This window comes from Macrotis lagotis, chromosome 2 (genome assembly GCF_037893015.1).
Source record: "Macrotis lagotis isolate mMagLag1 chromosome 2, bilby.v1.9.chrom.fasta, whole genome shotgun sequence".
NCBI classification, from domain to species: domain Eukaryota; kingdom Metazoa; phylum Chordata; class Mammalia; order Peramelemorphia; family Peramelidae; genus Macrotis; species Macrotis lagotis.
The window spans coordinates 252,603,797-252,747,343 of NC_133659.1; the positions used below are offsets into that span (position 1 = coordinate 252,603,797).

Consider the following 143,547-nt stretch of genomic DNA (forward strand, 5'->3'; position numbering starts at 1 on the left):
GTGACCTTGGGCAAGTCACTTAACCAAAAAGAAAAAAAAAGAATCAAATGAGATAATAATTTTTACAGCAATTAGTTCAATGTCTGACATATTATAGGAACTTCAAAAAAACGAATCCTTTCTCTTCTCCCTTTCCTTCTCTCCATTTCCCTTTCCTCCTTCCCTTCCCTTCCTATTTTTTCCCTTCCCTTCCTATTTTTTTCCACTATACCTTACCAGTTTAATCTTCTCTTCCTCCACTGCACACATCATGTGTTCCAGCTAAATCACACAAATATGGTCAAAAAGTTCAAATGACAATCTTTTCCCTCTGGGCCTGGGTTCATTCTATTCGCTAGACATGGAAATGTTCTCATTCTCATTCCTTGATTTTGCGTTCCTTTCCTGGAAAGGTTCCCTGAAGGATTGTGTGGCTTCTGAAAAGCAGTCTAGCCCACTTTGAGGCAGATGCAACAGTAGCAAATTGACCATCAGTAGATGAAGTTGGTCAAAGCAAAGGAATAAACTGTCTCCTCAGCATGAAATTGTTTCATTTGATTTTAGAGGAGGGAATTCCCACATGAATTCATGGATCCTTGAAGTAATAATAATATAGTGGTTGATGTCAATACAGCACCTTAGGTGAATTTCCCAGTAATCGTTAGGATGTATTAAACCAAACAGAACCTTTTATGTTGACCATTTGGCAGATGAGCATATAAAGGATTAAAGAGGTAAAGTGACTTAGCCATGATCACAAAGCTAATAGGAAGCATGAGCAGTTTTTGAACCCAAGACATTTTTTATTTTTTCCCAATTATTTATAAAGATAGTTTTCATTTTTGTAACATTTTTAGTCATATTTTTCTATCTTCCTCCCTTTCTTATCCCCTTCCCATGAGTATGAATAATCTGATTTATACATGTACAAACATGCTAAATGCATTTCTATTCTAGTCATGTTGTGAAAGAGAAATCAGAACAAAAGGGGAAATACCCAAGAGAAAGAAAACAACATAAAACAAATTTTAAAAAGTGAAAAGAGTATGCTTTGGTCTGCATTCAGACTCCATAGTTCTTTCTCTTGATGTTGATTCTATTTTCCATCACAAACCCTTTAGAATTGTCATTGAGCATTGTACTACTGAAAAGAGCTAACAGTTGATCATCACATGACATTGTTAATGTATATAGTGTTCTCCTGGTTCTGCTCATTTCATCCATCATCAGTTAGTTCATATAAGTATTTCCAGATTTTTCTGAAATACACCTGCTCATGATTTCTTGCAGAACAATAGTACTCCATCACATTCATGTACCACAATTCATTCAGCCTTTCCTCATTTGATAGGCATCCCCTCAATTTCCAACTCTTTGCCACTACAAAGAGAACTCCTATAAATATTTTTTCCCATTTTTATGATCTCTTTGGGATACCTAGAAGTGTTATTGCTGGTTCAAAAAATATGCGCAGTTTTATTCTTTTAGGACATAATTCCAAATTCTTCTCTAGAATGGTTGAATCAGTTCACAACTCTGCAATATATTAGGTGTCCCAGTTTTCCCTCATCCTCTCTAACACTGATTATTTTCCTTTTTTGCCATATTAGTCAATCTAATAGCTGTGAGGTGGTACCACAGAGTTGTTTTAATTTGTATTTCTCTAATCAATGATGACTTGGAGCAACTTTCATATGAATATAGATGCTTTAATTTCTACATCTTTAAAGCTGATTCATATGCTTATTCATATCCTTTAACCATTTGTCAACTGGAGAATGACTTGTAATCTTATAAATTTGACTCAATTCTCTATATATTTTAGAAATGAGTCCTTTATCAGAACACTATAAAAACCATTTCCCATCTTTCTTTGTTGGTTCTAATCTTGGTTGCATTAGTTTTATTTGTGCAAAACCACTTTAATGTAATCAAAATTATCCATTTTGCATTTTATAGTATTCACTATCTCTTATTTGCTCATAAACTCTTCCTCTTCCGTAAATCTGACAGATAAATTATTCCTTGTTCTCTTGATTGGCTTATGGTTTCACTTTTTATGTCTAAATCATGTACTTACTTGGATGTTATCTTACAAATCCAAGACTTTCAGAATCCAAATCTAATCAATTTCTACTTCTACTGTGGAAGAGAATTTTGAATTTTACCATTTTTTCCCCCAATCTTACTTCCCTCCCCCCACCCCCCCACAGAAGATAGTCTGATAGTCTTTACATTGTTTCCATGCTATACATTGATCAAAATTGAATATGTTGAGTAGAATAAAAATTTTATTGTATTGTGGTCAATAAAAGATGTGTTGATATCTGATTTTCTAATCTGTTTTGCGAAGTTTTTTTTTTGCCTTGATATATGGTCAATTTTTGTAAAAATACCAATCCCAGCATGCAAGCATGCATACATACATAAATACATACACACATACACATACATTTTCATTTCTTTTCCCATTCAACAACTGGCAGGAGTCTCTTGTAGCTAACTTTTCTAAATTCCTATTCAGATTATTAATATTTTTTATTTATTACATTTGTCTAGCTCAAAAAGTCAGATTCTCCACTATTGCAATGTTGTAAAATTTATAATTGATTTTAATGCTATTTTGCTAAGACTTAATCTAAACTTAATATTTGCTTTCAAGTTTCCATCCTCTTATAAGTGTCACCCACCACCCATGTCCCAGAGAAATTTGCCAAAAGGTCAAGGTCTAGTAATTACCTCTACCTTTGTACTCCCACCCATCATCTATTTTCCAAAGAAATTTGAGTAATTTAAGAGGTCAAATTTCAACTATTTCAACTATTTTATCAATTTCCATCCTTACAGACAACTCTATCACCAAAGAACCTTTATGTTGTGATTCAAATCTCTTGACTGTGGTTAAGGAGAGTTCCAAATTATGTTTATCTGAATTCTATTTATGTCATTGATAGCCAATCAGAAGAACACACACCTATAGTGCTTGAGAATTTGCTCTGACATCTTGCTAATTGTAAGAAAAGACCCTGTCAGCCCTCACACAAGGCCATTGAGTGAATTGTTCCTTTTTTGGTGGTGTTTTTTTGTTGGTCATTGAGAAAATCCACTGACCCAATTTATTGATTACTTCTGGTCTAAGAACTAATTGATTCTTCCAGCCAAGATGGTAGAGAGAAGACAGGCACAGTTCTAAAGTCTCCTGATCTCTTCCCCATCTATCATATGAAACAAACCTCTTAACAGAAATCTAACCCACAAACCCAGAAAGAAGAGCCAGGAGAAAGAACATCTACCTCAGGATTTGTCTCCCTCAGTAGCATTGGACAAATTCAGGTGGGTGAGTCTGGATGCAGAGAGCAGATCAGCCCCTGATCAGCCAGATTAGCGGCTGAATTGGAGCCGGGAGTCTGAGGGCCCAAGAGCTGGACCTGCTGGATCAGCAGTGGGACTAGACGGCGGGGGCTTGAGTCATCCAAGGAGCAGAGGCGCACTGACCTTCTGGAGCTTGCCAACAGAGCTGGGGGGCGGGGGGGAGAATTTCAGTGCAGGAAAGCTGCGGACACCATCCCTGGGCTCCTCTGGTCTGAGGAACTCTGAGTCCATGCCTCCATTGTGGCTGAGGCCTCTTCCCAGAACAAACAATTGCAGACTACTTCTGCCTCAGGCACAGGTGAGTGGGCAGCAGAACCAGCCCAGCTGACAGTAGGGAGAGGAATGACCTCAAGCCACCATTGATTGAAGGCAAAAGGATTCATTAGCTCCAACCCCTCCCCTCAAGCTAAAGGAGAAGGCCTCAATCAAGGTCACAGACACTCCAGAGAAAGCAACCAGCACCTCCTACTGGCCAGCCAGAGAAATTGCACACAGTGAGTAAAGCCTCTAGTAATCCCAAGCCCCTGTGAACCAGCACCTCCCCAACTCAAGGTCTTAGCAAAATGAAGAAGGGTCAGCAGAAAGGTGGATCCATAGAAAAACTCTTAGAAGGGAAGGACCCTAACTAAGAAAGACCTAGAACCTCTGAGGAGAATACGATCTGGTCTTCAGCACAGAAAGACTTCCTTGAAGAAATAAGAAAGGAGTTTAAAAATCAACTGGAAAATTTGGGAGAGACAATTAATACCTTGCAACAAGAAAACAAATCTTTAGAAAATACAATTGGACAAATGCAAAAAGAAAATAATTCTCTGAAAACCTCAATTGGTCAAATGGAAAGCTCCTTCAAAAGTAGAATTGACCAGGGGCAGCTAGGTGGCACAGTGGATAAAGCACCGGCCCTGGAGTCAGGTGTACCTGAGTTCAAATCTGGTCTCAAATGCTTAATAATTACCTAGCTGTGTGGCCTTGGGCAAGCCACTTAACCCCATTTGCCTTACAAAAACAAAAAAAAAAAGTAGAATTGACCAATTGGAAAAGGAGTTGCAAAAGGTTAATGAAGAAAACTCTTCTCTAAAAAAGAGAATGGAGTCTGCAGAAACTTATGACTCCATGAGACAGAAAGAGCCAGTTAAACAAAATCAAAAAATAGAAGAAATAGAACACGTAAAATACCTCATCAGCAAAACCACTGACTTCAAGAACTTCCTGAAAACATTGAAGAGAAAAAAAAGCCTGGACTTAATATTACAGAATCTAGGGATGGAAAACTGCCCTGATATCACTGAACCAGAGGGCAAAGTAGTTATTGAAAGAATACATTGATCCCCTCCAGAAAAAGATCCTAAAATGAAAACACCAAGGAATGTAGTGGCCATATTCCAGAACTATCAGTTAAAAGAGAAAATCCTGCAAGAAGTCAGAAAGAAATAATTTAAATATTAAGGAGCCACAGTAAGGATTATGCAGGACCTGGCTGCATCAACATTAAGGGATCAAAGGGCATGGAACTAGATATTTCGAAGAGCAAGGGAGCTTGGAATGCAGCCAAGAATCCACTATCCGGCAAAGCTGAGCCTTCTCTTCCAGGGAAAAAGATGGATATTTAATGAAATGGAAGAATTCCAAAAATTCCTGATGAAAAGACCAGAGCTAAATAGAAAATTTGGACATCAAACAGGAGTTACAAGAGACACATGAAAAGGTAAAAAAAAAAAGGGGGGGTGGTAAAAGAAAAATAAACTGGCTATATTCCAGCATGGGGAAAAAGATTCTCATAAATCTTGAGAATTGTAACTCTAATAGAGAGAATATACCTAGCCAGAAGTGATGGACATTCATGACCTATCCATGAGACTGCTATCCAATGAGATGTAACTGGCTTTAACCCCACTTGGGAGAAAGATTCTAATAATTCTCAAGAATTTTAACTTTATTAGATAGAATGTACTTAGCTAGAAGTGACAAATACTCAGAATTTTCTATGACTCAAATAGAATGGTCTAAAAAAAACTACCTCCTTTAAATAACTGGGCAAATATCAACTGTTCATGGATAGGTAGAGCTAATATAATAAAAATGACAATTCTACCAAAACTAAACTGTTTAGTGCCCTACCAATCAAAATTCCAAAAATATTACTTTAATGAGTTATGAAATAAAAAGTCAAGAATTTCCAGGAGCTTAATGAAAAAAAAAGTGCAAAAGAAGGTGGCTTAGCCCTACCTGATCTAAAATTATATTATAAAGCATCAGTCATCAAAACTGTTTGGTATTAGCTAAGAAATAGAGTGGTGGACCAGTGGAATAGACTAGGTGTAAAAGCAGTAGATGATTATAGTAATCTGCTGTTTGAAAATCCCAAAGAGTCCAGCCATTGTCCATGTCCATGTCCATCACTTCTGGCTAGGTATATTCTCTCTTTGATAAAAACTGCTGGGATAATTGGAAGTTAGTATGGAAGAAACTTAGATTAGACCAACACCTCACACCCTTTACCAAGATAAGATCCAAATGGTTACAGGACTTAGACATAAAAGACAATACTATAAGCAAATTAGAAGATCAAGGACTAGTTTACCTGTCAGACCTATGGAAAGGGGAGCAGTTTATGATTAAGGAAGAGTTGGAGAACACCAAAAACCAATTAGATGATTTCAATTACATTAAATTAAAAAGCTTTTGCACAGATAAAACCACTGTAACCAAGATCAAAAGAAATGTAGTAAATTGGGAAACAATCTTTACAACTAATGATTCTGACAAAGGACTCATTTCTAAAATAGAGAACTGAGTCATATTTTTAAAACAAAAAGTCATTCCCCAATTGACAAATGGTCAAAGGATATGTAAAGGCAATTTACAGATGAGATCAAAGTAATCCATAGCCATATGAAAAATTGCTCTGAAGCATTAATAATTAGAGAAATGCAAATTAAAGCTTCTCTGAGGTACCACCTCACACCTCTCAGATTGGCCAATATGACCAGAAAGGATAATGATCATTGTTGGAAGGGTTGTGGGAAATTTGGGACACTATTACACTGTTGGTGGAGCTGTGAACTCATCCAACCTTTCTGGAGAGCTATTTGGAACTATGCCCAAAGGGCAACAAACATGTGCATACCCTTTGACCCAGCAATAACACTACTGGGTCTATACCCTGAAGAGATGATAAACATCACTTGTACAAAAATATTTATAGCAGCCCTGTTTGTGGTGACAAAGAATTGGAAATCAAGTAAATGTCCTTCAATTGGGGAATGGTTTAGCAAACTGTGGTATATGTATGTCATGGAACACTATTGTTCTATTAGAAACCAGGAGGGATGGGATTTCAGGGGAGCCTGGAGGGATTTGCACGAACTGATGCTGAGTGAGATGAACAGAACCAGAAGAACACTGTATATATCCTAACAGCAACATGGGGGTGATGTTCAACCTTGATGGATTCACTTATTCCATCAGTGCAACAATCGGGAACAATTTTGGGCTGTCTGCAAAGGAGAGTGCCATCTGTATCCAGATAAAGAGCCATGGAGTTTGAACACAGTTCAAGGACTATTCCCTTTAATTTAGGGAAAAAACAGATATCTTATTGTCTGATCTTGTTATCTCTTAGACTTTTTGTCTCTTCATTAAGGATATTATTTCTCTCTCATCACACTCAGTTTGGATCAATGTACAACATGGAAACAAAGTAAAGACTGACAGGTTGCTTTCTGTTGGGGGGTGGCGGGAGGGAAGTAAGATGGGGGGGAAATTGTAAAACTCAAATAATATCTTTAATAAAAAATAAATAAATTTTAAAAAGTAATAAATTCATTGTGATCAGAACCTTGTCTCTAAGCTTACCTTAATTTTTATTGTGATAGTGTTATTATTACTCACCATAGTTTGTTTAGCTTTTCCTTTAAGTTTTAGATGCCATTGCATTAGTGTATTGTCTGTGGCACCTTTCATCATGATGTATTTTCCCTGATTAAATAAAGTCTATTTTTGCTGTAACCTTGGCTGAGATCATGATTGTTGCCTCTGCTTTTCTGAGTTGAACTGAAGCATAATAGATTTTGCTCTGCTCCTTATTTTAATGATCATTTGAAGGGTTTCAAGTACATCATGTTTCAAGTGCTTTTAAACAACATATTGTGTTCTCCTTACCAATCCACCCTGCCATGTTCCTCTGTTTTATAAGGAGAGTTCAGTCCATTCACATTGACAGTTATGATTGTTGATTGTGTATGTCTGTCTATCATATTTCCTTTTATTTGTTCTCTGAAGTGGAACAGAAGTCTCTTTCACACCAATACTCTGGGTTTCATGCAATAAGCTTCTGTTTCTTTGCTCTTCTCTGCCCTTCACAGAACCAATCACAGGTTCTTTCCCTTTCTTTTCTTTTCAACTACTCTTCAAATACCCTCTCTGAGTTTAGAATTTGTTTTGCTTATGACTAATCTCTCTTTTTTTTTTAGGGTTTTTTTTTTGCAAGGCAAATGGCTTGCCCAAGGCCACACAGCTAGATAATTATTAAATGTCTGAGGTTGGATTTGAACTCAGGTACTCCTGACTCCAGGGCCGGTGCTCTATCCACTGCACTACCTAGCTGCCCTGCTTATGACTAATCTTCCAAATCTCAGATCCCTCTTATTCAAATCACCTTCCTTTATCTTCTCTCCAGTTTCAGTGTTTAAGTTAATTGTATTTCTTTGGCAAATTTTGTTATGTGTGCTATGCCCTTCTTTAAGTCGATCAGATGATAGTGAAGTTCAGCTTGATTTGCATTTATCTTTCTCTTTATTCCTATAGTGTTTATATTTTAGAGCTTTTGCTCTACTCTGGTACTTTGATCAAGAATGTTTGGAAGTTCTCTATTTCATCATAAGTTCAATTCCTCCCCTGCCAACCCCCTTGTACTCAGAATTTGTGAGAAAATTATTCCTGATTCTATGCCTATCTCTTTTACCTTTGGTATATATTTTACACCATGCTCTTCTTTAAGGTGGTGGCTCCAAATTTTGTGTGATATTTACTATAGTTAATCAGTATTTGAACTCTTTATTTCTGACTTTTGTATGAATTTTTCTTTGAATTAGAAGCTCTAGATTTTGGCTATGACATTCTTGCAACTAAATTAGCCTTAGCTCCTATTAGATATGTAAAAACTTCAGTGGGATCATAACAATAGGTTCTGTTCTTTAATCATAGGTTTCAGTTCTTGATTCACTCTGTAACCCTGCCCTGGTAGGGGGGCTACATTTGAGATGCTGACCCAGCTTAAAAACTCAATGTTGCTGACTTGGACCAAGAATTAAGTATGAGATCCCAGACCACCATTGTTTCAGATATGCTGCCCTGGTCACTTACTTGTAGGTCAAATTTATGATCTTGAGTTATAAAGATATCCCAGAATAACTTCTCACAAATCATAATTATTACTTAGTCGAGGGGTCTTAGAACCTTAGAATATTTGTTGAAATGTTGGCCTATACAGATTCCTCCTCAATCATTTACTAATCTGAACTAAATCTCTTAGTGATTTAAGTCCTTGGGAATCACTCAGCATTATTCCACCTCACAATTTCACATTTTCTCTTCTTTCCTTCTCAACTCAGCAAGAATGCGTGTCCTTCATTCTTATAAATGGTAATCCTTCCATTTATGCTCTGGATCCTTTCATTGCTAACTCCTGTGAGACAATCTTTCATAAATTTAGCCTACTCTCAGATGTATTTTCAGTTTCTCCCTCTCCACTGGCTTCTGCTCCATGCCAACAATTATGGTCACCCCTTCCTTTCTCTCTCCTCTTCAAAAAAAATCCTCAACATGTTTACCTTGGACCTTACTTTCCACTTAAGCTTTCATATAATTTCTTTCCATCATTCATTCTTAGTCAAACTTCTCCATGGGATGAACTATACCCATTAGTCCATTTCCATAATACCCACTTATTCATTCACTCCCCTTCCTGCAACTTCCATCCATAACATTATATTCTCAAAAGAAAACAATGATCTAATTGTCTAGTTCAGTAAACTTTTCCAATTCTCATCTTCCTTGACCACTCTGTAGCATTTGACATAGACTTCCTTGAAATTGCCTCTCCTTGAGCTAATAGTAGTCTTTACTGTTCCTCTTCTTTCTCCGACCATTCCCACCATTTATCAGACACTCTGACAAGAAGTTTATAACTAGGATTTGGTGCTTAAAGGAACCAAAACTGAACCTAGTACAACGCCTTCATTTTGTAGATGAGGAAGCATGATTTCTCTAAATTCACAGGGCTAGGGCAGCTAGGTGGCGCAATGGATAGAGCACCGGCCCTGGAGTCAGGAGTACCTGAGTTCAAATCTGACCTCAGACACTTAATAATTTACCTAGCTGTGTGGCTTTAGGCAAGCTACTTAACCCCATTTGTCTTCTAAAAACCTTAAAAAAATAATAAATTCACAGGGCTAGTTGATGACAAAGATAGTTCTCAGAATACAGATTTGTTTATTTTTGTTTAGGGGGTAGTAATAGGGGCTGTGACTTTCTTAGAGTCTTGTATCTTGTAAGTGTGTGAGATCAGATTTGAAATCAAGTCTTCTTTACTCCAAGGCCATTGCTCTATGCATTGAACTATCTAGCAACACCAAAACACATACTTCTTGTAATTTAATCTGGTGTCCTTTCTCTTGATCTCTACTTTTAGCTAGAACTTGATTGCATATCAGCAGAGAATTCCCTCCATACCAGATCCATATCCATTTATTGGAAACTATACTCTTTCATTTCCTATTTTGGAAACTTTAAATAGGGAATGGATTTGGATGAGAAGGATGAAAATTAAAAGGGATAGTTTGGTGATTGAAACCCCATTTCTGGGAACTACTTATATATTTTATTTCTTTTTTTTTCTTTTCCCTTGTCTTTCCCCAGATGTGGTAAAGTCTTCCCTTTGGACATGAAATTCAAGAGTTTCTGGAGCTCAAAAAAATTTTTTTAATTTTTTGGGTTTTTTTCTTTTGCAAGGCAATGGGGGTTAAGTGACTTGCCCAAGGCCACACAGCTAGGTAATTAAGTGTCTGAGGCCAGATTTGAACTCAGATACTCCTGACTCCTGGGCCACTGTTCTATCTACTGTGCCACCTAGCTGCCCCTAGAACTCAAAAATTTTAAAAGACAAATGTTTAAAATTATTTTTAAGTGCAATTAGAGAAAAAAATAAAATACTGAAATTTTTCAAAAGCACTTCCAGAACTGTTCTTATTACAGTATTGCTTAGGCCATTATTCATTGGCAAAATGGTTGGTCTGGGTTCCCTATAATCAGGTAAAGGCAATAAGGATGACTTAGAGGGGAACAAGAATAAAAAAATTTAAGTGGAGGTAGGAAAATCAGCAAAATGATATGATCTTCCATGTAGTAATCTCCTCTTACAGATCTCAATCATATCAGTTATTCTGATAGGGAAAAATTAGCCTATTCTTGAATAGGAAACTTAGTTCTTCAGGGCAAGGATGGAGTTTCAAATGGTCTTTGAGGCTCTTCTGGGTGCCACTATGGGAATGAGGCAACAAAGAAAGGGTTAATGTTACCCCTTTTTAAAATTTTTGGTCTATGTTTTCTTTTGCAACATGGCTAATATGGAAATGTTCCACATGACTGCACATGCAGAATCTATATTTCAAATTGCTTGCTTTCCCAAGGTGGGGAGAGGGGGGGAAGAGGGGTGAAAGAATTTGAAACTAAAAAAAAAATTTTTAAGAATGTTAAAAAAACACTAAGGTGGAGGGGCGGAGCCAAGATGGCAACAAGAGCAGATCCTGTATTAGGCGCTCTCTCATAAAACTTATATGCTAAGGACTTTAACTAAATTTTCAAGAGACAGAACCCACAGAGGGACCCAGTGAGGCAGTTCTCCTACTCAAGGTAACCTGGAAAAGAGCAGAAAGGCTCTGCTCCCTGGGGTTGGAGGGGCAGCCCACCAGAGGGGTGGCCCACCAGAGCAAAAGAACATCAGCCTCCCGGAGGCAGCCCCAGGGTGCTGGGAGCCCCAGCTTACAGCAGCGGGGGAGTCTCCTGAGCTGTATCCCAGGGAGCACCGGGCACAAAGTGAGGGAACAGCGGGGGACCTCTGCCAGAGCCAGCACGTGGAGCCCAGCCCTCAGGGCACACAGCCAGCAGCTTGGTCTTTCAGCAGCCCAGATCCCAAAACAAAAGCTGTTGGAGCAGGAGCCCCCAGGGCATGAGCCCATTGAGCTGAGGGAGGGGAGTGAAGAGAGAGAGACTGCTGAGCTCTGTCCTCTGCCCCTGGAACAGGACTCTGGGGCTGTGACCACATTCAGATCCTGATCCCAGTCTAGGCCCCCCCATAGAACAGCAGGGCCCCCCCCACCTCGGCCCCGTGGCAGAGGGGGGCACTTATGGTCATTCAAAGACCAGGAGGGAGGACAGAGCCTCACACACTGAGACCCCTGTGGGAGTGTCCCAAAAGCTCAGGAAGCACGCCCAAAAAACAGGGTTAGGCTGGGAAAATGAACAAGCAAAGAAACAAGAGGAAGACCATTGATAAATATTTTGCAAATGAGCCCAAGAAGGATCAAAATGCTCAGTCTGAAGATGAGAAAGCACAAGCTCCTGCATCTAAAGACTCCAAGAAAAACAGAAATTGGGCTCAGGCTATGATAGAACTCAAAAAAGACTTTGAAAATCAAATGAGGGAGTTGGAAGAAAAACTGGGAAAAGAAAGGAGAGAGATGCAGGAAAAACATGAAAATGAAGTCAGCAGCTTAGTCAAGGAAATCCAAAAAAATGCTGAAGAAAATAGCATGCTAAAAAACAGCTTAGGTCAAATGGATAAAACAGTTCAAAAAAGTTATTGAGGAGAAGAATGCCTTACAAAGCAAAATTGGCCAGATGGAAAAAGAGATAAGAAAACTCTCTGAGGAGAACAAATCCTTCAGACAAAGAATAGAATTCAAGGAGATTGATGAATTTACCAGAAATAAGGAATCAATACTTCAAAACCAAAAAAAAAAAAAATGAAAAATTAGAAGAAAATGTGAAATATCTCATTGAAAAAACAACTGATATGGAAAAAAGATTTAGGAAAGATAATTTGAAAATTATTGGAATACCTGAAAGTCATGATCAGGAAAAGAGCCTTGACATCATTTTCAAAGAATTACTACAGGAAAATTGCCCTGATATTCTAGAAGCAGAGGGCAAAATAGAAATGGAGAGAATCCACTGATCCCCCAGAGAAAGAGATCCCAAAAAACCAACCCCTAGGAATATTATAGCCAAATTCCAGAACTCCCAAGTCAAAGAGAAAATATTACAAGCAGCCAGAAGGACACAGTTCAAATATCATGGAGCTGCAGTCAGGATCACACAGGACTTAGCAGCAACTACATTGGAAGCTCGTTGGGCTTACCAGAAGGCAAAAGAGCTTAGAATGCAGCCAAGAATGAACTACCCAGCAAGGCTGAATGTCCTCTTCCAGGGCAAACGATGGACTTTCAATGAACCAGGGGAATTTCAAAGGTTCCTTTTGGAATGGCCAGAGCTGAACAGAAGGTTTGATCTTCAGATACAGGACTCAGGTGAAGCATGGAGATTGGAGGAGAGCGGAGAAATATGAGGGACTTAATGAGGATGAACTGCATGTATAGAAAAATGATACTGGTATTCATATGAACCATCTCAGTTAATAGAGCAGGTAGAGGAAGCTTTTATAGTTGAAGCACAGGAGAAAGCTGAATTCAAAGATAAAATATGGTGTAAAAATGGAGTCAATAGGGAAAAAAAGGGAAATGGAATGGGAGAAAGAAAAAGGAGAGGGGGAATAGTCCAAGCTATTTCACATAATAAGATTTTTTTTATTACAATGAGCTATTGCAATGATATGGAAGGGGGGAGGCAAGGGGGAATGAGCGAACCTTTGCTCTCATCAGAGGTGACTAGGAGAGGAAGCAGCATATACACTCAATGGACATCTGGAGTAAGAAGGGGGGGAGCAGGGGGAAGGGGTGGGGATGTGAATAAAGGAGGAGAAGATGGACCATGAGGGGAGAGTGGTCAGATATAACACATTTTCTTTTTTACTTCTTGCAAGGGGCTGGGATTGGAAGGCCTGTCCAGGACCATAGGGCCAGGTGGATTCTGGGCCTAAGGGGTGGTATGGGGGCTCAGGGCTTTTTGGCCCCAGGACCAGGGATCTGTCTGCTGTGCCACTCAGCGACACTACAGCAGAGTCAGAGTGAAAGGAGAGAGAAAATGTAGTACATGTTAGTGGAGAAATAAGAAAGGAGGGAGTTGCGATCAGCAATGGCAACATTGGAAAAATCTGGAAGTAACTTTTGCGATGGACTTACCATAAAGAATGTGATCCACCCATGACAGAGTTGTTGGTGTTGGAACACAGACTGAAGCACATTTTTTATTATTATTATTTGGGGGAGGGTGCAGGGCAAATGGGGCTGGGTGGCCTGACTGGGGCCACATAGCAGGGTGATCGTTGGGTGTCTGAGGCTGCATTCAGACCCAGGTGCTCTTGGCTCAAGGGCCAATGCTCTGTCTGCCACCCAGCCACCCCTACTATGATTACTATTTTATTTTATTTTATTTTGTGTCTTTTTTTTCCTTCTTTTTGGTTTTTGCAGGGCAGTGGGGATCGGGTGGCTTGCATGTCACACGGCTGGGTGATTGTTGGGTCTACGGGGTTGGATGTGGGCTCGGGTGCTCGTGGCTCCAGGGCTGGTGCTTCGTCCATTGAGCCACCTGGCCATACCTACAATTATTACTATTATTTTTTTTATTTTAATTTTTTCTCTCCCCTTTACTTTATCGCCCAAGCAAGTCTATATTCATAGGGGGAGGGGTATTTTGTTTATTCTTAAACAAGAATATTTTATTAATGTAAAAAAACATTTGTACAAAATAAGAATAAAAAAATTAAATTAAATTAAAAAAAGAATATCAAAATGTGAGGGAAAAAAAGAATGTGATCCACACGTGACAGAGTTGGTGGTGTTGGAACACAGACTGAAGCACATTTTTTATTTTTATTATTATTTTGGGGGGGTGCAGGGCAAATGGGGCTGGGTGGCCTGACTGGGGCCGCATAGCAGGGTGATCGTTGGGTGTCTGAGGCTGGATTCAGACCCGGGTGCTCTTGGCTCAAGGGCCAGCCGCCCCTACTATTATTACTATTTTATTTTAGGTCTTATTTTTTTTCTTTTTTTTTTGATTGGTTTATGCAGGGCAGTGGGGTTGGGGTGGCTTACATGTCACACAGCTGGGTGATTGTTGGGTGTATGGGGCTGGATATGGGCTCAGGTGCTCCTGGTTCCAGGGCTGGTGCTCTGTCCACTGCGCCACCTGGCCATGCCTACAATTATTACTATTATTTTTTAATTTTTAATTTTTTTCTCTCCTCTTTATCGCTCAGGTGAGTCTATATTTTTGGGGGGGAGGGGGTATTTTGTTTACTCTTAAACAAGAATATTTTATTAATGTATAAAAAAATTGTACAAAATGAGAATAAATAAATATTAAAATAAAACAAACACACCATACCCACAAAAAAACAAAAGAATGTGCTAGGTATTACATGAAATGCGAGGGACAAAGAGTAAAGCAAAAATCACCCCTGACTTCAATAAGCTCCCAATAAAATGGAAGATATATCATGTACATGACTATGCACAAAAGTTATATGAGCAACTATAGGAAATTTCAATGGGAAAAACTTCTTACAAAAGATGAGATTTTCATCTAGCTATGAAGGGACAGAGAAGAGAGGAAGAGCATCCTAGTTGGGGAGAGAGCCACCAAAAATACCTTGAGGAGGGAGATGGAGTGTTTGGTACAAAAAGGTCCAGGTCCCTGGATCACAAAATAAGATGAAGACTGGAAAGAAAGGAAGAGGTCAAGTCTGAGATGATCAAAGCCAGAGGATTTTATATAGTCACTGTAAATGATAAGGCAGCCAATGGAGTTTGCTGAAGACAGAGGTGACAAAAAAAAAAACAACACTAAGGTGTTTCAAGATAAGATCAAAATGGATACAGGATTTAGACATAAAAGACAATACTATAAGCAAACTAGGAGATCAAGGAATAGTTTATCTTGTCAGATCTATGGAAAGGGAAGCAGTTTATGACCAAGGAAGAGATGGAGAACATCATTAAAAACAAACTAGGGGCGGCTAGGTGGTGAAGTGGATAAATCACGGGTCCTGGAGTCAGGAGTACCTGAGTTCAAATCTGGTCTCAGACACTTAATAATTACCTAGCTGTGTGGCCTTGGGCAAGCCACTTAACCCCATTTGCCTTGCAAAAACCTAAAAAAAAAAAAAACCTAGATAATTTTTATTACATTAAATTAAAAAGCGCTTGCACAGACAAAAACCACTGTAAAAAAAGAGCAAAAAGAATGTAGTACATTGGGAAACAATTTTTATAACTAGTATTTCTGACAAAGGACTCATTTCTAAAATATATAGAGAAACGGAGTCAAATTTATAAAAACAACCAAGCCATTCCCCAATTGACAAATGGTTAAAGGATATGCAAAGGCAATTGTCAGATGAGGAAATCAAACCAATCCATAGTCATATGAAAAATTGTTCTAAGTCATTATTTATTAGAGAAATGCAAATTAAAGCATCTCTGAGGTACCACCTCACATGTCTTAGACTGGCCAAAATGACCAGAAAGGATAATGATCAATGTTGGAAGGGATGTGGGAAACCTGGGGCACTAATACATTGTTGGTAGAGTTGTGAACTCATCCAACCTTTCTGGAGAGCAGTTTGAAATTATGCCCAAAGGGCAATAAAAATGTGCATACCCTTTGATCCAGCAATACCACTACTGGGTCTATACCCTGAAGAGATGATAAACATCACTTGTACAAAAATATTTTTAGCAGCCCTGTTTGTGGTGGCAAAGAATTGGAAATTGAGTGAATGTCCATCAATTGGGGAATGGTTGAACAAACTGTAGTATATGTATGTCATAGAACACTATTGTTCTATTAGAAACCAGGAGGAGTGGGAATTCAGAGAAGCCTGGAAGTATTTTCATAAATTGATGCTGAGCAAGATGAGCAGAACCAGAACATTGTATACCATAACAGCAACATAGGGTTGATGATCAATCTTAATGGACTTGCTCATTCTATCGGTGCCACAATCAGGGACAATTTTGGGATATTTGTGATGGAGAATACCATCTGTATCCAGAGAATGAATTGTAGAGCTTGAACAAAGACCAAAGACTATTACCTATAATGTTAAAAAAAATGTTATTTTTTTCCCCTTAGTGTTATACACATGATCATCACAAGTCAAACTAGGATTCAGATACTGGTCAGCCTAGCAAATCCAGTTTCTCCATTCTTTAGGTGTGAGTATGCTGTGTATGTGTGTGTGTATGTGCACAGGCATGTGAGCACACATATCTATGTCTTTCAAGTTGGGGGAGAGATAATAGGTGATTTTGAAAGAACCTAAAGTCATCTGTGCCTAGGGTAAACCAGAACAGATCAGTTTCCCTCCACGCTGTGATCATCAGTTTCTTAGCCTATCCATACACAAATAAATTGGTTACAGTGTATATTATTTCTTCTCAAGACCTTCCACTGTTCCTTCCCCCATAATGAGGCTAGGGCATTAAGCATCTACCAACTCTACAATCCTGAGATTTAGGTACTACACTAGAGAGATGAACAAAATGGAAAGAAATGAGAGGGGCAGACTGGAGAAACAGACATTATTGGATACAAAGGAAAGCAGAAGAGATAATAGGGAGAGATTAGTGGGAGAAAGGGGCAACAGAAGCCTAAGAAAAGGAGTATGGGGGTAGATATGACAGGGGATTGGGCTGAAGTGAGAACAGTATGTTTAAGCAAAGTCTCCTCATAAGCAGAACTTGAAACTAAAACAGAAAATGTGGCACAAGACTGTTCACACTACCTTTAAGCACCATCACTTCCATGAAGCCTTCACCTGGAGCCCAATACAAAAAGAATTTACAAAGTTCCTGGATGCCAAAACTTCATATTTTATTTTTTTGGAACAAATATTTCCTTATAGTGAGTCATGGTGCTAGCCAAAGTGCTGATTGAAGAAAAGACTATTGGTGAAACACTTGAAGACTTCACCTCTTAAGTTAGCTGATCAGAAGCTTGACTCCTGTGTAGGCAATGTGGGTTTATCACTCACCCTTTCTGCTTAGAGAGATGTCAGATCTTTTTCTTCTTAGGCTCAAAGCTTTGTGGGAAATTCTGCCTGGGCTTACTCTGTTAAAGAAGCTGACCAAATTTCCCTGGAAAGACTACAGCAGATGCTGTCATATCTATCATATTATACCACACAATTTAAATTGATCTCCTTTCCTGCCCTAAAAGAAATTATAAACTAGTTGCTATTTTAGAGGGATAAGGATGTCTCATTCACTCAAATGTTTTGAATGCTTTCTATGATACATAAGCTTCTTGTTTTCCAAAGTCCAGGAAGCACCCCCTTGGAACAAAGAGATAAAAGATCTTGAAACAATCAAGCATTTATTGAGTACCAATTATGTGATAATTGTCAGAGATTCAAAAAAATCAAAACAATTTCTCAGTTCAGAAGTTTATATTATAACCGAGAAACAGTATGTAGATTTAAATAATCTGGGAAGAAAAAGTATTGGATCCCAAGGGGGACCAAGAAAGACTAAATGCAGAAAGTGATCCTAGAACTAAGTCTTGAAGGATTCCAAAATGCAAAGGTGAGAAAAAATGATTATTATGGGCATAGAATGTGTTTAGAGGAATCAAGTATAAAAAAGTTGGAAAAAGACAGAATGGGGCTAAGTTGCAAAGAGCTTTCAATATCATATTTTTATTTACAGAAGATTTATATTTTATCTAAGAGGTTAGAGGAAGCCATTGGTATTTATTGAGTAGGGGAACAACAAATGTAGGCCTGCACTTGAAGGCACATGCTTCATTGATGGGAGCAGTCTGTATTCTACAGTCTGAGTTATCTTAGGTGGATAGAATGGATTGTGAAAAAGAACCAAAAACTTACAGATCCCCAGAACTAACTCTGAAAATAGTAGCTTGAAAAACTTGAAGCTCAGGACAGTGCCCCTTCCATCCCAGGAGCAGAGCCTAAACTTAATACAAAATTATAAGTTAAGAAAATTGTCTGGAAAAGTTATCAAACAACCAAAAAAAGAACCTGACCATAGAAAGTTACTATGATGACAAAGATGATCAAGATATAGACTCAGAAGAAGAAAATGAAATTAAAACAGCTACATGCAAAGCTTCAAAGAAAAATGTGAATTGGTTATAGCTCCCCCCCCCAAAAAAAAAGAATTCCTGGAAGAGTTCAAAAAAGGATCTTAAAAATCAAATAAGAAAGGGAGAGGAAAAATTGGAAAAATAAATGACAGTGATGTAAGAAAACTGTGAAAAGATAATAAGTTGGTAAAGAAGGTACCAAAACATACCTAAGAAAATAACACCTTAAAAAAAACAACAGAATTGGCCAACTGGTAAAAAGAAGCACAAAAATCCACTAAAAAAAACTACTTAAAAAGCAGAATTGAGGGGCAGCTAGGTGGCGCAGTGGATAGAGCACCGGCCCTGGAGTCAGGAGTACCTGAGTTCAAATCTAGCTTCAGACACTTAATAATTACCTAGCTGTGTGGCCTTGGGTAAGCCACTTAACCACATTACCTTGCAAAATCCTTAATAAAAAAAGGCAGAATTGATCAATGGAAAAAAGTATAAAAATTCACTGAAGAAAATAATTTCTTTTTTTTTAATTTATTTTTTATTCTCATTTTGTACAAATGTTTTTCTTTACATTAATAAAATATACTTGTTTACAAGTAAACAAAATACCCCTCCCATCATGAATATAGATAGACTTGCTTGGGCAAAAAAGTAAAGGGGGGAGAAAAAAAATTAAAATTAAAAAAAAATAATAGTAATAATTGTAGGTATGGCCAGGTGGTGCAATGCACGAAGCACCAGCCCTGGAGCCACGAGCAACCGAGTCCACATCCAGCCTCGTAAACCCAATAATCATCCAGCCATGTGACATGCAAGCCACCCGATCCCCACTGCCCTGCAAAAACCAAAAAGAAGAAAAAAAAAGACCCAAAATAAAATAAAATAGTAATAATAGTAGGGGTGGCTGGGTGGCAGACAGAGCATTAGCCCTTGAGCCAGGAGCACCTGGGTCTGAATCCAGCCCCAGACACCCAATGATCACCCTGCTATGTGGCCCCAGGCAGGCCACCCAGCCCCACTTGCCCTGCACCCTCCCCCAAATAATAATAACAAAAAATGTGTTTCAGTCTTTGTTCCAACACTATCAACTCTGTCATGAGTGGATCACATTTTTTATGATAAGTCCATCACAAAAGTTACTTCCATATTTTTCCAACGTTGCCATTGCTGATCGTAACTCCCTCCTTTCTTATTTCTCCACTACCATGTACTATATTTTCTCTCTCCTTTCACTCTGACTCTGCTGTAGGGTTGCTGAGTGGCGCAGCAGACAGATCCCTGGTCCTGGGGCCAAGAAGCCCTGAGCCCCCATACCACCCCTTAGGCCCAGAATCCACCTGGCCCTATGGTCCTGAGCAGGCCATACAATCCCAGCCCCTTGCAAGAAGTAAAAAAAGAAAATGTGTTATATCTGACCACTGTCCCCCCATGGTCCATCCTCTCCTCCTTTAGTCATATCCCCGTCCCTTCCCCCTGCTCCCCTCTCCTTCTTACTCCAGTTGTCTATACCCCATTGAGTATATTTGCTGTTTCCTCTCCTACCCATCTCTGATGAGAGCAAAGGTTCCCTCATTCCCCCTTGCCTCCCCCCTTCCATATCATTGCAATAGTTCATTGTAATAAAAAAAAAAAATCTTATTATGTGAAATAGCTTGGACTATTCCCCCTCTCCTTTTTCTTTCTCCCATTCCATTTCCCTTTTTTTCTTATTGACTCCATTTTTACACCATATTTTATCTTCGAATTCAGCTTTTTCCTGTGCTTCAACTATAAAAGTTCCCTCTACCTGCTCTATTAACTGAGATGGTTCATATGAATATTACCAGTATCATTTTTCTATACATGCAGTTCATCCTCATTAAGTCCCTCATATTTCCCCGCTCTCCTCCAATCTCCATGCTTCACCTGAGTCCTGTATCTGAAGATCAAACCTTCTGTTCAGCTCTGGCCATTCCAAAAGGAACCTTTGAAATTCCCCTGGTTCATTGAAAGTCCATCGTTTGCCCTGGAAGAGGACATTCAGCCTTGCTGGCTAGTTCATTCTTGGCTGCATTCTAAGCTCTTTTGCCTTCCGGTATATTGTATTCCAAGGCCTACAAGCTTCCAATGTAGCTGCTGCTAAGTCCTGTGTGATCCTGACTGCAGCTCCACGATATTTGAACTGTGTCCTTCTGGCTGCTTGTAATATTTTCTCTTTGACTTGGGAGTTCTGGAACTTGGCTATAATATTCCTGGGGGTTGGTTTTTTGGGATCTCTTTCTCTGGGGGATCGGTGGATTCTCTCCATTTCTATTTTGCCCTCTGCTTCTAGAATATCAGGGCAATTTTCCTGTAGTAATTCTTTGAAAATGATGTCAAGGCTCTTTTCCTGATCATGACTTTCAGGTATTCCAATAATTTTCAAATTATCTTTCCTAAGTCTGTTTTCCATATCAGTTGTTTTTTCAATGAGATATTTCACATTTTCTTCTAATTTTTCATTTTTTTTGGTTTTGAAGTATTGATTCCTGATTTCTGGTAAATTCATCAATCTCCCTGAATTCTATTCTTTGTCTGAAGGATTTATTCTCCTCAGAGAGTTTTCTTATCTCTTTTTTTCCATCTGGCCAATTTTGCTTTTTAAAGCATTCTTCTCCTCAATAACTTTTTGAACTGTTTTATCCATTTGACCTAAGCTGTTTTTTAGCATGCTATTTTCTTCAGCATTTTTTTGGATTTCCTTGACTAAGCTGCTGACTTCATTTTCATGTTTTTCCTGCATCTCTCTCCTTTCTTTTCCCAGTTTTTCTTCTAACTCCCTCATTTGATTTTCAAAGTCTTTTTTGAGCTCTATCATAGCCTGAGCCCAATTTCTGTTTTTTCTTGGAGTCTTTAGATGCAGGAGCTTGTGCTTCCTCATCTTCAGACTGAGTATTTTGGTCCTTCTTGGGGTCATTTGCAAAATATTTCTCAATGGTCTACCTCTTGTTTCTTTGTTCATTTTCCCAGCCTAAGCCTGTTTTGGGGGGTGCTTCCTGAGCTTTTGGGACACTCCCACAAGGGTCTCAGTGTGTGAGGTTCTGTCCTCTCTCCTGGTCTGTGAATGACCATAAACGCCCCCCTCTGCCACAGGGCCGAGGTGGGGGGGGGGGCCCTGCTGTTCTATGGGGGGGCCTAGACTGGGATCAGGATCTGAATGTGGTCAGAGCCCCAGAGTCCTGTTCCAGGGGCAGAGGACAGAGCTCCACAGTCCCTCTTCACTCCCCTCCCTCAGCTCAATGGGCTTATGCCCTGGGGGCTCCTGCTTACTGGCTCCACCTGCTTCTGTTTCCAGGTCTAGGCTGCTGAAAGACCAGGCTGCTGGCTGTGTGTCCTGAGGGCTGGGCTCCACATGCTTGCTCTGGCAGAGGTCCCCTGCTGTTCCCCCACTTTGTGCTGGTGCTCCCCGGGGTGCAGCTCAGGAGACCCCCCCCCCCCCCCCTGCTGTTGTGAGCTGAGGCTCCCAGCGCCCTGGGACTGCCTCCGGGAGGCTGAAGTTCTTTGGCTCTGGAGGCCACCCCTCTGGCCCCGGGGGAGCAGAGCCTTTCTGCTCTTTTCCAGGTTACCTTGAGTAGGAGAACTGCCTCACTGGGTCCCTTTGTGGGTTCTGTCTCTCGAAAGTTTAATTAGAGTCCTTAGTTTATAAGTTTTTATCAGAGAGCTCCTAAGACTTGATCCCTTCATGTCGCCATCTTGGCTCCGCCCAGAAAATAATTTCTTGAAAATTAGGATTGGTTAAGTGAAAGCTTATGATTCCATGAGATATCAAAATCAGTAAAACAAAATCAAAAGAAAGAAAAAATAGAAGAAAATGTGAAATATATCTTTTAAAAACTAAATAGACCATGGAGAAATAATTTTACAATTATTGGATGACATGAAAGCCATGATGTTTTTGAGAAAAGAGCTTTAGATATTATATTTCTTAAAATTATCAAAAGAAAGCCTACCTGATACTTTAGAACCAGAGGGGAAAATAGAAATTGAAAGAATCTACCAATCACCTCCTGAAAGAGATAACAAAATGAAAACTCCCAGGAATATTATAGCAAAATTTCAGAGTTCCCTGGCCAAGGAAAAACTATTGTGAGTAACCAGAAATAATTCAATTAACATGGAGTCACTGTCCAGATAATGCTAGTAATAAAGAAACAAGTATAATCATTTAGGAGTATCCATACATACATACATACATATATGTTACATATATATATATATATGTATATTGACTTGACTGTACATAGCTGTTCTATCTCCCAACATATACATACTGGTATATATATAAAATCAAATTATAAAGGAGTGATAATGGGGGATAATGGATAGTCATTGAAACAGAGGAATTTCAAACATTCCTGATGAAAACACCAGAGCTGAACAGAAAATCTGATTTTTCAAATCAAAGGCTCAAGAGAAGCCTAAAAAGGTGTATAAGGGAGAAAAATTAGGGGGCAGCTGGTTGGTGCAGTAGATAGAGCACCAGTCCTGGAGTCAGATGGATCTGAGTTCAAATCTGACCTCAGACATTTAATAATTGCCTAGTTGTGTGACCTTGGGCAAGTCACTTAACCCCATTGCTTTAAATAAATAAAATTTTTTTAAAAAGAAATCAAAAGGATTCAGTAAGTTTCAACTATTAACAAACTTACACAGGAAGATGATACTTAGAAATTCTAAGAACTTTATCTTTTTTTCCTAATTTTAATTTTATTTTTCCAATTACATGTAAAGATAGTTTTTAATATTCATATTTTGTAAGATTTTTGAGTTTCGTATTTTCTTATCTCCTCCCTCTTCCTTCCCCCTTCCCCATGACAGCAAGCAATCTGATATGTTACACAGTACGACCATGTGACACATATTTCCATATTAGTTATGTTGTAAAAGAAGAATCAGAACAAAAGGGAAAAAAACTTGCAGAAAGAAAAAAAATAAAACAAATTTTGAAAGAGAAAATAGTATGCTTCAGTCTGCATTCAGATTCCATAATTCTTTCTCTGGGTGTGGATGGCATTTTCCATCTTTAAGAAATGTCTTTGATCACTTAATACTGAAAAGAGCTAAATCTATCATAGTTGATCATCACACAGAGTTGTTAAGTTGATTGATCTCCTGGAGAACTTTATCATTTTTAAGGTAGTCAGAAGCACTATAGCTAGCCAGAGGACACTATGATGGGGTTATTTCAAAAACATAAAACTAAAAGATGAGAAAGAGGGTTGCACTGGGAAAAGGAGAAACGGCATGATAGAATGGGATAAATTATCAAAATGAAAGAAGCTCAAAAAGAAGAACCTTTAATTAGGAGGAGAAGGGGTGGTAATGTCAGGTAACATTTTAACCTTACTTTTCATTGGAATTGGCTCAAAGAGGATTGGGTATAGAAATCTATCTTGCCCTACAGAGAAGAAAGGGATGATAGAATGGAAGGCAGATTTGCAGAGATGATGGTTAGAAAATACTAGAAAATATATAGGAGTGGAAGTGATCTAATATCAGAGCTCGAACTAAGCAAGAGATCCACCCAAAGAGATCCATTCTAGCTGTCTCTAGGGAAGCAAGCTGGATAAAAAGAACATATTGAGAAATCAGATTCCCTCACATGTCCAGTACTTCTCTCTTTCTGTGTTTCTCCCAAAGAGTTTCTGAAACCACATGTCTCCAAAAATCTCTGAAGCCTACTGGATTCATTCCTTATGCCAGGATGCATACTCAGTATTCTCTCTGCCCAGTCTGGAGTAAAAATTTCTTCCATATAAGCAAAATGACCGAGGCTTGACTGGAAGCCCTGTGAGAAGACATTTCTTTAAAAGGCCTGGGACACAGTATCACAAATGCACATACCATCCCCAGGAAGAATGAACACATCTAGGGAAACCCTGTCAAAATTTGTTATAGAAACATGGAGAGTATATCCATTTTAAGACATGCCCATGGATGGGGCAAATATGAGAGAGGATATTTCAGGTGATTGATCAATGAGCCAAGAAGGGAAGTTAAAACAAATAGAGCATGTGTGGCATATATTTGGAACAAGGAAGAATAAGACTTGAGTGTACATAGGTGTTCTACCTCCCAACCTTGGAAAAGGATGATGTCTTCCAAGCAGTTCCATTTCTTGACACCCTCCCTCTTCCCCCTTCGCCCCTCCCAACCACTCCCCTGAGGGATTGCAACAGGGTAAGAGATGCTAGGGTTCCTGGAAGGTGCATGAAGTCTAAGGCCTGGCACAATGCCTTATCCTGTGGTTATAACTGGCCCTGCCCCATTTGTGGCTGGGTGTGGAGAAAGTCACTGGGTGGAGACTGGTTCCTGGAAGTTTGGGCCCCTAGATTCCTATTGATTACTGTCCGAGTTCTCTTCTAATCCATGGGAAACTCATCACTCCAGTTCTCTTTTTTTGTCCTATCCTCTGCATTCCAATTAATCTAAACACATAGTCTGGGTTTAACTCAACAGTCCCTTGGGGATTTATGGTTTCAGGGTTTCTGCCTATCTTCTAGACTTGGTTTGTAGGTATCTCCCCTTGGGTTATTCTAGACTTTCTCATATTTCTAAAGAGTCTGAAATTCATCAAAGTTTCTGGAATCAAAAGTAAATGGGGGGCGGCTAGGTGGCACAGTGGATAGAGCACTGGCCCTGGAGTCAGGAGTACCTGAGTTCAAATCCGACCTCAAATATTTAATAATTACCTAGTTGTGTGGCCTTGGGCAAGCCACTTAAGGCCATTTGCCTTGTAAAAACCTTAAAAAAAGTAAATGGAAATCTTAGATATCAGAAGCTGAGGCCTGGCTGGGTGCCAGTTGCCTCTTCCAAGTTCTGAGATCCTGAAAGTTCCAGAATGGATAACATTTGACCTTCCTTCAGCTCAAAGCTAAGGAATGTGTTTCTAATCATCTTTCCTCTCTTCATCTAATTACCTCTTGAATCATCATCCGTAGACTTGGAAATATCCTGAACCCTACTCCCAACTCTCTATTGGTAACACAAGGTAGAATTTGAAGCAGCATTTTAGAGTCTAAGCCTTCTGTCTTCTGGGTCTCCGTTTTCTCCCTCCCAAAGTACAAGGGCCTTCATACTTCTCAGAGCCCTAGCTTCCCTTTCCACCACCTCCCTCTGCCCCTGGGTAACCGCCCTGGGTCTGTGAGCTCAGGATAAAGCCCCAGCCCTCCCCTTGTCCCTTGCGGCTGCCTCCCTTTTCCGTCTGTTGAGAGAGGAAGCCAGGGGGGTGTCAGGGCCTGCCCTGCAAGGGCACTGATAAAGAGGCAGCCCATGCTCCCACCTCCTGGGGCCACTGTGGTCAGGAAGGCAAGCTGACTCCCTATAGGGACACCCTCTGCCTCCTCCACCCTACCCCACACTCTCCGCCCTTCTCGGGAAGCTGGTTGCATAACCAAGGGGGTATTTGGTAACATTTCTTGTGGTCTGATGGCAGGGTGTGTGTGGTTGGGGGGGGTGGTGTTGTGGAGAGAATGACAAAAGTCATCTTCTCTTAAGGAAGGACAAAACTGAATAGCCAAATCAAGTAGGGAAAGGGACAGACCCAAAGGGCCTAGAGTCTAGTTCTCTTTCTGTCATTCATTCACTGTGTAGCCATGGTCTCTTTTTTTGACCCTAGTATCCTCACTTAAAAAATAGAAGTATGAGTACTTCTGCTATCCTTTGGGTTTTTTTCCCTCTTTTCCAGTCTATATCTTCGTTCTTCTTTGTCAACATCATCTTTGGGCTCCTTTTGTTCTGTGATCCCCTGTCACCATTCATATCTCTGTTTCTTCGAATATTTATTAGACATCCACTATGTGCAAGATGCTCAGAGTAGAATAAAGATGGAAAAAAAAATCCTTGCTCTCAAGAAGTTTGTAATCTAGTTTGTAGAGGTGTAAGACATTTCCTCAGCCTCCTTAAATTCTACTAATAGGGTCCTATACCTGACCATACATGGGAAAGGACACACCTGGATCTCAATATAACCCACAAATATTGTTTCATTTTCTTCATTAAAAACAAATTTATATATATGATCCTAACCTCTTATCATCTCATTTCTGCTTAAATCTTACCCCTCCTAAATCTATTTTTCTCATTAACCTCCAAACCCTTCAACACTCCACCCCACAGAATTTTCTCAGGCCATTGCCATTGCTCTGACTTCACATCCCTTCCTTTTCAATCTTGCCCCCATAGCTATCCAAGAAATTCAACTGTTGTCTACTTTCAAATCCCTTTTTCCTAATCACTGCTTATTCTTTCCCAAACTTCAGCCCTATGACACTCTCTCCATCCTGCCTTCTCCACTCCATTTATGTGTTACCAAACAGACTGAAAGAAATCCCAATCATGCTGACTGGATACATAATAAATTCATATCACCCAGCTTTGACTGAACCTTCATTTTAGCAAGACATCTCAGTCTAGTCAAAAGTTTTTAAAACCTCCTCCCTCCTTTCTCAACTCTCCTTTCTCCTTTTCTCTCAGCCGAAGGCCTGGCTTCTTACTGTACTAAATGAGACTGTCATAGGTGATCTCTCTCTTCTCTCTTTCAGTTAATATCCAATTCTTAGTATCATCACCCCCCACACACTCTCTCTTTCTTTCCCTTAGTCTGCCAGTGACCCACTCTACATGGATGCTTGCTTACACAGGTCCTTTCTTCCTCTTCTCCAACACAGTAAAAATCTCATCCACCCCTTCTTTCTCTCTACTCTCCAACCAGCAGTCATCAACTGATTCCTTCAGTATTGGTTTCAAATAAGCCATCCCCTTCAACCTCCCTACACTGTTATTATTGTTGTTCAGTCACATCTCACTCTTCTTGATTTCATGGACAATTTGTCCATGGGGTTTTCTTGGCAAAGATATTGGAGTGGTTTGCCCTTTAAATTCTTCTCCAGGGAAATCACCTTTTTGGCAATGATCCATGAGGCAAATAGAGGTTAAGTGACTTGCCGAACAACCCAGAGTTAGGAAGTGTCTGTGGCTGGATTTGAACTTGGGTCCTTCTGGCTCAAAACCCAGAGCTTTATCCACTGCTCTTCCTGGCTGTCCCATTGTTTTATCCATCTCCTCCCTTTCTTAGCCAAAATCCAAGCAAAAACTAACAATACGCAGTATCTCCATTTCCCCTCTTCAATCTTATGATCTGGTTTCTGATTTTTAATATTCAACTGAAACTGCTTTCTCCAAAGTTACCAATACAGTTGCCAGTTCTAATGGCCTTTTTCTCAATTGTCCTCTTACTTGATTTATCTGTAACATTTTATTTTGTTGACCATTTTTTTCCTCCTGAATTCTTTCTTCTCTCTGGGCCTTTGTAGATTTTACTATCTCCTGGTTTTCCTCTTAGTTGTCTTATTTTTCCTCCTAAGTCTCCTTTTATGAATAAGGCACATTACTCACCTCTGACCTCGGATGAAGAACAAGGATCTGAAGACAAATGCATCAGAAACAGACAATTTCCAAGGAAACATACACAATTTGTAGATTTTAAAGAGCACATTTTAGTGACTATTAGAGATATTTCAGTGAATTTTGGTGTGGGGAAATCAAGTATTTTAAGGATCTTTCAAGTGCAGCATCAGTCACAATGAAGCACAAATTTGGGGTCATAAATGTAACATTATGCATCAAAAACTTCCTGCAAGACAGCCTAATTAAACTATACATCATACCTCTCTTAACTTTGGGTATTCCTCAAAGGTTCTTTCCTAGGCCCTCTGCTCTTTCTTGATATTTTGTTTCTTGATGATTTCAACAGCTCCCATGGGGTGAATCATTTTCTCTAAGCTGATGATTTCCAGATCTACATATCTAGCCCCAAGCTCTCCCCTGAGCTTTTTGTCCACCATCACTAAATTGTCTATTGGATATTTCAAATTTGACATCCTAGAAACATCTCAAATTCAGTATGTCTAAAACAGAACTCATCTTTCACTCAAAATATTCTTCTCTTTCATTCTTCCCTATTTCTGCCAAAAAAGCACCACCATTCTTCCAGTCTCCCAAATTTATAAACTTATAATTTATCTTGACTCCTCATTCTCCCTCACTCCATAGATTCAGTCAATTGTCAACATCTCTCAATCTTAACCCTGTTCTAAACTGATACAACTACCACCTTGGTTCAAACATTTATGACCTCTTACCCATGCCTTTTTTTTAGGTTTTTACAAGGCAAACTGGGTTAAGTGGCTTGCCCAAGGCCACACAGCTAGGTAATTATTAAGTGTCTGAGACTGGATTTGAACCCAGGTACTCCTGACTCCAGGGCAGGTGCTTTATCCGCTACGCCACCTAGCCGCCCTTACCCATGCTTTTTAACTGTCCTCCCCATCTCGTCTCTCTCTCTCCCCACTCCAGTCTACCCCCTATACAACTACTAGCACCATTTTCCTTTAGTGTAGATCTGGCCATATGCTTCCCCTATTCAATCAATTCTAGTGTCCTCTATTTGTCTCTATTGATGCTAAAATCAAATACAGATTTTTCTTTTTTTCCTGGATTATAAAGATTTTATTTATTCTGAGTTTTACAATTTTTACCCTAATCTTACCCCCTCCCCACAGAAGGCAATTTGCCATTCTTTACATTGTTTCCATGGTATACATTGATCCAAATTGAATGTGATGGGAGAGAAATCATACCATTAAGGAAGAAACATAAAGTATAAGAGATAGCAAGATCAGTCAATAAGATATCAGGTTTTTTCCTAAATTCAAAGTAACAGTCTTGGGTCTTTGTTCAAACTCCACAATTCTTTCTCTAGATACAGATGATATTCTCCATTGCAGACAGCCTCAAATTGTCCCTGACTGTTGCACTGATGGAATGAGTGAATCCATCAAGGTTGATCATCACCCCATGTTACTGTTAGGGTGTACAGTGTTTTTCTGGTTCTGCTCATCTCACTCAGCAACAGTTCATACAAATCCCTCCAGGCTTCCCTGAATTCCCATCCCTCCTGGTTTCTAATAGAACAATAGTGTTCCATGACATACATATACAACAGTTTGCTAAGCCATTCCCCAATTGAAGGACATTTACTTGATTTCCAATTCTTTTCTACCACAAACAGGGCTGCTATGAATATTTTTATACAAGTGATGTTTTTACCCTTTTTCATCATCTCTTCTATAGACCTAGTAGTGGTATTGCTGGATGATCAAAGGGTATGCACATTTTTGTTGCCTCTTGGGCATAGTTCCAAATTCCTCTCCAGAAAGGTTGGATGAGTTCACAGCTCCACCAACAATGTAATAGTGTCCCCAATTTCCCACAGTCCTTCCAATAATGATCATTATTCTTTCTGGTCATATTGGCCAGTCTGAGAGGTGTGAGATGGTACCTCAGAGAAGCATTTCAACCAGGTCCAAATAACCTATTTTTCCAACTTCATTGGAAACCATTTTCTCTCAAACACCATGGAATCCTAACAAACTGGTCTCCTCTCTGTTCCTCACACTTGATGCTCCGTTTCTTTTCTCTATGCCTGGAAGACAATCTGTCTAGATGTATAGAACACTAGACCTGGAGTGCTCTTCCAGGAAGGAGGAGATCTGAAGTAGATCTGAGTTCAATTCTAGTCTCAATTACTTACTAGTTGTGTAATTCAGGGCAAGTCATTTAACTTCTGTTTGCCTCAGTTTCTTCAATTATAAAATAGGGATAATGATGGCACCTACCTCAAAGGGTTGATGTGAAAATCAAATAAGATATTTGTAAAGTGCTTTGTATAGTGTCTGCTCCATGATAGGCACTGTATAAATGCTTATTTCCTTCCTGCTTTGAGCAAGACCTTCTGCATGAAACCTTTCTTGGAATCCTCAACTATTCATGTCTTCCTTCACTATCTTTTTAACTACCTTTCACTTTATATTCATTATGTAGATACTTACATATGTGTTTGTCATTCCCCCACTAGACTGCAAGCTCTTTGCAAATCGGAATTATTCATTCATAGTATTTGTATCTCTAGTGCTTAGCACAGACTGGGGCCCAAAAGATCTGTGATTTTTTTTTTCCTACAAAGGTTCTCCCAACATCAGGATTACAATATAATTTAGAATAATTTAGAAGATAGCCTTAGAGGGTTACTGTTACTGAAAATTTAATTAACCTGGGGTCAAACAGATGATGGGAAAAGTACCATGTTAGAAGACTGGAAGCTACATATACATGTAGAAGCAAAACGAAAGGTAGGCCTTGCTCTCAAGAAACTTACATTCTATTTGGGAGACAATTCATAAAAGTGAGTTGAAAAGGAAGGGGAAGGGGCAGGAAGAGTACTTGCTCAAGAACTTGGTGGCAAAGTTTGGTACAGCTGGGAGGGTGATGAATAATAATTGGTCTGAGCCCATCCCCCAAACGTGAGCCATCTGGAAACTCACCAATAGGAGGAGAAGTCATCCATAGGAGGGATGTTCTAAGGAGAGGAAACTGAGTCATGGAGGGGAATTAGTAAATCTGAGTCTAAATCCACCTCCTTTGGCCCTTGTTTCTTCATTTCTTCTAAAAAAGAGAGTATTAGGTTAGATGGCAACCAGAGTTGCTTCTAATTCTAGATCTAAGAGACTATGAGGTCTCTCATTGCTCCTCAAAATAAATAATTTTAAATGAAAAATAAAACCCACATAATAAATATTACAGTGACCATTTCTTAAAATGCATATCTCAGTTAGCATTTTTAAGTTCATGACTTTTCTGGCAGGAGGTAGGTGGCATGTTCATCTTCAGTCTTCTGGACTTGTGGTTTATCAAATGATAACCTGTAAAGAAAGACACCTTGGGACTTATTAACACTCATCACTGACCAACTATGACTCCAGAGAAATTATGGGGAAGTATCTTCTGACAGAAGGCTGAGGAACCCAAGCTGAAGGATGAAGCATTCATTTTGGGACATAGCAAGTATATGGATTTATTTTGCTTGACTATGCTTATTTGTTATCAAAATAATTAGATAAATGGATAAATAGATGAAAGTAGTAGAGATGATAGATAGATAGATAGATAGATAGATAGATAGATAGATAGATTGATAGATAGTTGAATGAATGGATGAAAGGAGTTAGGAATATCCTCCAAGCTCCCTGCTAATTCCAGTTATATGGATCTGATCTTGAGATAACATATAAGCCACTGTTAGACCTTTATTGAAAACCTATTAACATGTACCAGAGTTTAAACTAGCATTCCAGGATCTGGAATCATCACTCCATCGTGCGACATCAGAGTAGGATTCTAGCAAAACATAAAGCATTACAGAAATATGTGATGATTCTGGCACTATTCAGAAATTATTCAGAAATACTTTGGGGGAAGAGGGAGAATAAGCATTTATTTAATGTCTATTATTTTACAAATATTATTTCATTTGATCTTCATAACAATCTTGTGAGGTAGGTGCCCTATCCCATTTTACAGTTAAGGAAACTGAGACAAGTAGAGCTTACATAACTTGCCCAGGGTCACATAGCTCGCGTCTTCCTAACTCCAAGTCCAGAACTCTATCCACAAGGTCACCTAGCTCCCTTTGGGAATATTTGAACTAAGTCAGACCTAGTCCATTTCAAATGAAGCCTACAGGTCACAGAATTCCCTGGTCAGAGGCATAGAGAATCAATCACTCTCAGCACAATCCCCAGGAGGTTGTAAATCTAATTCCAGTGACAGCACCAAGCCTTGAAAATGGAAAAAATGATTTGGCTTTTATCTATTAGGAGGGAATCAATCTGATTGAGGGATATCCCCACCCTACTGTATCCCTTCTGATAAAAGTGATGGCCAATACTCAACATCCATCATTGTGCTACCATTCTCTCCTGGCTCAGAATCCACTTAAGCTTTATATACTTTTATGTTAGTACTTATGAAGAATGGGTTGTAACTTCACAAAACAGTCTTGAATTAGACTGGAACTCCCTGGTTAGCAAGGATTCCTGTTCTTTTATTTGTTTAATTTTTACTAATTCTGTGTTCATATCACCTAATTTCCTAATCACTAGCTCTCTGCTCTTTCCCACTCAGAAAACCATCCCTTATAACAAAATATTAAAAAGAAAGAAAACAGTGACAAAAATGAAGTCAACATAGTTAACCAACAGAACAATGCAATTGTACATTTAATCATAGTCCCCAGCTTTGACAAGGAAGAGTGATCTGTCTCTCCTGTCTCTTCCTCCAGCTAAACTTGCTCATTGCACTTCTTTTTTGTTTATTTTTGTATAAGACAATGTGGCTAAGTGATTTGCCCAGGTCACATAGGTCAAGGTCATAATGATGATGTTTGTCCTTCGTTCTCAAAGAAGACCATGACATCAAGGGAGGTGATGCCATGGCAAGTACAAGAATTGGATTTGAGTGGAGTATGCTGTGTTAAGTCATCAACTTCACTCCAAAACTAACTAGATCCAGTGACCAGATAAGAATCAGGACAACTGGAGATAGCCCTGGATGCAAGGAAATCAGGTTAAGTGACTTGTCCAAGGTCACATAGCTAATAAGTGTTAAATGTCTGGGGCTGGATTCGAACTCCTGTCCTCCTGACAGACAGAAAAACATAGTGTAAGTGTAAGGACAGGCCAGTACTCTGCCCACATAGCCCAGTCATTGCACTCTTCAGTGCACCTTGCACTCTTCAGTACATTTTCTTCCTGGTTTACTTAGGATCAATTCATAGAAGCTTTGCCATGGCTCCCTTCACATGCATTGTTCCTTATGCAAAATTATATTGTATCACCTTTGTGCTCCACACTCCTTTTAAGTCATTCTCCAACCAATGGACATCTACTTTGTTTTCAGTACTTTGTTACTACTGTTAAAAACATTTTGGTTTATTTTGAACCTTTCTGTTTTTGACCTACATATCTAAGAGTGGAACCACAAGGTCAAAGGGGATGGATATTTTACTGACCTTGTTAAGAAAATTCCAAGCTTTCTAGAATGGTTGAATCAATTCACAGCTCCACCAACATATAGTGGACTTATCTTTCCATAGCTTCTCCAACATTGACTCTTCCCATCTTTTGTTATCTTTGCCATTTTCCAGGGTAAAACCTCAGATTGGTTTTGACTTGCATCTCTCTTATTACTTATGTCTTACACATCTCTCCCTCTCACTGAAGGGATGTCCTAGGATGTGACTGAAATTATCTCACTCCTCAATTTGGTTTTATAGTATCCCATTCTATATTCAATGGTACCATGTTCTCTACAAATCCTCGATCACCTAGTTGTTAGTGCTTCCTTCCCCCTTGTGAAAAAAAATTCTTTATGTTGACTCTGTATATTTTGAATATACTTATTTGTGCCCATATTCTGACTTGTCCCCTAGTAGAATGCAAGCTAGTTTTTGTATGCCCCATCACTTAGTAGTTTTGTATTCCCTTCATCTGGGATATGGCAATTAATTGCTACTGAATTTTCAAACTATACTATATATTGGTGCATCCCCAGCACTTCCATTCTCTCAATAGACAGAGGCAGCCAGTGACACAATAGATTGACCATTGGGACTGAAATCAAGAAGTCCTGTGTTCAAATTTAGCTTTAGATATTTACTAGCTGTGTGACCCTAGATAAGTCACTTAGCCTCTGTCTGCCTCAGTTTCCTCAACTGTAAAATGGAGATAATGATAGTACCTACCTCCCAGGATTGTTTGAGACATTCAAATATTGTAAAGTGCTTAATATTGTACAAATATTTATTTCCTTCCTTCATGAATCACTCATATTTTACACAGTGGCACTTTATGATGACATTATTAATGACATTTGCAATTGAAGAAACTGAGGCAAACAGAGAGTAAATGATTTTCCCGGGGCCACATAACCAGTAAATGTCTGGGCTGGATTTGAATTCAGGGTAGACTTCCTGATTCCAGATGAGACAACTGAGACTTAAATTATTAGCATGGTTCCCTAAGAGGAGGGAGTCTGTCGATTTTTTGAATGTTCTTCAAGGTCTTACACAGAGTAGGCATTTAATATTTGCTAAATTGAATGAAGTGCTCAGAGATACATAATTATGGATCATGAGAGCCAGCCCTTCGATTTAGATCTTTGACCTACTGCCTAGGCCATTCCACCAAACTATCTATCTATGCCTACTGATTGATTGTAATACATGATACAGTCCCCTGGCCACAAACCATGAGACTTACGTTTCCCACCATTCATATCATCTGCATGAAGTTCTAATAGGGGAGCCTTGGAGGTTTCCACACATGGACAGCTTTGGAAATGCAAAGGCAAACCAGAATATACATCTGGCACCTCTGCCTGGTACTGGCTGGCAGAGCATAAGAGTATTGTGTGACCTTATCTGACACCATTCTTGGGGTGCAAAGAGGCTTTATTTGTGTCCTGAGGGGACAAGCTTTGGGTATCTTTGCCCCTGTTCGACACAGGATATATATATATATATATATATATATATATATATATACATACTTTACCCTTCTTCCCATCACCAAGATATTCATAGATGCAAGAAGTTACTGGGGAAGACTCTAACTTGCATTCTACTAGGGGACAATGCAAGCACAAATAAGTATATTCAAAATATATACAGTCAACATAAAGAACTTTTCTTTTACAGGGGGAAGGAAGCACTAACAACTAGGTGATCGAGGATTTGTAGAGAACATGGTACTATTGAATAAAGATTGGGATACTCTAAAACCAAATTGAGGAGTGAGATAATTTCAATCATGTCCTGGGATATCCCATTGGTGAGAGGGAGAAATGTATAAGACAATAAGATAATATCTAAAGTGGCAAGAGTATTGAATTTGAAGTCAGAGAATCTGGGTTCAAATCTCATCTCAATACCTACTATCTGTGTGATGCTAGCAGGGTCATTTAACCTCTGTACCTCATAAAATGAGATGTTCTCTGTGGTCCTTCCTTTCTTCCTTTTCAGCTCCAAAGCAAGGATGGCCTCTCAAATTCATTTGGGCTCTAAATCTATGATCTTCTAATAAAGGAAAGAATGGGGTTAAATATCAAGAAGGATTAATAGCATTCCTAGGATCTGGAGCTGAACAGTGATGTTAGAGGTGATTTAGCCCAAAGTCCCCTCATTTTATAAAGCACTGGAGGTCAAGAAGGTTTAGGTGAATGACTTGTTCAAGATCATTCAGAGAGCACCTAGGAAAGCCAAGATTCAAATTTGTAGCTCCTAAATTCAAAACTGGTCTTCTTTACCCTAAGGCAATTATAAAACACCAGAAAGCAGGAGGAGAAGATGCAAAGGGTAGAGGGATGGCAAGAAAATCCAAAGAATACACTTCCCATCTGAACTCTATTTGGAGTGGAACAAGAGTTGTCTATATCTGAGTAGGGGAATGGATGCAGTGTCTTTTTTAGATAAACATATAGAAGAGGTCGAATTTTTCCAGGAGAGGATGTGATACCCTCCACACTTATGCTGGTCTGTTTTGGGAGTTCAGATGGCAGGCTTCAGGGTCACCCTGCCTGGAACAACAGATTTGAGCAGGAGGAAGCTAAAGTCATCCCTTTAAGGCAGGTGAGTCATCCTACCCCACACACACACACTCCCAACACACACACACACACACACACACACACACACACACACACACACACGCAAGAAAGAGGCCTTTGTCCTAGGCCATAAGAGGTAGGGGGCGGGGAGGGGAGAAGGTTACAGGTAGAGAAACATCAAAGCATCCGATTCCCCCTCAGCCCATGGTCCAGTCCATGCTACAACAAGGCATCCTGATTCTAGGTGTTCTGACCCCAAACACCTCTACCTATCCAGTAGATCAGGAAGCTGGACAGGTGGGTCACTGCAATCTTTGAGACCTCCCTCCATTACTCATCTGTCACCCAAGACTGCCAGAGGTCAGATCCAGTGTAAGGGCTTGTAGGTCATTTTCAGATGGGGCTGCCACATTTAGGATCTAGATTATAGAATGGAAGAAACTGAGGCCCAGTGGGCAGACAGCATGTATGCCTGGCCCTCAGCACCCCAGTCTGCTCAGTAGGTGGGGATGGGGGGGGGGGGGTGGAGTAGGAGGTGTGGGCAGAAACCACATAGGGCTCAAGTTTCCTCTGTCAGCCAGAAGGGGCAGGAGGAGAGGAGGGCCCAGGGAGAAAGGGGAGGTTAGGAGGAGGGACAGATAACCCACAGCCAGGGGGCTTTGGAGAGAAGGTTTTAGCTGCCTTGGAATCCTCTGGCTTACTTCTTGAGCCTTGAACTCAGCCCCTGGATATGCTGCAAGGAACAGATCTCCACCTCTCCTCCCAGTGACATCAGTGGACTCTGCCCCATCTCTCAACCTTCTCAGGCACAGAAATATTAAAAGAGACATCTATCCTCCCTCTCTCCACTGCCTGGACACTGCCACAGGTAAGGGACTGAAGTGGAGGGGGGGGAGGAATTCTGATTGGAAAGTTAAGGCAAGAAGAATTCTTAACTTCCCAGGAGAACTTTGCTTATTCCAAGTCCTAGGATCAGCTCTTGGGGTCAGGAAATATATTTGGGAAGACAAATAGATATCTGTTAGTGTAAGTAAAACACTGAGATCCTCATGAGACAAAGAGAGCAGATGTCTCAAGAAATAGAAATTGGATGGGTTAGGTGAGAGATTTTCCAAAACGGTTTGGAGTGGCCTGAGGGATCTAAGGGAGAAAGAAAAGGTGAAAACTGAATAAAATCTGGGAATAATGGTATCTTCACTAGATACAGTTGAAGAATTGTGAGACCTCAGTATCCTTTTCCTCTCACTCAACCATCCATCCATGTATATAGACACATACATACATACATAATCAATGACTATTCTGCCTTAACCCAAAATTCCTAATAGGTTAAATTTGGGTGTTTTATGTGTGACAGAAGAAGGTATACAGAGGATGTGTAAAGGAAGAGGATGAATCCACTCAGGACGCCTGCTTCCAAGCCTCAGCTTATTCTTTACCCTTCTGGAACTATGAAGAAAAGTGGATTAGGAATTAGAAGAGTAAAAGAAGAAATTAAAAAGTCATTTCTTACAGAGAGAGGAGTATGGCTAGGGGATAGTGAGCATGATGGGGACCAAGGAGCTTCCTTCCTTACCCTCTCTTCTCACTGCTTCCCAAGAAATAGACAGTGTGGAAGCTTCCCAACACACCCACCTTCCCCAGTTATCCTTCCATTCCCTACACACACACACACACACACACACACACACACACACACACACACACACAAACACACCTGAGTTACCAAAGCCCCCAAGGAAGAATACTGTCGTGATCAACAAGTGCTTCTTTTCCAGCCCTTTCTCTCTCATGGGTTGTTTTTGATTTTTTCTCCTTTCTTTCTTCTGTTTTCTCTGTTTCTGTGAATCTCCCTGGGTTACTGTCACTCTTTTACATGTTTAATGTTCCATCTATTGACTCAAGTTTTGGCCAATTTTTTCTGACCACTACTATCACTTACCACCACCACCAGAGGTGAACTCACCTCCCATAGGAGCCCTGGGAACCAAATGAGGGTCAAAAATTGACCTTGAGACCCAAACACACAGAATTCAAGGATATTTGAGTTCTAGGGCAGAGTGGAAACCCTGGGAAGCAGGATTTGGAGGTTTCTCCCTCCTTTCCTCATCACCTCCAATTCTCAGGTCTTTGTGCTCCTAAGATCTCCTAAGATCTCCTAAGATCTTCTCTCTTCCTCATCTCCTCAAAGAACTCTGAGATCTTTCTGTGAGTGCTTGGAGATTCCATTAAGAATGTTCAGAGTGGAAGAACTAAGAGTGGGTGGGAACGGCAGGGGTAGACTGAGCAAAAAGGTGTTTCTATCCTTAGAAATCTCTATATTCTGGGTATATTGAACTTTCATTTGTAAGAGCTTAGAAAGAAACCATTCATCATGGAGGCAGAAGGATGGAGAAAATGGCCCTATACATGCACAATTATGCACACATATAACCATCTAAAAAAGGACAGAGATTTCCTTCAGAAGTCCTCACTCAGGTGAAAGTCACTAGGAAATAAACTTGAATTACTTTTATGTCATAGCCACAGCCATTCTCCAGTGTCTCCCCACTAATTGTTGGCCCTCTCCCCAGAGCACCCCACATCCTTTCTCCTCAGAGCGATCTTTTTCACCATTTATCCACTCCTTTTTTCTTCCCCCTCCACTGGGTCTCAACTACCTGTTTCTCAAAATAGGGAGCTCTAAGGGTCAATGAGAATAAAGATATTTTTGAGGGGGCTCTTGACCATCACTAGGTTAGGAGGGGAGAAAACATTACCCTTCCCTCATTCCCTGGCACAAATCCTTTAATTTCCCCTTACAGAGATGCTGTAGTGAAACCCAGTGAAACATACCTACTTTCCTGAGGATTAGAGGATACAGAAGCTCAGTGAAAGAGACCAAAGGAGAGAGAAAAATCATAAAATTGTACATCCTGGGTCTTGAAGGGATCTCAAGACATCATGTCTCTTTACATGTAGGGTACTCTGCATTTAAAAATGAGGCAACAGAGAGTCAAAGGGTTTCAATGACTTGCCCAAGATCATATGGACAGTTACTGGTAGAGAGGAAAGTAGATCCTAGGTCATCTGCCTTCTAACACCCTAAAGGAGGAAAGGGCAGAAGTGCCTTTCAAGAGAAGCTGAGAGAGGGAGAACAAGAAAGAAGTAGTCAGGGTGTGCTTGGGAGCAGGCTAAGGGAGAAAGGGGGACAATTTATTAAATAAGAGCCATTTCTCCCACCCCCTCTCTTTTTCTCCATGTCCCCACCCTTAAAGGGACTCAGGAGTGACTGTTCTTCATTCATTTTGCTTTTACACAATTTCCGGCCAGAACCCAAAGTAGGGGGCCAGAGGTTGGGGATTCCGGTGTTGAAATGGCATCAAGAACAGAACACAAACACTCCACCCACTTGGCCCTGGGACACGTGGGGGTTCATCCTATAGTTATACCCAGCATGAATCTAAGGAGGCATTCCTCCATTGCTGGGCCCATGGGCACAATGGCCTAGTGGGGGGAAATTGGGAAGGAGGCAATGCCATTGAGAGGAGTACTTGGAAGAGAGTAGTGAGGGGAGAGAGAATACTGATTGAGGAGTCACAAGGTCAGTTTTCAAATCTCAGATCTGTCCATTAATAACTGTGTGAACTTGGGCAAGCCTTAGCTCTTTAGTCATTAGCTTCCTCCACTATAAAAGGAGAGGGCTGGGTCAAATGACATGTGTAAGGCCCCTTCAGATAGAAGTCTATGATGCAGGGGATAGTAATACTAGAAGAGAGAATTATGAGTAATAAAGGACAATTGAGGAAGAAGGTAAGGGTCAATGGAATGATCCTCATGTTTGTGGGCATTTAATCATATTAATCATATTTAATCATATTAAAATAATTCTACTTTTATTAATTTCTCTAACAAACCTCAGTCATGCTTTATGTATACATAAGATCCTTCTCTGATTTTCACTAAATTGGGTTATTGAATACTAAACTTTGAGTTTATGAACCCAGTTAAAGGGTAGAATCTATGTTAATTAACCATGGTTGACTAGGAATACCAACTTCTAAGGCCATACACACTGCTGAGATCATTGAAGCATTTCTATCTCAGGATCTATTACTGAGGGTTTTTCCTATGCTAAAGAATTGCTAGGGGCGGCTAGGTGGCATAGTGGATAAAGCACTGGCCTTGGAGTCGGGAGTACCTGAGTTCAAATCTGGTTTCAGACACTTAATAATTACCTAGCTGTGTGGCCTTGGGCAAGACACTTAACCCCATTTGCCTTGCAAAAAAACCTAAAAAGAATTGCTAAGAAAAGTGAGGTCCCTCTCCATTCTCCTTACTGCAACTAATGGAACACGGACTCTAAACAATGAAGAGGTCCACCTTGATATCTCCCTCAAACCCTTCTGCTCAAGTATCTTCTTGCTTCTTAATTAGAGAACCCAGTGAAGGGGATGGGGTGCTGTTGTGACAGCTTGTAAAGTTTAGATCAACTTTCCTCCTCCTCCCACCCACTCCCAGCTACCTCACCTTAAATCTCCTCCTCACCTTATCCTACCACTCCCATTAGAGAAAGGATGAGAAGAGGAATGTAGGCTCGGGAGTAGAGGGATGAGTGGGCAGTGTTTTACCTAGAGAAAAGCAGAATGGTAATGGTAATAAGGTTAATGATCCCCATGTCTTCAAAAGGATTCCTCCATAGGATAGAACAACTGGAAATACCATAGGGAGGAATGTATTGAGGGTAGATAGCAAAAAGCACTTCTGAATAAGCAGAATTGGGAAATGAAAGAATTAAGAAGGAGAACTGGAGTCAACTTTGTTTTGAGGAGATCTCAGTGTAAAAAGAAACCTGTTTGTGTGGGCTGGGGAATAGAGAAAATGACCCCTTTGGGGCCACAGGCAGAGAGGTTATGCCTAGAAACCCTATCTTTCTTTCCTACTCCACTCTGTGCCCTAGAGCTGATAACCTCTTATCACTCCCAACCAGGAGGAGCCTAGGGTGGGGAAATAGAAGAGGGTAAAGCTATGTTATCAAGGACCAGGCCTGGGGTTGAGGTGGTTGACTTTTTCCATGGCACTGCCCCTTAAGTATCTCAGGGTTCTTACATGTCTTGAGAAGAAAAAAAGGTGAAGATTTGGAAAATGAGAGGCAAAATGAGGGAAAGAAACTCTCGATGTTGCCCAGAGGAAAAAACCCTTGATTCCTAGCTCCCTTCTCAGTTCTGGGGTGTGAGAAGGAATAGAAGAGAGGTCAAGGTCAAGGACCTGCTACTGTTTCTCCAAAGATAAAGAATTTGTTTTAACAAGAGGAGGGTGGTTTTTGTAATATTAAGGACTTTCCAGCTCATGGAACTAGGTGGCCAAATGAGGGAAACAGAAGCCTTTTCCCCTCAGGGGATCTTTCAAAAGTCAAAGAGAATTGGGATGAGATGAGATGCCCCTTCCTACAAAAGCTGGTCAATGGTCTGGATACACTCTGGTAGGTGAGGTACTCATTCTTCTCCCTTCATCGTTTCAGGTTGCTTGAGTGACACTGGCCTGGGGGGAGCCTTCCCTGGCTCCTGGCCTGGTAGGATGCCCCCGTGTCCTCCACAGCAGAGCAGGAACCGGGCTACACTGCTCGCTGCCCCAGAGCTGGGAGAGATGGAGCTGACCTGGCAAGAAATTATGTCTATCACAGAGCTGCAGGTGAGAAGGGGGATGGGTGACAGCCTGGGCAGAGGTCTGAAAAGGGGGACCAGAAAATGCAGGCCTCTTGAAGGGTGTGGCTGTAGGAAGAGGCCTGAATGGGAGACCTGGTAAAAATCAGACATGCCCAGGTCTGGAGGTAGGGATGGGGGAGGGCTTTGGGCTGGATAAACAAAGCAGGAGGTACTAAAGGAGGGTGGGGACAGAAAGAGCATAGCTGTTGTTGGGGAAGGAAACAGGCTTTCTCCACATTTTCCCATCTCCCTTTTCTCACCCGTTCACCTCCTTGCCCTTTTTCTTTCTATTCCCCATCAGTTTCCCCTCCTTTTCTGCTCCCCTACTTAATCCCCTTCCCCAAAGCTTCTTGCTTCCTGTTACCTCTCACCTCCTTAACCTCCCCCTCTTTAGTCTCCCCTTACCCCTCTTCTCACTGGTGTCCCTCCTCCCAGGTAACAGAGTCTGGGGCCTTTGAGGGAGGACGATGCAGGGGTCCCCTCCTCCTGCTGGTCAGACAAAGGGGTATCTGTTGAACAGAACAATGACTTCTTTGTCCCTAGTTGGGTAGGGATCTGGGGTGGCCATGGGCTGGGGGCAGTGCTCAAAGCAGACTCACTGCATCCAGTCTTGGACTGGCTGGCAGATGGGAGAGAGACAGATGGAAGCAGGGGCAGGAAGAAATTGCACCGTTCCACCAGAGCCCTGGATTGCCCCAAAGCTATTCACCTCCAATTCTTTCTCCCTTACTGATTCTCCTCATTCCCCCCCACCCCATCCCCAGTATTAGCTCTTTCTTTTCCCCAGTACTGATCCCCTTCTCCCCTCTTTCCCAGCATATCATATCCCACTTTTCCACATGCTCCCTTCTGTCCCTCCCCCTGCTAGCTCATCAATGTCTTTCACCCCACATCTACCTAAATTCTAGACTTCTAAACCCACATGAGAACCCAGTTCTAAAATGTCCTGCCTTACTCATTGCTCTCCTGTCTTACAGAAATAGCTGCATTATAAGATCCAGGGGTCCATCATAGGATCACAAGACCACCTTCACCAAACTGCCTCCCATTCACCATTGTCCTAGCCAATGGGCAGAACTGTCCCAAAAATAATTTAACCATAGAAGGACAGATTTGACATCCATCCCCCATCTCCACACAGAAAAATTCATAAGATGATAGGATCATAGATCTAGACTTGGAAAAGATCTTAGATTCAATTGAGACCAACCTACTCATTTGACAGATGAGGAAATTAAAACCCAGGGAGGTTGACTTGACCAAGGTCACACTGGGAGACATTTTACAAACCTAGGTCTTCTGATTCCAGAGAATTCATCTGAAATCCAGAGAGTTCATTGTTTCATAATGTACTACTTTATAATTTACAAGAATTTCTTCTAAATTTTAAAACTTTGCCCAAAAGATTTCGTAAACTGAATGTTTCTTTCTTTGGATCTAAATTCATTATTTCTTGTAATTACTACTACTACTACTACTACTACTACTACTAATAATAATAATAAAGCTAGCATTTAAATAGTCCATTTAGTTCTACCAAGTGCTTTACAAATATTAACTCTGTTCATTCTCACAATAACCCTGGAAGATAGGGATTAATATATCTATCCCCACTTGACAGATGAGAAAAATTTGGTAAACAGGAGCTAAATGACTTGCTCAAGGTGACACAGCGAAAATGTATCAAGGGAGGGGCTGCTAGGTGGCTTAGTGGATAAAGCATGGGCCCTGGAGTCAGGAGTACCTGGATTCAAATCCGGTCTCTGACACTTAATAATTACCTAGCTGTGTGGCCTTGGGCAAGCCACTTAATCTTGCCTTGCAAAAACCTAAAAAAAAAATGTATCGAGGGCCAAATATGAACTCAGGTCTTTCAGACCCAGTGCTCAATCCACTGCGCCACCTAGCTGCTTCTTTATTTGCAATTTTTGTTTAATGGTTCAGGGAATCTCACCCTTTATTTGTGAAAGGACCCTTTTGGCAGTTTAGTGAAGGTTGTGAAACCCTCCTCAGAATCATCCTTTTAAATACATAAAATAAAATATCTATAGTATTAAAAAGGAAATCAACTTTTAATGAAGTAAATTTATCAAAATTTTTATTAAAAAAAGATGTTCCTGGATCTCAAGTTAAGAGCTCCTATTTTAGTCAGAACTAAATGAATGACCATATTTTCTGTCTCATTTTATCTGCTATCTATTCCTCCACACTTCTTGCTTTTAGACTTTTATCATTTTGGATCCTTCAATCAGTTGTTCAGTCAACAAAGTATTTACTGTGCTAGTCACTGGGCTAAATGTTCAAGATACAAAGAACCCCACCCCCCAAAAAAAACCCATTCAGTCCTTGCACTCAAGGTGCTCACTAATGAAAGAGACAATAGGAAAATAACTATGTAGAAACAAGAAACAAAAGTGAATTGAAAATAATCAAAGAAGGAAGGCATGAAAGTGGGGAAGGGAGGTCAGGAAAAGTTTTTTGTAGGTGGAATTTCAACAAGGGACTTGAAGGAGGTAGGAAAGGGAGATGAGGAAGGGAAAGAATTGTGGGTGGGGCAGTTTGTCTACCAAGAAAATACATGGAGTTGGGAAATGAGTGTTTTGTGTGAGAAACAACAAAGATGATGTCAATGAATAAGAAAGTACATGGAAGAGAGTAAATTGTCAGAAGAATGGAAAAAGTAGTTAGGGTAGATTATGAAGGACATTAAAAGTGCTTTTATATTTAATCCTTGATGGAATAGGAAGTTGCTAGAATTGACTGGAAATTGAGGAGAGGGCTAGGGTGAGATATGGTTAAGAAAGATCAATTTGACAGTGAGTAGGAAGATGACCCAGAATGGGGAGGGATTCAAGGCAGAGAGACCAACCAACAGACAAAACAGTACAGGAATGAGGTGATGAGAGCCTACATGATGGTAATGAGAGAAGGGGGCTTACAGGGGAGATATCAAAAGTAAAATTGATAGGACAGATTGGATTGGGAGGAGGGGAGGTGTTGTTAGGAAGGGAGATACCTAAATTGTAAGCCTGGGTGACTTGGTAGTGCCTTTGACAGTAACAGGAAAGCTAAGAAGAAGGGAAGGCCTGGGAGTAAAGATAGGGAATTCAGTTTTAGACATGTTGAGTTTAAAATATCTATGGGAAATCCAGTTGTGGATGTCCAATAGGCAGTTGGAGATGCCAGACTGGAAGTCAGCAGGGAAGTTAGGGCTAGATTAAAAAGATCTGAAATAATAATTACATGAGAGCTAATGAAATCATCAAGCAAAACCATAGAGAAAGAAAAGAAGAGAACCCAGGTCAAAGTCCTATAGAGCATCCATAATAAGAGAGAGTGATATGGAAGAGGATGCAGCAAGAGAGATCCAGACAATGTCATGAAAACCAATAAAGAAGAGGCTATCCATGAGAAGAAGGTGATGGAGGGCATTAAAGGTTAAAGAGAAGATAAGAAGAACAAGGAAAAAGAGAGCACCATTAGATTTGGCCATTAAGAGTTCACTGGGAACTTTGGATAGAACAGTTCCAGTTGAATGATGAGGTGAGAATCCAGACTTTAGAGTGTTAAGAAGAGAATGAGGAGAAAGGAAATAGAGACACCAGTGGTAGAGTCTTCTCAAATTCAACCACAAAAGGGAAGAGAAAAATATTGTGGGGATAGACAAATCAGGGAAGATGATGGAGACATGAGCATGTTTTGTATAGGCAAGTAGAGGTTGAAGATAAGTGAAAGAGTGATAGAGTGATAAAGGGGCAATTTGCTAGAAAAGAAAGGATGAAAGTTTTGAGATAAGAGAACTACAGGAGGTTTGAGGAAGGATGAGAAGGTTTGGAAAAAATCACTGTGATGATGGGATAGGGAATTGGTTTAAGGAAGTGTAATAAGATTGCCTTGTCACAGTGAGAGCACAGTTGAGATTATATAGCATAAATGTGTAGTGGACCCAGTCAGCATGGTTTCATGATTTTCAAAAGCTTTGTTCAGTAGCACATAGATAGGAGTGAGGGCAAGGGAGGGTGAGAGACTTGGTAGGGCAAGATGGACAATAACATAAAGAAGCAGGGGTCTAGGACTGAAATAATTCACCAATGGGTCAAGATGAGGAAGGGAGGAGAGTGTAGTCAGTGCAAGGGTTTGGAAATTTAAATGAGGGGCGGCTGGGTGGATAAAGCACCTGCCCTGGAGTCAGGAGTACCTGGGTTCAAATCCGGTCTCAGACACTTAATAATTACCTAGCTGTGTGGCCTTGGGCAAGCCACTTAACCCCGTTTGCCTTGCAAAAAAAAAAAAAACAAAACCTGGAAATTTAAATGAGAATGAGGGAATTTCAGAGTTTCCTCCCATTGCCATTCTCATCTCTCATCTTCTTAACTTCTGTTTCTCCCTCTTCTCTTTCTCACTATTTACTGATCTTTCTATAGACTGTATATTTGTCAGGAGTAGGGATATCTATGGAAAACTTAACCTGTGGTGGTGAAAATATGGGCCTCAATATAATTTCTCCTGTCCTGCCCTGCTCCCTAGATCTACCCCACTATTCTACCCAGAAACATAGCAATTAGTAGTGGGTAAAATATCCCACAAGGGTGCTACTTCCTTTCTGTAGATTGCCAGTACTTATAGGAGTCTGGCTTGGAGAGAAGTTAACCTATGGAAATGTTTCCTGCGCAACTCCCTGAAGGAATTGACTGGATGTGTGATGCTGGGCAGGCTGGGGAGCTTGACTGTTATGTACCAGGAGATGAAGTTGGGTGTAAGGCTTGGGAAGTCTATGTATGGAAAATCCAGAGCTAAGCCCAGAAAGAAGGAAGCTTATTGTAAGGAAATGGGGGCTGAGCATAGGTGATGTTAGTTGGAGGACTAGGTACAGGACTAGGAGGTCTAAGAAAGGGATATGGGCCAAATGTGGGCAAAAGGACACAGGGAGATTATGGATAAATAGATGTGATGAAGGGCTGAGTGTAGCAGAATCAAGATTAAGTGGAGGGGATAGGGGATACTGAAGAGATTGGGAAACTGGATGTAATAAATGGGGGAATAAGTGTGGGGAATATGAAGATGAGTAGAATGAGGGGATGTCAGAAATGAACTATAATGGATAAAGGGCATTCTCAGGAAAACTCAGGCCTAGGTAGTCAAGACTTCTTTCAGTGAACTGACCTATCTTTCTTTTCACAGGGCCTTGATATCCAAAATGAGCCAACTTTTGAATCCCCATTACCTTATTCTGGGCCTGCACCTCCCCCTGCTTATGGACCTTGCCCAATTCTCCCCAATACTGGCAACCACCTCACCTCACCCTATGAGGGTCTCTACCAGGACTTCCCCCCACCCTCAGTCCTGGTTCCAGACTCTTCCTATGCATATGGCAGCCTGGGCCTTCCTGTTTCCAAGCCCATGACCCTCTCAGGACTCCTCAGCGATCCTCTCCCCAAGTCCCTCTCCCTGCTGGACATGGGACTGCCTATGGGACCCACCAAACCTCAAGAAGATCCTGAATCTGACTCCGGTTTATCTCTCAACTATAGTGATGCAGAATCCCTAGAGATGGAAGGAATAGAGGCTGGGAGACAGAGAGGAGAATATGTGGAGATGTTCCCAGTGGAGCACCCTTACCCCCTCATGCCTACCTCTCTAGTTCATTCCAACTATACTCTGCCACCACCTGAGACTCATTTGACTTTTGAATCCACAATGTGCCCTGGAAGGGTCAAACCCTCGGGTCGAGGGGAATCAGGGAGCAGGGATGAGCGTAGGGCTCTGGCCATGAAGATCCCCTTCCCTACGGAGAAAATTGTCAACTTACCTGTGGATGACTTCAATGAGTTGGTGGCTAGGTATCCACTGAGTGAGAGTCAGCTGGCCTTGGTCCGGGACATCCGGCGGCGGGGCAAGAACAAGGTGGCTGCCCAGAACTGTCGCAAAAGGAAGCTGGAAACCATAGTGCAGTTAGAACGAGAATTGGAGAGGCTGGGCAATGAGCGAGAGCGGCTTCTCAGGGCCCGAGGAGAAGCCAACCGGACCCTGGGGGCCATGCGCCAGCAGCTGGCAGAGCTCTACAGAGATGTCTTCCGGAGGTTGCGTGATGAAGCTGGCAATGGCTACTCCCCAGATGAGTATGCCTTGCAACAGGCTGCTGATGGCACCATCTTCTTAGTGCCCAGGGGGGTCAAGATGGAGACAGCAGACTGAATGGGGGAAGAGAAATTAGGAGAGAAAAGAAACTAGATGTTTCCCCTTTCCTCTTCTGCTTCTCAGATAGGTGCTCCTCAAACTTGGCCCTTCAGGGCAGAGGTTGGAGAATTGAATTGATTTGGAGGGTTCAGGAAGAAGGGAATAACTGTGAGAGTGAATGGTGAAGACTTGTGATAACTTCAGAAAAGCCTGGTTTGGGGTATGGAAAAGGTCTGGAAGCTGTCTGCTCCCTTTCTAGTCACTCTTCTCCCTTCAATTCCCCAGACAGGCCCCTCCACCTCCAAGGACTCAAATTGAGCTTTGAAAGATAAAGCATGATACAGAAAACTTTATTTGGTCTTCTTTCACTTGTATAATTTGAATAGTGATGGGCATCAACACAACCTCTACACAGTCCAGAGCTGCTGGGAATAAAGAAGGGTGGGGACCTGGAGGGAGAAGAAACTGACTGGTTGGATCCCAAGGAATACATCTTGTCTATATTTCCCAATATTAGAAAGAAGGAAATAGAAGGGTTCTGGAAGCTTGATGTCTAGCAATTATCTGCCTGCTCCAGACCAGGAGATTCTATTGGCATAGGGGATTGAAGTTGACACATATTTCCTTCACCCCCCCGCCACTTCTCAGGGACATTGTTCTGTAGAGAGAAGATGACTTTTCCAATGCTTGGGGTGATGGAGCGTTAAAAAAAATGGAAAGGAAGAAGGCACTAGCATAGCCTATCTTTCTTTCTCTATGAAAGTCCATCAGCCTGTATTCTGATACAAATTATTAGTATTATTGTATTCTAATACAAATCAGCTCAGGGTCTAACTATAATAAGAGTCCAAACAGATCTAAGTTTTAAGTGGGTCCCATTTACCAATGCGAAAAAAATTCTCATCACTTTATGACCTTGTAAAATCTATTTGGCCTAGATCAAATGACTGTTCTCTGAATGCACACACCACTTGACTCTTAATACAAATTAAGTCAGAATTTCAGAAAAGGAAGCTAGCCTATCCTAGGGGTCTGGGAGTAGCCTAGGAGTGTGACCCAAAGATATGGGTCACTCACCAATGCTGTTTCTAATAAACAGACAACAGCATACAAATGAGATGGAGAAAGATTTGCGAAGTGAGACAATACAAATACTTGATGTCCCCAAGAGAATACCAAATTGCCAGAATGGAAATTCTGCCAAAAAAGAAAAGAAAGCTGGTGATGTTGACTAACATTGTCATTAAGCAGAATGGAGAACCTGTTAGATGAAGTGGAGGTGTTAAATTTGAAGGGAGTGTAGTAGAAAGGGGGAAAATAGTTATTTAAAATAATTCAAATGTGCACTCTCATGTCTCACAGGGAGGTCTTGAGTTGGAGCAGACTGGAGTTAAGACAAAAAGATACATCCAGACCCTGAACAGATGAGGCTCAAGTTGTTTATAAAGAAAAAATTAACCAGATCTGGAAAGCAGGGAGTGGAGCTAGGCCATTTGTAATATTGAAATCTCACCTTCCCTTCCCCTCCATCCTAAAATAAGAAAAAAGCTATCATCTCTTAAAAAACACCTCCATTCTAAAAATACTCAACATGTTCCAGAGTTTGTCATTATATTCAAGAAATCCCATCAAGCTGCCACTCAATCCTTTTTTTCCTTTTTAAAAGGCTGGGCAACAAATGCTCCATTCCATTGAATGATAATTTAGAAATGATTTTGGTAGCCCCCATTCATTAGTGGCATTAGATCTGAGAATTATGGAGCTGGTGCACCTTCTGGAGGCTAAAGGAGGAGCTTGTCTTTATTGTCTAGAGCCTGACCTTCTGGTTTCACTGATTCAAAGGACTATCTATTTACCACACTAGGAACTGTGATCTCCCAGATAAAAGATTTACCTGACTCCAAGACCAGTTCTTTGTCCTATTAATTTCTAAAAGCAAAATGTCAACTTATTTATGTATAACAGGAAATAGAAAAAGATTTTATAAGTTAGCATATTTACTTTTAGAAAGTTTATATTGGAGCAGGAAGGTGGCACAGTGGCACTGGCCCTGGAGTCAGGAAGACCCGAGTTCAAATTCAGCCTCAGACATTTAATAATTACATAGCTGTGTGATCTTGGGTAAGTCACTTAAGCCCATTGCCTTGCAAAAACTAAAAAAGTTCAGATTTACATAGTGCTACAAGTCAGGCAAAGCAGTCTACATTTTCTCATGTGGTCCTCACCATCCTAGGTAAGTTACTATTACTATATTATACTATTATGTATTGATGGGGAAACAGAGGCAGATGTTCTTTCTCTAACTTGCCCAATGTTCAAGGACAGATTTGAACATAGGCCTTCCAACCTCCAAGCCCTAAACTATTCATTTGACCACCTAATTCCTCCCAGAACCTTGATAGAAATTCCACAGGTGGAAAAAAAACCCCATCTTTATCTCAATATATTTGGTCCTTTGTAATTCCACTGAGATGTTCAGGGTGCAAAACAAACAAAACAAAACCCACACAAAACCAAAAGAATTTTTCTGGACCTCTGCAAGGGATTCCATGTTGGTAAGGAGACCCAACTAAAACAATCCATACCCTTGAGTCCAGCATACACAAGAGGCAAATTAATGTGAAACATTAGGAGTGGAGCTGTTATGCTAATTAAACTTCTTGGAAGAAGCATTAGATGAGCTTTAAAGGATTCTTAGTGGGTTGGGGGAAGGCAAATTAAAATATGAAACACTGAGCAAATACTTCATGTATTTTGTGTATACATGTTAGATAAGCAAGGAATATGCTTTGGAAAGCTAGTGGAAAAGGCTCAACCTATGAGGTGGCAAAACTTGCCTCTGAGATGACCTTGGACACATGGATGGTCATGGTGTCTGTAGAAGAGGTCTAAATGATTTACAAACCCTAATAAAACATTCTATTCTTTTCACTAGCTGGCTTTACAGAAAGTCTATCAAAAGACACAAGCTTATCAACTAACCTTAACAGCTTCAAATGTCAAGGGTCTAATTTCCTCATTAAAAATGGGTGGGGAGGCAGCTAGGTGGCAGTGGATAGAGGACTGGCCCTGGAGTCTGGGGTACCTGAGTTCAAATGCAGCCTCACTTAATGAGGTGGCTGTGTGGCCTTGGGCAAGCCACTTAACCCCACTACCTTGCACAAACTAAATATATATATATATATATATATGTATGTATAGGACCAACATCCTTGGGCTCTTACAACTCTGGAATAATTCTTTTCTAACCTGACTACAAACCAGGAACAGTAGATTTCATCCTTTAGACTGCAATTACTGTTTCCCTGGCTTTATTATCTGGAACATATATTTTATAGTCAGGCATATGTTCATCACACAATCCAAGAGACAGAGGGACAACCCCAAAGAAATCATGTTTCAAATGTTTCAAACAGGAGAGCAGGGAAAAACTGGATTATTTTCCAAACAGATGTTAAGATTTTTAGCATATAGTTTGAGGTAGGAACTACAGCTCAATACACAGCTCAATACACAAGTGTGGTTGTTCAGACCTAGTCCCTAGCTAATATCCCTGGTTTTTTCATTCTAAGGCAAAGGAAGCCCATTCCATCCCTTCCTACCCTTAAGTGCTTCTTTTGATCATTTTTCAAAGTCGAGGTTAAAAGACTTCATTTACTGTGACCTGGACAAGTCACTTTATCTCAGTTTAGAATTCAAAAATGTTCAGCAATGTCTGTTAGCTATTATTCCAAGAGTGGGTAAAAGAACTGGTCTAGAGATTTAGGTGTGGATCCTAAATTCAGGCCTTCTCCAAACTAGTACTGTGTTTTACATTGGTCAACTTCTCTAAATTGGTTTCAAAAGGTACTGTAGAGGTTGAAACATGACAAGAGGCAGGTAATTAATTTTAAAAGTATTTTACTACAACATATCCATACAAAAATATTGTGAGCTGCACAGCAGTCAAGAATCAAGTCAGCTGAATGTCAGCTAAATTTACAAGTGGCTTCAATTCTGGATCTTAAATGATGTTCCTGCAAAAGGAAAAAGATTTCATTCAACAAGCACGAGCACCTATGGCAAGTACAAGCACTCTGCCCAGATAAAACCTGGATGATTTACTTGTGCCTATGGAATTTTCTTCATGTAGAAGTTGGCACTGGAACCAACACCCCAAAATCCAAACCTTAAAAACTCCACTGTATTTCCCCAACCTTAAAAATGCACATTAATTAACTTACATTTGAAGTAGCCACTTGAATACACCAAAAGGCCCCTAGATTTTAGAGGGCTGACCAGATAGGAACAGCAACTTCCTTCCTGGAAAAGTAAGAAACTCTCAGTATTATCTCCTTCCTAAGCCTTAAAACCACTTAACACCCCCAACCCACCCACCCACCCACCCCCTTAAAGGAATATAACCCCAAGCTAGCCCTTTGCAAAAATTAAAAAATTTAAAATTAAAATGCTTAAACTTAAAAGGTGTTCCTAAGGCATTACTGTGAGCCACTGCTGTGAATGGGGAGATGGGAAAGAGGGCAACATAGGCCAATACTTTCAAGTATGATTATCAACCATTATAATGCGTTAAGATTTACATCAAAGTGCCTACTGGCTTCTCATGAATATTAATTACATTAGATTTCATCATCAGGGCAAGTGAAGACACTGGAAAAGGATTAAGACTCTAGAGGATTGCAACTAGACTGGACTATTTGCTGGGCTCAACATATTATTTTAGCAAAAAGAAACAAAAACAAAAACAAAACAAAAAACACAGAAAAACAACTATAATTTCAGACAAACTATATGGACAGAAGTAAAATCTGTTCTTACCTACCAGTATAGCAATAAAACCTTTCCTTCTGGCTCTGACTGCTAGTCCTAAGAGTCAGATGTGCCTTACTCTTGTCTGCCTCCTTCCTTCCGATGGGCACTGAAACTTCTCTCCCTCCTAGCTTTCATGGATCGTGCCGAAGCCTGCCCCTGGCTTATCTCTGTACACTTGACTCCATATCACAAGTGTCTAAGCGCGGAGCCATTCGCGCTATACTTGCTAGCAGTTCCTAGTAGCTGAACATCTCCTGGATCTTTAAAGCCATTGATTGTCACGATTCCTGAGGTATCTGCAAACTCCCTGAACAGTTAAGGTTCCACCTGCCATTGCAAACTCAGCCAATATCAAACCCAAGGGACTAGAAAACTTTTAATAGCATAACCATGCTTCTTCCCACCCCCTCCCCCAAACCCTTCCCTCCCAAACTCATCCCATCCACCCACCCTTCCTTCCCCACCCAAGTCTTTCCAATGATTAGTTAAGGGATAGATAGTATAACAAAACCATATGGAATGGAATACACAGACCTATTAAATAAAAGCTTTCTATTCTACAGGGTACAAAGTCACTGGGATAAACAGAACATAAATTGACTAAATGAGGGAACCAAAAAGGCTTTAAGAAATGACCTTAAGAACATGTCTCTTAGGAAATGGGATTGAAACTGGCCCAAGCTCAATAATTGCTACACTGTATACAGACTTGATAGGCAGTCACCTGCGTTGGATGAGAGCTTGGGTGACATGTTACATTTAAAAAGGAAAACTGCAGTTCAGATAGCCTCAACATGGCCAAGCTTTGCAAAACCCCATTTTACTCAAAAAATTTGAAACCCCCAGATATTGATATACCTTAGAGCCTCACCACCTCATGCTTTTAAATGCTTAAATACTTTTACCACTGCAGTTTTCCTTTAATGATCCTTTAGCCTCATGGCAGTACATGCCCCTCTTAAATCATGAACATGGTCAGAGAAATGTTAAGTTATCCCCAACCTCCCCCTCCACCCCACCCCCCAATCAGGGTCTTTTCTTCATTGGGGTGTGGAATAAGCCAGCTGGTTGCTAGCTAGATGGGGAATGAGTCTCAATTTTGGTGGTGGTGGGGTTAATATTGAAAATCACTCAAACCATAAAAATCATTGCCAATCACTTATAATGGAGGGACATGAAGATTGTTATATATTTTTTAAATCCCTTGTGGGCAGGGTTATTAAAATTTGAGGAATCTTCAATAGCTGGTTTGAGTGAAATTTTATATAATTTTATAAATTATCATTGACATTATAAATTGTCAATCTCACCATTGCAAGACTTATTATAAAGCACTCAATGGCTATGAATATTCACCAAGAGTTATGATCATTTCAGAAGGGACCTGACATCAACCTTGGGTCTAACTTGATACTGCATGCTTGTTGGGGCAGTTTATGGGGAGCTTCGAGTAGACTAACTTAACACAGCACATTTAAAAAAAGACACATTTATTCAGCGTCATGATCAGACTATTACATTTAGCAATCAACAGCATGGGTGCAAAAAAAAAAATCTACATTAAAACCCTTTGTTGGAATGCTTTACACTTTCCACAGAACAGAAACTAAAATAACCTGTTATACAATTAGTCACAAATACAGTCCTGGTGTTTTTTTTGCCCATACACAAAAAGTATTGTCTAAAACATGTCTTCTTGTAGCAGCTAGGCCCTGCCACCACTGTGCTTGGCTGAGTTCACAAATCTGTTGTAACCTGTAGCTTCCCTGTCACTTCTCTGGCTCTCCTCTCCTGCTAAGCTTTGTTTCCTGTTGAACAATACGAATAAAGTTGTTAATCTAAACACATATTAAGACTCAAAGCTATAATCCAATAGCAAGTTTTGTTTCCCCATAGATTTTGCTGATCTTCAGATTATTAATAACATCCAAAAATTTACTGCAATTAAAAATGTTAACTATGTTGCACTGCTAGCTACATTAGTATTACTGGGTTCATTAAAAACTTTTAAACTCAAGTGAGATGAGAAGGCTTAATACTTACCTAACAGTAATTAGAATCTTCTGCCACTGCCGTAACTACTGCTACTACTGGAACCACCATAGCCACCTAGATACAAGGTTTTCCATTAGCTCCTCATATTTCAGCTATTTTTTCTCCTAGTTAAGACTAACCTAGTATTTATAGGAAAAAGGAGTTGGTTCTGGTTCTACTCAGTAGTGGTACTTTCCCCATTGGGAATTGAAATCATAGGTTTAGTTCCTAATTTTAGGAATTTTAGATCAAGGGTAAAAGTGTGGTCAATGCTTTTTAACCCAATAATCAGTAACTTCCCCAAATGAACATTATCCCTTAACCACAATTGATTGTGCAAATTCTACCATCTTTCTTTAATCAATTTGCATTCAAGAGTAGCAAAATAAATCATTAAAAATAAGCAAATATTCTACCTTGGTTACGTGGTTTGGCAAAATATTGGCCCCCACCATAAGGGCCTGAGCTCCTGCCTCCAAAGTTCCCTCCCTTCATGGGACCAAAGTTTGAAGACTGATTGTTGTAGTTGCCAAAATCATTGTAGCTTCCACCACCTCCAAAGTTGCTTCCTAAAACAAGAAGAGGTAACCCCTACTAGTTACTAAAAGGCAAACCATAAGTTAAATCACTGCCATCCTCCCACAGTTCAGTCACTGACAGCCTTCATGGCCCTTTGTGCACTCACTTTCCACATTGCTTAAGACAGGCCTGTTGGGTAAAATAGTCATTATGCCACTGGGCAAGTAAAACATAGCGATTTCTCCAGGGCTTTGGGGAAAAAAAATTTGGTCTGGCATATATATATGCACATATGTAAAAATCTATATACATAAATAATCTGCTCAAACTACTGCCTAACACTAATAAAATATAAGTCAAAGGACCCAAAATACTAAATCCTGCTATGGAAGTGACTTAGACACTTAAGACTAAGACACCATCCTGCTTTATCTAAAAAAACTTAAGGCAGGGAGTGAGGCGGCCCAGCTTAAAGCTGAGAGGAGGTAGCTTTTTGAAAACCAGGTTTCATGCAGTGTACTTGTTCAATGCTGTTAAGAGCATCAAACCCCAAAACAAGATTGAGTATGTTTTTTAAAAACTACAACACTAATCTAGACTGCCACACCATTGTACTTGTTTGGGTTCACTTGATACCTACCACTACCACCGCCAAAGCCGCCTCCGCCTCCTCCGTTGTTATAGCTGTCATAGCTGCCACTCCCGCCATAGCCACTGCCCTGGTTTCCATAACCCTGTCCACCACTTCCATAGCCTCTGTTTCCTCCAGAGTAACCAGGGCCGCCTCCTCCATAACCACCTACAGAAGAATACAATTCTTCTCAGTAAGACAAATTTGACAGTCAAAAATCCATGCAAGCTTAAAGGCTCAAGGCCAATACATAGCATGCATGTTATGGTGGGACAATCAGATCAAGCTCAACACATGCAGCACTTTAAATAAAAGCAAAAAACAAAGAAAGCAAAACTAGGCCTGTTCTAAAGAGGGACAGAAGGGCCAAGAATCTCCCATGTACCCAACTTATATCTAAGTAAAAAAAAAGCACGCACCGTCATTTCCAAATCCATTGTAGCCATCTCCACTGCCACCATATCCTCCTCCACCACGACTGCCACCAAAACCACCTGGAAGAAAAAGGGCATTTCAGTTGATTTAACTATAAACCTAAAAAAAAAAATAATAAAAAAATAAAACCATCCTCAACTAGCCAAATCACCTTTGCTATAAAGTTGCTTTCCCCCATATTAAAACAAGAATCAAACCAAAAATGATCATCAATTAACTGCCAGAACACCTGGTTCAATGGCAACAAATCACATGAATGCATCAACATGAGGTGAAGACAAGTTCAGAAATAGACAATGGTCACTAGGTGTAATAGATTGCTGACAAAATGACAAATGAGAATTAAATAGAAAATTGCTTGCTAATTTCAGAAACACATACCACGACCACTGAAGTTCCCACCACGGCCAAAGTTATCATTTCCACCAAAGCCACCTCCCCGGCCACCACCAAAGTTTCCAGAACCACTTCGACCTACATTAAAAAAAGGCAAAAAAAAAAAGCTTACAATTCAGAAAACTGGAGACTATAAGCACAAGCTGACCAACCCTAGTGGTTTGCAAAACTTACCTCTTTGACTAGATGAAGCACTGGCCATTTCTTGCTTAGACAAGGCTTTCCTTACTTCACAGTTGTGGCCATTCACAGTATGGTATTTTTGAACTGAAACAAAAGCTCACATTAGAATTTCACAAAGTAGATTTTACAAAACTTAAGTTACTTCCAAAGCCCTTTGTGATACTCACTGACAATCTTATCCACAGAATCATGGTCATCAAAAGTAACAAAAGCAAAGCCTCTCTTTTTGCCACTGCCTCGGTCAGTCATGATTTCAATCACTTCAATTTTTCCATATTGTTCAAAATAGTCTCTTAAGTGATGCTCTTCAGTGTCTTCCTTAATGCCACCCACAAAGATCTTTTTCACAGTTAAGTGGGCACCTGGCCTTTGAGAGTCCTAGGCAAGATCATAAACAAATTGGTGGAAATGGCAAGGAGACTGACCAACACACCTGAGAAGCCTAAAAGCCTTAAACAAACATCAACTTAAGCTGCATTAAGAACCAAGATGAGGACACATACCTCTCTGGAAACAGCTCTCTTTGGTTCAACAACTCTGCCATCTACTTTGTGAGGTCTTGCATTCATGGCTGCATCTACCTCTTCCACTGTGGCATAGGTAACAAAACCAAAGCCCCTGGACCGTTTGGTGTTTGGATCCCTCATTACCTGAGACATTCAGAGAGCACAGACAGCGCGTTAAGAGTTACAAACGCAAAGGGGGTGCAGGGCTGCTTGCGTTAAATTTAAAGGAAGCTATTTATTCTCATCTAAGGTCCCTGCCCCCCCCCCCCAACTATTCCTTTCCGGACTCAGCACTCACCACGCAGTCTGTAAGCGTGCCCCATTGCTCAAAATGGCTCCGTAGGCTCTCGTCGGTCGTCTCGAAGCTCAGGCCTCCGATGAAGAGCTTCCGCAACTGCTCGGGCTCCTTGGGCGACTGAAGGACACAATACAAAGGATTGGGGAAGGTCGGGCCTTAAGCCGTGGTCGGTGGGCGGGGGAGGGGGAAGCCCGCGCGGCAGCCCGAGCATAAAAGGCCCCCCCCAAAAAAAGGGACAAGGAGGTGGCACCCAGGCCCGCCTGTCAGCCTCCCGGCTCCGGGTGGGGAAGGGACAAAAATGTAACGCATGCGCACAAAAAGAGAAGAGACGGACGCCCGGGAGTACTCAACGGAAAAAATAATGGTCGCAGGACCCAGGGTGAATAGGAAATTATGCGAAGTTAAACAAAGGATCTAAGGCCTGTGCACCTCAGAAACCTCTAAGCTCCGGAGGGCCGCGAGGGCTGGAAGCTCATGGCGGCCGGGCCTACAAAATGGCGACCCCGAAGATGGGGGGGGTGCGGGAAGGAGCAGGCCCGAGCGGGAGCGGACTACGGAACTCCGGCATAAGGGTCGTATTAGAAGCGTATAGAGCTAAGCTCCGGAAGGGAGAGCGGGGGAGGAAATAGGGAAGAAAGCGCAAAGCTGGATCTCGAGGCCGCGACTCCCTCACCTCTGACTTCGACATGGCGAAAGCGATAGCAGTCGCTTCAGTGATCCTTCTCCAACGGCGTCGAGGACAGAAAGGAGCTGGCTAACTAGCGTCTCTGCCTTCCCACCTCCGGCCCCGCATTTTAATCCCGCCTCCTCGCGTTCAGCATTGGTAGACTCCGCCTCTCCTCGGCAACCATTGGATAGTTCCGATCATTCTATCTAGGGATTGGTTTATGGTAGCGTAACTCTGCGTAACGTAATACGCTCTATAAATTCCGCCCCGAGGAGGCTGTTGATTGGCTTCCGAGAAATTCTTTTTTTTTAAAGCGCCTGATTGGCTGCCATGCCAGTCACTCTTGTTTAAATGTAACCAAGTTTTTTTTTGTCATCTTAATTTTTCATTCTTTAAAATATTACGTTATATTTAGAGAGGAAAACACGATTAAACATGGAAAATTAGGACGACGAATAAGGAGCAATTACTTTTTGAGCTTCTATTGCTCTCAGAGCGCATGCGTGATGCCACAGCCAATTAACGCAAGCGCAATAGAAAGACCTGAGGGCTATTTGTAACACGTGTAATGGCGGGGAAGAAGGGACCTCTGTAATACGCCTGCGCAGTGGCGGGAGTGTTCGCCCCCCTTCTGCGCAGGCGCAGTGGGCGGAGGAAGGGTCCTCACTGGGATCGCGTGCGCAAGCGCAGCGGCGGATCCGTTTTGGCGGGCGGTTGGCGTTGCGCAGAAGGCGGCGGTGGTTCCTTGTGGTACGACCTCTTCGCAGAGGAACGGGGACAAGGTTAGGGTGAGAGAACGCTCTCAGTCTCGGGTAAGTAGAAAACAACCACGTCTACACTTCTGGGCCCTTGGAGCAATTCCAATCGGGCCCGTTATTGTGTGAAATGAATGGACCGCTGGGGTGGGGGGGCGGAGGAAGAGCGACAGGGTCGGTCAACCAATGGGAGAAGAAGGGGCGGGTGTAGTTGTCCTGATGGCCTGTCCTTTCTCCAATGGCTGTATAGGAGGGAACCCAGTGGATGAATGTGATTGACAAAACCATAGACCAATTGAGCCTCCATTTAGGGGTACCGAGTAACTGACATCGGCCCTTGGGCCACAGGAAGGCGGGAGGCGGGTTCTTCTTTCCTGAGATGGGACGCTCTAAGCAAATTGGAGAGAAGTGCGCGGGGAGGTTGGGCTCGCTGGAGAGACTGGGGTCTGAGCCCAAAGTGAGAGATGAGGGTCGGGCCTTCCAGATAGATGGACGAAGCAAATAGCCAATAGGAGGTCAAAGCAAGGAAAGCGCGCGGGGAGACGACCCAATCAGCGCACTAGCGGGGGGAGGGTTTCGATTTGGGGTTCCAAGGAAAGAGGATTGCCTTCTGGGGTAGGGATCCCTAGGGGATGACTTGTTTTTCACCGAGGCCTTTGGTCTTGCCCCATCCTATGTTTACCCGACCTGCAGCTCTTAGGATTATCGGTGCTTTTCTGCGGCTCTTTTTCCCTCCTTAGGGTTCAGTCTAGGCCAGGAAAAAACCAACACCACATATTTTCTTTGTACCACCCCCACACACACACACACACACTCTCATCCCAAGACCACATGTCTATCTGAAACCTTTGCTTGAACCCTATATATACACCTCCCCAAACCTGCTTATTTGCCTGGAACCTTTCTTTGTATCTCATTTACACACCTCCAAAGCTGTATATTTATCTAGACTCTTGCTTTTCAACACACATACTAAGATCACATGGTTGTCTGCAATCTTTCTTTGTATCCCATATACACCACTTCCAAGACTGCATATTTGTCTGGAATCTTGCTTTTTAATACACACACACACTAAGATCACATGTTTGTCTGGAACCTTGCTTTGTAACCCATATGCACACCTCCAAGGCTGCATATTTGTCTGGAATCTTGCTTTTCACTACAAACACACACAGACCACATGGTTGTCTGGAACCTTTCTATGTATCCCATACACCCTCCCCTCAAGATTACATAATTGTCTGGAACCTTTTTTTACTTTTTAACACACATACACTGAGACCACATGTTTGTGTGGAACTTGCTTCTTAGGCAGGCATATGCACACATCCCATTCCTTTGGGCTGAAGGGAATTTTCAAACCTTTCTCCACCTAGTCATTTGATCATCTAAAAGTGCCTCACTTGGAAAATGAGGGAACTATGTATCCCTTGGGAAATCCAGAATCCTTTTGGTAACAGCTGAATCCTGAAAGAATTAAGGTGATGCCTGGCCCACATCTTCCTATTCAGTCTTGTGAACAAAGATTCTCAAATATCGCTTTAATTGAATGAAAGAAACTTCCATCTGCTTTTTTCCAAACCAAAATAAAGGTTAATAACTGAGATTTTTAACATAATTTAGGAAATCTTATCCTTTCTGATAGTCGGTAAATAAAAACTCAATTTGCTTCCCTGTTAATTTCCATTTTCTCTGACTTATACAAAAGATGAAATGTTCTGAGTAGGTCCTGTAATGTCATTGTATAGGGAAGCTCAGAGTAAGGAAATCAAGAAACTCCTTAAATTGTCAAAGTTGCTGAAACACAGATTAAGTGACTTGCAGGGGATCACTCAACCAGTGCCAGAGATTAGATTTGAACCCATGCCTTCCTAACTCCAAGGCCAGCTCTCTATCCACAATAACAGGATGCATCTGAAGTGATCTAATCAACCATAATCTCAGTATTTGGCCACAGGGTGTGATGTGAGATGAGTTAAAACTAAACTCTCCATCATTTGGTTATAATTAAGAACAAATGGATAATTTTATTTAATATCACATTTGCTGAGACTCATCTTAACCTTTATCTTCCTCTCATTTAAACTGGAGATTAAAGATAGGGAGAAAGAGGTACACCTATTTTAATAGTAGTATTTGAAAATCAGATTCACAATTTATGTGGGCTTTTTATTTAAGGATCTGATAAATCAGATCCATAGGCCTCACATTGTCCAAGAAGCATGTATTCTAATATATTTTGTGTTTTCCTTGCCTGGTTGAATGAAAACAAACATTCATTAAAATTTTATTATTATTACCAACCTACTGACCTGTTAATTGTTATACATTTGTATTGTGTTCACAGATGTTTGAATACTTAAAATGAGTGTGAACTTTTGTTCAAAGTGGACTTGTATTTTCATCTAGTTTTGACCTCTTAGAAGCCATTTTATAAATATAAAAGTTCACACTTTTTCCTTTGGAAATCACACCCTCCTTCAGGCAAAATTGAACAACTGATTTACCATCTTTGGGAAGAGGTGTCTACCTTGTCTGGGAATTCATCTTTTCAGTCTGTTAAATATGAAATGTGTGAGCATGGCAGTTTGAATGAGAGAAATTCTTGGTAATACAGCTAAAATGAGCTGCAGTCATTGATTTAGTATGTTTTTGAGAGTTTTCACTTTTTTTATTTATATTTTTGTTACGTTTTAAGTTCCCAATTGTCTGTCTCCCTTCCCCTCTCTCCTCACCCCTCATTAGAGAAGTCCACCTGGGGGGGGCAGAGGATGGGTGTGGGTGGGTGTGTTCCATACCTTTATAAAACCATACTATACATCTATTGGATAGCAATGTCCTTTGTGTAATTGTAACACTAAAATAACTTAGTTATCTTTTCAAACTGTTACTGTATACACATTTTCTTAGTTCTGCTCATTTCACTCTTTATTTCATGAAAGTCTTTCCATATTTTTCTAAGATAAACCTGCTCATTTATACTATTTCATCACAATCGAATGCCACAGCTTGTTTAGCCATTCTCCAAATAACAGATAACCCCTCAATTTTTCAGTTCATTACCACCACAGAGAGCTGCTTTAAATATTTCAGAACATAAAGATTCTTTTTCTTGTACCCTGATCACCTTGGGAAACAAATCTCTTAATAGTGTTATTGCTAGGTCAAAGGGGGATATTCATTGGTAATAATCCCGATTGCTTTCCAAAAATGGTTGAATTAGTTTGCAGTGACACCAAGAGTAGCAATTTCCAACTTTTTCCATATCCCCTCTAACATTTGCCCCCTTCTGACATTAGTAAATCTGATAGGAATGAGATATCTCAAAATTATTTTCTGTTTCTCTAATCAGTATTGATTTAGAGCATTTTTTTTTAAATGACCCTATATTGCTTTGATTTACTTAATTTATTTAAGGCAATGGGCTTTAGTGACTTGCTCAAGGTCACACAGCTAGGTAATTCTTAAGCATCTGAGGTCAGATTTGAACTCAGGTCCTCCTGGTTCCAGGGCCTGCCCGTGTTCTATCCACTATGCCACCTAGCTGCCCCTCCTTTGATTACTTCACTGAAAAACTCCTGTATCTTTTGACTATGTTTTGTTTTTTAGGAATTCTTTAACTTGTATCAACCCTCTTCCCCCATCACACTATTTATTACTTGTGGAATAGTTTACTATGTTTTACAGATGGGATTTGTAAGTTTAATATGAATTGACTTATAGTCCAAAGTGCTTAAGTAAAAAGTCTGATAAATCTTACATTGTTAACTCCCTACCATTGTGCAAAGTAGTCACTCCCCCCCCATCTATTATTATTATTATTATTATTATTGCTGACTTAGTCAGCCCTGAGTTGAAACAGTTGGAGGTGCTCTTTGTTCCAACAGGAATTCTCATTTGACCTAGTCATGTAGTATATGGGGATTGGTTTTTCTGCTTCTGCCATTGAAGGATCCAGTTTGAGGAGTGAACTGACCTATGAAGGAGCCGGGAAGACCCCTGTTTTTGGGAAACTGAAGAATTTGACACAGGATGGGAGGGCAATGAATGAAGCTGATCGTATTTGTCACCCTATACAAAGCTTTACACTCAGATACTTTGTGGGCAGAAGTCTTAGGGAAGTGAAGAGGAGGAATAATTGCTTATTTAGCACCTACTATGTGCCAGGACTGTGCTAAGTGATTTATGTATTTCATTTGATCCTTATAACCCTCTAGGGAGGGAGGTACTGTTTTTATCCCCATTTTTTAGGTGAGAAAACTGAAGGAGGCAGATTGAATGACTTGCCCAAGGTTACACAGCTAGTGTCTAAGGTCAGGCATATATATCCCCAGGAACACCTCGCTGCCTAAAAATTCGTGGTTTATATTGAGGCAGCCAAGTCTTGTTCGTCATTGCAGTTCAAACAGGAAAATGACTTATAAGTCATATTGTAGTTGACTAATACCACCATCTCATCCCTTTCCACACTTTCCCCAAATGTCTCCTACTACCTGTCCTTTTTAAAGTTTCTTACCAGTGACCAATAGTTGAATCCATGTTCTAACTCTAGTGGTAGGGAATTGTCTGATTAAAGAAGTAACAAGGAAGACTTAAGTAACAAGAAGGTTTGCTTGTAACCCCTATTTACACATTGTTATTGATGAACTTGGACTCAGAGCAAGCTTCTCTTCTCCCACACATAAACTTTGATTTTCCCATCCACTTGTAAGAGACGAATCTTCCTTGTCTTAGCACTAATGGGAAAAAATCCAGGTCGTCCAGAGAAGAGTTGGCTTGTGAGGAGTCCAAGACGCAGATTTGTTGGGATTTCTGTAAGCCACTGTAAGGCACATATTCATTTCTGATGACAACTTTACACTTGTGTTGGCAGAACACCCACAGGGACAACTGCCTATGTTTAGTCTGTCCAGGAGCTCTGCCCGCCAGCATGTTTGGGGGAAAAACCTACACTGTTCCTCTCAGCAGCTATGTCAATAGTAAGCTATTCTGCATTTGTCATGTTGAATCTGCCAAGCGTTGGTTTCTTTGGAAAGTTGCCTCAGTTTCCCTCTGAAGAAAGCAGGGGTGATTGCCTCCTTAGGCATCTATATAGGATATTCAAAAAATGTTAGTGCAATTTAAATTTTAATAGTCTTAAACTATACTACAATTTAGGGGATCTCTCAGTATTTGGCTTATTGTGTATCCAGGATAAGATTTTAAGAGGATTTATTCACAAATAAAACTCTGCATCTAACTTAAGAATGTGCTTTTGAACTTATTTTTTTCACCTGTTCCTTCTCATCTCCACCTTTCTAGAATTAAGTTAATTTAAAAATAAAAATGAGGTCTTTATTTGAATAATTTCTTGAGAGCCTTTGTTCTTTTGAGCTGGAGGTGGGTCTATACTGCTTGGTGGAGTGAAGATTTGACATGAGCATCCTCAGCCCTGGCTCCTGGTAGCTAACACCTTTCTTTGGGCAGGTTACTTTAACTAAGATCTCTCTTCACCTCGGTGACACTATTTGTACAATGATGACTTGGTGGTAAGCTTAGTAGTTCATATCTATATACTTAGAGTTTGCTAAAGGCTCTCTTCATCTCATGTGAGGTAAGTGGAAACATTTTACAGATTTCATGGGTGAGATGGGCATTTTTTTGTTGTCTGTCACTCATCTCAAGTGTGATTCCCAACTCTTTTTTTTTTAGGTTTTTGCAAGGCAAATGGGGTTAAGTGGCTTGCCCAAGGCCACACAGCTAGGTAATTATTAAGTGACTGAGACTGGATTTGAACCCAGGTACTCCTGACTCCAGGGCCGGTGCTTTATCCACTGCGCCACCTAGCCTCCCCTGATTCCCAACTTTTAAATCTATAATGCTCTGCTTACTACACCCTAAGGGTTCACTCTTCCCTTTTTTAAATATTGGGTGATTCATTAAATAATTTTTGGGTTAATCAGTCTTGGGGAAGTTAAAAAACAATAGCTTTGATTAATTTAGCAAGCTGTGTTTCTGACCAAAGCTCTGGGAGTTCCCTTACTAATGGATAACTAACTCATTTATTGGTCTGTTCAGACCAGGGCTTAATAACTGGGTGTTTTAACCTCTTTAAAGGAAGGGCTTTATAAATAGGATGTAATGGGCTAGCTGAACTCTCAAGTCTGAAATTGTGCCTCAAGCTAATGTAGCCATGGCCTTCATAGCTGTTATTTACTTTTAGAAGAATGGAATGCACTTAGGCCTGGAGACTGCTCTCACACCTTAGGAGAAGAGCTGTAGGAAATGTGTGGGGGGGAGGTAGGGGTATTTTGCAGCCTCTGACTGTTTCCTGTCCAAAGGGAGATTTTCAGAAGTTTTTCTATCCCAATGTCTTCAAATTTCTTGGGAATCATCTTTGTGTTTGATCAGAAAAGTAGTCAAGAGCACTACTACTATGTGGAATTCAATTTGGGATATTGAAGCCTTGCCTTCTAAAAAAAGGTCAATTCAGGCTCTGCTGAGAAGTCTTGGATTTCACTCCTTATGCCAGCCCCTTGACCTCTGAGAATCAGGGTGCTGTGTAAGATAAGGAGGTGGCTAATTTGTGTGGTCTTTCACAATAGATTACATTTTAAAATCTGATAAAAATTAAAGACAGTAGAAAGCAAAGGCATAGATAAAGGAAATCCAGAAACTCCATTAGTGCTAATTTCCTTCTATCACATCATCCCTTGTATTTCCTAGGGCATAGAATCTTAACTATTTTGTAAGTCATAGATCTCTGTCTGGTGAAACCTATTGACTTCTCAGAATCATATTTTGTTGCCTAAATTCATAATAGAAAGAAATATTTGTTTTCGATTAGAGGTTAGTAAGAATAAAGATGCATTTGTTCTTTCCAACCAAGTTCATAGACTACCCTTCTTCCTCATTCTTCCCAATCTCTGTGGACCCAGGACTCTGCTCTAGAGTCATCCAATTTTTTCCTTCATTCTCAGGGAGAGTCAGCAATGTCCACATTGCCAACCTGGGTGACTGCATGATGGCACCCTCAACAAATAGGGAAATCTAGATAATAAGCTTGATTTTGGACATGTTAAATTTGTCCATTAGACAGATAATTGGATCTTTCCAAAAAAAACCTAGGCTGCTGTAGGTCTTGAACTAGTTTTGGAGGAGACAAAACTTGAATTCCAGGCAAACCTTTGGCCTCTGACACTGTGATCAGGGGTAAGTCATTTCACTTCTAAACCAGTTTTATCATCTATAAAATGGGGGTTAGAAGTCTCCTCCCCTTTCTCCCTTCCAGGTTCTCCTGGAGAGGTGGGGAAAGGACAATAGCAGTAACCCTGATGAATAAAAAATCCCATTTTCTGATTTCTAGCCAAGTTAAGTACCCTTTTCCCTGTGCACAATTGACTGGTTGTAATTTTATTTACCTTAATGTTAGCCAGTGATGGAACCAAAAGATGGCAACTTGGCCAAAAAGGCTAAATCTGTCAGCAAAGCATTCATTAATCAGCCTACTGTGTTCCAGGCTCCCAGGGATATATAGAGACAAAAATGAACTTGTTCCCTGCCCCACAGTTAGCTCATTTGAGACAAGTTTATCCAAGCAGACAAGTATTCTAGTGTGTCCATAAAAAGCAAATCCAGTGTATTTGGGTGTAGTGGATCCAGGAGAACTGGAAGGTGGTACCTGAGCTAGGTTATAAAGGAAACCAGGTATTCTAAGAGACAGAGGCATGGTGGGGTAGCCATTAGAAAAGCTCAGATGTAGGAAATGCTGTGTCCTGTGTGAGGAATCCCTAAAAGGCCAGCTTGACTGGACTGGAGAGAATTAAGAGGGAAGGAGAGTGGTGTATATAAGACTGGGGGGGAAGACAGAGACCAGGTTACATGAATAACTTTAAAATTCAAAAACGAAGCTTCTATTTGATCCAAGATAAGTTAGGAGCCATTGGAGTTGAGTGGAGCAGTGATATTGTTGGTCTAGTGTATTTAAAGAAAATCATTTTGGCAGCTGTCTGGAAGATGGTTAGGAGAGAGGGCAGGGATCTTGAGGTAGGATGACCAATTCAGTGGCAATTGAAATTATATCCCAGACCAGAGATACTGAGGGCCTTTGGGTAGTGGTCCAATGAATAAAGAGACTGGCATAATAGATGCCAGAGTCAGCAATTAGTTAGATATGTGGGTTGAAGGAGATGAGGCATTAGCAATGCTCACATTACCAACCTGGGTGACTAGACAAAAGGTGTGATTTGGAGAATAAGATAATCTTATTTTTTAAAAATTTGAATTTAACTTGTCTATATTATTGGGTTTGAAATACCCAATAGATAGGCACTTCAAAATTTTGTTGACTGGAACTCTGAAGAACCTAGATAGATGTAGATATATGTGTTTAGGAGTCATCTGCCTAGAGATAATTAATCCCTCAAGGACTGATGAGGTCATCCTCAAAAAGAAAGAGAATTGGAGAGGGCTCAGGACTGAACCTTAGGGGAGAAATATTGTAAGGGATATGGTATGGACAATGAACCTCCAAGGGGCTTGAAAAAAAATAGTCTTGACAGGAAGAAAACCCAGAAAGAACAATGTCATCAAAATTCAGAGGAGAAAGTATCAGGAGTGTTATGCTTCAAAGAATTTGAGTGATGCTTAAATATATTAAATGCCATATTAATTTGCCATTAGAAACCAAGTCAAGAAACATTAATCTCCTACTGTGTGCGGGACACACAGTGCTAGATACGGATGGGGGGGGGGACACACTCCTTTCCTTCACGGAGTGTATATTCTAAAGAGAGGACAGGAAGGAGGAAGAAAGCCCCAAACATGGAGGAGTCAGAGAAAAGTTCAAAAGTAGTACAGCCTGGTGAGAAATATTTCCATTGCTGAGTTCTTTCCTTAAATGGAGGTTTGAAGATTATGGCTTCAGTCTCCAGTCTGAAAGATATAGTAATTTTGGAGAGAGTTTTCTTTGAGAGAAGATGTGGAAACAATTGCCTTTCAATAAATTTAAATGATAAAAGGAGGAGGAACTGTCTGTGGAGGGTCTGGTAAAGGATTTTTTCTGTTTAGACTGAAAAGCCTAAAGATTAGTAATCAGTAAACTGATTGACTATGGATTTAGATTTGGGAAGAAAGGAAAAGAATGATTAAATCAGAATTGGTAGCCTGGGAGAGGGGTGGGGACTAAGAATAGATTTAAGCAGGGGACTTTTTGTATGATTTCTGAGTTTTTGATCAAAAAAAGCAATACTTTTTGATGATCCAGAGGTCAAGTGTTTGGCCATCCTTGTGTGGGGCTGAGGTAAAATGGAGCAGTAAATCTTGGGAAAGGCAGATGGAACCAGGCTTGGAATCAGGAAGACCCCAAATGGAATCATGAAGACACCACAAGTAGACAAGGAGATCTCAGAAGTTGAGAGGATTAGAATACAAGGGAAAATTTGGGGGAGGGTCAAATGGAAGGCTTCAATCTTTGAATATTAAAGACTTTACTGCTGGACCAGATCTTCTCTCCCCTCCACCCCCATATTGGGGATGACCACGATGCAGAGAGGCAGAATAAAAAAGTGAACTTTGGCAAGTAAAATTCATGGGAATACCCAGTTGTAATTGGAGATTAGCCACCACTTTAACTTGCCCATTTAGTAGAGGCTTTTGTGTGCTATTTTAAATATCAATATATCTGGAGCACTGAGCATACTTTTATGAGACTGTGGCACAGTAACTCACACTTAAATGTCAATAGAGACACTTGCAAAGACCTGCAAGGTTCAATAAGTTCTGGTGTGGGTTTGTTTCTCCTGTCATCACCCATTATATTTTTTTTACAGCTTTTAAATTGCTTCAGAGAGAAATTGGTCTGGATTGTAATGGATGGTTAAGGAGCTGCCAAGGATACCCTTGTATGGGGTAGGGAAAAGTTCAATACTGTTTTGATTCTATTTATCTAAATTGTAGGCTATGGCTTGAATATAATTCATGTTGCAGATACACCAAAGTGATGGCAAAGCACAAAATTATACTGTACATTGAAGGAATGTTGGCTGTTTTTCCAGTTCCTGAAGTTTTACAGTATTTTTGAATTACATCTCTTAGTTGGATTATATCAAATTCCTTTTGCCTCACCAACATTTTGCAAATCAGTTTGTTTGAAACTCCAGGTTTTGGTAAATACATAGTTAATTTTTTTTATATGAGTGTACTCTTGATTTCTATAACCCATTTGTTATGTGGAAATGTAGTCTATCAAAATGGTCTTTCTTCCTAAATTTCATAGTAAACCAAACAAAAGTATTTAATTTAAATTCCTAATAATTACTAATATTTTCTTTAGGGTTTCACAGTGAGTAAAGTATATTTGATCCTCACATTTGGTTAAAAAGGTATTGGCAGCTTTTTTTCTTACCCTTAGATATGGAAACTGAGGCACAAAATAATTTTTCTTTTTTTTTTTTTTTTTTTAGGTTTTTGCAAGACATGGGGTTAAGTGGCTTGCCCAAGGCCACACAGCTAGGTCATTTATTAAATGTCAGATTTGAATTCAGGTACTCCTGACTCCAGGGCCAGCTCTCTATCCACTGCACGACCTAGCCACCCCCTTACAAAATCATTTTTTTAAAGGTCCTACTAGATGCTGTAGGTGCTGGTAATATAAAGATAAAAAGATCATTGCCCTCTTTAACTTTTTTCCTATGTTCAGTCATTTTTCAGTCATCTATGACACTGATTCCAATTGGAGTTTTCTTTAAAAAAAATATTAGAGTAATTTGCTTATTCCTTCTCTAGTTCATTTTATAGATAAGGAAACTCTAGCAAACAGGGTTAAGTAGTGACTTGCTCAGTGTCACAAAACTACTTAAGTGTCTGAGTTTTGAATTTTTGAAATACAATATGAAAGAGAATTGTTTGGTCTGTTATTAGGAAGTGGCAGATTAAAGTAGTTGATCTTAACTTTGGTTTTAACATTGAAAGAGGAAATAATTTTCATTTAATCTTCACCTAATTGTTCCTTTAGATGGGTCTAGTTTAGTTGGTCCAAAAACTGGCATTATTGGGAGGTAGCAGTTGGAAATTATATTTCTTCAGCTAGATATGCCTGTTTCCAGATTCCCAAAAGTCTCTCTGCTACTTGAATGGTGAAGTACCTTCATCTTAGGTCTGCCCAACCTTGGTCAAGTTCCATTTACTCCTTCAAGTTTTAGTCAAATATGATTGATTTGTGAGACACGTGATCCAGTATAATTACTTTCTTATAGCCATAACTATGTATGTGTGTCCAGAAGGCTGTTTAGTATACCTAGAATTGTAATCTAGTGATTTAGTATCAGTAGTTTGGTTGTTAAATGTTTTCATCAAACGCGACTTTCAGATTACAATCTCAACTAATTTTTGTGGTAATTTAAAGAGAAATAGATGAAATCCTCAAAGTTTCTTCCTCTTTCAGCTAATTAAAAAAATATGCAAAGTAAACTGCACTAATTCCTCCAACTTTTAGTGGAGGTTTGTAAATAAGCCAGGAGATGGCCCAAGTAACTAGGCCTTGAAAAACTTTTTAAGAAGAGAGAGATAATTCCTTTCTGGGTAATTGAATTTCGACTGTACCTGAATTGGGGTTTTAGCATGACTTTTAGAAGATCATTTGGAGCTCTGCTAATCTGGGTTTTTCCTTCCTGTCCCATTCTCTTAATAAAATTTGTGTAGTCTTTATGTGGCTTGTTAATGATAGGGGTGTTAATGACTAGAGTTAATCTTCCTCCCCACCCCTTCCTAATCCAATCTTTTAAAGAGACATTTAAATAGCTTTTAACTCCTTGAATTGGATGCTCTTGGGCTTTTTGGTGGAGGTGGAGTGATACTTATTCACCCATTTAACAAACCTGGGACAGCCTGGATGCCTGTAATGTACATCTCTATGTTTATGTTTTTGTTAAAATGCCACGGGGCTACTACTTTGGAAATCTTAAATCCAGTGGAAGAAAACATCTGTATAGATGGTATTTTATTTTTTGCTGTTCATTGTAACAGTTCCACAACCATCAGCTCTCAATTCTATAAAAAACAAAGAATAGATATGGAGCAGATTAAAGCACTCTTTTTAAAATAGGGTTCTTTTCATAAGCTTCATTTCCCTATCATAAGACTGGATGGGACCGAGTGAAGGACTGGTTATGTATTATTAGCGTTGTAGATGACATTTAATCTTCACCCAAATCATTTGCTAGTCCTCATCCAGGCAGGCTCTATATCCCAAGGCCCCAGTTTAACTTAACCATCCAAGATTTTTTGTTGTTGTTTCATTTCCCCCATGTGGTAAGAGATTTTATTTATAACCTTTTCCTTTCCTAACATTTAACTTTGGGCTTTTTTCACTAATGATGATATAGAAATGATACTGTATTCTTAGTGAGCTAGGAGAGAGATTTTATTGAAACCTTAAAAAAAATCAAGGCAGTATTATAGTTCATCTTTTGTAGTAGCTGATCTGTCTTCTTCCTCAAAAGAACTGTCTTTGACTTGCCTGGTATTACAAAGCATGCTAACAGATGCCTTATTTTAAACACTACCAAGCCTCCCTAAAGGCAAACTTAAGGACATGAACTGCCTGCCATCAGTCATAGAGAGGTAATGAAAATGTGTTCCACATGTGGCTCAAGACAATCCATGAAGGGATCTGGCATTGAAAGCAGTGACCAACAAGCAAAAGAATAAAGCAGAATTAGTATAAATATTAGAGGTCCAATGTGGGTGACTCTGTAACTGCAGGATTAGTTTGTTCTTGTCTTGAAAGAACCAACCATGAAATTCAGTTTACCTATCCCAGCCTTCTCTACAATCTTTTCTGTGCCCGATTTATGAGGATTAACTGTTAACTTTAAAAATTACCTTTTCTTCCTTTCCCCAGCTACCCCTTTCTCCTTTTTGGAGAATTCATCTGATGAATGATCTTGCTTGTCATCAACTTGGAATGTGAATTCTGACTGTGCCTGACTATAAAAGCCCTTTGATATCTTTCTGGTGGTTAGCTCACCGCCAGTCTGGCTCAAGCACTTTCTCCCAGCAGACTCCTGGAAGGAACAACTCCAGTGTTCAAAGGTCTGTGTGGCAAATTTGCCTGTTGTTGCTGACCCAAAGCCTTGATAAACCCTGACAGTACCCCCACTCTTGAGTCCCTTGGGGTCTTAGCTGCTGGAATTGATCTATGGATGATGCCTTTAACAGAAAGCTCTCATCAGTGCTCAGGAGAGGGGTGAGAGCCGTTTTGCTTGAAAGACTTTCTCCAGAAACATGAGATGCATTAGGCCCATCCCATGGCAATTTCCACAAGGATAAGGTTGCACTTGGACGCTTGTCCTCAATTTCTTCCTGCCTGGTATCTAGATTCCACTTTAATCACTCCATCATCCTGCCAGCCCTGTCTCGTTGCTCATACTGGTGAGTCGCCTCCTCCCATGCTCAGTGTGAACCACCAGTCTCGCTGCTTTATCTGGTGCAGGCCATGGCCCTTAAATTGTCCATCCAGCTTTGTGTTTCATTTGACCCTAATACACTGGGTCGAGCTGTCTAGGAGAGAATTATGTCCCCTGCGCTGTCTGAGTGCATTTCTCATTTCTCACTGCTGCTCCCGAGCAGATCTGTAACTTCAAGGTTAAGATAAGACACATTCCATCAGAACCATGTCGTCATCCTTGCCAGCTTCTGATCTGTGACTGTCCGAGAGATTTACCGGACAAGTGCATGCCATTCTTTACGGCATATTAGGGTTGGACTCTGACTCTTGGCAAAAGCTCAAGAGTGAATCTGTCCTCAGCTGTTGCAGAACCTGTTTTCCCAAAAGGAAAAGACTACTGCCCCTATGGCCTTTAGGCATTTCTTAAAGGTGCCCTGGAGGAGTGAAATGACTGAGGTTGCCTTTCCCACTTGATTTAGCTGGAAGGAAAGGGGAGCAGAAAAGTGGTGAAGAGCTTTTTGTGCTTCCCCCTTTGCAATTCTTTTTTTTTTCCTTTCTTGAATGATCCCATGGAAATTCACTGGTGCTGACATTTTCCTCCACCCTCTTACTCTTTTATATACTACCAGTTGCTATTAGTTACTCTTTTCCGCCTGCAATCCCCAGAGCAATTCTGACTCTCCAGTAGTGATGATGAGTGTTTTTGCCTTTGAGAACTGAACATCCCTGGGCCTGTTCTCTGAAGGCTTATTAGTTCCTGCTGCTTCAAAGAGCAGTGCTTCCCAAATCTACAGTTGCTCCTCTTTTGTTGCTGCCTTTACTTGTTTAGCTCTAAGGGTTATTTTACCCCTCAGCATGTGATACAGTTTAGCAGTTCAGGAATTTAGAAGGTCAGGGATTTCCTGCTGTTGTTCCAATAGGATCCTAGCATACCCTTACCCTGCTCTTCTCTTTGAGCCTTTTGGTTTTCATTTAAACTCACTGCTTTATTGGAAAGGAAGGAGTGGGAGAGAGTTGGTTCATTTTATAGATAGAGAAACTGAGGCTGACTACTCAAATAGCAAATACTTATTTCTAGGCAGTGAGTGCTTTGTCCACATTCCCCAAACAAAAGCTATAGAAGAGTTAGTAAATTGGTACAGTCATTTCACTTCTGCTAATTGGAAACTTTTACAATCTTCATTCCATGGATTCCTTTTAATACTAGGCTAAATTGAAAATTTGCAGTTTTTGTATTTCTGTGATGACCCAGAACCATTTTCTTTTTCTTAACAATCTCAATAAATAACCACCAGTTGCCAATTTCTAGTGACTATATAGCTTTCCTTCCTTTCAGGACCTGTGAACCATAAGAAGATCACGAAGTCTACAGGGAGAATTCTTTAGAGCTAGGGAAAATCATTTATGGAATTGTAAATTGGCTGGTGTTTTTCCTCTTTCCTCTGTTGTCTACATCGGTTTTTCTTCTCTCCTTTATTTGTTCAATCTTTCAGGAATGATTTCAAAAGCATGACTTTGAGCCAAGATATTCGAGATTATACATTTACTGTCTAGATGGCAGTGGATTGAGCCCTGGATCTGGAATCGGAAAGACCTAAATTCAAATCTGACCTCAGATACTTCCTCAGTTATAAAATGCAATTAATAACAGCACCTATCTCTCAAGGTTATCTTAAGAATTGAATGAAATTAAATTTGTAAAGTGTTTTTATTAGCACAATAGCCTGACATATAGGGGGTGCTTTAATAAATGTTTCTCCTTTTTCCTGATTTCATTCTTTTTTATCTAACTAAAAGTTGTAAATCCAAGTTTTTGGTATTAGAGCCTTAAAATTTGCTTTTCTCATCTTCATGTAAACTTAGTTTCCTGGGACCTGAGTTCCATCTTAACTTTGAACAAGTCATTTAACTTTTGTGGGTCTCAGTTTCCTAATCTAACCTAAAATTATAGGTGTTGCCCCTCCAAGGCAGCTTCATAGGTTTTTATCCTGTGATTGAGCTGACAGTGGAGCCTCTTGGGAAGCCTCCTCTGGGATCAGACTAGGAGAGCAGCAAGAGGTAGACTTTTTCTTCTTTGGAGTCTTAGCATTCTCTCTAGCCTGTGACACCCGGGTCTGTCCCTAGGCCTCCGACCGGCCTCTGCTGCTTTTCCCTCCAGGGAAAACTAGGAAAATCCCTGGTCCAGTCTGAGCCTTAGTTCCCCGGCCTGTAAAATGGAGGTGAGACCTACTGGCCGCCTTATCGTGCCTCCTGCTAGGTATGTAAATCCGGCTGAGTGTCCCCCCAGGTCTTGACTGAAAACTTTGTGTGTCTTCTTCGTGGCTTGTGCAGTTTAGGTGCCGAGCCCGAGCAGCCCCGCAGCCTGGGGCCGGGGAGGCGCCCGACAACCTCTCCTCCCAGTTTTCACTGAAAAGGAAAGTTCAGCCTTTTAACTTTTCCGACTGCCTCTCCCCTTCGAGTGCTGCTGCCAGTTGCCTTGGCAACACACTGTGGCAGCTGCGCAGTGGCGCCTAGACAGCTGGGTGGGGGCGGGGGAGCTGCCACCCCGCCGGGCCCCAGACCTGGAAGGGGAGGCCCCTCCTATTAGCCCAGAGGGAAAGAAAGAGCTGGGGAGATCCGGTAGGTAAAGGAGGGGGCCATCATTCTTCTTGCCCCTTTCGGGCCTCTTTACAGCGAAGGGGCTGGGGGAGATTTTTCTCTTTGCTCCCTCTTCAAACTGAAGCGAAACAAATGTAAATCCCTCTTTTCCCTGGTGAGGCTAAAGAGGCCATAGCCACAATGCAGTTAAACATAGGGCTGGTTGTAACCCCAGCGCTCTGACCCAAACTGCCATGCTCCCGGAAATTCCAAGGTGAGTGGGGAGAGCAGGGGGGTGTTCTGCTGGAACATGACATTTCCTGTCTCTGCTGAGGTCGGTGTCTGCTTTTGTTGGTCACTTTTTATTTCAAATAAACAATCCCCCTCCCCCCAGAGGGGCAAGGAGTTTTACCAAACTGATGGAAGAATGAATTTCTAAATGCCCCCTCCCTGCTTTTCCTTTTTTTCTTCTTCCCCTTACCTCTCCATACTGCAAAAACTCTGGTTTCACTCCAGGAACAATGCTGGGTGGAGAGTATTTGTAAGTGAATCAGGACTCCTTGCTGACTGGATTTTTAAATCCTAGGAGTTATAATTTCCAACTATATCCATAGATTATTTTTTCAATCGTATTTATTTGAAATTAATTCAAAAATCAATCTCCTCAGCTTCCTGCTTTTTTCCCTCATCAACTCATAATAGTGACTATTCTGTCTTTAAAGTATAACTCCTAAGAGCTATCCAGTCCACTTCTAAAATGATCTTGCCACAAAGAAAATTTTGCTCTCCTTGGGGCACACAGAAACACCTCTAAAGATGGAGTTTCGCCAAGAAAACAATTTTTCTTACTGCCTTAGTCCAGACAGTAGGGACTATTTAACACAAATAGGAACCCCAAGATGATGCTGATGACAACCACGAGGATGATGATGATGATGATGACCACAACGTCTACCTGGCAGTTTAAAAACTTGATTCTCTGTTGGATACCCCCTAGAGCACATTTCTAAGCTTAACTCAATTTCTATTTGTAGTCCTTTGCTTTTTACTCTATCTCTAGCTTATGAATAGCCTTTCTATATATTATAGTTCCCATGTTGAAGCTTCAGACTAAGGGTCTTCTCTTTTTCCTCCTTGGCTCTACAAGTCTGCTTCATTTGAGGGGAGGAGAATTGCCTCCCTAGTTGTTGATACTGGTTTAACCTTGGAAATTAGTAAATAGGTTATCTTTTCTTTTAGGTTTTTGTCTCTAGTATCTAAGCATTTTCCCCCATCTATTCTGCCATCCTCAGCTGCCACAGCAGTTTTAAAGGTGCAGGTACACAGAGGAATTGAGGTATCAACTTGGTTTTTTTGGTAGGTTTATTTCCCTAAGGGGAACAATTAGGTTGCTTAAGGGATTCCCTAAAATTGTATTGCCGAAGAGTCATTCATTGTTCTACTATTAAAAACCTGGTCAAAATGATCAGAGTAGGAAAAACTATATTTAAGTGACATTAATTTTTTTTAATTGCATTCATTAAATGCAACATGGTTTAAGTTGCCCCTGCACAGTCTCTTTGAGGTGACCTATTCTGTAAACCATAATTCTTTCAGAATGGAGATTTTTTATGTACTTTTTTTTTTTTTGCAAGGCAATGGGGTTAAGTGACTTGCCCTGAGTCACACAGCTAGGTAAATTATTAAGTATCTGGGTTCACATTTGATCTCAGGTCCTCCTGACTCCAGAGCTGGTGCTCTATCCACTTTGCCACCTAGCTGTACTTTTTGTTCTGTTCTGTTCTGTTCTGTTCTGTTTTGTTTGTTTTTTAGGTTTTTGCAAGGCAAACAGGGTTAAGTGGCTTGCCCAAGACCACACAGCTAGGTAATTACTAAGTGTCTGAGATCAGATTTGAACCCAGGTACTCCTGACTCCAAGGCCAGTGCTTTATCCACTACACCACCTAGCTGCCCCCTAGCTGCACTTTTTAAAAATTTCTTGACTTATATTTAAACATAAAAATAGGCAAGAGTGTTCACTTTCCTAACATCAGTTGCTGAGGACTGACTAGACTGGCCTTCAGGGTTCTTTGGAACCTCCAATTAGAATACTGGAGAAAAGGGTTTGAGGGTAGAATTTTTGTAATTGACCCTATTGAGGTCCTTTTAGAACTCTTGTCTTGCTCTGTTCCTTGAGAGAGTAAGACTCAATTGCTCAGTTTCCCTGGAGGTAGAAATTGAAAAAGCTTAAGCTCTCACTCTGGATCCTAACTACCTTGCCTTTCCCATTTGCAGGAACTGGGTGGCCTTAGTCCTTCAGGTGAAACATCGTGCGCTATGGGAAAGAAAACCAAGCGAACAGCCGATAGTTCATCTTCAGAGGATGAGGAGGAGTACGTCGTGGAGAAGGTGTTAGACAGACGCGTAGTTAAGGGACAAGTGGAGTATCTACTCAAGTGGAAAGGCTTCTCTGAGTAAGTCTCTCTCTCTCTCTCTCTCTCTCTCTCTCCCTCTCTTTCTCTCTCCCCCTCCCCCATCAGTGCTTTAGGCATCTACATTGACAAAGGTTTCTTTTGGTCTTTTTTTTCCCTCTCAGATTGTTGGGAGTCAAGAAATGTAGTCAGTAGAATGAATGAATGAATGAATGAATGAATGAATGAATGAATGAATGAATCTGCTTTACTTTTTTCAGTTTACTTGAGATATCAACCTAGGTGTGGTTGCCACAGTTTTCTCTGAAACAATAATTTATGTTAAGTACTATAAACCTTTGGGGGAAAAGAGAGTCATATGAGGAATTTTTCTTTTCTGGGAATGGAGAGTCCAGGTTTACATCTAGATAATCCTCAAACTCAGCATGTCTAAAACAAAACTTATCATTCCATAATACTCCTTCCCTCTTTTAACACCTTTTTCTATTGAGAGCATACTATTGTCCTAGTCACATAGGTTCCTAACTTCATACTCAAATTCTAACCTTCCCTCTCCCTTAGGCTATTTCATAGGCAGTTGGTTATCAAACTTTGCTCATATTCGAACCACAATAGTTCAGGTTCTCCGACATCTTATCCTATACCTTTCCAATAGTCTCCTAATTGATCACCAGGCCACCAGTGTCTTCTCTCCAGTCCAACTTTCTCATTGCTGCCAAATTGATATTCCTAAAACAAGTCTGACTATGCTCAAGAAATTCCAGTGGCTCCCTCCTGCCTTTGGGATCATATACAACTCTTCTTTTATTTGTCTTTTAAAACCCTTCATAATCTAGCATCACTCTATATTTCCAGGTTCATTTTATATTCATCTCATTTATATACCCTTATATTCTGGCTAAATAGGCGACTTTACTGGGCTCTGACTTGTCTTCCATGCATAGAATGCACTCCTAGGATCATGGAAGTAGAACTAGAGAGGACCTCAAGGCCATTTCTTCCAGACCCCTCATTTTACAGAGTAGAAAATGCTTGTTATTTACCCAGGGAAAATGAATTTGAACCCACCTCCCCTAACACCACTCCTCCCACACTATTCCTTCTTCACCTCTGTCTTTTAGATTTCTTAAGAGTCCTTTAGACTTCTGTTCCACTGCTCTCTTCCACCACACATTTGCTTGTGCCATCTTCCCCCACCCCCAAATGATTTTGTATTTATTTTATGTTCTATATTCCTTTTTCCCTTATATCCTTTAATCCCCAGTAACCTAGCAAGGTTCCCGTCTGTCATTTGACAAGTGCTTGTTAAAGCACTCTTTAAAGGATTTCTTTAGATCATCTCTTTAAAGGATCCCTGATTTTTAAAAGCTTGAGATATGTTTTTACACTTTGTTTATGCATTTAAAATGCCCTCTTTATGCCTTTTACCCCAACTCTCTTCTGCCTATTCCCCAACTAAACTATAACCTCCACTGAGGGCAAGGGGCCCTGATCCCAAATTTTATATATTCCCTAGCCTTAATACATTTTAGGTGATCAATAAATGTTTGAATTCATACCTATTGTATTGAACTGTGCTGTATTGAAACTACTCTTTGTTCAGGAGAGGGGCAGCACTCAGAAGAGAACTAGATGTTGTGGTGATTAGACGTGATCAGGACTGTGGGGTTTTAAAAAGAGTGCTTAAACACTGTCCAGAGCAATTTTAGCTACAGTCTTTGGGTAGAATTAGAAGGGGGGACCTCAGGGCCCATTGGGGAAAGCTCTGGTTCTAAAATAAGAGGAATCTATTTCAGATCCCACTTCTGATGTTTAGCTTGTATAATCTTACACAAGACATGCATCCTTCTTGGATTTCAACTTCCTCATCTTTAAAATAGAGAAATGGAACTAGATGGTCTTTTAAATCCTTTTTAACTTTAAATATCTGATTCTCTGACCCGCAAGCTGAAACAGTGGGGTTTGGGGGAAAGGGAGAGGAAAGAAAGCTTGGAGAGGCACCAGAGTTGTTCCTCTGACTGACTGGAGAAGGTACATGTCCAGACCTAGGGTGCAGATGTATCCTCCCTGTTCTGATTTTTTATGCTTGACAGCAGCTTTCAGATTAGGTGGTTAGAGAAAAGTAACATTAACCTTGAGGCATTTCCTGACCATTACCCTTTCCCTGAGCCCTGCCTAGTGACCTGGAGTTCATGGGTGAATGGATTGCTATAATGATGAAGAACTCTAGAGAGAAACTCCCAATGTTTCTCTCCTTAACTTGATTAAGTGGGAAGTGATTCAGTGAACCAAATAGAAAACCTACTTCTATTTGGAGAAAGCTCTTATAGTTCCTAGAATTTGATCTAAACTATTCAGTTGGACAACTACCAAGTTAAAGATGTTCATTTTAACCTAATAAAGCAAAATTACGATTGGCTTGGATAAATTACTCAATTAAATAGTGTTTGTTTTAAAAATATTTTTAAACCACTAGACATTTTAATTTACAGATTCAAACTCTCTTATAGGCATCATTGGGTGAGTGTTAAAAGCCAAAGGGCTTCAACCTCAGAAAGACTTGAGCCATTGCTAAATGCAAAAATTTACTCCAACAAATATTTATTAAGAATCTGCTGTGTGAGACTGCAGTAGGTGCTGGGGGACACTAAGACAAGAAGCAATCCTAACCCTCAAAACTCAAAATGGGAGTGAGTGGTTGTGGAAGGTCTAAAGCCCTAAAGACTAAGGACTGTGTACTTAAGCAGAGAGGCAGTAGGACACCTGAAGGTTTTGTAGCAGTGGCTGTGAGATGGTCCCATGTGTCTTAAGGATAAGGACTAGAGCTTTGATTTCATTGGTGTAGGAAACACTCGTCAGGACAGCACCCTCTCTACAAATCGAAGAGTCTTAAGAGATGCCTAGACTTACCCCAGGTCTCACAGTCAGGACACGTCAGAGGCAGGACTGAAATCCAGACTTCTTGACTTTCTGACTTTCTCTCTGCTCTACCAGAGATGTCAGAATCAAAGAGAAACAAATGGGTTGTTTTGTTAAACATTTTCCAATTACATTTTCATGTGGTTCCAGTTGTTCTTGGGAGATTTGACACCTCTGCACTATACCACACTCCCTTAGATTTGTTTTAATAGTAACAAATTTGGTAGCTATGCAACATCCCTCTTGAGTATACTAGATTCAGGAATGAATCTAATGTTTGTATGAATTAAACCCATGATATTAAGTGCACATGATAAATAGGGTGAGAATCTAGGGGGATAGTCTCATTCCCATCAGGCAATACCCATACAGTCCTGGCTTTCTGCTGTAGCACTTTTTCACTGTAGGCTCACTTCCTCATCTTCCCAATTTCTAGAATGATAAGTGTATTGTTTTTACAATGACTCTTGTGGAATGGGTTTTGTAAATTTTATAGAGGGAGAGGGGAATTGAATTTTAGAGGAATTGAGTGGTCATTGGTCACTGATCACAAAACTTTTTGAGCCAAGTCTGGTACTCAGAACTCAAGTCTGTCATATTATGCCAAATTGAAGACTTTCCATTGCCACATTTCTAGTTACTCATTAACTTTAGACCTTGAGAAATGGTAGTAAGATGCTGTCCTTGCTATAATGATGTGGGTGACTTTTTACTTCTTACTCTTGGTTCCTCCAAATAAAGGGCTTGAGTAAATGTTTAACTGGGTTGCTTGAGTTTTCTGATACAAGACTATGGGAGAAGAGAGAAGATAGGCGATTTTAAGTTTCCTCACCTTGACTGGAAATTATACTTAAGGTTTTCTAAAGATTACAAAATGTGGAAATTATATAAAGTCTAGGATGAATAAGTAAGATCTTTGGTGAACGTTAACTCTTTGTCAGCAAACCCTTTAGGAAACTGGTTAGATACTGCAGTCTTCCCAAAACAGAAATGTGGGCCTATACAAGAACTGGTTTGTATAATGCTCAGTAAGTTCCTTACTGATTTCAGTTTCCTCTGGGAGTGTTCAGCCTCTTTTAAGGTCTTTGAATTTTGGAGACAATTTTGATGTGAAGAACTTCACAACTTGAGGAGGGGATATTCAGTGTACATTTAGTTCATAAATCTTGCACTTTTGAGCTCTAATCTGTACCATAGGGCAGAATCACTGCCTTACTTCCTTCAGGAGTCCCATTCCAGGGCCCACGGGGTTTATTCAGCACTTCCCTACCTACTGGGCCAGGCTGTTAAACCTATACTACTTGGAGTACTTTCTTTGATTGGGAATAGAAGCTTCAAAGAAGCACCCAAGGGCAACCTTTTAATGGGAACTAGGTGTGGGTGGCAGGAAAGATGATCCTTTATTACTCTAGATTTGGTTAGGGGAAAAAGAAAGTGCCTAGTTTGACTTACCTTGCTGATTCCTAGGTGTGTGATTTTTATTTCTTTGTGACACAATCATGAAAGCTGGAGACTTATTTCTCAGTTGTGCTTTCAATTCCTATTTCAAAACTCCTGTGACCAGAGTTCTTTGCCAGGCTAATGGGCAAAAAAATTCATTGTACCACCATCCTGGTGGATGAAATTTATTTATGTTAGTTTACCTAGTGTGAAAGCTTACTCAGCCTCTCTCAGCCAGTAAAGAACAATTTCAGAAACTTCCTGGAGGTTAAGGTCCACCATGTGAATTTCACACGCTTATGCGCATGAGAGAGTGTATGTTTGTGTGCACCACTCCCTCTGTTGATAAACTATCACACTGTCATTGGTGTTTTTCGATGGACATGGCGGGAGGCTATATGACACAAGCAGGAGTTGCTCTGCCTGGGCTCCTGGCCATCTTTACAATCACATCTTTGCCTGGGTCACCTCTTCTTCATTCATGGTACAGTTTTCACACTCTTACTTTCTTTCTCTTTCCCTTTCATCCCAGGGAACATAATACCTGGGAGCCTGAGAAAAATCTGGATTGCCCTGAATTGATCTCAGAGTTTATGAAAAAGTACAAAAAGATGAAGGAAGGTGAAAATAACAAGCCCCGGGAGAAGTCAGAAAGCACCAAGAGAAAATCCAGCTTCGCCAACAGTGCTGAAGAAATCAAGTCAAAAAAAAAGAGAGAGGTGAGTGAGTCTTTTTTCCCTTCCTCTTTCCATTTCTCTTTGGAACTTGTTTAGCAGGATCTGATTTTGGTCCTGTTAGCTCTTTTCCCAGAATCCCTGGCTCAGGGCGAATCATTTGAAGGAACAAAGAGCTTTCAGGGAGAGATCTGGTCTCCTACTAGTGCCCCCTTCTGGCAGAGAGAGAGAAAGACATGGGGGTCCAGGCTGGCCACAGCTCACTGTTCAGCTGCTCTTCTATGCAAGGCAGAATATATTCCAATAGTCCCAGGGACGGGGTGGATTGGAGAGTTTTTGATGATGGGGAGAAGACTTTGAAAATATTCAAAATTGACTCTGCCTCCCTTCTTTGTGACAAAGGTCATTATTATGCTTTGCCCTTTTGGGGGATATTTTTACTTCTTTGATACTATTTAACTATTAGGCCAGAAATTCATGTTGTATTGTTTCAGCTTGGCTCTGTTTTTCATCTGGTGAGTCTTCCAGTTTCCCTGCTAGCTATCACAAACTGGTTTTTTGCCTCATACTATGCTAAGCACCTTAGGATCATAAAAGCTCAGTGCTGGGAGGGAACTGAAAAACCATCCTCTTAATACTCTATTCTTTACTTGAATCTCTTCTTCACTGCCCTGCTCTCTCACTTCCATCCCCAAAACAAAGGAGAGACAATACAAAATCTTGCTTAAAAAAAATACATTATGGGGCAGCTAGGTGGCGTGGTGGATAAAGCACCAGCCTTGGAGTCAGGAGTACCTGGGTTCAAATCCGGTGTCAGACACTTAATAATTTTAATAATTACCTAGCCGTGTAGCCTTAGGCAAGCCACTTAACCCCATTTGCCTTGCAAAAATCTAAAAAAAACCCAAAACAAACAAAAAATACATTATTGTTTTGATATTGCCACTGCTAAGAGCTACATGGATCTCTACTCTGTTTCATTAGCAATCTTTGACGGAAATAAAGCATAATGAAAGAAGCTTCCTAATTTGGGAATTCTGTAGAAGAAAGCAATTGTTTAAAGTCTTTTTTGTCCTCCATTACTCTGGTTTTTAATCACACCACAACTCCCTTCTCTCTCTCTCTCTCTCTCTCTCTCATACTCACTCCCCATATGCTGCTTAGATAAGAACAAAGCAGGTATCTTTACAGAGCCACCAATTCTTATTCTGAGAAAGTGATAAAGGTCATTTCTTAAACATTTATAGCCCTTCGCATTTTTTAGTAAAAATTTACCTTATTAGATGGCCTTTATTATAAGGCCAAAGTAATTCATGCTTCTTGGTAGGACAGAAAAAGAGATCACCTTTACTCAGATTGAAATAAATTTGAAAGATGAGGCTCTGCAAAGCAGAATGGGTCTTCGAATGTATCCCTCTTTATATTTTCCCCTCTTGACTGCCTTATTTGAAGAACCATACCTGCCCTATTCTAACAAGTTTGAACATCTCCAGTGGTATGTCATTGAGGATTTCAGTGTGTCTTCCTTCTCTTTCTCTCCCCCCCTTTTCATTTCTCATGGCAGGGCAAGGATTAGAGAGGGGATTCTCCTATAACCATCTTAGGCTTGGATACTTAGGAAGCCAAAGGTTCCTAGCCCTAAGCTTTTTAACAAGTCATTAGTTGGCAGCTGCTGCTTTCCCAACCCTGTGTGGTTCTACTAAAAGGAATGGCTTGACCTCAGGTATTAGCTGAGCCAGATTCAGAATGGAGCCGACCTTGAAAATAACCCTCAGCCATCCTCTACCTCTCACCTCTCATCTGGGGGCCCTGGTGGCATTCTCAGTAGTGCTAGCACATGGCAGGCAGCTGAAATGATTGGTGAATGTATGTTTTAAAGGTACAGGAGGGGATTGCATTTCTTTCCTTAAAGCACCACAGAAGAAATTTGTTAGTCGGCATTATGCCTGATTTAAGATTACTGCCTGTGTGATGATTTTAGCATTTTCCTCGCCTCAACTCCTTTTTAGCAGCTTGAACATTTTTCTTCCATTTTTTTTCCTCCTTCCTCCCTATGTGGCAAACTGTTTTCAGCTGCCTGCTATGATTTACAGCTCAGTCCCTCTGCCAGCATTCCAGCTGTGAGCAGCTGTGTGCACATCTGGGAACCTTCTCCCCTTCATTCCCTCCCCCACAAAAAAGAACTGTGTTCTAAGAGCCAACATCTCCCCTTGATCCATGGAGTTTCCTTCTCAAATGAGTGTTCTTTTGGGACCTTCTGAATCCTCTATGCTCTGTTTCTCCCAGAAGAGAGAGAAATGAGTATCAAATTAAAGATTTTATTATGAAAATGATTCACTAGAGATTTTGTTTATTCAGGTAGACTCTTCAAATCTGGTTACATGTTGCTACTCCATAGGTTAACAATTATAATCCTGTAACAGACTTGAAAATGAGCTTTTAAAAAATTCATGGTCTGTGAATCTCAACCAACAACTTGCCAACAGCCAAGTTTGCAACCCTGGCTGACAACTGAGGGGGACTGGAGAGAATATTGCATTTCAGTAAACTCCGGATAATCCTCTAGTGAATTTACAGTGACCTCATCCCTCCTACTCTACATCCATCTCCATCCTGGAATGTAGACCATAAGATCTAAACCAGGAGGGGGCTGGGGCCAGTTGGACCCAGAGACAACAAAGTGTAATAGGATATAGATTTGGAGAGTGAGTTTCTTTGCACCTTAGTCCCATAAATCTTGTGGTCATTCTAATTGTTAGGTGACTGTTGGAAAAGTAATATTGCAAATAGTAATTTGTGTCTGACAGTGGATTCCACACCAGTAGTTCACCACTTCTGCAGAGGAGTGGAATTTCTCATGATCCAAGAAGTATCATTGCATTTAATCTGCTTTCTTGTGTTTTCTAGTAGTTATGCTTTTTATCTTTATCAGTTCAAATATGAATTCCTCATATATTTTTATTTCCTTAACAACACAAAAGTCCTCTTAATACTTCAGGGTACCTGAAACCTTTTTGTCATTGACTTCCTTGGGGAGGGGGGAGGAGTGTGTCTTTTCCTAGTAAATAAGATCTTTGGCTATGAATGGTGTAGTGACTTTTCTCATGACATTCTAAGTTGTTTCCTAGAATGGCTAGTACTGCACAATTTTGCCAATATGGTATTACAAGGATTGGCTTTTCCACAGCTTCTCCAACATTGACTATTTCCTTTTTTTATCATACATGGACTACATGATGGATGATAGATGAAATCTCTGAGGTGTTTAATTTCTTTGATTATTATTAATTTGGAGGCGTTTGGTTTTTCTATGTGGTTGTTGACATTTTGCATTTTTTCTTTTGAAAGCTGTTTATCTCCTTTAATACTTCTCTATTAGAGAATGACTTTTAGTCTGTACCTTTCATTCTGGAAAGTTGAGAGTGAGATGTTGGAATTTGCTATGATCACTAAGGGAGATGGTCCTTGTTTTATATTCCAAAATACTCAAAAGTTTAAAAGAAATGATTGTTGAAGAAATAATAGATACTTATTATGTAACAGATAGTAAACTTAGGGAGGGCATTGATAATGCAGTTTAAATTTATTGTTAGAGGAATTGAGGACTAATTTGGCACCTATCTCTAACTTTTTGAAGGCAACCCTTATAAAATGCTTCATGATCTGGTACCAAACGTAATACATCTAGAAGGACCACTGATCCAGAACTTAGTTCCACAAATTGCCTATGCTCAATGGAGATCTACTGAATGAAAGCTGAAGGCAACTAGATAGCCCAATAAATAGAGCACCAGGTCTGGAGTCAGGAAGACCTGGGTTCAAATCCAACCTCAGACTTTTAATATAAAATTCTGTGACCCTCTGCAAGTCATTTAATACTATTTGCTTTCATACATTAAAATAAGCTAGAGAAAAGGAAATGGCAAATCATTCTAATATTTTTGCCAAGAAACCCCAAACAGGGTCACAAAGAGTTGGACATGACTGAAAGCAACTGATTGGAATCAAGCCTAGAAGTTTAAGTAATTTTAGCTGGTGAAACTGTTTCCAGCTTAGCTTAGGTTGCTCTCAGTAGATCGGAGAAATACTTGATAGTATTGTTTCACCTAGATTGTAATGCCTCCTTTTTATGTTTGTAGCAGAGCAATGATATTGCCCGGGGCTTTGAGAGAGGACTGGAACCAGAAAAGATCATCGGGGCAACGGATTCCTGTGGAGACTTAATGTTCCTAATGAAATGGTGAGAATTTGTGTCTCAGTTCAAACATGCACGCGTATGCTGAGTCTCTGCTGAGACTGTACCACAAACATGATCCTATGTTCTAGGAGACAAGAGAAACAATTATCTTAAATTTATATGTAAAATAGAGCAACAATCTAGATTTCTGAACTCGGGAATATCAATCTTCCTCAGGGATCCTTAACCCTTTAGATGTTCTTAGAAAATTTTCCCCAAGTTAAATTGCTTTCTTTTTTACTGACAGTGCAGTTCTGGTTTGGGAAATCCTCCAGCTTCACTACTAGGATAAAATCGTCCAATAGAGCACATGATATTTACCAGTGTAACTGTGATATTGTTATTTGGGTAGGATTATATAACTTTGTGTGTGTGTGTGTGTGTGATCAGAGTAAGTCATACTCTATCATGAGACCCTGGAGAAGCTAGTACTGACTGAAACCATTATTGAGGAAGATATTTTCAAATGATGAAATTAGAAAACAACTGTTTACGCAATCAGCATTATTAAGGCCAATACGCTGTCCAAAGTTATCTCATCCAGAAGGGGGAATGGCTCTTAGCAGAGAGTGTGGTACTTCCCTCACCTCTGTTCTAGCTTTGCTTTAAAGATACAAGATGATTTATGATGCAACCCTTACAGACAAGCCTTTTCTGATTCCAAGTCTTGGAGGAATCCATCTTAAGTACCCTGAAGGAAGCTAATGACCTTAAAAGTGTTATAATCAGGATGCTTAATATTTTATCTGATGGAAAGAGCTGGTAGTAAATTATCAAGTCTCGTATTTAAAGAGCTGCTACAGTCTGTGATGAAGAACTAGTAGAGTCTCTTTTGTTAAACCACATCTGCTCCCTTTGGTTTTAAGTCAGATTTTATTAGATTTTTCTGCTTAAAGTCCCTTACCCTGAGTAGGCTTTTCTTCTGCATAAATGTCTCTTTTTCTCCCTAACATCTTGCTTCCCCCAGTTTAGTAGTTGATTCTTATGTCAAACTGGACAGTGTAGTATTTACTAGCCTCTCAGCTAAATATCATGATTACAATGCAAGGAAAATATGAAGGTGCTGCGACTAGTTCTGGTTATCCCTGGCACTGGGAGAAGGATCATCTAGAATGTAGGATAACTGGAATTCACATTTAACCCAAATCTGATTTTAGCTTATTATTCTAAGATACCTCCAGTTCAGCAATATAGAAGAATTGCAGGAAGATTGTAATTATCAACCAAATTATGTTTCCATTTCCTTTTTGTTTTTTCACGCCCCCTTCCTCTGGCACTAGTAATAGTTGTAATATGACCAGAAGGAAGCTATGATCCACAAGTAAGTTAATCAATCTTTTAATAATTAGACGTTGACCTTGTGTTTAAAAGATCACAACCTATGTGACAGAAAATGATGGATGTTTAGCAAGGACTCTACAATTTGGGGTTCATGCTTAATTCTTTGTTTCTAGTTATTTTAACAAGTCTATTGTAATGAGGTCATAAGAGCAATGAGCTTGAAATTTTCAGTTCTTTTCATTTAAACAACTCTGAATTTAACTTGCAAACAGCCTTGGATTTTCTTCCTAGAGATTAGGTACAATGCAAGATTCATGAAATAGTTGAAATGTGTTTTCTTGAATTTCACCCTTTTAAATTTGCCAATACTTTTCCTTTCTCACTTGAAATAGTATTTCAAGTTAATAGTACAAAGGACAGGGGGTTAATTTATTTTCCTTCCTGAACCACATTTTCCCTATTCATAAACTAAGGGTCATCATTTATCTCATTCTATGAAGCTCCTTGCCATTGACATGGACTTTGAATACTTTTTCTGTCTATCCTCAAGCTCATTTTCTCTCTCTAGGAAGGACACTGATGAAGCTGACCTGGTCCTTGCAAAAGAAGCCAATGTAAAATGCCCACAGATTGTGATAGCATTTTATGAAGAGAGACTGACGTGGCATGCATATCCTGAGGACGCGGAAAACAAAGAGAAAGAAACAGCCAAGAGCTAAAGCAGGGGTGGCCTCTGTCATTTCTCTTTGTATATATAACACATTCAACTTCCCCATTGCCTCCCCTTTCCCTTTCAGTCCCACACCCCTTCTGTCCTAAACACATCCATGAAAAATGTGCTTATTACTGTGCTACACAGAAGAAATGTTGGTATTGGTTCTCATAACATAACTGATGGTCTGATTCATGATGTGTCTCTAGTGAAGACCAGCCATTTACATACTGTGTGTAATTCACCCCATTCTCCCTTTACCCTGACTCCTCCCTTTCTTCTCACCCCACCCCTACCCCTACCCCAACCTTTATCTGGAAGATGATGTTTAACTTTTTAATCATCTTAGAGTCTTGATCTTTTTCAGGATTGGATTTGAGGGTTTTGTTACAATGATATCATTTTAGTTATTTGATTTGGTTTCACTCAGTGTGTTAAATGACCAACAGGCCTCAGAGTTGAGATGTTGGGATAGGATAGGGAATTTGGGAGATGTTGCAGGAAATACTTTGACTGATTTTTATAAAGCCACTAGCAACTACCTACCTGCTAGGCTTTCCCTAACCCCCAAGAATACAGTGTGCCCAGTGAGGTCATGTGGGCTCTGCTCCCTAACCTCCCAATAGAAATTCTTGGGGCTCTGGAAACATTACCGAAATATTTCTTGAAGTACCTCGGACCCCTAAACTCATGTCTTTTAGCAGGCTTTGTTTGTTTCTGCACAAGAGTCCAAAGTGACTGGATTGTTAACAGTTTGAATTGTTAGCTGTAGTGCATGTGGATGGGGATGAAACCTAGTTCATTTTTTTATTATTATTATTATTAACATGCAGTATATATATTACTCCCTTCCCTTCCTCTTATCTGTATTTATGTAGATGTGAGTGACTACCTGGTGCTTGTGCCAAGATCCTGGGTGTTCTCGTTCGTTCTCTCTCTCTCTCTCTCTCTCTCTCTCTCTCTCTCTCTCTCTCTCTCTCTCCCCCTCTCCCTCCCTCCCTCCCTCTCCCTCTCCCTCTCTTTCCATCACTGCCAATTCATGTAGCTTCCCAAAGCATTCTTTTTAACTACCAAAGCTGCTTCAAACCATCCCCCCAATATTCTTTATTCTCCTTACCCACTCTTAGAGAAGCTAGGTCTCTTTTATTCCCCATTCTCTCTACTCACCATCATTAAAGTGGATAAAAGGGGAAGCTCTCAGAGAACCCATTGGCTACAGCACCAGTTATGAAGATACATCACGTTTAAGGTTCCAGATATCCTAACTTTCTGGTTTTGGCCTTCATTTGTCTTTATTCTTTATTTTTTCCTTAGAGGATTTTCTTACTTGTTTTTTGGAATGTGGTCCTTGTAAGGAACTAGCTGGGCAAAAGGTGGCTAGATATTTGCATCTTGTTACAACCTCCTGTTGACTTCCCAAACTAGGTTCCCCTTTGGTTTCCTGTGGTGGTGTGATCATATCCTGAGTTACCTTTCTCTTCCCAGCCTAATAAATAGGTCACTTTTCTCTGTGTTTGGGGTTTAGCAGATCAAGTTTTAAAAAAAAAAAAAGGCAAGAACTTAGGAATCCTAATTATGGTCCTAGTTCCATAGAAATACAAATAAATGTTAGAATTAACCTTAACTATATAGGGAACAGCTGCCCTGATACTGGTTTTTGTTTTGATTTTTTATACACTTAGCTCTCTGGCCAGGAATATTCTACCATTGCTAGATGTTCAGAGTAAAGGAAGTAGATATTTCTGTAATATAAAGATTTCAGATCATATACAAATCATACATTGATTCATGGTATTTGTGAACTCATTTTCTTCTTGTTAGTTCAGCTACTGGTTTGATTTCTGTACATTTGTATAAATTACCATAAACACCATACTATATTGAACTATAGAGAAGACAGGTATTTTCTTTCTGTAGCAATCTGATAGACAGGAATGATGACACTTGAGTTGGTTCCCTATTTATGATGGTGTGATTTTATGAGAACATGAAATTCTGTATCTCCAGTGACTGGAAGTATTCATCTTTCCTCTCCCTTTGCTTCCACTGAACTGCAAAGATTTAAACAATTCAGGCACATGAACAATTAAGTGTTGGTCATACTTGGGTGGGAGGAAGGAGTGATCTAGAATTGACCACCTAAGGGCATTGATTAGCCTACTCCTTAGCAGGAAACTAGTAGGCTGAAGCATTTAAATAGGTAGGCTACCTCTGGGCTTGCTGCTGACTACTACAGTTGAATCAGGTGATCTTCTGAAAGAAAGTGAACAGCTCCTAGGAGACCCATAAAATGTTCATCAGAATCTGATGTTTTTCTTCTGACAAATGTATTGTTCCTCACCACTTTCATCCCCACCCTTAACCTCATTCCTGCTTATTCTCTCCTTGTTCTGTTGGATACCAGTGTCACATTGGATCTTTACCAGTATTGCTTTCTCTTCCTCCCTCCTTCCCCCCCAAACCCTAGATTCTGATAACTAGGTTTTCAAGAATGTTAGGAAGCCATAGCCACAGGCTAGGTGACTGGTGTCAGCCTCCTTCTCTCTCTTATAAAATTTCTGTCAGCTTCAACCTCAGATGTCTGCCCACCATCCTAGGATTGATTTCTTTCTTTTTTAAAGCATGAGACAGGCGGATGACCCCCATGTTGAGATCTTAAACTGTTGCAGCTACTGGGAAAATCAGACTAGAACCAACCTTTGAGTTCAGGAAGAACAACATAATCCTTTTCCACCTTCTATACAGAAATCCAGTTCTTGTCTGAGGAAGCTGCTAGCCTCATGATTGCCCAACACTCGGATTATCTTAAATCAAAGAGATTCCTACTCTCTCCTTACACTCTTTGGCATTTTTCCTGTTTGGTTTTTTTTTAATGTAAGTGATAGATAATGTTAAAATTTTAAGAAAGCAATTTATGAATTTAAAAAGTAATTGTCATATAAAAATATGATTAATTGTGATTAGATCATCTGAGTTGTACCCAATCTCTCTAGTTTGGTTCCATGATTCTGATGCAGAGGATCCTGAAGGTGACTTCCCAATAGGTGGGGAACAAATCCTGTAATCAATCTAGACCATTCTGGAGCCAAGTGAAACTTGTGTTTCTAGATTGTCATTAATCATTTGCTTCAGACTTTTAGTTGTTTGCTTGGTGGTCAATAACCTGTTTGGTGGATGGCACTTGGGGCTGGCAGAGGGTTGCAATGTTGCCATAGGTCTTGATGTTTTGTGAAGAAGGAATTCCTTGATGTGCAGGGCAGGACAAGAAGATCATGTCTGCCTAAACTTTGTCAACTACTCTCTTCCAAAGTTCAGAGCATATTGACATTTGAGACACCATATTATCCATCTTTGTAGTTAATACCCCAGAGTTGAGGCAGTATTATCCCTAATGACCTTTATGTTATTGTGTAAGAGCCAGAAGTTGGTAACACCAAGAAGCCATGAAGGAAAAGGTGGGCCTTCTTTCTTCCTCTTAATTTACTCAGTAGTGCTAATTGGTTTGGGAGTCAGTATAAGCCACCCAGTCTGCTCTAGCTCTACAGGTCCAAATTTGAGTGATGTCCATCATTGCCAAGGGAGGGATCATCAGCATCTCTTTAGTCTTAGTGCAAATTGGTCTTTTTCTTGAAGGTGGGCTTAGTTGTGAACCCATCAGAGTGTGTGGATGTTATCTTTAAGGTCTGCCTTTCCTGGACTGTTAATTCACATCTTTGGAAGAATCTCACCCTCTTAACTGCTTCTATTCACTCCTGCTCTCTTGCAGCCCATCCTACTGTCATCTCTTCTCATCAGACCAAATCATAAAGATTTGGGCGTGCATAAACACTTGTGCCAAATGCATTAGGAGTCACTCAGGCCTGTTTCTTGTGTTTTTCTTGACCCTAAGGAAATGATGGATTTTAACCACTACAGTGTAGAGTAGGTGCAAGTTAGATAGTAGGACTAGGTCCTCCAAAATGGTGATAGTCATTCTTAATCCCTTGGATTTGGGTCTTTATGGAAATCTGTCTCTGGGCAAATATGAGTCTATGTTTATGCCAGGTAGGTGATGGGTGTCTCTAGGTTTAGTAAGGGAGTGAGGACAAGGGATTTGGGGGGGTGGAGTGGGGGAGGGGCAGAGGAAAGCTATTCACTAATTATTTTGAGGCTTGGATTTGGGGCTAAAGGAAACTAAAAACTTGCCAACCTTGCTAAAGGGTTGTCTATTCTACCTGAGAGCATATAGGAAGCTTCATAACAGCTCACACTGACTTTACTGCCCCACTATTAGGACAGGTGAGTAGTGTGGCTTGTTCATTTCTCAGATTGCAGTCTTTTCATTTGTAGCCTTGCCTTAGATTCTTGGTGGTCTGGATTGAAAGCTGCTGCTGGAGTGCATTTACTACCTCCCTTTACAGGGAGAGAGACCAAGTTCAGTCCTTCCCGCTGTAGAGAAACCCTTCATATTTCTAATCTTACATGTTCCTTAAGGTATTTTTGGCCTTATCTCCTCAGGGCCCAAGTTATCAAAGTTTTGAGGTGATGAAAGCGTGCCTTATGGACCAGATGGGAGTATTCATGAGTCAGAGAACTCTGGTTAGAGCAGCAGTGATTTGCATTTAATCACTAACCTTCTGTTGGTAAAGTCTACATTTGAAGACTTTTTTTTATTTTCTCCAGTTGTGGTGATGGATCTGCCCTGATCCATTATTCTCTTGACTAGTCCTTTGTTACCAGTGGCATCTGTTTGCAAGATAAGTTTCTATCAGGTGTTTTCTTGGCCTGTAACCCTGGAATAGAGGAACATTAACTCCCAAGCAGAATTCAGCCTATGGCATTGGTCTTTTCATGAGTGGTTTGTTCTTCTCAGTTGTGCTTAGCTGGTCATAGACCATTTGTTCTCTTCTAAAAGAAAAAAATGACGGTTAGAAAATATTTTCATTCTGGAAGAGAGGATTTAACAGCTTCTAGATGAAATGGGAGTCCTTGACCCTTGTCTCAACTTTGAGTCTTGACTGAAGAAGTTCCTGATACAGTTGAATCTCCATGACTTAGGGTCATTCAGGGCAGAATTGGAAAGATAACACTTCTTTTGAAGAATTTCCTTACAGACAGGGACTTTGCCCCACACTTTATTTTGTGCCTGTCATAATATCTAGCATAGTGCTTTGTATATGAGAGATGCTCAATAACTGCCAGATTTACCCAAACCTCATTTGAGCTAATATCTTTGTTGTTAAAAAGCATCTATTTTGTTGAATAGTTGAGTGTTCCCTTTGGTAGGTAATTAGAACATTTTATATTTGACCTTTTACCAGAACTATTCAGTACTCTTACAAATTCCTTTCCTTGATAGAATTTTTAAGAGTGATTAGAAGGCCTGAAAACAAGAAGGAAAGAGGGTAAATGGGAATGTGGATTAGCTACAAGTAAGCTGCTCTGCTCTTTGAATGGGTGAAGGTTGCAAAAATATTTCAAGTTTCTTTTTACTTCAGCTGAATTTCTTGGGTTTTAATCTACCTCATTTATCAAAATAAGTTTCTTCAGCTTGTGTCATTGCTGCTTTAAATGTCATCAGTGGCTGGTTATTTCCTAAGGGGTGGTTTTCACCTCACAGTAAACACATGTTCTTTTGCCCTTTTTCTCCCCATCTTTTTCATATTGCCCTTCTGGAGCAATCTTTTCCATCTAACTTTTAAAGTTTGTGGGAGGCAGCATTCCTAGGATCCATTGCCTATGAGGTTTTCAAGGGAAGGAATTTTGAAACAAGGTGTTGAGGAAGGTGAGGGCAGTCATTGTAGAAACCTGTGCTCAAAGGCAGCCTACACAGAAAGAAGTCATTAATTAAGACATTTCAAAGTCAACTGATTGTAGTCATTAATGTCACAATAGATCAAAACCTCATTATCACAGGCTCAGTAAGAGCATCAGTATTAATCGGAAAATCTAATAGAAAACTATTATCGAGAAATTAGGCCAGATTGAATCCAATGAACTTCCCATCTCATTATGCTCTGTTTTGGGGTGTGACCTGTGAGGTCTGATGCAAGCCCAAATAAGTCCAGCTCATTCTTTAAAAAGGATATTATCCTCCCCACAGCCAGAAACTAACCAGCTAGGTCATTCTTGTTTCAAATATCCAATTCAAAAGTGTTCACTTTTAGAGCTTGCAGGAATTTGTTTAGTTGAGTTTTTGGAACTAGTGTTTCCCGAGTAGATCCATATGAATAAGAACACTGAGGAATTTAGAGACAGAAATTCTCATCTCAATGAGTTTGACATGTTAGCCACCTTTTTTTGAGACTTGCTCTGGTTGGTTCCTAGTTTAAAACATTAATTTCTAAGCCAAACCTATGGAAATGATATTTTGTCATAGATATTTCTTAACTTCAACATTCAGAGCTATCTAAAGAACCGAGAATAGCTGCTCTTTATATCTTCTATCTTTTCCTAAATGATTGCTTGAGAAGGAAAGAATGAAACAAGATACTGTGTGTAGTTGGGGAGAAATATACTGCCTCATGAACTAGTGTGCTGCCCATCACTGGAGAAATTCAAGTTGAAACTGGTTGACCACTTGGAATCTAGGTTGTTGTAGACCAGAATTCATGTTTTAGAAAAGGGTTGAACTAGATGAACCCCCTGTTAACAAATTTTAGGTCAAAGACCTCAAGTAAATTTGAAAGCTGGTCAACTGTATTTACATATTTTTGATCTTAGTTGTTTTGAGAATGCCACAGTAATTGAAGGTGAGATGTTATAGAAAGAAGGGAATCTTCTCTCAGAGAAGGAGAAAGGCTGCTTAGACCTGACAGTGTTGCTTGCTGCAATCCTTGCCCTGCTCTACTTTGTACGGAGATCTGATACCAGCCTTCTTGAAAGACCTGGCAGCTCAGAGCACTGTAGAAACCACCACTGTCCACCATTGTCAGGTTCTTCATCCTCCTCAGAAGAAGCATCTGCTCACACACTGGCTTCTGATTCGGAAGCTCTTCCCTTCAGCACCTACAGGATCAGTGACCTCATTCTACCCACAGCCCATAGGGTAGATTTGTGTTGATTTAAGCAAACCTGATCATACAGAATAGTAGGTGTTAAAAGCATCAGAGTTGAATGGGGGTAGGGAAATAATTTTTCACCTTACCAGAGGGTTCTTTAAATAGCAAAACGGGGGGGGGGGGGACACCAATACTTGCTGAGTCTAAAATATTTGTTTTCCTAAAAAACAAAACAAAACAAAAAACATGCATAGCTTTCCTAGAAGGTTCCTATGAGCACGGACTAATCTTTTGTGTCCTATAGCTCCTTAACCATTCCAGGTGCTTGGCAGGTGCTTAGTATTTTGTTTGAGAATCTGTTTTTGTGCAAAGGGATATATACCTGCACACATTTCTATCATTCAAGGCCCATTCTAGGAAGTAATGTAGTAGGACATGGCACAGGACTTGGGTGTGGATGCTAGATCTGGTGTCTGCTGACCCCCCTCAACTGACTCATAATGAATGACCTTGGGCAAGTCATTTTCTCTCACTGCCTCAGTTCCCCCATCTGCTAAATGGGGGCAATAATACTGACCTACCTCACAGGGGTGTGAGGCATTGCCAATTGCTCAAAAAGTACTTTAGGATCTTTAGATGGAGGATGCTGGGAGCTGAAGTCTAAGCCTGGCCCAGGCTTTAGTCCTCATTGAACTGACTCAGAGAGTGGAATGACTTAGCAACCCAGGCCAATTTTTTGTGTATCCCATACTCCTCTGTCTCTAGTCACCGTTTCATCAAAGCTGCTAATTCAGATGTTGACAGTGTTTTTATAAATGTTGGGAGTCTAATAGCCAAGAAATAATTGTGGAATTGTAAGAGGGGGAGGCACTCGTCTTTCCACAGAGAAGGTGGGGGTGTTGCTCTTGTATTTGGACTCTAAAATCTATGGGCTAAGACCAGAGGCCCAGGCTGCCCCAGGAGCATAAATGACCTCAACACTTTTAATTCCATTCTTTCTTGACTATATCCAAACATTTACAACTGATCTGATCTTAGGACAGCAACATCCTTACCACCATCTTTATGGAATCCGTTCCCAAGCTTCCTCCTGGAATCTTGTGTGCCTCCCCTTCCTATTTCCTATGTAAGGGAAGAATATGTATATTGCCACATTGGAAATAACCATTCTTAGAGTATTGTTACTTTTAACACTCCCAAACTAGAGTGTTGATGCTCCCCTAATATTTCATCCAAGCCATTTTATTCAGCATCTATTATCTCTCTTCCTCTGGGTTCACAGTGTGGACCTGACATTGTTTTTACTGGTCTGGTTTGGAATGACTTCTCTGGACCCCATTTTGTTTTCCCAGACATGGGCTTATGGGCTTCACCCCTTGATCAGTTTTGGGGGGCTCATCCACTTCCCATACCCAACAAGACTCATTTTTTTCCCTTCCCTTAACCTCAACCCTGCATCTGTGACCCATGAAAAAGCACAAGGTCTCGGCCCCTTGCTGCTGTTACATGTTCCTTTTTGTGTTACACGGACTTTGCTCCCTACTCTTCACCCAGCATCGGAAATGCCCACCCAGCACAGCTCTTGGAAAGTCTGGATGATGGAGAGTGCTCAGCAGTGCTCAGCTGTCACAGGCCAGGAATTAGAACTTCAATTAGAAATGGCTTCATGATCCCTCCCAGCCATTCCCCCAGACTGGGAGCCAGGCTGGCCCAAGAGGCTGAAGCATCTCTCGGCACCATGCTTCAAGGGCTTTCTGTACCATCCAAAACAGATTGGATCACAGTTTGGAGCCAGATGTCTGGATGGAAAATGGGAGATTGAATTTTCAATGGACATTGTTTTGTGGGGGAGTTTGGGGTGTGCTTCCTTGGTTTGAGTTCAGCCGAATCTGGCTAATTTTTTTTTTTAAGGAAAATGATGTATGTTACACCTTTTAAATGTAAATGTTTAAAAATAGGCATTTATGTGTTTCCACAACTGACATCAACGCAGACCTCATTCTCTCCCCTTCCACGACCTTCCTCCTTTTCTCCCTCTTTTCATACTCTTGTATTGGTTCTAATAAATGGTTGCTTTTCAAATCTGTATGTTGGGTAATATTTTAAAGAGACCAGGCCAACATGTGCCCCTTCTATTGCTCACATTATGTTGTATCCTACCACAGTTGCTAGAAACCCAGTAAGACTTCTAAAAAGGTTCATTGTCTTTTAGAGTGGCCACAACCTGAGGAATACTACACTTAATGCTGTGTGTCTTCTGAGATGCCAGGCTCTATTTTGGAGAAATGATGATGAACCTGACAAACTCTACCCACAAAGATATAAAGATATGAGGTAGAAATAAGATAAATACCAACCAAGTTTCTTCTGATGAGGGAAGAAGTGGACCCAGTTAGAATATTGAGCTCCCAGGTAGTTGGCTATAAGTAGAAGGCAACATGTATTACACAAAAAAGAATAAACTATCTACTTGGCTATGGAATACATTTCCTTTTTGTGTTAAGTTACAATCTTGCTTTATTTGAGAAAATATCAGAATGATTCCGTTCCCCAAGTGCACATTAGCTGTTGAGGAACATAGCCAAGAACCTACTGGGTGGCAGTGAGATGCCAGCTTAGAAGTAAACATATGCTACAGATAATTCAAATGTGGATAATTAAGAATGTGCTGCTCTCCATAGGCCTATGATGTGTTCTAGCATCTTAAGAGGTGGGCAGGAATTCTTGGGAGAGTGAGGGATAGGCTTGCCTTGCAACCCACACATACTGTGATCCACTTCTTGACAAGCTTTTCCAAATCTACTCCCCTACTCCTTCTCGATGCTTCCAAGTTGTTTCTCCCCTTCCTCTCATCTTACTGCTCATAGTGTCACCCTGGCCTAGACTCGTAAAGTCTTATGGAGACATCTGTAGGTTAGCTGGCTTTATGGCTTGAAACTCCATAAACCTGGGATGGGAGGGCCATTTGGTCCATTTCAGAGTAAGACCCTTCAGGACATTATTCATATCCTGTTTTTTCTAGTCTTGGAATGCTGGCCTCTTTCCTCCTTTGAATTCTTTTTCCCACCCAGTTCCCATGGGGTCTCCTTGATGCCCTTCTCTGAAGACAGAACTCCAAATATAGAATATTGGTTCTGGAGGGACGCCATAGCAAAATGTTCTTTAATCTGAGGTTAGGGCACATGTTTTAATAATTGGTTTCCTTTGTAATCCTATGTATTTTGTCCATTTAAAAACAATTCTCAAAGGGGCAGCTAGGTGGCGTGGTGGATAGAGCACCAACCCTGGAGTCAGGACTTGAGTTCAAATTTGCCCTCAGATACTTAATTACCTAGCTGTGTGACCTTGGGCAAGCCACTTAACCCCATTGCCTTAAATAAATAATATGAACAAAGACCTAAAAACATAATTCTGAGGTGTCAATAGACAAGATTGCCAAAGGGTCCAGGACATAAAGTTAAAAACTCCTGCTCCCACCCACCACCACCTCCTCAGAACATGCATCTTCCTCATTTTAAGAATAAACAAGCATCTGACCAAAGCAGGACTAAAGCTCAGGACATCACAATTCAAATATTCAGTGAATATGTTGTGTCCCTTATGCTTCAAAGCACTGTATTGAATACAATACATAGAAGAAAATATTTAAGGATCTTGGCTTCAAAGAACCTACCAAGGGATTATGGCACACACGCACACACGCATAATGGAAGAAGGTGATTGGGGCAAAGAAAGATCAGGAAAAAACTTAGGAAAAATTTGAGGAAAGAATACTTTTGAGCAAGAATGTAAAGTACAGGGGTGGCTAGGTGGCACAGTGGATAAAGCACCAGCCCTGGAGTCAGGAGTAACTGGGTTCAAATCTGGTCTCAGACACTTAATAACTACCTAGCTGTGTGGCCTTGGGCAAGCCGCTTAACCCCATTTGCCTTGCAAAAAAAAGGGGGGGGAGAGGAAAAAAGGAGTTCAAATGTGATCCTTCCAGGCCAAGCTAAACACCCCTTCAATAAAGCTAAACTAGAGAAACTCATTAACTCCTCATCCAAAAAAAAAAAGTAAAGTACACAAAATGTAGAGTAATATATTTTAGCCTAATGGAGAGCCTTAAGGACCAGTCTAAGGAATTTATATTTTCTTCTCAGGGTAATAGTCACTGAAGATTTTGAGCAGGATGGTAAGGAATTTCTCTGGCTATGTGGAAGATGGCTTGTTTAGCTTTATGAAGGAATCAGAGGTGCTGGTAGTTGGTTATGGCCCAGACAAGAACTAATCAGGACTTGATCTGTAGCAGTCTGAGTGGAGAAGTGGGAGTGAATGTTGGAGCAGTCTAATGCTTTCTCTACATACAGTAGAAGATCATTTCCCCCCTGGGGACAACTGTATATACTGTTAACTTTAGTTTCCCTCCAATGCACTCCCCAGAAATGAATGCATAAAGAGGGCCCAGGATTCTAGCTAGCTTATCTTCTTTCCTCAGACCCCTCTCTTCCTCCCCTGCCTCCATCCCTCAAACTTAGGGCTAGAACCCAAGAATCCTCTCTCACCATGTATAATCATTTTTAACCCAGTACTCTCGTTTTCCAACTTCCCCTTAGGTCCCCCAAAAGGCAGTAAGATAAATGTTAACTTAGAAGAACAGGGTACATGGTAGCAATGTGGGAAGCCTGTACTTTGCTCTGTCTCCCTGAATGAGTTGATGAGGCTCCATATTGCCCGAATTATAGTCATGAAACAACAGGAAGGCTCTGCCCTCAGAATTGTAAGGGGCAGCTAGGTGGCACAGTGGACAGAGCACTAGCCCTGGAGTCAAGAGGATCTGAGTTCAAGTCCTGCCTCAAACAATAATTACCTAGCTGTGAACTTGAGCAACTTAACCCCTCCAAAAAAACAGAAAAAGGAAATAATTTTAAGAGCTAGAACTACATGGTTGAACATATGACTGCAGCTGGTGAAGCTTGTAACACACAGGTGGTTAAGTTATGTATCTCCCCCCCAAAAAAATCCACTCTTCAGGTGCTAAGTGAGAATGACAAGATTTTGAAACAAACCTGTAAACTTCCAACCTACTCAGAAGGAACAGACATTTCTTTGACTTAATCAAAGGCAAAAAAGAGGCTGAGGGTCAATACTACTTTTTTCTCTCTTGCCCCTCCCTAGTTCTTGCTTTCCTCTGCAACCTTCTTCTTCCCTCACTGCAGATGTAGCCTCTTGCTTTCCAATTGCCATTTCTCTTTCTCTGACTGAATATCTATTTGTTATCCTTTTTGTCTGTCTACTTCTGGGTCTCTATTGTTCCTGTCTCTGGGTTACTCATTTCCTCATTGCTTCTGAGCTCCAAATCGTTCCCGCTGTGTGTTCATCCCTCCCACTCCCCCTAAACTCCACAACCAATCCTATTTTAATTATCTTCTTTTACTTTTTGTCCTCATGTCCCTTACCCTCCTATTCCTCAATTCTCTAAAACAACAAAACAATCTGGGGTCCCTTTAAGAGCTCTCTCCACCCCCTTCTCATTCAACTCTAGAAACAGGTGCATCTCTCTCAGCATGTAATTGGAACTCCTCACACAAGCACACTCTGGATCAGGAGAGATGATGGTGTCTCAACAGCCTCATCATTCCTAACCAGAGAAAAAAATCTTATTTGCTTAGGAGCCAGAGAGAATAGAAGAGAGGCTAAAAACTGAGCTTAATGAGGAATTTGGGGGTCATCAAAATAGTGTTTGGGGTTATTTCCTCCCCCTATCTTTCTTTTCCGTGTGTGTGTGTGTGTGTGTGATGCTGAGGTATCAGCCACAGATGATGCAGACTTTGAATTTGCTCCTCCCTTTGCACCAAACCCTGGAGGGGGAAGGGAGTGTTGTGGTGTGCCATAGATTGGTCCAAGAGCTCTTGGGAGCCCTGACCCCTGCTTCCAAACCTGTCCTTTTGTTTCCTGAACAGAACACCAGAGTACTTGGTTCTCAACATGCTGCTTTCCATTTCCCCACCCCCAGGCTCCCCATCACCCTTTTTAGCATTCCAGTCATGTCAGCTCACCGTGGAAGTGGGGAAGAAAGGGGAATGGGGCTCTGGGGATTCTCTTCATTGTGGAAAGGGGGCCCGATAGTGCCTGGGCTGGAACCAGTTTCCTTTTTTTCTTGTCCCATAACTAAGAGAAAAACTGAAAGATGCTCTTTCTCCTTTCAATGTCCTTCCCTTCCTTCCCTGTTCTTTTCCTTGACCTCTCTCAGCTGGAGTGTTAGGGAAGAACAAGAGAGCTGAGTGGGGGGTTGGGTGATATGGAGAATCAGAAGGAGTGGGGACAGTAAGAGGATACCAGGAGAAGAGGCAGAACTGAATGGGGAGACCCTGGGAAAGGGGCAGGTCCTGGAGCAGTAGAGACCAGGAATCCAGGGAAGGGCGGATAATAAGAGCAAGGTGGCTGAGGGGAAGAGGAATAAAAAAATCAGTCCTTCCTATCTTGTCTGGAAGAAGGACATTCCCTTTGTCAGTCTTTCCCTGAGAATTTCATTTCTGCCTTTCCTTTCCTTTTAGAAGCAACTTAAGCTCAAATTAATAATTCGTCATTTAGAAAATTTCACAATAACTTGAAGTAATTGATGGCATCTGGTGGGGGGGAGGGGGAATTGTTTTGAAACCAAGGCTTAGGATTCAGTGGCCTATAGGTCTGTCCATCTGTTCCTAATTTAATCAGTTTTCCCTCTGACTCTGCTTTCCCATTTCCACCTTCAGTTGAATTCCCTAAGGCTGGGGACTTATTCCTTCCTTTCTTCCTCTGGGTCTCCCTCCACCCCAAGCCACAACTAAGTCAGGGATGACTTGTAATTTCTCCCCAGAAGAAAGAGTTATGGGAGCCCCTCCTGGCTTCAAGGGAGAGATTTTGGATAATGAGAAAGAATAAGAAATTGACTCCAATCCCCTATATTACCTTCATTTGTGTCCAACATATATTAGGTATCCATGGGGCTTGGGAATCAGGCCACAGATTTGGACTTAGGCTAGATGAATTTGTTTTTCAAAAATATGTGGATAATTGTTTCACTATAATAGCTTCCTTTTTAATCCTGCATATTTTATTTTATGCATTTAAAAATAATATTCTTCACCTGGAGGGATCTGCATGAACAGATACTGAGTGAGATGAGCAGAACCAGAAAAACACTGTACACCCTTAACAGCAACATAGGGGTGATGTTCAACCTTGATGGACTTGCTTGTTCCATCAGCGCAACAACCGGGGACAATTCTGGGCTGTCTGCAATGGAGAGTACCATCTGTATCCAGATAAAGAGCCATGGAGTTTGAACAAATTTCAAGAACTATTCCCTTTAATTTAGAAAAAAACAGATATCTTATTGTCTTATCCTGCTATCTCTTATACTTTATATTTCTTCCTTAAGGATGTGATTTCTCTCATCACACTCAATTTGGATCAATGTACAACATGGAAACAAAATAAAGACTGACAGATTGCTTTCCATGGGGGGGGGGGGGAGTAAGATTGGGAGAAAAATTGTAAAATTCAAAACTCAAATAAAATATTTAAAAATAATAATAATATTCTTCAAAGGATCTTGTAGGTTTCAACAGACTGCCAATGAAGTCCATAAGACACAAAAGAGAAACCCTTGGGCTAGAGGAAGTCAGAGGGAGTCAAGGCATGCCCCACTCATGGGTTGAAGGGAGATGGATAAGGGAAAGGGAAGAGGGAGAATCAACTTCCCTTCCCTTTAGAACAAGCTTCACCAAGGAAGATCTCCCTAAGTAGCAGGAAGGCGATTTAGATTTAGGATTAATGCCCATGGTAGAACCTGAAAATTCCAGTGTGGCAACCCTCAACTCCCAATTCCAGAATTGGTGGCTCTAAGACAGGGCCACAGTCAGAGATATGAGCCCATAGAAGAAGTGTTTTATTGTCCAGGTATAAGCATCACCTTAGGACCCCAGGTAAGGTAGCTCCGACCTTGGCAACTCCTTTTCTTCTCCCTGAAGAGTGTTCAGTTTCAACTTTCCCTGGAGCCTGAGGAGACAAGGGACAACCAACTTGTTTCCAGGAAAGCACAGATATGGGGAGGGGGCACTGTAGCCAGTGACTGGCACAGATGTGCCAGTGTCTTGATCCTATTGCCTCAGCCCTCAAGTTTTCTACAGGAGTGAAGATGGCAGTAGCCAATTGGATCACCTCAAACAGGTGATGATGGAAAAAGCATCAACATTTGGAAAGAATGTCTCACTTGTTTGTGTAATTTTTTTTCCCCTTGGTAGATGTTTCTGTTGTGTTCAAATTAATACTAAAGGGTATCACTTCTTTTTCCTCAACACATGTTTGAGAGATGGTAGAAGGTATTCTGGGAGTTGGGTGGAAAGAGAACTAAGGGAAAGGACAAGAGAAAGCCAGTATGGAATTAAGTATTTACTATGGATAATCCACAAAGAGGATAACAGAAGGAAGAATTTGTAGCACCTGTGCTGATTCATTGGAGTACAGTTATACAAGCAAGAGAGTTTACAAAGTGCCTTTCAAGGTCTGTGCTAACTGCATAAAAGACCTTCCATTTCGGGAATTTCTTGCCCCGCTCTCCCACTATGAGGGAGGTGTGCCATTTTTGTTAAGATATCTTAATTTGGGGGCAGCTAGGTGGTGCAGTGGATAGAGCACCAGCCCTGGAGTCAGGAGTACCTGAGTCCAAATCCAGTCTCAGACACTTAATAATTACCCAGCTGTGTGGCCTTGGGCAAGCCACTTAACCCCATTGCCTTGCAAAAACTAAAAAAAAAAAAAAATCTTAATGTTAAAAATCACTTTAATCAAGGTCTGTGCTGCCCCCGAGCTCACTGGGTTGACCTGGACTAGAGCAGGGCCAGGGCATACCTCTGGGAGAAGAGAAAGAAGTCATTGGCATGATGGAATGATAGCAGCTGATCTCGGTTTTGCACCAGTATGGCCACACACAACAGGACATCAAAGGTCAGGTCTTTTCGGGGAGCACAGCATCCATTGACCTCCACTGGAGGTGAACAGACATGGTCAGAGGAGATTGTTAGGGGATCCAAAAAGCATGAAGCAGATAAGAATTATGGAAGGGTCAAAGGATATGATGGTATCAAAGGTTACTAGAGTTCGTTGACAAAGGATTGGTGTATAAGGTTGAAAGGGATTTCAGACCCACATGTACAAAAATATTTATAGCAGCTTTTTTTGCAATGGTAAAGAGTTGGAAATTGAGGGGATGCCCATCAATTGGGGAATGACTGAACAAACTGTGATATATGAATGTGATAAAGTACTATTGTTCTATGTGAAATCATGAGTGGATGGACTTCAGAAAAACTTGGGAAAGACTTGCATGAACTGATGCTGTGAGTGAGTGAAGTGAGCAGAACCAGGAGTACATTGTACAAATTAACCATTGTGGGATGATCTACTATGATGGATTTAGCTCTTCTCAGCAGTTCAGTGAACAAGGATAATTCTAAAAGACTCATGATGGAAAATGCCATCCCCAATCAGAGAAAATCTATGAAATCTGAATGGAGAACAAAGCAAACTATTTTCGTATTTTAAAACTTGTTTTTAGTTTTTTCTTTCTTCCTCATGTTTTTTTCTCCCTCTAGTTCTGATTCTTCTTTTACAACATGACTAATATGGAAATGTGTTAAATATGATTGTACATGTATAATCTGCATTTCAGATTACTTGCTGTCAAAGAGAGGGGGAGGAAGGGAGGGTGTTAGAAAAAATGTGACACTTGAAAGCTTATAAAAAGATGAATATTGAAAATTATCTTTTCATGTAATTGGAAAAATTTTTTAAAAAGAATTCAAGATGGAAGAATTTGGCCTACTCACCATCCTTGATCCCTGAATGCTGCCAGTCAGGGGAGTTGTCCTTGGCACCCTCCAACCCTCTAATCTCCAGTACTCGAAGGGCATCTTGATGCTGCAAGTCTCTCTGGAAACACAGCAGCAACCAGCTTTGGGAGGATAGGGTTGATTAGTTAGACTATCAGAGCCTCAGTTCCCTTGTACATTCATTCCTAGCTCCCTCTATTAATCCCAGACCCAACTTCCTGCATCATTGTCACCACCTTCCTGAGCTTTCTAAATCACATCTCCCAGTCCTCTACTCTCAGCACTGCCATCCCTCCCAAGCCTTCCAGGGTTTTGAAGCTGACCGAAGACAGAAGAGCAGCTTTTCCTTGGAGACCCTCTCAATATGACTAGAGAGTTCTGGATCGACGTATCTTAGCAGTTCTTCAGAGACATCTGCAGGGAGGATATCTGTCTATTCACAGGGTCATCCTCCCTTCCCCTTGCCCTCTGCCTTAATTGGTGTCTCTTTTTGATAACCATCATCTCCTTACCAACACTCTCATTTTCAAAGGTTCCATCCCTGTTATTCCCTGTTGATAACAACATCCCTATCCCAAAGTTCTCATTCAGTACCCATCCTCACTTGAGAGCAGCTAAGTAGCACAGTGGATAGAGCACTAACCTTAAAGTCAGGAGGACAGGAATTTGAATCTAGCCTCAGACACATGACATTTACTAACTGTATGACCTTGGGCAAGTCATTTAACCCTGATTGCCTCCCATCCAGGGCCATCTCCAGTTGTCCTGATTCATATTTGGTCACTGGACCCATATGGCTCTGGAGGAGAAAGTGAGACTGGTGACTTAGCACAGCTCCCCCCTCACTCCAATCCAATTTATGCTCGTCATGGCATCACCTTTCTGATGTCATAGTCTTCTTTGACACTGAAGAACAAATATCATCTGCACTTGTTGCCATACTAAGTGGTCTAAAGACAGTGACAAGATAGCTAGTAAGGAAGAACAGTTGTGTGGGTGAAAGATAAAACAATAAAGATATGAAAAATATCTATAGGATTAATACCACCACAGTTGGCCAATTCCAATTCTGATAGGCAACAATCAGCTGCACCAGGGTCTGTCACTCATGAGCTGTCTATGCCCAGACATGAATATGGTTGCCCTTCCCATCCCCTTCCCCAGGGTCCATCTCTCACGGATCTTTCTTTTAATGCCGTCAGCTGTGAAGTTCATTCCTGCCCAGCGCATGAAGCCCACAAAGCACCAAAATGCATCAACCTCCGAGTCCAGGGTCTCCACAAATCGGCTCACAAAATCATTCATGCCCTGGCAGTAACCCAAGTCTGGCAAGGGGAAAGGGAAGAATGTCCTTCAACTTGGATTCCATTGAACAAAATGGACTCTGCTGAGGCTAGCTAGATGAAGATGGACAGGATGAAGACCCTACTTCTCAAAGAGTTTGGCACCTTAATAGGGAACTAAGAAGAATATGTAAACAAGTAGCTAACAAGAAAAGTAAAGAAAAAGAAGTACACAGGAGAAATCCAAGCCTAGCCCGGAGAAATTTGAGTTGGAGAAGGTCAAAGAGGGAAGGGAAATGGAGAACAATGGTAGTATGGACAAAATCATGAACCTCCTTTGGGATATCTGGGGAACTTGGTTTGGTTTATTGGAGAAAGGAACAGAGGGATCTGGTTTGAGGCATTTGGGATATGAAAAAGTAGAGAAGAGAAGATCAGTACCCAAGAAAGGAAAAATGAGGGAGGAGGAGGATGCATGCAAGAAAAGAGGGAGAGATATGTATAAAGGATGGCATTATTGAAGCAAAATAAGATGGTGAGGTAGTGAACACTTTGGCCCCTGAGAGGGGAAAGGAGGTCCCCTCAGGAAGCCTTACCTTGATGAAAGGCAGCATAGGTGATGAGTATCTCCCGGACAGAGAGCAACCTGACCAAACCCTCCTTCCTATGAGGTGGGAAGATGACACTTAGGTACCCCAATTACTTCAGATCCCACTCCCCAAGACTTTGAATTCCCCTGGACCCCTAAAAATATCAGCTCCCCATTCCCTTAACTCATTCAGAATTTGGTTGGAATGGTCTAGTTTTGATTAAGGAATATCAGGTTTGAGAATCTCCTTATTTCTCAGTGATGCTGAACTTCAAGGGAAATAATGACTCATATCCCTTGCACAACCTAGGACAGGGCTAGGGAAAGGAGTACAAAGGGAGTCCATGGGAGCTATGGAATCTGTCATAAGTATCCTAAGCCCAAGAAATTTGAGGCTTATCTCTGTGCTCTGCTCTGGTCTCCAGTTCCCCTTGGCTTGGCCTGCTCACTGGAAGTAAGAACGGTGTCGGTCAGTTCGGGGGACATCAGCATCTATGTATTTCTGGGCCTTCCTGAAGAGCTGGTCATTGAAGATATGGTACCGAAGACTCCTCTGGGTGGAGGAGAAAGGGTTTGGGGAAAGTTCTGTTCTTCAGGTCAGTGGACACTCTAGTCCCCAGCTTCCCTTCTCTGTACATCTTTTTCTATTCTAGAACTAAAAAGGTAAAGACTTATTTTCTTTGCTTGTCAGAATGGGAATTTCTTCTTCCTATTTTAATGAAAAGTGAGGGTGGTGGAAGGAAAAAGAAATTCCTTTCCCCCCCATCACATGAAGAACTAAGAGGAGGGGAAACATACTCCTACCACAAAAGATCCTCCTAGGAGAGAGAGAGCCTTTTCAAGTCTTTAGGTTTAGTCCTTCTCTCCCCACTAGTGTCTCTTCTTCTAACCTTGCATAAGATGAGTTTGGCATGGTTCTTTCCCCCATGGGATGAATATATATCCAGAGTCTCCATTGGAATTCTTTAGGAGAAATTTCTCCCAGCAATTACTTCCTTTTTTTCCACTAGAACCCACCCCCACCCCTGCAAAGATGTCCTCCCTCTTCAACCCAATGACTAGCAGTTCTCTCCCACCTCAGCCAACTTTTCCAGAGGAGATGCTTTTTTTCTTATCTGTGCCTGTAACACTTCATACTTGTCGATGGCCATGGAAAATTCCTCTGTGGGAAAAGAAAAGGAAGGATAGGATGCTTAGAAATACAGCAGATGGGGAGGAGGGGGAGCCAAGATGGCAGAGTGAGGGAGCCAAGATGGTGGAATGAAGGCAGGAAACTCCAGGAGCTCTCTCTCAGACCACTCCAAATACCTTTAAATCCTGACTCTAAACAAATCCTAGAGTGGTGGAACCCAAAAAAAGACTGGGAAAACAATTTTCCAGCCCTGTTGAGGAGGAGGGAAGCCTGGTCTGCTCTTCCCCCCCCCCCATTTAGGAAAAGGGAAGATGAGCATTCTCTGCCTCTTAATGTCTTAGGAAAAGGGCCATGGTCACCCTCCCCAATCCCATAAAGAAAGTCATATTCCCAGGATCCAAGTAAGGTCCAAGAACTTGTTGCTAATAAGTAATAGAATTAATCAAGGAATTAAGGAAGATGAGTTCAAATCCAACTTCAGACACTTTCTAGCTGTGGGACCCTGGGCAAAGCCTGTTTGTCTCAGTTTCCTCCTCAGTACAATGAGCTGAAGCTGAAGATAGAGATGGCAAATACTATCTCTGCCAAGAAAGCCCCAAATGGAGACACAGAAGAGTCATACAATTGAGACAATTCAATATCAACAAGGTTTATAAAGTGCTTTGTAGACATTACTTCCTTTGATCCTCATGACAACTCAATGAGTCAGGTGTCATTCCCATTTTACAGATGAGAAAATTTTGGCTCAGAGTTTTGTCTAGAGTAATAGACCTAATAAGTGTTCATAGTAGAATTTGAACCTCGCTGACTTCAATCCATTACACCCATAATTATACAAAAATTTTAGTCTTAAAACTAATTTTAATATTAACTATTCTTAAATATAATTTTACATATCAGAATTATAAAACCCAGAGTGGTTAAGCAATATGTCCCACATCTATTTAGGCAGCTGGCAGAAACAAGAACTCCTAAATATATGTTCTTTCCACTATGCCATGCATCCTACAGCTCACAAGAGAAAAGAGGTTGGAACACTAAACCTTCCTACCAGCCTCCAAGCCCCCATTTCCACTAGGAAAAAGCCTTAAATGCATCCCCTCCCCCCATTTGCATAGTAATCTTCACATAAAGGGTTCATTTATTCACTCTCTGTCTGGGAATACTCACCATCTGCAGGCACCCTGAGGCGGATGACATTAGGATATTGATCTCTCCAGGCCCACTTCATGCCATGGTAATGGGCTTCCAGCTTAGTATCTAATACCTGTCGCTCCTCAGCTGTGGAGCTGGGTGGGTACACACCAAACAGAAACTTCCATACCAGCTTCCGCTCCTCAGCCTTTGGACCTGAGATTGCCAACACACACACACACACACACACACACACACACATATAACATGAATCAACTTCCCAGCATAAAAGGATTCCATTCTAGTAGAGTTTGTGGTTTGGGGCTGGAATGGGTTGGATATTACTTTTGTCTTTGTACATAATAAACACTTAATAAATACTTCTTGAATTGAATTGATTTGCTTCTTGACCCAATGAAAGATTGGCAATCACTACTGGACTTAGAGGAAGGTGCAGTTCCTGGACATTGCCACAAGATGGCGTAGTGGTTCTGCAAACAGTCAGTCACTTGGACTCACTACTATTCCCTGGACATTAAACTAACTCTGGGAGGGAAATCTATTGCAGATTCTAGGAGGAGGTTCCCAGCAATTTCAAGAGGGAAATTGTGGTGCAGTGGAAAGAATTCAGGAGACTTGTATTCTAGCCCTGACTCTTCACCTAACTAGCTGTGTGACCTTGAGCAAGTCACTTAACCTCCCTGTGCCTCAGTTTCACCATCTGTAAAATGAGAGAGTTGGAATCAGATGATCTCTAAACTTTCTTCCATTTTTAAGATTCTGGGAACCCATAAGACCAATATAATAGTCTTGGTCAAAGTTAATGAGGGTATGCAGTGAGGTCGTAGCAATGGGAACAGTACTGACTGGAGAGATTGTGAGAGGAGAATAGTTGGTGACTAGAAGAATGGTAAGAGATAAGGGGGGTTCTTAGGCTTCACTGGGGCTGACCAAGTGGCTTTCAGTAGCCAGCATTCAAAGGAGGGCTTCAGCTTTTGTCTTTGGATGTCTTTGCCTCTCAGTTGCCTATTTGGGTTACTCTTTTGGACCCTGGAAGAAATCTGACCTAGATTGTACATTCAGGTATGTTAGACTGTGCCAATTATATGATAAATGCTTAATAAATGTTTGATTGATTGATGGCATCTGGAGGGGCCAGGAAGAGAACTGCTGGGCCTTGACAATGTAAGAGCAAGGAAGGAAGGGCTCCTTGCCTACTGACCTTTCTGGTAGACCATCCTCCGAAGTCGAGGGACATCTAAGCGTCCCACATGATCAAAGAGGCCCTCCAGGGAGTCAGATGGCAGGGGCAGACTCTCTACACAGTTACAGGGGCTGTTCTTGGAGGGGTCTGTGGTCTTGAGGATCCTGGTCTTAGGATGGCCCTTCTGCGGTTCCTTGCTCCCTTTCTCTGGGGACTTTGGTTTGAGATCCACTGTGATGATGCTTCTGTGTAGAGGGAACAAGAGGGAGTTGTTTCCAAACTAATCTTGTACTAATCTTCACCTTCCTCTATACCCACACCATCATGACCTCTCCACATGTACAAGGCTATGTCAAAATTCATGTTCATATTTGCAAAGACACCTGTGTGTATAAAAAGATATGGTTCTGTGTGGGGTTCCCAGTCAACCCATATATACATACCTAGCATCTACATCAGCCTTTGGGATATGGAAATATGGACATAGACCACTAGAGATTTACTACAAATTTTTTAAAAAGGCAGAGCTGCATGTTAAAAAGAGGCCCACCACCCAAAGAACTGGAAATTAAGTAAATGCCCTTCAATTGGGGAATGGCTTAGCAAACTGTGGTATATGTACGTCATGGAACACTATTGTTCTATTAGGAACCAGGAGGGATGGGAATTCAGGGAAATCTGGAGGGATTTGCATGAATTGATGAGATGAGCAGAACCAGAAAAATACTGTACACCCTAACAGCAACATGGGGGTGATGATCAACCTTGATGGACTCGCTCATTCCATCAGTGCAACAATCAGGGACAGTTTGGGGCTGTCTGCAATGGAGAATACCATCTGTATCCAGAGAAAGAACTGCAGAGTTTGAACAAAGACCAAGTACTATTACCTTAAATTTAGGGAAAAAACCTGATATTTTATTATCTGATCCTGCTATCTCTTATACTTTATGTTTTTTCCTTAAAGATATGATTTCTCTCTCAGCACACTCAATTTGGATCAATGTATACCACGGAAACAGTGTAAAGACTGGCAAATTGCCTTCTGTGGGGGGTGGGGAGAGGGAAGTAAGATTGGGGGGGGATTGTAAAACTCAAATAAATCTTTAAAGTGTGAAAAGAGAAAGAGGCCCACCACCTACCAATGTCTGCTTCCTCCATAACTCCCTAGGTCCCTAAGGCCCTTCAGAATCTCTCAGGTTTGGACCTATTTGTCCAATTGGTTTGGGAGTTGCTGTTCTCAATCTTGGGGTCCCTTTGTCCCTGACTCACCCTCCCCCAAGGGAGCCTGAAAAGAGTCATCCTGGTTCCACTTGGTCCTGGTCATGCCCTTTCTTTTGTGACCCAACCTGACCTTAGGTAGGAGCTCAGCCATGGGAGCAACAGGCGGAGCACTCTTGCACATGGAGCCAGGCCTAGGATTCTCTGGATTTTCAAGATGGCCAATTGGATGAAAACCTCTAGCCACTCCCTGTTGGAGAGAAGAAAGTCTGCAGAACACACCCTAGGAGCAGCATTGCCCCTAGACAGAGCCTAGGGTTCTGGGTTTGGGAAAGGTGGAGGACTGGAAGGACCACCTGGGGTAGGGGAAGGAGGCAAAATGAAGAGGACGTGCACATTCTTCAGATGATTTGCAAATTATGCAAATGAACCCAGTTTTCCTGCTGAAGTCCCCCAGGGAACCTGTAAGACCTAGAGGAATTGGGATCAGTGGGGAGGGGAGGGCAATGAGCTTTTTCAACCAAGGGAAGGTCCTCACCCAAAGGCCTGCAAACAGTACAGGAAGAACTGGAGGGCCAGAGATGGCCAGTTCCCTGGGTACATACCCCAGGACAGCTGGATGAGGAACTAATCCCTGAGCAGTGAGGGCCCCTCCCCCACTCACCCAGCTGCTTAGCTCACAGAGGGCATTGTGAGACATGTTATGCCCAGATTCTCTCTTGGTTCCCCTCTCTGTCCCTCTCTGTTCCTTCTCCATCTTCTTTTCTGCCTTTCCTTTTTTTGTGCTTTATGTGTTACAGCTTCAGTTTTCCTATTTGTATTTGGTTTGGATCCAGTAGACAAGCACACAAACACTGCTCCCCCCAAAGTGCATCCCCTGGAAACAGGGGGACTACTAAAAGTGAGTACCCTTTCTATAGTTGTTAACCATAAGGAAAGCTCCTTCACTTCATGCTAAACTCAATCATCTAACCCTTTGCTTCATCTCCTCTTCTCCTTGGTCTGTTTTCTCTTTTCCCTTTCTACTTTCTTTATCCTTTCCTCTTTCAGTTCAATACATCCTTTCTTTCTTTTCCTCCCCTCTCCTTCCTTTCTCTGATTGCTAATCTTTGTCCTTCCTCTCCCCCTCTTTTTTTGCCTCTTATCTTACCACTCCTCTTCACATCTCCCTCATTCCTACATCCTTCCTCTTATTTCCTCTTGGCTTTTTATACTTCCCTTTCTCTCTTAAGCTCTCTTTCTACTCTTCCTCACCCAGGCTCTCACCTCATTTCTCTCCATTCTCATTCCCCTCCCCCTATTTCCCCATCTCATTATGGGTGGATTCTGTCCACCCCACCCACTCCTCTGGCCCATTTCTGCTCAGCTGGTCAGGTCTTAACAATATACATCTGGTAGGAACATTGGGATGGTAATACTCAGTAGGGAACAGTAAGGGACAGTAGGGAACTCAGTAAGCTGACCGCTGCTAGCGGTCAGCAGTTGGCTTGGATCTGGCCTCAGTTAGAATTGAGTTGGCTAGACCAAGAGGCTGGCAGAAATGAAAGTGGCTGTAGCAGCTGCACATGAGGATCCAAGAGTCTTGGCATCTGAATGGCAATGGGGAGAACAGACAGTGCCAGGGAGAAAGGAGGGACATTTGCAGCTCTTTTGACCTTAAGGACCTCAGGTCCTGGCTTCCCCAAAAGATAGTTTAAGATGGTGTCACCAGAGCCAGGAGAGACTTGAACCCAGCTGCTATCACCACGATAGGAGGTCCCAGTGAAGGGTAGAACTTGGGCAATTCTAGGCTGGAGGCAATCATTAGGGAGACTGTGCTGCCCCCTAGTGGAAAGAGAAGAAACAGTAGGATGCTGGGGTAGGGAGAGACAACCTAGTTCTCTCCAAGTTGCTACTTTCAAATAAAAAAAAAGATAAAAACGCACAAACACACACTTAGAAACATAGTCAAAAATATTCAGAAATACATGTCTTCTATGTGTCAGTACTCTACCCCTTCATTCTCTGGCAATCTCAACTTAAACTACCACTGTTCCGATTTCCAAGAGGTCTATTCTCTTATCTACAGTTAGAGAAGTGGATAAAAAAAATCTCAAGATTCTGTCACTGGCAAGAATCCTAAAGCCATATCTTTTCATTCCTGTCCTGAAATTCAGTTTTACAACCTGAATCCCCATGGTTTGGGGGGATCTAGGATCAGGTATGAGGGAGAAGTCCTGAGGCCCAAGGAAATTGAGAAATACAGAGGGAAGGGATACAGAATGCAAAGTTAATAAGAGCATAAGACTTGAAGTTGGAAGGGACCTTAGATCACATGATAACTCTCATTTTTACAAACCCCTCATTTTTACAGATGAAGAAACAGAGGTACAAAGAAGAAAATGGTTTCCCCAATTCTATATAGGTCAAGAAGTAGCAGAAGCATGTTGCAAAGCCAGGTAGTCTGACTCCAAATGGGATCTTCTCTCCACTAGTCCACCCTACCTTACAGATAGATGCTCATGGTATATGTACCACTCAATCCTGGCAAAGCAAGGATTTGTGCTCATATTCATGTATGTGGATGGGTATAAGAGCTTTTAATAGCACAGGCTCCTAGAGTCCACAGTCCAGACAGAGCTCCACACATAGAGGGTGGGCAAAGAGATTGATGCATGTAATAGCTGTGTGCTCAGGTGGAGCGATGTCACAGGAACCAAGTCTGCAGACTGGCGTATGTAATACTATGCCTCCAGATGAAGGCGTGTGGAGCCGCGTGAGCAGCTCTGCATGGGGCTCCATGACAGCCCATGTGCTGCCCGCGGGCAGATTTATAGCCCAGAGTTGGATGCAGCTGTGTGCAGCTGTGTATGCAAATTTATGCAAATTTCACTCGATCTGTGCCCAGGCCTGGTAGGGAACTGGGGATGGGGGGAAGGGAGACAATATTGTCAGGGTCTCTTGGCCCCCCCAAACAAGGTCTTCTGGCTCCCATAAAGAGGATGATTTGGGGTCCCACACTTAGCACAGAGATCAGGATGGGGGAGGAGATGAAGCATCTTCCCTCTCCTAATAGTCTCTACTTGGGCATGGCATAGCAAAGAAAGAATGCATATTATAGTAGCCATATCTTCTTCCATCCAATCCCTTAAGATGCTTAGAATATAGGCAAACTGAAGGGACTGGAGCCATACTATGCCCAGAATCTTGGATCCCCAGGTAGAAGAGATCTCATTTCCTAATTACAGTGATAGAACAAGATTTCTTTGTGAGGCAGAGGCCAAAGCAGACTCCCTACCCCACATCTCCATCTGGACTGACCCCTTCTCCAAAAGTATCTTATCTAGTGGCCAAGCACAAATCCCTCCACCTCTCTGAAGAACCAGTCATACAGTTTGGGATCAACTCACAATGTAAACAAATACTATGTAAATGGGAGCTGTTGTCTTGATCTACTGGACTATTGATAAATCCTTCCTAAAGTCTAACCTCAATCCCTCATGCTTCTTCCATTTTTCTATCCTCTGTTTTCACACTGAAAAGAGCAGAAACAACTTTATGTTAGGAGACCCAGGCAAATGAACCCAGGCATTAGACTCCACCCTCCCTGGCAGTGGAGGCTAGGACAGTTCTCTCTCTCTCTCTCTCTCTCTCTCTCTCCCTCCCTCCCTCCCTCTCTCCCTCCCTCCCTCCCCGGATCTTAGTTCAATCCCAACTGGAAGATTCCCTATGTTGGCCACAAGGGGTCGCCCTTGCGCTATGAATAGAAAATCTTTGGCTACTGTCTAGACAGGAGACTGTCCAATCCCTCACCGGTCCATTCCTATACTTTACACACTTATCCCAGTGGGCACAACCATCCTATGCTCCTTCTCTCCCTCCTCTTCCTCCCCTGTTCTTTCTTCTTTAAAGTTTCTGTTGAGAATGGGAAATATGGACTCTTGAGTCCTCTGACATCTTCCCCCTAGATCCCTCCTTCCCTTCCCCCAATGACCTGAAGAAAGAAAGTTAGATGGTCAGAGCAACGGAATTTGGAGATAAAGAACCTAGGCTCTTCTATTGCTCATTTGGGTTACTTTGGGGAAATTGTCAGCCCTATTCTGTGCCTCATTTTCCTTATCTATACAAAAAGAGGATTAGACTAATATCTCCAAAGACTCTGGTCTAAATTCTATAATCCTCTCCCCTCTGAAGAGAATAGGAGGGATGAGATCTCAGGGAGGGAGAATGATCTGGGCTTGAAAAAAATTATTGGATTTGGAGGAAGGCTTCTGAAGAATCTGTCTGACCTCAGGAAAGTCTAGGCTTCAGGTTCTGCATCTGTGAAACAAATTATACTTGCTCTTACCTTCTTGATAGAGGTTGTGAAGAAAGCTTTGTAAATCTCCCAGCACTTCAGAAATGTGTTATCATCATAAGAAACTGAGACCAGAAGTTCTGTGGTTTACTGCCTGGGGAAGTCACTGAACCTCTCTGGTCCTCACTCAATTGGTTGATCATGTTTATTTGCTGATTATAAATGGATTAGCTGTGTTGGGTGTCTTCTAAGGTTACTTGCTGCTTTGAGAGCTCTGAATCTTTGAGCCTCATGGGATATAGACAGTTGAGAATTCAGAGATAGAAGAAAAGGCTAGGCAGTAGGGAATGGGTCAGAAAAAGGAAGAACTGCTAGTCCTCTTCCTGAACCTCCTCCTCCCTCTCTCCCCCCATCTCAAAGAGACCAGCCAATTAAGCAGCAGCACAGTGGGTTGCCATAGCAACAAAAAGCCTTCTGTATGGGGAAAGGGATGAGGAAATCAGGTAAGAATCTGAAAGAGAAGGGGTTGGTACCAGCATCCAAAGGGAAAGGGTTTGAGATTTAAAGAATTGGAATAATGATTGGGATTTTAATTATTCCACCTGAAGAAGAGAAAGGATCAAGTGACACCAAGGAAAACAGTAACCTATGGAAAAGGGGGCACTGCATGGCAAGTTAAGGAGACCTGAGTTTTAGTTAAGGTTATGAGACTGAGTCACTATATGGTTGGGCAAATCTCGTTCCCCCTCTGGATGGATTGAGTGATTTTTAGAGTACCTTCCAAATCTAAAACTTGATGATTCTAATCTAAGTAGAGAAAGATCTGATAGAAAAGCCTCTTTTAAGGAGAGAATTAGATAATTCTGCTGAAATTGCAGCAGGAAAAATGAAAGAGAAACATGGTGGGGAGAGTAAGAAGCTCTTTCATTGAAGAAAGTGAAAAAAAGGGGAGATGCCACTCCTATCATATAGACAGGGAGATATGGGAGCACTGGTATTCTTCTAAGAGGAATGGATGTAGATACTTTATTTCAAAGCACTAAAAAATTACAGTCACTCCTGGGATAATAAGGGCTAGTAGAAAAGAGGAAGATGAAGGACAAAGTAATGAGAGAAAAGAGAATCTGAGAAGTGGATGAAGAGAGGGAAAGGGCAAAAAAGGAAGCCTCCCTACTCCTCATAGAGGGTGGGGAAAGGGCAGAGAGTGTTTCCAGACTGATAGTTGAAGACATATGGTCATAGTGCCAGAGGGGATGAGTGGACCCACAACCAGATGCTTTTTCTTCTCCCACTAGCATTTTCCTCCTCCCCACCACACACACACACACACACACACACACACACACACACACACACACACAAAACAGCCATGTGTGTTCTGTTATTTAAGGACACTGATGTAAGCCCAAACACACAAAGCCACTTTCACCTGCTCACCCTACCATCTTCAATGGGATGGCTCACACCTTTCACTCTTCATAGAATATTCTCTCTCTCTTCCCTCTACTTACCAAAATCTTTAGGACCTGCTAATTAGGTTCCTCCTCCTCCAAGAAGCCTTTCTTGACCCCCCCCCCTTCAGCCCCCCCCAATGTTTTTCCTTCCTCTCCTTTATTTAGCCATTCACTTGCCAAATAGTATTTAAATTCTTTCCCTCAATTGATTTACCACCAATTTATCCTGGATGTAGCTTGTTTGTACAAAATCATTTGTTTGTATGGTATCTCCCAGTAGATTGTGGGGTCCTTAAGTGCAAGGTCTGTCTTTGACCTTCTCTAACTGGCATATAGCATGAGCTTAATGAATATTTATTGAATGACTAAGAGCAGAGATTGTAATTTTCATGTCCCCCACAAGATTAGATATTCAGTAAGTACTCAATAAATGTTTGGATGAGTGAAGAAAGTTGTAGATGAGTTATACCGGTCTACAATATGCCCTGTTATTTGGGGGGTTGTTGACACATTACAAGGACCATTATCTTATAGATGAGACAATTGATCCAGTGATGGAAAAATGACCACCCAGAGTCCCCTAGGTGGTAAATGACAAAGCTGAGGTTTAGCCCAGGTCTTCTGATGCCAAAGCTGGTGTTTCTTCCACTGCAGACACGGCAGCCATCCTGTATGCAAACTCTCAGATGCACCACAGACACATATGCACACCCCGATTTATACAGCCAGGAGCTCATAACTCTCTATTATGTTTTCTGCCTCCAAAGCCACCAGAGGGCACTGTCACCCACACTGCCCTCTGCTTGGCCTTGTTTGCCTCCCTCCGCGGCCCTCTGCTGGACATAGGTGGTACAGCAGCTACTGCTCTCTGTCTCCCACCTCTGGGCTCCACTGAAGGAGAGAAGGTAGGTAGCAATTTCAGAAAGATCTAGTAAATGGACCTCCAACCCAGAATACAACAGTTATATTTTTAATTATATTTTGGAGTGTGGTTTATTCACAACAGCCCTGTAAGGGAGGTAGTTCAAATATTATCTCCATTTTACAGGTGAGAGAGCTTTCTGCTTTGCTCAAGATCACACAATAAGAGTCTAAGGTCTCCTGATTCCAAATTTATCATTTTTTCCCATTGCACAACATTTTCTGGTAATCGACTTTATTCCTCCTCTCCAGAATATTTCAACAGGAACCCAAACATCCCAGCCTCACCGCCCCACCCAAATCCTCACTTCTTCTATTGTCTTACTCAAATAGCTCCCTTTTCCCCTTCAAAATTGTAGGAGTGTGTCAATTTTTTTTCAGTGTGTTAGTTTTGCTGGTGTATTTTTTTCTACTTTTAAATTCCTTTTTTTTCATAAAGGATGTCTCCGTGGGAGGAGGAGTGATATATTCAAAATGTGATGTAAATACAAATGTCAAAAAATTTTGTTTTAAAACACAGAAGGAGATGGGAGACTTCATTTTTTTTTGTTAGTTTTTGCAAGGCAATGGGGTTAAGTGGCTTGCCCAAGGCCACACGGCTAGGTAATTATTAAGTATCTGAGACCAGATTTGAACCCAGGTACTCCCGACTCCAAGGCCAGTGCTCTATCCACTGCACCACCTAACCACCCCAGAGACTTCATTTCTTACCCAGGTTCTTTCTTCTTCCCATTCCCCCAGAGTTTTAGGAAAGAAATTTCCTACATTCTTAAGTTGTAGTCTCTTGTTCACTGGCAGTTCTCAGAATCTAGTCACCTTGCTGACCATAATTCTCTCTCTACCATATTTCTCTCTTACATGTTGTCTAGACTTTGGAAAAATTCTAGCTGACCTACTCTTGGTAGAAAGAAGTGGAGAATTTTTCCAAAACAATGATGGTATTGCTTTTTTTCCTTTCCAGGACAGGAGCACATGCATACAAAATACACACAAACAGGACTCATATTTTTTTTTTTAGATTTTTTTCAAGGCAATGGGGTTAAGTGGCTTGCCCAAGGCCACACGGCTAGGTAATTATTAAGTATCTGAGGTCGGATTTGAACCCAGGTACTCCTAGCTCCAATGTAGGTGCTCTATTCACTGAGCCACCTAGCCACCCCAGGACTCATATTTCTTCAAGTCTTCTTATGTTTGTTTGGGCCTGTGGGAACATAAATCCAGGTGTTCTTCCCTACCTGGGAGAACTGATACTTCCTTCTTCCAGTAACCTTGTCTAAATCATTTCCCCTCTCTGGGCCTCAGTTTACCTCTCTATAAAATTACTTACAAAATAGTTATACTTATCTTTGAGCCACTTTTCTAACTCTGACTTATATTATTATGATGCCTCTAATTTGACTCCTGGGCTTTCATTTTCAGGAATTTGGGGATATAAGTGATTAGAGGAAGAATTATTTATGCAATACCAAGGTTTCTTTTTCTCTCTGACCAGCATCCACACCTCACACTGGTCTCACATTGGTCTCCTCACCTTTCCCCATTCCAAACCCTAGGTCCTTGGGGGCAAAACAATACATTTGGGAGCTAAGTGTGAGATAAAGATCTGATGTTGAAAATGATACCATCCATCACCCACCTGGAGAGCACATCCAAGCATTTCCCCAACCTGGAACCCTGCTTCACTCTTCTGTTCCCCAGCCCAGCTCTGCTCAGAAGCTGCCTTCCTGCAGGCTCTCTCTGCTTCCTTGTCAACTTTCTCCCTGGCCAGTTTCCTCCATGGCCAGTGTCTTCTGCTATATTTCATTCCACAGAGTCCCAGGCCAATCTCAGATCCTCTTCAAATTAGCCTCAATCTCCTATACTTGCTGTCCTATCGACCCTCTCCAGTCACCCACCCATTCCTATTCAAATGATGCATTTCCAAAGGAGCCTGAGGATGCTATTTCCAAATTTCTTGTTTCAGACTGAGAATGAGAAGAAAAATAATGGCTCGGCAAATTAATTAATTATTTTATTAGCCTGAGTAATTATTAATCAGGTCGTTAATCACCACCAAGCTGTGCATTTAGAATAGTAATTACCTCAGGGGATGGGGAGGTTAAGGGGTGGAGGGGGGGGTGGGGCTTTAGAGGAGAAGAGCTCCCTCTGTTGGTTCTCATTCCTCTCCCAGCAACACCTGAATTTTCTCCTCATCTGAGAAAATACTGAGGAGTATTCTCTGTCAGTTTGTAGATGGAGAGACCAGCTCTGTTTTGGAGAACAGGCTCCTCAAAAACCTGACTTCAGGAAAGAAGGAAGGGAAAAATGAGAGAAACAGAGAGAGAAAGAGAGAGAAAGGGAGAAAGGAAGGAAGGAATGAAAAGAAGGAAGAAAGAAAAAGGGGAGAAAGAGAAATAGATAATGAGAGTTGAGTGAAGATATGACTGGGAGAGAGAGACACACATACATAGACAGAGAGAGAGAGAAAGAGAGAGAGAGAGAGAGAAGAGAGAGAGAGAGAGAGAGATCCTAGATCCTACATAATGCCCAAACAATTCAATAAATTAAGAGGGTGATGGGATAGATATTAATTCAGCAAGAGACTGAGAACTGATAGAAAGAGAGCAAAGGAAGGGGTGAGGAGGGAAACAGTAGAAGAATGATAAGGAAAGGAAAAAGAAGTCTTTGATGATATTGGGACTCCCTTCTTCCTTCTATCACTAAATTTGCCTCCTCATCTTCCTTGCACTGTTCTGTAACAATCAATCCATCAGTTTCAGACATTGGAAATGAAACATTTCCTGGATTCAAGGAGCTTACATTCTATCATGAAATCTTTCCCACTGTATTTCATGTCCATTGATTCTTTTTTTAAATTTTCTTAAAGATTTTATTTATTTTGAGTTTTACAATTTTCCCCCTAATCTTACTTCCCTCCCCCCACCCCCCACAGAAGGCAATTTGTCAGTCCAATAAGATAGCAGTTTTTTTTTCTAAATTAAAGGTAGTAGTCCTTGGACTTTGTTCAAACTCCACAATTGTTTCTCTGGATACAGATGGTATTCTCCATTGCAGACAGTCCCAAATTGTCCCTGATTGTTGCACTGATAGAATAAGTGAGTCCTTCAAGGTTGAACATCACTCCCATGTTGCTATTAGGGTATACAGTGTTTTCCTGGTTCTGCTCATCTCACTCAGCATCAGTTCATGCAAATCCCTCCAGGCTTCCCTGAAATCCCCTCCCTCCTGGTTTCTAATAGAGTAATAGTGTTCCATGACATACATATACCACAGTTTGCTAAGCCATTCCCCATTGAAGGACATTTACTTGATTTCCAATTCTTTGCCACCACAAATAGGGCTCCTATGAATATTTTTGTACAAGTGATGTTTTTACCCTTTTTCATCATCTCTTCAGGGTATAGAACCAGTAGTGGTATTGTTGGATCAAAGGGCATGCACATTTTTGTTGCCTTTTGGGCATAATTCCAAATTGCTCTCCAGAAATGTTGGATGAGTTCACAGCTCCACCAACAATGTAATAGTGTCCCAGATTTCCCATAACCCTTCCAACAATGATCATTATCCTTTTTGGTCATATTAGTCGGTCTGAGAGGTGTGAGGTGGTACCTCAGAGAAGCTTTAATTTGCATTTCTTTAGTAAGTAATGATTTAGACCAATTTTTCACATGACTGTGGACTGCTTTGATCTCATCTGCATGTCCATTGATTCTTGCTTGGTTCTTTATATCATGATAATTCAGAAAATGAAATCTCTATTTCAGTCCTGTCTCACTCAGTCAGACTTCTTTTCTCCAAGGCTAGAAAGCCTAACCCAATTGTTTCATTTAGGACCGATGGTCAATTTTGGAGTTGTGAACAATAGATAGAACTCTCCACTGCTCTGAAAGTCAAGGAAACTGGGTTCTAGTGTGAGAACTGTCAATTATTTGTGTGTGACTTTGGCTAAGTCCTTTAGCTTCCCTGGTACTGTTTTTCCTTTTAAAAATAGAAGGGGCCAACCTTCAGAGAATAAACTCTGGGCTCTGCTCCTCCCAGCTTTGATGTTCTGCCATCAGCCCAAGGAACTCTGTTTATGATGAGTTCACTCCTTGTTTATAACCTGGGGACCCCCTTTGTCTTAGAACTGTGGGTGCTGGTCTATTTCATTTATGAATCCCTACTTCCTTTCCCATGCTATGCTCCTGATTAGTGTTCGCCTATTGTCAGAATTACTTACTTCCCCTATTCTTACCCTTTCTAAGGGGGCAGAGGGAGTTGATCTGGGAATGCTAACCCCAGATTCTAAGGTCCTGAGGAGTAGGGAGGAAGCAGTTGGGGTGAAGAAGGGGCAGGCATTCAGACTACTGGACCCCAAGAGGCTCCAAAGGAATCAGGAGGTATTGGCTTTTAAGAGCTAGAAAAGTGAATTGGGATTAGTTGGGGGTGGGGAACATATGGGGGGCATGTACCACCAGGAATATAAGGAGACCATTTCTAGGAATGGAAAAGAAGAGGGCAAGGTTCATCCCTGACTTTCTCAGTTGTGCTAGAATCCCTGACTTCCTCTAAGCTCCTTCTTGAATCTCTCCAGGCTTCAACCCCAGAGGGGAGTCTGTCCTTCATTCCTTTAACCTGTTCAGTGTATCATCTCTGCAGAGCTCCAGGGCAAGGGGGGTAGAGGGCAGGAGGTCAGGCTCAGGGGCAGCTCCTAACATGATCCAGCCTGTCAGGAGGATAAACATAAGGACTGGGAATACAATTCCTTGTTAGGAATTCCTGTTAGCTTGGGACAGTAGGTAATGCTGAAAGGAAGGGGGGGCTGTCTGGGGGGAAGGGACAGGGAAGACTGGAAGGGAGATGTTAAAATGGAGAGAAGAGGGAATGCAAATGGATGGTTTCATCTGGAACCCTAACACCCATGGCACTTGAAGCTCTCTAAGCCTTTCATTCATTTAGCCTTGAGGAAAGAAATGGGACAGATCCCTTTTGGTCTATAATGGTCCTCTTCCTCAGATTTCACATGGCACTTTATTTTGTAATTTTCTAAACGTGCTTAGCCTGTCATTTTTTATAATAGTTATTTACATTTATGTCTTATCCCCTTGGATACAATAAGTTAAGTTCATTGAAGACAGGGGCAATATCTTATCTCTCTCATTTTGGACCTCCTTCCTTAGCATCTTTAACTGTACAAAGTAGACATGTAAAATATGTGTGTTGTTCTCAGCATTCGAGGTCCTCTCCTCCCCTTCTTCTTAGGCAGTCAGCTTTCCTGGGGTAGCTGTATCTCAATGGGGCAGTCCCTCATCCCTGAATGGGTGGATTGCAATATTCCTCTCTATTCCTCAGCATCTCCTGGAGCAGAAAGGTGAGGGTTTAATTTCAGTCTGGATGGGAGTTCTGTTCCAGGTCTAGCCTTCATCCCTCCCTCCCATTGTCTGTAAGGGGATCTGGTTCTTTTGGATCAAGGGCTTGATAGAGGGAGGCAGATCTGGAGTGCTAGAGATGCGGGGAGAGGACAAGGGAATAAGAAGTGACTGTTATGCAAGTCTGGAGGCCCAGCACTCATTCTTTCTTGTCCAGATTCCTCTTCTGGTGTTGTTCATCTTCAGTTGGAGTCTGCAGTGTTATCTGGAAGACACTCCAGGGAAACAGCTCAGGCTCTGCCAGGACTTTATCTCAACTGCAGACAGACTCAATTAACCTCTTCCCACCCTCTGGGAGGGGGAGGCATCTCCTTCCATGTTCTGGGGGCACTCCCTAGAGGTCATTATTTCCATCCCTCTGACTCCTCAGCACAACTCTCATACTGGGAGATTTCTGGAATAGGAGATCTTCTGCCCCATCTCTCCCACCCACCCCCAGTGTACAGAAAATCAGTTCTGGAGACAAGGGACCTGTTTTTAATGTCTTCATGCCCTTTGATGCCTATGTGAGCTTGGGTAAGTCACTTACTTTTACTGGAGCTCAGTTTCCTCATCTGGATCATGAGGGTTTTTTCCTAGTTCCAAGCTCTGGGAATCCTAATCATCCCAAAGTCAGGTTCCCACTTTTGGGAAGGCCTTCAAGCCTGCTCCCTATCCCTTCTGCTATAGTCCCAATCATCTACCTTCCCAGCTCTATGACTATTCTTTGCTCCTTCTGTCTTTGCTTACTTCATTGGCTCTCCATTCCAGGTATTAATATGTGTCCCCAAAGACTATCCAAGCACCCTGAATTGTAGGAAGCTGAAGACTGGCATGGGAAGAGCACTGGATTGTAGTCAAAGGACCTGGACACTAACTATGTGAACTTGGTTAAGTCTTACAAACTCTCTGGGCCTCAGTATCCTAATTTGTAAAATGAGGGGGGGAAATGATACATCATCTCTATGGTCTCTTCCTGATCAAAATTCTATAATCCTGTGGAATATCGGGAAAATGCTGCTTCTTTCTCTCCACCTCTACCCTAAGTTACCTTCCTTGGAGGCCAAGGGATGTTTGAAAACTTTGGCGTGCATTTCCACCTGTGGCCAGAAGAGGGCAGCTCAAGCAAACGCAGATTAGTCTAGACCAGGGACTTTCGGATGCAAGGGAACTCTTGAGGTGTAGAGGTGTGAGGGCCAGAGAAGGCGAAGGGTGGGGGAAGGGTCAAAAGCCATTCCTCCAACACCAGCCTCAGAGGGGAAACAGAGGCTTGAGAGACATGGAGCTAGAGAAGGGGCCAGATCTGGAGGAGGTGGGGCTCAAGATTGTTTTCTGGAGCCAAGCACTCTTCTACCCCAACCAAACATTGAAGGCTTGAACTCCATTTGGAAAAACATTGCTCTTCATTTTGCAGGTTGCCTCTCCAAATCCCCTCCTCATCCAGGGCAGGAGCATGATTCTGCACCCCATCCACCCAAACATCCATTCATGAATATGACTCCCTATCCATCCAACTCCCAGGCACAGGAGTCCAGTCACCCAGCCCCCTTTCCAGGATAATCACAGCCCTGTCCTCCAGACCTATTACCCTGAGGGAGAGGAAACAGCAGAAATCCGGCCTGCCCCACCTCCTCCCCCCCACCCCACCCCCCCAGCCCTGGCCCAAATGGGTTCAAAGGAGACAGGGGAGGGGATGTGAGCCAGGGACAAGGCAGTGGAAGGACCCCCCTCCCCCACCCCAATGATTTCTGCCTTCCCTGGCTAAGCCAGATGCCATCAAGGGCCAGGAGACAAGGGCCAGAGAATGAGACTGCCATAAAAAGTCAAGGGGCAGCAAGGCTGTAAAATGAGGCTGGCCCCAAGGCTGGAATGTAGAGGGACTAAGGGAGGATTATCCAGCCTTCTTGGAGATGGGGTGGGGGGGGATGGGAAGGAATGGGGGGTATCTCCTGATAGCATCTCTGGGGCTTAGGGTCAAAGGGGAGCTCAGCCTCCCTCCCCTTTCCTCTATCCATTCCTCTTCATCTCCCCTGCTTCCTTTTCTCTTCTCCTCTTCCCCCCCTTCCTCATCATCATCTCTCTTTGCTCTCCCTTTTTTCTATTCTTGCTCTGACTCATATCTTACTCCCTTCTTTTGCTGCATTTCTCTTCATTCCTCTTCTCTTATTCTGGCCTCTCCACCTTGCCTTCCTTTCTCCTTCCTTTTCCTCCCCCCTCCTCTTTCCCTTTTCCTCTTTCCTTGTCCCTTCTTCCCTGTCCCTCTCCTCTTCTTCCAGCCTTTCCTATGACCCTTTTATTCCATCTCTCCCTCATAGAATCCCAACATCCTGCATCTTTTTGCACCTTCCCCTCTCCATTGCCCTCCGTCTCCCCCTCGTGGTGAGAGTGAGTGCAAGAGGATACTAGCAGGTTTTCTTTAAGGGGAAGTGGAGCCAGACACAGCTCAGTGGGTGGGTCATTCTCCCTCTCACAAGCAGGGGGCAGCAGGGACCCAGGATGGCATTCCCAGGGCAGGGCCAGCCTAGACAGAAACCTCACCTGGAGGGGGACAGGGAAGAAGACAGAAAAGATTTATGGGGGATTTGAGGGTGGGGGGATATGTGTTGGTTTCTATGTATGTGTGAATGGTTTTACATATATATATGTTTGTATGTATCATCCTTATGGGTATGGATGGGGAGGGGGGGAGGAATGTTATGAGGAAAGTACTTTGCAAACCTCAGAACATTATAGAAATAAATAATTCAGGAAAAATGGTAATGATAACTGACATGTAGAAAGTAGTTCAAATGCCCTTTATGTAAATTATTTCATTTCTAGGCATAAGAGACAGAGACAGAGAGACAAAGACAGGAGGAAGGGTAAGAGGAAGAGAGGAAAGAAGGGAGAATCACAGAACTAGAAGAAGAAAGAGGAAAAGGAACAAGGATTTATTAAGCAACTACCATGTGCCAGAAAAGCCCAAGATGGGGTCATAATGCATCAGACATGACTAAACAACTGAATATCAGCAATATATGGCAGACCTGGGTTAAACACTTTATAAATGATGTTTGTCCCTTGTTCTTGAAGAGGACCCATGACATCAGAAAGTTGATGCCATGACAAGCACATGAATTGGATTTGAATGAAGGGTGCTCTACTAAGTCTCCAACCTTTTCCCTCTAGAGCCATTTGGGTCCAGAGACCAGACATGGATCAGGACAACTGGAGATAACCCTGGAAGTGAAATCAAGAGTTAAGTGACTTGCCCAAGGTTACACAGCTAGTAAGTGGCAAGTGTCTGAGGCTAGATTCAAACTCCGGTCCTCCTGACTCCAAGGCCAGTGTTCAATCCACTGAGCCACCTAGCTGCCCCTACAAATATTATCTCATTTCATGACCTCAGAGGTCATTTAGTCCAATCTGCAGTATCAAAAATCTTCACCTCTGGGGCAAGTGGTCATTCAGACCAAATCTTCCAGGGAAGGAAAATTCTCTCCCAAGACATTCTACTTTGGGATAGATAGTTCTAAGAGTTAGAAAGGCCTATCAGGGGCAGCTAGGTGCTGCAGTGGATATAACACCAGCCCTGAAGTCAGGAGGATCTGAGTTCAAATCTAAGCTCAGACATTTAATAATTGCCTAGCTGTGTGACCCTAAGCAAGTCAATTAACTCCATTGCTTTAAATAAATAAAATTAATAAAATAAAATAAAAAAGAATTGTGAAAGGCCTATCATCCTTTGCTGCTTCTTGTCCCTCTGAGATCAGACAGAACAAACCTACTCTTACTTCACGATTTCTATTCTGCAAACTTTATTCTTCAATTCTTATTTGCTTTTGAATTTAAAGAGTATGCAGTATATATAGCAGTAAATAGAGCAGAACTTCTTTTTGTTCAAACGTTTCAGTCATTATTGACTCTTGGTGACCTCATTTGGGGGTTGCTTGGCAAAGATCTTGATTTGGCAATTGTTTCTCCAGCTCCTTTTACAAATAAGGGAATTGAGGGGAACTTAAGTGACTTGCCCAGGGTCACACAGCTGGAAAGTATCTGAAGCCAGATTTGATCTCATGACCTTCCTGATTCCAAGCCCTAGTGTCCTATCCTAACTATAAGTAGCTTGGGGGCACATGGTACTTTTGCCAGGAGGTGGAATGCTTAAGTCCTCCCCAGGTGTTGTCCTACCCTAGCCGGCAACACCAAGGTACAACTGTGGTCCTAGGGTTCCATGATGAGGGTGTGGCTCTTCCAGGGCCCATCTTCCATCTCAGCAACCATAGGGCAAAAACTAAAGGCTGTAATGTTCAGGCTTTCTTATCTGAACTCTTTTGGGTAGCCCTATTTTCCCCCTTCCCCAACTGCAAATGATTTCCCCTCCAACTATAAAGTGGATTAAAGGGAAATAAACAGGAATTTTGCGCTAGTTAAGTGGGTTTCTAGTTATATTTCTTCTGAGGGTGTATAGGACTTTGTGCTCATCAACTACAAATAGGGCTATGTATATGTGTGAGAATATAACTATTATTTTCATGTATTCATTTGTATTATGTGTTAGAATGTAGCTATTACCTTAGATATTTGTATCATTCTCTTCAGAATCAAGGTCTTGTTACACAAGCTGCCTCTGCTCTCTCATATACACCCCTGGGTCAGGATGAAAACTCCATCTTACATCTACGGGAAAGAGAAGGTCCTCACGTGCCTTCCCGAAGGTCTCTGCAGTCCCTCTGAAGTGAGAGTCCTTGGCAACCGTTCCTCTGGCACTGTCCAGTTTTGCAGGCCAGCTGAAGGTGACTCATTCCCTGTCTCAGGCACACACAACTCTACTTAGATTGGCAAGAAGCATAGGAGGAGGAACCTTGGCCCAGGAAGCCAGCATCTCCAGGGCCAAGTCTAGTTCCCATTCTGCTAACTAGCTGTGTCACCTTGGCCAGATCATCTCCCTGGGGCTTCATTTCCTCATCTTTAATTCTTTTGGCTCTAATGGTAGTTTCCGGTTGTTTCCTGTGTGTTTCCATCCAATAGCCTCTCAAGTTAATTAAAGGCTTATTTACATATTTGTTAAGAAGAGGTTTGTAGGAAAATTTTAATTACTGTTTTACCTTGGACTCAATCCCTGGGCTTCCAGACTCTGATAAGGGAGATTTCTCCTTATCTTACCTCCAACCAGGCCTCCTTGCTAATTCCCAGAAATCTTGGCCTTATATTGCCCAGTCTTTCCAGCTCCCCTTTGTGCATCACAATATAAATTTGTTTCCTTTTTTTGCTTGTATTTATTTGTAACCCCAGTTTGTAATACATGCTCTGGCATATCATCAATATTTATCATTTTCTCTCTCTCTCTCTCTCTCTCTCCTTTCTCCTCCCTCCCCTTTTCTCTTTCCCTCTTTCTCCTTGTCTGTCTCTGTCTCTCCCTCTTATTCTCTCCTTCCTTTTCTCTTCCCCTCTCCTCTCTTCCTTCCTTTCTTCCCCTCCCTTCCTCTGTTCTCTTCTTTCTCTCCTCCTTTCTCCTTTTCTCTCCCTTTCTCCCTCCCTCCCTCTCTCACTTCCCTCCCTCAGTCAGTTATTTGAAATATTAGGTAGCCATTTATAACAGCACCTTGGAGACTGATGAGATACCCAGGTGAAAGAATCACAGAACCTTAGAGATGCAATAGAGATGATTTAAAAAAAAAGGAGTACACTGGTTTGCACAAAGTCAATGGCAGATTTGGGGTTATATTACAAAATGAAAGGGGATAGAACAGTGGACTTAGAGTCAGGAAGACCTGGGTTTAAATCGCTTCTCAGAGCAGGGTGGCTAGTTGGCGCAGTGGATAAAGCACCGGCCCTGGAGTCAGGAGTACCTGGGTTCAAATCTGGTCTCAGACACTTAATAATGACCTAGCTGTGTGGCCTTGGGCAAGCCACTTAACCCTGTTTGCCTTGCAAAAAAACCTAAAAAAAATAAAAATAAATTGCTTCTCAGATACTAATTGTGTGACTCTGGGCTACTCACTTGACTTTTCTCAGCCTCAGTTTCCTTAATGCAAAATGAAAATAATAATAGCATTTACTTCTTCAATAAAGTATACATAGAATTAGGGCAACAAGATGGCACAATGGACAGAGTGCTGGTCCTCGAATCAGAAAGACCTAAATTCAAATCTGACCTCAAACATTTATTAGCTGCATATCACTTAGCCTTGTTTACCTCAATTTCCTCATCTGTAAAATGAGCTAGAGAAGAAAACTACTCCAGTATCTTTGCCAAGAAAAATCATTAAAAGGGGCATGAAGAGTCTGACACAATTGAATAAAAATGCATAAAGTGCTTTGCAAAGCAATTGTAAAGCACTATTGCAAATGTTAGCTATTATTATTATTATTATTATCTACTTTAGGTCTACTGCTTTCCAGTCTTATGCTCAGCCTATTTATACTGCCAAACTCTATGAAAATTGGAGCACAGGAAATCTAGGGTAGGAATCAAAGTGCCCTAGATTCCTCTTTTTTGGGGTAGCATTTATTCAAAAAGGGGGAAACTGAGGCATGGAGAGCCACCTAATCCCTCTTCTCATCTCTTCTTTTCTCTATCTTTAAAATGCCATTTCTAACTTTCTGTGTCTATCTCTCTAATTAATCTCTGTTGTTCTTCTCCATCCCTGTCTTTCTTTCTGTCAAAATTTGTGTGCATCAGTTTGTTTTCTTGCATTTCTGCTTCCCAGAGTCTCTGAACCGGAAGGAAGCTCAGAAACCATGGGGTCCAACCCCCAGGTGCAGATTCCACTCCATCACATCCCTAATCATTCTGGCCCCTCTTGAGGCTCTCCACACCCTGGGGCAGCCCAATCTATTTGGGACCAGCCCTAATTGCTGGGAAATTTTTCCTAACATCAAACCAAAATCTACAACTTAAACCTAACACTCCCAGTTCTGCCCTAGAGGGCCCAGAAGAAGGCTGCTAATCATTCTTCCTTGTGGCAGTCCTTCAAATACCTGGAGATGACCAACAAGCCCAGACTGAGTCTTCTCTTTTCTTCTCCAGGCAGTTCCAAAAGCAGCTTCTAGTCTGGCTTCAGACTGCAGGCCCTTCTTTTCTTTTTTTTTTCCTTTTCCATTCTACTCCCTAATCCTAAAGGTCACCTGAACCAGGAGCCTCATTATCTGATCTCTCTGGTCTCTCTGGTCTCCCTGAAACAAGAGAAACTTAAGCTAGGTTAGTTGTTGTCCTTCATTCTCCAAGAGAATCAAAATGACATCACTATGTTGGAGTCAGGGTACAGTATGTCCAATTATGGCTAATTGGCCAATATGAGCTCAGATTGTTCTTTCAAATGCAAAAAAGGCAGCTAGGTGGTATAGTAGATTGCTGAACTTTGAAGTCAAGACTCATTTTCATTAGTTAAAGTCTGACCTCAGACGCTATATGTATGACTCTGAGCAAGTTATTTAACCCTGTTTGCCTCAGTTTCTTCATCTGTATAAAGGGCTGGAAAAGGAAAAGGCAAATTGCTCTAGGGCCACTTAGTGTCAGACACAACAGAATAGTTGAAATAAAAATACTTAGGTTAGATAATATGATATGTAAAAAGTTGAGAGTCATAGTTTCTGTATAATTTAATCATTTTATTAATAAGGTTAGCATGTTATTAATAAAAGAGATCAATGGTACTTTTAAATGCCTAAGACAGTCAAGGCTTATAGACTCAAGGCTTATATGCCCTTGGAAGAGGGGAGATCCTGAGGGTAATAATCAACTTTGATTGGTTAACAATTAATGAGCAATGAAGATTACAATGAAAGATTGAACCATTCTAATGAACTTTGAATATGTCATTTACTTCTAAATTATCCCCAGATTTGGGTAATCTTTTTTTTTTTTTTTTTTTTTTTGGTTTTTGCAAGGTAAATGGGGTTAAATGGCTTGCTCAAGGCCACACAGCTAGGTAATTATTAAGTGTTTGAGACCAGATTTGAACCCAGGTTACTCCTGACTCCAGGGCTGGGGCTTTATCCACTGCCCCACCTATCCACCCCTAGATTTGGATAATCTAATCAAAGGATTTATCCCTACCCAAACCTGAATAGAACACAATGGGATTAATAGTAATTTCTCTCAATAACTTCTAGAAAGTTTCCAGGAGATTCATGAGAATCTCTTCCCTTATCACCATGGGCCAGGAGATAGTCTGAGAGAAACTAAGAGATTGGATAGTTCAGTATTGACTTCTGTGCAACTCACAATAGACTATTTTAGGAGTCTAAGTTGATTTTTTTGTAATGAGCTCTTGTATTAAATGGACTAATCTATGACCTTTGGACTGAAAAATCACCTAGTTTGACATAGTTCTTGGAGGGCAGTGAATAGAGGAACATTGGATCCCAGAGGATCTCAAAGCACTTTGGATTTATTCATTTTTCCAATAGGAGATATCTAGTCTAGGGACTGGGAGGGATTCCATGTTTATATCATTTATATCACACACACACACACACACACACACACACACACACACACACTTCTAAAGTAGGACTTAAGATACCAGAGTTCCATCTTGTAAGATATTACAAGGATCTGAACTGAAATCTGGAATTCTTGGAATCAAAGGCCATGGGAACTGGGCAGCAAAATCTCTCTTCCTTCCTACCATTCTTTATAACCCCCAGATTTGAATGTTTGCTCTCTGGGTATGGTGTGAGCTGATATGCCAGGATCCAACTTCTCTGGGTCTCGGTTTTTTCCATCTGTAAAATAAGGGGATTGAACAATATCATCTCTAAGGATTCTTTTAGTTCTGAATGTCTTCTGCTGCAGTGACCAAAGAAGAAAGAGACCTGGATCTGAATCTTAGAGAAGAGCAAAGTTGAAAGTGAACAATCCCTCTGGAGTTATCTTGAATGACAGGAAATCTCCCATCTCCATGATTATTTGCATTTGTCAAAGAATTGGTTTTGTTTTGTTGAGAAGGGCTTTGGATATTCTGACAGGATGAGAAAATTGAGGTGAGAACATGGGATGAACTCATTATTTTCAGATGCCAAAGAGGCCAGATACTTGGTGGTGATCTAGAGAAGATCATGAGTGGGCCTAGAGACCCACAATGGGTCTCTTTGGGATGTGGCTAGTAGAGCCCATGATTGGAAGTGGAGTTGTTACTTCTATTGTTGCCATCCATATCTACTGTCTACTATCTTTTTTCTTTCTCTCTCTCCATATTTCTGTGCCAGTTTTTCTTCCTTTATCTCTATCTCCCTCTCATTCTCTCAGGTTCCTTATCCCCCTTCTCTGTTCTTTAATGACTAGTCTCATTATGTATCATTTCCAATCATTAAAAAATATCATGGCTCCTTTATTGTTCAACATTGTCCTTCTCTTTGACATTTTCCTCCACCCCCTCTTTCTCCATTCATTCATTCAATCAATCAGATAATAATTCCTTAAGCACTAACTGTGTACTGACAGAATTAGACCCTAGGGAAATACAAAATTTAGGCCCTCGGGCACAATGCAGGCTAGTCCTCCTGCAAAAGCAAAAAGACACCTATACCAATTACTTTAATGCCCAGGATGATATCAATTCATTTACAGAGCTGCAAATCATAAGCAGATGAGATCAGAGGGGAAAGGTGTTACTACCTGAACAGAGCAGGGAAGTTTTCAAGGAAAAGAGGGCAGTTAGATGGTTCAGTGAGTAGAGGAATGGACCTGAGTTCAAATCAAGCTTCACACATTTATCAGTAGTGTGACCTTGAGCAAGTCACTTAACCCTGATTACCTTGCAGTCAGGGCTATCTCCAGTCATCCTGATTCATATCTGGCCACTGGACCCAGATGACTTTGGAGGAGAAAACGAAGCCAGTAACTTAGCACAGCACCCCCTCACTCAAATCAAATTCAAGTTCATGTTATGTCTTAATCCACTTTAGAAGGAAATCACAAACCATTCCACAATATCTCTGCCAAGAAAATACTGTGGACAGTATGGTCCATGGATTCATAAAGAGTTGGACACTTCTGAATAACTGAATAGCAACCAGAAATAAGATAAAAAAAAAATATGGGCATGCTGGATTACAAAGGGATTTAAATTCCAGGCATAGGAGTTTATTTAGGAGGCAATAGGAAGTAACTGATAATTTTTTAGTATTAGGAATAATATGACTTTATATAGATAGGAAAAATTATTCTATCAATGGCATAATGGATGGATTAGAAGAGGGATCAAATGGAAGCCAGAATTTCTAATGCAAAAATTCCTTGTGGGAAGGGATTCCTTACCTGCTCTGCCTCCTGTTCTGCCTGGGAAGTGCTTCCTGTCCACTAACCTCCAGTCCCTGCTGCTGCTGCAAGGCAAAAAACTGTTCTTGGTTCTAGCTCAGTGGTTCTCAAAGTCTAAGCCATGAATTTTCCTGGATATGCCAAGAAAAGGGAGGTGTTAAGCTGTTGTAACTAAAAGAATATTTATAAATTATTTTTTGTAGATAGAAAATTTTGCTCACTCAGCATATGCAGTGGATCAAGTATTTACAAAAGAAACAAAACTTGCCTATTATTGATAAGCACTAACTTCAAAGTACAGGTTCAGAACTTGCAAAGAATTCAACAAAAACTCTACTTTTACGGATGGGAAGAAATAGCTCATGTGCAAGTGTCCTCATTTTCTTCATATTGCCAATTTAATAGTGCATCACACAGTTCTTTATGGCAAAGAACGTTGCTATGAGAAGCAAAAGTTTAAGAACCAGCATCTTACCCCATGGGCAGCTAGTTGACACAGTGAACAAATGCCAGGTCAGAGTTAGTCATGAAGACTTTTCTCCCTGAGTTTGAATCTGGCTTCAGATACTGTGTGTGGCCTGGACAAGTCATTTAATCTAGTTTGCCTCAGTTTCCTTATAAAATGTGCTAGAGAAAGAAATTGCAAACTATTCCAGTATCTCTGCCAAGAAGAGTCAGACATGACTGAAAAAATGACTGAACAATAGCAACAAGAAGAAATTCTAGCTCATTAGATTAGGGGGGAGATCAATCAACTATGAAATTTCTCTTGTCTAAATACCACAGACATCTTCTCTTTAGATTATCTCTCATGTCTATCACTACTCTCACTAGCTATGTGACCTTGGCCAAGTCACTTTAATCTGATTGCCTTGCATCCAGGACTATCTCCAGTTGTCCTGATTCATAGCTGACCCTTGGATCCAAATGGCTCTGGAGGAGAAATTGAGAATGATAACTTAGCATAGCACCCCCCCATTCAAATATAATTCATGTGTTGGCTCATCTCTATGATGTCATGATCTTCAAAAACAAAAGACAAAAACAATATCATGTCTTAACCAATACCTTTCTCTCCCTCTTTATCTAAGACACTGGAATTCCTTTCTCTGACTGAGTTCAGGGCCAAAGGCTAGACTAGTCTTTTACTGAATGGTCTCTTTGCTCTCACTGCTCAGTTGCAGCAAGGGAAGGAGGAGGAGAGATATTTAGAAGAATTTTCTGACATCTAAGGCTAGTCAGACCTGAAAAGAAGGTCCGGGGAAAAGATCATCCCCCTGCCTCCTCTTTGCCTTACCTTTTCCTTCATCTAGACTAGCAAGACCCTAACTCCCCATGTTTTCACCTTAAGATGCTGGGTCCCTTCTTCAACATTTCTGGGTTCCCAATTAGAAAGGCAGGTCTGGGGTGACTCCCTATGAACTGAAATATAGGGGTCAAAGATCATGGGCTCTACAGGGCCAGACTGACACTGAAGGATGGGCTAGATCACCTTCCATCCTACCCTCCGTCCATTGCCCCAACTTTAGGACCTGTGCTTCTACCTTCCACCTCCTATCTTCTTGTCCCCTAGGGTCATTCCAAGTTGAAATTAGGGGTGAGAGACATGTATAAATGAAGATATGTACCTACAATTGGGTATGGAGTATTAGTCTTCTTGTACTGGCTAAAGGGACCTGTGACTGGATATTATAATCTCCTTGTATGCCTGTGTGTATCATGTCGGGGGCAGTGTGTGATTACTGTGCCTATAAGTTTGTGTTTGAGACTTAAATGTCACAAGAAACCATAGTGAGATCTTTCAGAAGGATAAAAAGAATAGTATTCACCCTAGGAGTCAGTTTAGTCAGTCAATGAACATGTTATGGGGATATTATACTCATATGCCAGATTTTACAGTGAATAGATTCAGGAGGAGTTAGGAGTCAGAAGGACAAGAGTTCTAATCAGGCTTTCTAGCCATGTGACTTGGGCTAGTCACTTAACCCAGGGACATGTCCAGTCATCTTGATTCATATCTGGCCACTGACCTCAGATAGTTCTGGAGGAGAAAGTAAGGTTGTTGACTTAGCACAGCACTCCCTCACTCAAATCCTCTTCATGTGCTTGTCATAGCATCACCTCCCTGATGTCATGGTCTTCTTCAAGAATGAAAGATGAACATCATCTAGGTATACAAAAAAGAAGCAAAAGACAGTCACTGTCTTCAAGGAGTTTATAATCTAATGGAAGAAACAAGTCACCACAATTATATAAAAAATTACCTAAAGAATAAATGGGGGGGGGGGGGGCGGCGGCTAGGTGGCAGTGGATAAAGCACCGGCCTTGGAGTCAGGAGTACCTGGGTTCAAATCCAGTCTCAGACACTTAATAATTACCTGGCTGTGTGGCCTTGGGCAAGCCACTTAACCCCATTTGCCTTGCAAAAACCTAAAAAAAAAATAAGAATAAATAGTGGGAGGTGGGGTGGCTAGGTGGTATAGTGGATAAAGCACCAGCCTTGGAGTCAGGAGTAGCTGGGTTCAAATCTGGTCTCAAACACTTAATAATTACCTAGCTGTGTGGCCTTGGGCAAGCCACTTAACCCCATTGCCTCTCAAAAACCTAAAAAAAAAAAAAAAGAATAAAAAGAATAAATAGAGAAACAAAGAGGGAAGGTCCTAGAATTAAGGGGGGTTGGGAATCTAGGAGGAATCAGAAGGCTTTGTGAGTAAAAATCAATATCTCTTTTGATTCTGTAGTGGTGAAAAAAAGTTTATCTCTAAAAATTTTATCTCATTAAGGGGAACAAGTCAATTATTACTTCACAATTTCTTTATTGACCTGAGATATATATCTCTTCCTCAGTCTCCATTTCTTTGTCTGTAAAATGAAAATATGGAAGTGGATCCTCTCTAAGGTCTAAAATTTTGTTTATGTGCCTGTTCCATCAGGTCTTAATCCTGTATCAAAGGGCCAGAACAGTGGATAGAGCTCTCTCTCTCTCTGGGCTTGGAGTCAAGTCACTAAATCTCTGTCTGCCTCAGTCTCCTCACCTTTTAGCTGAGTTTATTTCCCAGGATGGTTATAAAGATCAAATGAAATATTTGTAAAGGGCTTAGCACTGGGACCAATCAATACTTGTTCCCTTGCTTCCTGATTCTCCCCTGTGGAGATCAAAGTATCCGGATTTAGGACTACATAGATATTAAACTTATCTGAAGTTATTTTTCAAATGAGGAAACTGAGACTGAGAAAGGGGCAGTGAATTGCCTAAGATCACAGAAATAATTAGGAGTAACTCCAGGACTGCAATTTAGGTCCTCTCTGCTGCTGCCTACCACTACATTATGTCTATATTCATCAGGCAGAGTGCACATATGGGTGACAAGGTCCAGCCCTTCCTCCTGATCATTTTAGCTGAGCCCTTTCCAACATTTTTACAAGTTCCTGCTTCCAATTCACTGAAGTAGTAAACTTGGCTGATAAGCTTTGCCACTACCAATACAGTCCCTCCCCTTGACTTGGATTCCAAATGTTCTTCCCTTCCCTACTTACCCCTGTAGTCAGGAAAACTTGAGTTCAAATCCAGTGCCAGATACTTACTGTGTTACCCTAGACAACTTAACTTGTCTGCTTCAATTTCCTAATAAAGTAAAGATCATGAAAATAAAGAAGATAAGATGAGATATTTATAAACTGCATTGCATATTTTCAAGCTAAATACATGATAAATAAACTATACACATGCTCTATGCAAGCTATCTATAGCTCAGTTTAAAACTACCACTTACATCTTGAAAGTTTTGAAACCATAATATATTGTATTATGTAAACATGTATATGAATATATGTATATACATTTAAATTAATCCCCCCCCCCCAAAAAAAATTGATGGTCTTTGGAGAAAAAGGGATGAAACTAGCCTCTCAATCAGGAAGAACTGGATTCAAGATCAGCCTCTAAGTGATCCTCACCCTTCTTGCTTCCAAGCAACTCTTTTTAAGATTCCAGATTACACAAAAGCTTGGATAGAGAGGTTTGTTTCACTAGGAGTTCCCTACAGAAATGAAAACACAGATCAGGTTAAAAATAACCAAGCAGGTGTTGTTGTTGTCTTTCCTATTCACTTTATCTAATTCCATCTTCCTTACACCCTTGGGAGGCATTATCTTCAGTTTTTAATTTGCATTATGATTATTGGAGCAAATCATCTCTATCTTCCTGCCCCACCCTAGGCCTTCTTCAGTAAACTCCAGATAAGCTAGATGAGGTCAGATCTCCAAGCCCTAGCACAGTGCCTGACATTTAAGAATCATAGAATGTCTAGACTGAAAGGACCTAGCCAGATCAAACCCTCTTTGTAAAAATAAGGAAACAGGCCCAGTGACTAGAGCAAAGTCCTACAGGTGGCAGATTCAAATCCAGACTCTGACTCTGATTCCAAATTCAAGGCTAAATTATTTACCATTATAACCACTTAATACAGGTTAATGGAATGAATTATTGGGTTGAATTTTATAGATGATGAAAATGAGCACTGAATTGCCTAAGATCCCATGGGTCATGATTTTTCCAGTTCCTGTGGGACTAAGTTGGGGTGCAGAAGTCTTATGCATCCTTCTGTTTAGCTTTACAAAGATGAGATAAAGATCTCAGTGGAGCTCTGATAGGAATCTTTCTTTTCCTGGATCCTAGCACCAAAGAAACTAGAGCTAGGAAAGATTATGGAGAGCACCTAGACCAATGTCCTTATTTTACAGATTCAGAAACCAGGACCTGGACCAGGTACGATGGAAAAAATTGGCTCTGGAGCAAGAAATGAGTTAAACTCTTCTTTTCACCCCCATTTCATCATTTTAACATTATTTGTTTGCTTGTTTATTTAGAATTCCACAGCCTTTCCCCCAATCTTGCTCCACCCCCACCCCCAACAAAAGGCAATTCTATTCTTTACATTGTTTCCACAGTGTACATTGATCTAAGTTGAATATGATGAGAGAGAAATCATATCCTAAAGGTCTTTGGTCTCTGTTCAAACTCCACATTTCTTTATACATTGCTAAAATATTTTTGCTTAAGAGCAAACATAATTCCCCCTCCCCCACAAAAATATAGAACCTCATGAAAAATAAAGTAAAAGAGAAAAAAAAGTTTCAATCTGTGTTCTGATACCATTAGCTCTGTCTCCGGTGGATAGCATTCTTCATCATAAGTCCATCATAGAAGCCACCGCCATACTTTTCCACAGTTCTCTCTCTCCCTTCACCCCATCCCTCTTCCAAAATGTGCTATAGGGCAGCCAAGTGGCACAGCAGACAAAGCACTGGCCCTGGGGCCAAGAGGCCCCCAAGCCCACATACCAACCCAGAAACCCAGAAAGCACTGGACCCATGGTCCCAAACAGGCCACCCAATCCCAGCACCTTGAAAAAAAAGTAAAAAAGATAATGCATTATATCTAACTATTCTCTCCCATGATTTACCCTCTCCTACATCACCCACATCCCCCCTCTTCCCCCCTGTCCCCCTACTCCCCTCCTTACTCCAGATGTCTATACCCTATTGAGTGTGTAAGCTGTTTCCTCTCTGAGCCATTTCTGATAGGAGTGAAGGTTCCCTCACTCCCCCTTGCCTTCCCCCCTTCCATATCATTGCAAAAGCTCATTGCAAAAAAAAAATGCCTTTTATATGAAGTATCTTAGACTATTCCACCTCTCTTTTCTCTTACTCCCAGTACATTTACTTTTTAGCCATTGATTCCATTTTTACAATATCTTATAACTTCAAATTCAGCTCTCTCCGATGCTTCATCTATAAAAGCTCCTTCTACCTGTTTTACCAAATGAAGAGGCTCATATGAGCATTATCAGCATCATTTTTCTATGCAGGATTATACAGTTCATCATCATTAAGTCCCTCATAATTTACCCTTCTCCTCCATTGTCTATGCTCCACCTGAGTCCTGTGTTTGAAGGTCAAACTTTCTATTCAGCTCTGGTTGTTTCAACAGGAACATTTGAAATTCTCCTGTTTCATTGAAAGTTCATCTTTTCCCCTGGAAAAGGATGTTCAGTTTTGCTGGGTAGTTGATTCTCGGTTGCATTCCCAGCTCTTTTGCCTTCCAGAATATTATATTCCAAGCCCTCCGAGCCCTTAATGTAATTGCTGCTAAATCCTGTGTAATCCTGACTACAGCTCCATGATATTTGAATTGTGTCCTTCTGGTTGCTTGTAATGTTTTCTCTTTGACCTGAGAGTTATGGAACTTGGCTATAATATTCCTGGGGGTTGGTTTTTTGGGATCTCTTTCCAGACCCTGATCAGTGGATTCTCTCAATTTCCATTTTGCCCTCTGCTTCTAGGATATCAGGGCAATTTTCCTGTAGGAAATCTTTAAAAATGAGGTCAAGGCTATTTTCCTGATCGTGAATTTCAGGTATCCCAATAATTTTTAAATTATCTTTCCTGAATCTGTTTTCCAGATTAGTTGTTTTTTTTCCCAATGGTATGCTTTACATTTTCTTCTAATTTTTCATTCTTTTGGTGTTGAAGTATTGTATCTTGATTTCTCATAAAGTCATCAGCTTCCTTTAGCTCCATTCTACATCTGAAGCATTTGTTTTCCTCAGAGAGCTTTCTTATCTCCTTTTTCATCTGGCCAATTCTGCTTTTTAAAGCATTCTTCTCAATAACTTTTTGAACTGTTTTATCCATTTGACCTAAGCTGGTTTTTGACATGTTATTTTCTTTAGCATTTTTTGGATCCCCTTGACTAAGCTGCTGACTTCATTTTCATGTTTTTCCTGCATCTCTTTCATTTCTTTTCCCAATTTTTCTTCTATCTCCCTTACTTGAATTTCAAAATATTTTTTGGGGGGCGGCTAGGTGACGCAGTGGATAGAGCACCGGCCTTGGAGTCAGGAGTACCTGGGTTCAAATCCAACCTCAGACACTTAATAACTACCTAGCCATGTGGCCTTGGGCATGCTACTTAACCCCATTGCCTTGAAAAAAAAATCTAAAAAAAAAAAATCTTTTTTGAGCTCTATCATATCCTGAGCCCAACTTCCAGTTTTCCTTGGAGTCTTTAGATGCAGAAACTTGTACTTCCTCATATTCAGATTGAATATTTTGATCCTCCTTGGGATCATAGACAAAGTATTTGTCAATAGTCTTGTTTCTCTTTTTTCTCTTTTTACTCATTTCCCCAGCCTGTGCCTGCTTCCTGAGCATTTGAGTATTATTGGGACACCCCTCCGTCCCACAAGGACCTCAGTGTGAGGTTTTGACTGCTCTCCTGGTCTGTGAATGACCACAAGTGCACCCCTCAGCCATGGGGCTAAGGGGGGGTCCCTGTTCTATTGGGGGGGGCCCTAGACTGCGCCCAGGCTATGAATGTGGTCAGAGCCCCAGAGTCCTGATCCAGGGACAGAGGACAGACTTCATAAGTCTCTCTACTCCCCTACCCTCTATGGGCTGAGCACTCAGGTCGTAGTTGCCTGGAGGTTCCTGCTTGCTGGTTCCTGCTTCTGTTTCCTGGATCTGGGCACAGTGACTATCACAACCACCCTGAGGGCCTGAGTTTTGGGCTTGCTCTGGCAGAGGTCTCTCTGCTGATCCTCCAAATTGCACCCAGTGCTCACCCGGGTGCAGGTCAGGAAACTGCTTCTGCTGCCAAGAGCTGCAGCTCCTAAGTGCTCTGGGGCTGTTCCTGGGAGGCTGAAGTTTCTTCACTCTGGCGGGCCACTCCTCTAAGCCTATGGAATGGAGTTTCTCCACTATTTTCCAGGTTACCTTAGGCTGGAGAATTGCCTCACTGGATCTTTCTGTGGGTTCTATCTCTCAAAAATTTAGAGTCATAATTTTAAGATTTTTGAAATATTTTGGAGAGAGCACCTAGAAGAAGCTTTTTTGCCACCATCTTGGCTCCATCCCCCCTTCATTTTAATTTTTAAGCTCTATTTTTATTACTGTCAATAAATGAAGTATTTATAAAGTGCTTTGTAAAATTTAAAGTGCTGTCATCATTATCATCCTCTCTTCTAGTCTTCCTCCTACCTCATGTTGGACCCACATTTGGGAACAGATGTAACTCTGCTCCTGGGGTTGTGGCTATTTTCAATTCATTTTCCCTCATTCTCTAGGGCCAAGGTCCAGAGCAAACAGAAACATGTCATTCCTACCAATTGCCACATGGAGGCACCAGGATTCGTATTTTTTCCCTGCCTTTCTGAAGAATAGATGCAAAACACTCCCAGAATCCCCAGGCCTGGCACAATCATTCTGCAGGTCATTCTGTCTGTGCCTCAGCATCTGGGCAGGACAAGATAACTTAATTCCTCTCATCAAGGGAAAAATTTCTCAAATTCAGAGTTCGGGGGGAAAGACCTTCCCTTTGCTCTCCCATTCCCTAATGATAATTATCTTCTACATTTCTTTACAACTCTGTGAAGACGTTTGTCCTTCATTCTCAAAGACCATGACATAAGGGAGTAGATACCATGACATCCAAGTTAATTGGATTTGAGTGAGGGGGTACTGTGCTAAATCACCAACCTTACTTTCTCCTAGGGAGTCATTTGGGTCCAGTGACCAGATATGAATCAGGACTACTGGAGATGAACCTGGGAGTGGGAGACCACAACTCTGGGGTGAAATAAGCAGGGAAAGCATCATCATATCCTAATTTTTTAGATGAGGAAACAGAGACCTAGAGACATGATTGATCCAGGGTCACATGGCAGAGAACCAAGTTTCCAACTGGGGTCTCCCAAGTTCAAGACCCACAGTGTTTGCCCCTCTTCACCATGATGCCTCCATAGAAGAAGAAACTGATAGTGACAAGTTGTTAGGTACCTGACCCAGGTTCAGAGAGATAGAAATGATCATAGATATTTTTATAGACCAAGGCATTTCTGCCCCCATCCCCAACAACCTTGTGGTGGTTAGCAGAAGCT

At 41.2% G+C, this 143,547-nt stretch overlaps 4 protein-coding genes and 1 long non-coding RNA gene across 14 annotated transcripts; 2 read left to right on the forward strand and 3 right to left on the reverse strand.

Moving 5' to 3' along the window:
• Positions 1-31,358: 31,358 nt before the first annotated feature.
• On the reverse strand, positions 31,359-36,622 carry LOC141511607 (uncharacterized). Its single transcript, XR_012475356.1, has 3 exons — positions 36,420-36,622; positions 35,519-35,620; positions 31,359-31,409 (listed from the first exon to the last, which is right to left on the reverse strand). It is a non-coding gene; the product is annotated as an uncharacterized LOC141511607 (long non-coding RNA).
• A 97-nt stretch (positions 36,623-36,719) lies between these two features.
• On the forward strand, positions 36,720-52,359 carry NFE2 (nuclear factor, erythroid 2). 3 transcript variants are annotated; one of them, XM_074225738.1, is made up of 3 exons: positions 36,720-37,018; positions 41,651-41,820; positions 47,016-52,359. In XM_074225738.1, the coding sequence occupies exons 2-3, from the start codon at positions 41,707-41,709 to the stop codon at positions 48,027-48,029; spliced, it is 1,128 nt and encodes a 375-aa protein (XP_074081839.1). In that variant the 5' UTR covers positions 36,720-37,018; positions 41,651-41,706; the 3' UTR covers positions 48,030-52,359. The 3 variants fall into 3 exon arrangements, with proteins under 3 accessions (XP_074081839.1, XP_074081841.1, XP_074081842.1); XM_074225740.1 differs by lacking the exon at positions 36,720-37,018 and adding an exon at positions 39,758-41,259; XM_074225741.1 differs by lacking the exon at positions 36,720-37,018 and adding an exon at positions 41,268-41,388.
• Positions 51,897-58,608, reverse strand: HNRNPA1 (heterogeneous nuclear ribonucleoprotein A1). Of its 3 annotated transcripts, XR_012476092.1 has the most exons (12): positions 58,499-58,608; positions 57,826-57,942; positions 57,525-57,671; positions 57,189-57,399; positions 57,013-57,105; positions 56,824-56,916; positions 56,427-56,501; positions 56,017-56,175; positions 55,274-55,426; positions 54,867-54,932; positions 52,235-52,313; positions 51,897-52,027 (listed from the first exon to the last, which is right to left on the reverse strand). XR_012476092.1 is itself a non-coding variant. In XM_074225742.1 (11 exons), the coding sequence occupies exons 1-10, from the start codon at positions 58,511-58,513 to the stop codon at positions 54,877-54,879; spliced, it is 1,119 nt and encodes a 372-aa protein (XP_074081843.1). In that variant the 5' UTR covers positions 58,514-58,608; the 3' UTR covers positions 54,297-54,631; positions 54,867-54,876. The 3 variants fall into 3 exon arrangements, 2 of the variants coding, with proteins under 2 accessions (XP_074081843.1, XP_074081844.1); XM_074225742.1 differs by lacking the exons at positions 51,897-52,027; positions 52,235-52,313 and adding an exon at positions 54,297-54,631; XM_074225743.1 differs by lacking the exons at positions 51,897-52,027; positions 52,235-52,313; positions 56,017-56,175 and adding an exon at positions 54,297-54,631.
• Positions 58,609-59,176: 568 nt separating this feature from the next.
• CBX5 (chromobox 5) lies at positions 59,177-99,725 on the forward strand. 5 transcript variants are annotated; one of them, XM_074225746.1, is made up of 6 exons: positions 59,177-59,304; positions 72,131-72,321; positions 77,528-77,706; positions 82,556-82,742; positions 86,837-86,937; positions 88,784-99,725. In XM_074225746.1, exons 3-6 carry the CDS (start codon positions 77,570-77,572, stop codon positions 88,932-88,934), a joined length of 576 nt encoding a protein of 191 aa, XP_074081847.1. In that variant the 5' UTR covers positions 59,177-59,304; positions 72,131-72,321; positions 77,528-77,569; the 3' UTR covers positions 88,935-99,725. The 5 variants fall into 5 exon arrangements, with proteins under 5 accessions (XP_074081847.1, XP_074081845.1, XP_074081849.1 ...); XM_074225744.1 differs by lacking the exon at positions 72,131-72,321; XM_074225748.1 differs by lacking the exon at positions 72,131-72,321 and having other exon boundaries at positions 86,840-86,937.
• A 4,073-nt stretch (positions 99,726-103,798) lies between these two features.
• LOC141514715 (TBC1 domain family member 15-like) lies at positions 103,799-112,970 on the reverse strand. Of its 2 annotated transcripts, XM_074225736.1 has the most exons (12): positions 112,863-112,970; positions 112,458-112,574; positions 111,122-111,348; positions 109,936-110,115; positions 108,710-108,795; positions 108,083-108,186; positions 107,641-107,708; positions 106,940-107,086; positions 106,085-106,175; positions 105,759-105,883; positions 104,782-104,917; positions 103,799-103,929 (listed from the first exon to the last, which is right to left on the reverse strand). In XM_074225736.1, exons 1-12 carry the CDS (start codon positions 112,925-112,927, stop codon positions 103,845-103,847), a joined length of 1,431 nt encoding a protein of 476 aa, XP_074081837.1. In that variant the 5' UTR covers positions 112,928-112,970; the 3' UTR covers positions 103,799-103,844. The 2 variants fall into 2 exon arrangements, with proteins under 2 accessions (XP_074081837.1, XP_074081838.1); XM_074225737.1 differs by lacking the exon at positions 104,782-104,917.
• Between the last annotated feature and the right edge of the window lie 30,577 nt (positions 112,971-143,547).

Excerpts from the sequence above, each read along its gene's own strand:
- NFE2 (XM_074225738.1), top strand. The coding sequence starts at position 41,707 with ATGCCCCCGTGTCCTCCACAGCAGAGCAGGAACCGGGCTACACTGCTC. Across the intron at positions 41,821-47,015 it reads TGTCTATCACAGAGCTGCAG|GGCCTTGATATCCAAAATGA; the intron begins GTGAGAAGGGGG and ends TTCTTTTCACAG.
- HNRNPA1 (XM_074225742.1), bottom strand. Across the intron at positions 57,672-57,825 it reads GCACGCTTACAGACTGCGTG|GTAATGAGGGATCCAAACAC; the intron begins GTGAGTGCTGAG and ends TGAATGTCTCAG. Across the intron at positions 56,176-56,426 it reads CAATGGATTTGGAAATGACG|GTGGTTATGGAGGAGGCGGC; the intron begins GTGCGTGCTTTT and ends ATTCTTCTGTAG.
- CBX5 (XM_074225746.1), top strand. The coding sequence starts at position 77,570 with ATGGGAAAGAAAACCAAGCGAACAGCCGATAGTTCATCTTCAGAGGAT. Across the intron at positions 82,743-86,836 it reads AGTCAAAAAAAAAGAGAGAG|CAGAGCAATGATATTGCCCG; the intron begins GTGAGTGAGTCT and ends TTATGTTTGTAG. Across the intron at positions 86,938-88,783 it reads TTAATGTTCCTAATGAAATG|GAAGGACACTGATGAAGCTG; the intron begins GTGAGAATTTGT and ends TTCTCTCTCTAG.
- LOC141514715 (XM_074225736.1), bottom strand. The coding sequence starts at position 112,927 with ATGTACCCAGGGAACTGGCCATCTCTGGCCCTCCAGTTCTTCCTGTAC. Across the intron at positions 104,918-105,758 it reads GCATTCAGGGATCAAGGATG|TGGAGGTCAATGGATGCTGT; the intron begins GTGAGTAGGCCA and ends GTTCACCTCCAG. Across the intron at positions 103,930-104,781 it reads TTCTTTCTCTTCTCCCAGAG|GCTCCAGGGAAAGTTGAAAC; the intron begins GTATGCCCTGGC and ends TTGTCTCCTCAG.